The sequence below is a fragment of the Orcinus orca genome, chromosome X (assembly GCF_937001465.1).
Source record: "Orcinus orca chromosome X, mOrcOrc1.1, whole genome shotgun sequence".
NCBI lineage: Eukaryota > Metazoa > Chordata > Mammalia > Artiodactyla > Delphinidae > Orcinus > Orcinus orca.
In genome coordinates this window covers 9,257,119-9,401,297 of record NC_064580.1, presented here as the reverse complement: position 1 = coordinate 9,401,297, position 144,179 = coordinate 9,257,119, and the positions used below count along the sequence as shown (strand labels likewise).

General features: G+C 41.9%; 1 long non-coding RNA gene across 1 annotated transcript; it reads right to left on the bottom strand.

The window, feature by feature from the left end:
- Positions 1–50,055: 50,055 nt before the first annotated feature.
- Positions 50,056–109,247, bottom strand: LOC125963092 (uncharacterized). Its single transcript, XR_007474884.1, has 3 exons — positions 108,981–109,247; positions 75,911–76,040; positions 50,056–50,163 (listed from the first exon to the last, which is right to left on the bottom strand). It is a non-coding gene; the product is annotated as an uncharacterized LOC125963092 (long non-coding RNA).
- Between the last annotated feature and the right edge of the window lie 34,932 nt (positions 109,248–144,179).

The window sequence follows — 144,179 nt, the reverse complement described above, 5'->3', positions numbered from 1 at the left end:
TCTGATTTTGGTGGAGCCCGAAATGTTGCGTTTCTAACAAATTTCAGGGCAATGCTGGTGGTGCTGATGGTCCCCACCTTGAGTCTATTCATTACTCGGCCATCCTCAGCCAGGGAGTCCCACCCCCCTGGCCAGGGCAGCCATCCCCAAGGGAGGGGTTGGTGTCAGGGAAGATGCTGTATGACGTGGGTAGGGTGATGGCTGCAAATACATCCTCAGGGTTAGTTTTTCACCTCCTAGAGTCTCTAGGACAGGAAGAAATGCAAACAACTAGGCCCTTTCAAATACACTTTTTTGAGCTTTGAGTAACTAACAGCTTCAATCTCAAGCACCTCCTGCAATGCGAGGAGAAAGGAGGCATTGGCTGGACAGCTGCCAGTTCCCACTGCCTTTCCAAGATTACAGTTGGGCTCTGGGGAAGGCAGATTAGGTTTTGCTCCCCTGGGACGCAAACTGCAGCATCTGCGATAAATCTGAGGAGTGGGTTACCCTGATAAACACCACTTCCCTTGTACAGCTCCAGCTGCGATTTAATGCTCCCATCCTGATGTACCAAGAAGGGTCGATTTTGTAGCTTCAAGAAATAAAAGCACCAAGCTTAGCCTGACAGGGAAGGAGCCTGCATCCTGTTATTCTCCTAAGGCTCCCCTTAAGGGGATAAGGCTCCCATGGGCCCTGGGTGCACCCAAAACACTGACCAGCGGCTAGACTATTCATGAAAGCAGGGCTGACTCACCCACTTAGGCAAAGGAGGCTTAGTGCCAAGGGCTCGATCTTGTGAACATATTAAGCGCCACTGAATTGGACACTTTAAAAGGGTGAATTTAATGGTATGTGAATTATATCTCAATTTTTTAAAAAACAAAATTGCCTTTAATAGCTACACAACCTGAAAAAAACAAAACCAACCAAGCACATTCTGGGAGTCTAAAAGTTGAATGTGACTTTGTCTCAGCCAGCAGGCAGTTCATAGGAAAGTTGGAGAATCCTCAAATTCTGCCAAGCCACAGCCCACCTGCCAAACTCAGACCTCTGGGTCAGTATGAGTGTGACTGCCCTTTGAAGCAACGGGGCCTCCAGACATTTAGAAACAGCCTAACTGGAAGCTATACCTATGTCTTAAAAGTTAACTTCATATCCCTTCTCCAGTGAGTACCAGATAGAAGCCTCTTAAAAACCCACTTCTCTTAGCAGTTAATCCTGAAGTGGGATAGTGAACAAAACTCACACTAGAAGTACTAGCCAAAAGTGGTGTGACGAAACCAATCAAGCCTACGAAAAGTCTGCTTGATTTTATTACACCTACACACTGAGGATTCATGATTTCAGTGCTGCCAGTCACTGGACACATCACCCACAGAATTAATACAATAAAACAGGCCATATTTTCAGTTGTGTTCTAGACTAGGAATGATTTTCCTATGGGTGAGAAAAAAATGGCAGGACTTGACTTTAGACATTTTGAGTTTAAGCTCAAGTTTTATCATTTAGACTCTGAAAGTCAGTTTCATCAACTATTAAATGGCAATATTAATAATTACCACCAAAGAGACTTATAGTGAAGAAGAGATGTGGAAAATCCTGTCACTGATTCCTTTCTGCATGGAACTGAGAGCTTGTTCTGAGTCCATTTTAAGCCAGTTTGAGGCCAGGTTGCAGTTTTCCACATCTTATGATAGTGTTGCACAGGGTAATCATGGTCCAAGGCCAACCACAGCCCTTGCCGAGTCTATCCTTGACCTCAAGTAAACTGTTTTTTGGTTTTTTTTTTTTGCGGTACGCGGGCCTCTCGCTGCTGTGGCCTCTCCCGTTGCGGAACACAGGCTCCGGACGCGCAGGCTCAGCGGCCATGGCTCACGGGCCCAGCCACTCCGCGGCATGTGGGATCTTCCCGGACCAGGGCACGAACCCGTGTCCCCTGCATCGGCAGGCGGACTCTCAACCACTGCGCCACCAGGGAAGCCCCGTCAGGTAAACTTTTAATAACATTGTTCTCACTTAAGAATCCTGGAAATCAGACAAATTCTGGATACGAGCAAAGAGGAAAAGGAAAAAATTCCATTCTCCCCCAAGCTACCCTTCACCAACATATATGTACACACTTTTACAGGGTTCACTCTAGAAATTTCAAAATAATCTGATTTGTCTTTGGAAACTTGCCATCTCCTGCAAGTCTCTAACTTGGATTAGGTGTTCAAGCAGCCCTCCTAACTCTTCCCCTTCTGAACAAATACTCTGAAAGTTTCAAGTCTCTTTTTTGTTTTCCACACAAGGGCTCCCAGGAACAGGAATCCTTGAAGTACCAACGATGAGGAAGGATGAGAAGTAAAAGCATCTTCTTATGGGACCTCACGGATCAGTCAGTGCATGAGGGGACCACCATCTTGTACACACACACACCTCACAACCCACACAATTCAAAACCCAGACTGAGCTTTTGTTACTCAGTGACATCACATTTACCACATCGATGGGACCTCAAAAATAGAATCCCCCCAATAGCCTTTTCTCGAAGTCTCTAACTATACCTTAAATCGGAACACTAAGAGCCCTTCAGAGTGACTAATTCAGAAGCCAAGGAGGAGATTCTAGGAACTTTAAATAATATTTCATTAAATTCTAGCTTAGCAGAGCTCTCATGCGATTAACCTTACACATTTCCAAGTCTATTATTTAGTTTTTGAGGAGGCAGGGAAAATGTTGTAAGGATTCATATGCTCATGATTGCTAGAGCATTAAATATTTTTTTAAATGTTATGTCAGGGACTTCCCTGGTGGCGCAGTGGTTAAGAATCCGCCTGCCAATGCACGGGACACGGGTTCGATTCCTGCTCCGGGAAGATCCCACATGCCACGGAGCAACGAAGCCCATGCACCACAACTACTGAGCCTGCGTGCCACAACTACTGAAGTCCACGTGCCTAGAGCCTGTGCTCTACAACAAGAGAAGCCACCGCAATGAGGAGCCTGTGCACTGCAACGAAGAGGAGCCCCTGCTTGCAGCAACTAGAGAAAGCCTGCGCGCAGCAATGAAGACCCAATGCAGCCAAGAAAAAAAAAGTTATGTCAAAGTGCTACATTAAAACCTTAATTAGCCAGAATACCAGGACACCATGAATAACTTGTTAATTCATTTATTTTAAAATTAAATTTACCAAAAAGCCTTGGTTTTCAACAATAGCTGCAGAAGGTCTCTCTGAAATACAATTTTCTTTTTTTTTTTTTATTTTATTTTTATTGAAGTATAGTTGATTTACAATGTTGTGTTAGTTTCTGGCGTACGGCAAAGTGATTCAGTTAGACATATATATATATTAAAATATCTTATTCTAATGACTTTCAAGGTTGTTTTCATCTTCATGACCCTTTCCTCAAACAAAGTGCTATGTGGAAGCTAATCCATGATGGCTGCAAAGCAGAGCTGTTGAGGTTAGAGTGGGCACTGATGGTTCAGGCCCTATCCACTCAGCTGCCTCGTCCCCTCTCCAGGGCTCTGAGATTTTCCACCCTAGAGGTACTAAAGAGGTGCTTCAGAATTCATGGAACACAGTAAAGCACAGTTTGAAAACCATAATTGTTAGCCAATTTCCCCCTCTCCGATACAGCTTCAGGAGGATTGCTATCGATTTTTTTTTAATGATTGGATTTATTTATTTATTTATTTATTGCTATACAGTAGGTCCTTGTTGGTTATCTATTTTAAATATAGCAGTGTGTACATGTCAATCCCAAAATCCCAATCTATTTTTAAATTAATATTAATAATAGCTACATTTACTACAGGTTAACTATAAACCAATTCTGTGCTAAGAGCCTTACTTGTTCAAATTACCTCAATTAATCTTGACATCCATCCATGAGCATTTACTCACAGCCACTGTATTAACCTTTCAAACAAGATTCGCTCTGCCTCCAGTTCTCTATTTGAACAAGGCAAAATTGTGAACTAGATGAAACATAACTTTTGCCTTCACCTCTTATATCTTCTTCTCTCGCTCTCTCTCAGAGCCTCAAGCTCCAGGGATTATCTGAATTTGTGCCATCATTTTTGTGTGTGCCTATTTACCAAGTGTTCACTTCATATCAGACATTGAGGCTACCAAGATAAATGAGAAAATCCTTGACTTCCAAGAGCTCAGTCCAGAGGACGTTGCCCAGATGCTAGTTTGCTCGTTTCAGAAAACAGCTGTGCTCAAAGCACTGACACAGTTCAAATTTTCTTGGGGGAAAAACCCAATTTCAAATATTTAAATAAAGATCTACAATATTTTATCTGAATCCTCTGGTGCCAGATCTGTTTCAGAATTTAGAATTTTTCAGAATTTAGAAAGGTAAGGTGGTACTTATACCACTGTATCTGTCAGGATAGACTAGATTATGCTCCAAAGACAAATATCTCCAAAATCTAAGTTGATGGAGGCTCTGCTCTCCATCTCTTCCAGGTCCAGGCTGTCAGAGCAAAGACTGTCAGGGGTATTGCTGGTCAGAGTTCCAGAGGGAAAGAGTGAAAGCCAATTGCAAACTGCCTCCTAAAACTTTGGCTCGGAAGTGACATATATCACATCTGCTCACATTTCATTGGCCAAATCAAGTCACATGGTCAAGCCTAAACTCAGAGGGGAAGGGAAGTGCCAACCTTACAATGTGCCCAGAGAGTGGAGAGCAGGAAATACTTGATACACAGCCCTCTGGATTTCCATACCATGTATTATGTAACAGGGTCTGCCACAGCAAGGAATAGGAAAACCCAATACCTGTGCCACAAAAACTGTGAATATTTACACTGGGGTGGGCGGTTGTAAAAAGAGATTATGTGTGACCTCACATTGGTTCAGTTCTGGTCTTGTACACAAATGAGTTTGGGGGCCAAACTTATAAATCTCTGTTTTTCAAGCTTTGGGCATTTCAGGCTTAAGATAAAGGATGGTAGACATGTGCTGTGGTCAGAGACTTCTATTTTTGCTCAGTTTTATATTTATTTTATTCTATTATAATTTGGTTCTTTTCCATAAAGACATCACCTGCTTGCAAAATTAAATGTAGAGGCAGTGTAGCCATGACCTTGAACCCTGGAGATGGACTTCCAGCCCTGCCACTTATTTCTTGAGTGTAAATAATCTTGGTTGGCACCTGGGCATCAAGATTTTGCAAAGCTCCCTGGGTGATACCAACGTACAGTCCCATTAGAAAGCCACCGCTCCTATGGCATTTCCTGAAACATTCTCTAGTTGGAAAAAACAGTGTATATATTTTTCAGCTCTCTTTCCTCAGCAATAGCACACAAAACTTTTGTGTTTTGCTCTAAGAGAGGAAGGGAGGGAATTCTGGAGCATAATCATGGTTTGGGGACATACATGCTGCTACTCTCAGCTTATTGGGAAGTGTTGGCTCAGAGAGCGGCTTCCTGTCCTATTTGCCACCATGGCTCAAGGTTCAGGGTGCAAGGACTAGCAACTGCTCTTGGTGGCCTACCTCTGGTGGGTGGTCATGGAAGCAGCAGCCTTCAGATTATCTGAGCATATTCTGCTGGTACTGGCCTCTCCTTGGGAGAGCTGTTTTTCTCACCTGCCATTTTCAACTTAGCCTCATACATTGACTGCACTGCCTAAAATCTATGTTCTATTAATTTTACACAAAATTACAAATGCTAAGATCCTACCAACTCCTGGAAATAGAGTTATTGATAAAGTCTGAAATGAGAGTAAAATTTGTATGACAAGAAAGGAAAACAAATGATTATAAGACCCAAATTAGTGGGCCCTGAGAAGGGGTGAAGCAAGTAAAATCATTTAAATGGCCTACAATGTCTGGGTCAAATTACAGAAATAAGTAATGGAAACCCCTCCCACTACCCTTTTTTATTTTTTAAAATTTATTTATTTATTTATTTTATCGGTTGCACCAGGTCTTAGTTGTGGCAGGAGGGCTCCTTAGTTGCAGCTTCAGGGCTCCTTTAGTTGTGGCTCACTGGCTCCTTAGTTGCAGCATGTGGGCTCCTTAGTTGTGGCAGGCTGGCTCCTTAGTTGCAGTTCCTGGGCTCCTTAGTTGTGGCATGCAAACTCTTAGTTGTGGCATGCATGTAGGATGTAGTTCCCTGACCAGGGATCTAACCCAGGCCCCTTACATTGGGAGAGCGGAGTCTTATCCACTACGCCACCAGGGAAATCCCACACCACCCTTTATTAATGCTTAACTGCAGTGTTCAGGTAAAGGTGATGGAAGAAACAAGATATTTATTTACTTTCACTACTGAAACTCCAATAAAACTACTGTAAGAGTATTAAGATCATCTAATCTCAAAATAACAAGAATTGGACAGGGAATAAACAACAGCAACAAAAATTTGGAAGCTGGAAAGCAGATGGGTAAGAAGTTGGAAAGTTAGCAGACCAAAAGAAGCTGCGTCCTAAACTGACAGTGGGAAAAGCCACAATGCAGCTCAATTTATATCACAGACCAGGGGTCAGAAAATAAAGTTTGATTGAAACACAGAAACACCCATTTATTTCAGTATTGTTTATGGCTGCTTTCATGATACAGCAGCAGAGTTGAGCAGTTGTGAGCAGTTGTGATTTTATAGTTCAGCAGTTGTATGGTCCACAAAGTCTAAGATGTTTACTATCTGGCCCTTTAGAGAAGCTTGCAGATCCCCACCACAGATTACTCCAAAGGTGCAGGAACTGGCAGTATCAAGTACCTCAGGGAGTTGGTGAGAAGGTGAAGTTATAAAAAAGATGGTTAGTTAAAAGTATGTATAAGAAGCAATTAAATTTCCAGTTTCTCAGATCTTGTACAAAAGGAACATCCAGAGATTAAATACAAAAGGGGAGAGGGGTTCATAGAAATTAAAAGTAAATAGCTCAATGAATGGGTTAGAACATAAGATTAAATGTTCCAAAACCAGGGGGGAAAATATAAAGAACCAGTCTAATAGTTTAGTATCTGAATATAATAAGATATCTAGAAAGTAAAAAGAAAATGGGAGACAGGAAAGCATTGATGAAATTATTTTTTAAATGTCAGGTACTGAAGAGCATGGATGTTGAGACTGAATCTGCCCAGTGAATGCCCAGCAAAATGGATGACCAGAGACCCAAACGATGGCCTGTCATGATGAAACAGCAGAACGGAGAAGATCCCTCCAGCTTCCAGAGAAAAAAACCAGGTCAAAGCAAGGGATCAAGAATCAGAACAGCTTTGGCCTTCTCAACAGCAGTACAGATTCCTGCAAGATATACGTGGAAGCAATGCCTTCAAAGTTCCGAAGGAAAATGGTGCCACCTGCTTGGCACGGAGAGATATTCAATAAATGTTTACTGAACTGCAACAAATTACCAACCTCATTCCTGATTTGTATTTTCTTCCAAGTCCCCTAGAGGAATATTACATGGACAAAATATCCCAGGAATATAAACACCCATGTTCATTCCATCTTGCCTGGCACAGCTGTAGGATTCCAGAGATGACCACTGTATGAATAGATATACCTCCATCTTGTCCGACCACTACTATCTTTCACCTGGACCTTTTCATTACCCTCCTAACTGGTCTCCCTGACTCTACTCTTGCTCCCTTAATCTTATCTCCTCACAGCAGCAAGTGAAAAAAAGTTGCATCAAGTCAATCTCCTACTTGATATTGTCCAATGACCAACCGTTGCTTTTATAATAAATTCTGTACCATGGGCTATGAAGTCCTGCATGACTGGACCCTTGGCTACTTCTCCAGCCTCATCTCACTCGCTAAGTTTCTGGTCTTTTCTTCGTAGAATGTGCTCTGCTCCTTCTTGGCACGGGGCTACTGCACAGGGCGTTTCTTCTACCTGGAACTCTCGTACATCACTTTCACACAGCTGCCTCCTTTGTATATTTCAGCTCCTGGCTTGAATATGACATCCTCAGAGAGGCCATTCCTGAACACTTGGTCTAAAAGAGCTTCCTACTTCATTTATTCTCACACAGACTATGTTTTCCTCTTCCTTCACAACACACTGCACAGTGTAGCTACTTATTTTATTGCGTGTCTCCACATGAGTGTAGACTCTGTGAGGGCAGAGATAATGCCTGCTTTGTACATCATTGTTTCCATAGTGTTGACCATGCTATGTGCTCAATAACGCTTGTTTAAAAAAGAAGGCTGGAAGGGTAGGAGAGATGGATAAAGTTTAATTCTCAGCTCAGCATGGGTAATTTCATGTACCAGACTTAGGTCATTGTAAAGATTTGAGATTCCAGTATGGAATCCTGCCCAGATTTCTGGTTTTGAGACACAGGAATTCATCTGAAATTCTAGACTATCATCTACAGTAGCTAAGTATTCTAGCATCACTTTCTGCTCAATTATCAAGATTCTCCAGCTTGTCCTTCACTTCTGGCAGAAGGAAAGGTCCCAGATTTCAAAATCCAACCATTTGTTTTTCCCACTTATCAAATGATGATGATTGCTGGCTTAGATTTTCCCCTGTTAAAAAGTTGATCCCATTTATATGAAATATTCAGAATCAGTAAATCCAAAGAGACAGGAAGCATATTTTACTGGTTGCCTAAGTCTCATACTTGGTTGCAGGGGCTGGGAGGAGGGGGAAAGAGGAAGTGACTGTTCAATGGATACGGGGATTCCTTTGGGGAGACGAAAACATTCTGGAACTAGCCTGATCTGATGCTGCACAGCATTATGAATATACTAAGTGCCCCTGAATCGTGCACTTTAAAATGGTTAAATTGGTGAATTTTAAAAAATTCATTATTTATGAATTTTGCCACAATAAAAATACTGATCCCATATGCTTTCCTTTTACTTATTCTAAAAATAAGAGACCAGTATTACTGAAGACAATCTAATCCTTAACACCACTTTGTTAGACACAAAAATATGGTACAAAATGGATAATAAACCTCATGTTTAGGGAAAACTTTCATTTTCTCATTTCCGGTTGATTTCATGAGGTAGGAGGTTACTACTTTTGCCTTAACTCTACTATAGCCAGAATGCTACTTGTGTGTCCTCTGTGCCTTAATTTGTAGTTAATGGTTTTTAAATTAAATACTATTATTTATTTTATTATTTAAGTAAGGATACATTTTAAAATGTATCTTGCAACTACACATCAACATAATCATCCAGAAACTTTCCATAGGGTAAGCGTTTGAAGCAAGGTTACTGTTAAAATGCAAAATCTAGCACAGATTTCCACTACAGTACCACTCTTTCAAAAACAGGTTTACAGGGCTTCCCTGGTGGTGCAGTGGTTGAGAGTCCGCCTGCCGATGCAGGGGACACGGGTTTGTGCCCCGGTCCGGGAAGATCCCACATGCCGCGGAGCGGCTGTGCCCGTGAGCCATGGCCGCTGAGCCCGCGCGTCCGGAGCCTGTGCTCTGCAACGGGAGAGGCCACAGTAGTGAGAGGCCTGCGTACCGCCAAAAAAAAAAAAAAAAAGGTTTACACTGGGAAGAGGCCTTTCCCTTGTTATTATACATGCATTAAAACCAGAAGCCAATTTGCAATAATGTTTAGCCTTTGTGCATCTCCAAAGCTTTAGCATTCATATGCATGTAGGTGGTATGCTTTCCTCACTTCACTGCACATTTCCTCCTGGAAGCCTCTGGTCACAACTGATGACTGGCGATTGATGTTTAACAGGGCTCCTACTGGCCTCACACGCGCACTGCCTTAGGAAGGAGGAAGAAGACCCGATGTTCTCAGCACAGAAGAAAAGCCTTCTCAACTTGCAGAGTGATAAAGATGTCCCTCCATGATAAGTGCTACAAGTAACTGCCATGCCTTCAATCTCCCCTGCCTAAGTCCTCTAAACTAGGGGATAAGTCTAGAAGCTTGCTTGAAGCCGACTGGATTTCTTCGGACTTTGAACACTGGATTTATTCCAACAAAGGTACTGCTCTCTTTAAGCTTTTAAATACTTGAGGCTGAAGTGTTTCTTAAGCAAATGAAACATCATCCATGCTTCTCATTTTGGAACGGGTCTTCATATATGTGAACTGTTTTTCCTTCTCAGGAAGGAGTGATGTGTAAGAATTACCTATGGATATGAAGTGGCATATGGCTAACTGTGGGGGAGGAAGGGCAGAATGCTTCTATATTTCATCACGTGCTGGGGGCCGTGGGGAACGCAGTTATTAGCAAATACCAGAATGGCCTACAGGTAAACATATGGCATTTCTCACAATAATCATCTCCTAAAACCTTCTGAAAGTACTGTAAAAAATTCAGCAATAGTTTATTGTACTGCTATAAATTCAGTGTCACAAAGGGCCAAAGTTTACTGACAAACTAGTATATATGGATGAACTTGACCTTCAGCATTCACAAGAAAAGACCAATTGCATTGCATGTAATTTGTCTTGCCTGTGTTTTGTTGTTCGCATAATATAGAGATTCCTCTTCCTCTACAAACAAATTAAACAATGGCGACAAAAAGTATCTTGGGTAATAAATTGCTACTAACTACAAGGATATCATTCATCCCTTCATCATTTACTCTATAGATATTTATTCACACTCTGCCATATATCAGACTTTGTCCTAGGTTGGGGCTACAGCAGTGGGAGAGACAATCATTGTTCATAACTTCAAAGAGTTTATAATCTTACAGGAACACAGATGTGAATAATTACAAACAAACAATTGTTTTAGAAAAGACGAAGGCTTCCTTCATCAAGTTATTGTCTCAAAATACTAAATACTACCCAATTATGTTTGGCAAGAACACATTACTTCCTCATATAGGAACAGAAAACATTTCCCCAAACGCACTCTTTACATTCATAATGAGGGTCCATCTCCCTCATGAGTTAAGTAAACCACCCTTACCATGAAGACTTTGCTGGGAGAGGCTATAGTTTATAAACCACTGTCCCAAGCAGCCAGAGAGATGCTCTCCATTTCTCAATAACTTTTGTACTGGTGTTGTGCTTGGAGATATTGAGTGTCAAGATGTTCCTTCCAGCCCTAAACTTCCTGTTTCTATTTTAGATCAACTGCCATGCAGGTTGGTAGAACCACGCTTACGTGTGAACTCAAGCACAGTTTCCTATTTTAAAAGTTAGGGAGACTCAAGTAAGGCAAGCAAACAGACAAAATCCCAGCAACTTCAAGTCTTGGTACCCAATGCAGTGTCCCAGTAAGCATGCAGTGGTCCTTTCATCTAGCCAGCAAAGGTAGACTAAATCCACACCTCTTGCTTGAAATTCTTTGAAATTGAGATTATCGGGTAGCAGACTGGTTGCCTGGCATTGTCAAACCATCTTGATAAGCTCATCCCCCTATAAGTATGACTGGCAATGGTCCAGGAGAGCTGGGTACATGCCATGAATAAGCCAGAACTACTTAACTGAAATAAAAATTCCACACCTTAAGCTCTCTTCTGAAGAGTTTAATTTAAAAAGAAAATTAGCACAGAGGCAAACATAAACAAAAGGGCAAGGTTATTGCATGCTTAGCACCAGATTTATCAACTGAATCATAATTAGAAGCCCTGCCACTGAAATAATGCAATTTGATGCATTTATTCTACCATTATATTGATAGTCCCTAAAGAAACAAAGCTAACCTCAATAATGTCAACAAATATTTTGGAAACTCAGTTTCAATCCTACAAATGCATACGATTAGTCTCCCCAGTTGAGAGTGGGTGGGTACAACTGGTTTCTGAAATTGATGGTGGAGGCAATGAGAAACAATGAGGGTTTTGATCCTCTGGAATTTCTTGGCACTGATTTGTTGTGGGAAGAATTGAAAATCATTTTGCAGCAATAAAATATAATGTTTGATTTTCTGCTGACTTTTCCCTGGTTTACTGCAACTCCATGCATCTGGAAAACTTTCAATGATCAAAATGAAAGATATTTCCAACGAATCATTTGAGGTTGCTGAGATAGCTCAGAGCTTAAACAAAATAGAGGAGAGCAGCCAATGGGAACAGAGGGGACTGCCATGAAAGGCAGGAAGCCCATCTTCATGAGGAGCATCGCAAGGGTATGGTTAGTACAAAACAATAAATACTGCTGATGAGCCATCTTCCAAGAGGAAGAAACAATTCTTTTTTATGATCCATGAATAATGAGGCCAATCTGAAACTGGCAGCCTTTTACACAATTGGTGCAGATGTCTCCATGTTAGAATCTAGGGTTGGGACTTATACTGGCAGTGTTTATCTTTCTCTTTTCTGGAAACGTGTACCTGACTTTGGAGCGTCCGAGCCCTCAACTCCTGTGTATTACATCAAGCTGACATTTGGGGATTTGGTCTTATGAATAATACATAGGCATTCACTGAGCAACTGCTATGTGCCAGGCACTATAGGGTGGCAGTGAGAAAGCAATGCCCCTGCTTTCAGTGGAGAGAGACAAATTATAAACAGGAAACCAACCATTCAATGTACACATCAAGAAGAAACTTCGAATAATGGGGATGCCATTTTAGCAAGGGTGACTCTGGGGAGAGAGGCAGAATTTGAGCAGGGCTGTGAATGGAATCAGCGGCAAGTCCTGCCAAAGATGTGAGTTCCAGGCAGAGGAAGATATGGGGAAAGAGTGGGCTGGGCAAAGGTACCTAGGAACATGCTTGTCAAGTTCAAGGCATTTTTAAATGTTTCTTGTTTTATTCTTTGGTCCTCTTGAGACCTCCATTCGTTCAAACAGGAGAACGGTACTTGCTTTGGGTATTTAGTATCTGGAACCTGCTTTGAGACACTCAACTCAAAGTAGTGAATGTTGAAGAATTTCATTGCACATTATACAGCCGGAGATTTCTGCTTTAAAATGACATTTGGACAGTTGACCAACCTCTTAATTTGAATAACATTTTCCCAAAAACTTATCAATACTCCACCAGCATGTAAAAAAAAAAATTATTTATTTATTTGGCTGTGCCGGGTCTTAGTCGTGGCACGTGGGATCTTTTAGTTGTGGGATCTGGTTCCCGGACCAGGGATCGAACCCGGGCCCCCTGCATTGGGAGTGAGGAGTCTTAACCACTGGACCATCAGGGAAGTCCGTCCCCCCGCATCTGATATACTTTTTTAAAAAATATTTTTTCCCTATTAAAAAAATGTATTGAAGTATAGTTGATTTACAATGTTGCTGATAAACTTTTTGTATGCTGCCTGAATCATTACTATAACTGGTAGTATTTAATTTATAATATTAAAGCAATTGTGGTATCTTATATTAGAAAATTTATGACTTTTAGGATTCCTAGCATAGGAAAGAGAGAAAGGCAAAGGTTAGAAAAAGTTAAGCAATGGAAATAATGTGATTTATGAATGTAGAATTATTTAGTAAAGATGAAATGTATATACTGATTTAAAAGCTTTTTAATCTTAAGTTTTTCAGTGAATACCTCATCTTTCTTTTATTTTAAATTTAATTAATTAATTAGGCTGCATTGGGTCTTCGTTGCTGTGCACGGGCTTTCTCTAGTTGCGGCGAGCGGGGGCTACTCTTCGTTGCGGTGCGTGGGCTTCTCATTGCAGTGGCTTCTCTTGTTGCGGAGCACAGGCTCTAGGAGTGCAGGCTTCACTAGTTGCAGCATGTAGGCTCAGTAGTTGTGGCTCGTGGGCTCTAAAGCGCAGGCTCAGTAGTTGCGGCACACAGGCTTAGTTGCCCCACGGCATGTGGGATCTTCTCGGACCAGGGCTCAAACCACTATGAGATCCTTAACCACTGCGGATTCTTAACCACTGCACCATCAGGGAAGTCCCAACCTCATCTTTCTTAATTCATGCCTACAGTAGTTTTATCTGCCAGATTAGAATTCAATTTTAAAAAAAGGAAATAAATGTCATTAATATTTCTTTATAACAAGTCTCCCACCTAAACGGCAAGGGGCAAATACAGTGTCTTCCCTGGGCTCAGGATTATGGTACATATACCCATCCTGCAATTAACAACACGATTTAATTAATAACACTACTCCATGCTGATATGAAACTCTTAACAAGACAAGAAACTTTTCTCTTTTTTCTAATCTAACCCTTAAACAGTATTTCTGCTCAATTTCATTACTATGTCCTTGCTATTATCAAATCTTCTTTTTAAAGTGACTTGGGAATTCTGAAACACAGCTGACTGTGTGCACTCATGCAGTCATAAATCCATTAATCAAACATTCACTGAATACCTACACTGTGCCTCTTCTGCTCCCATTTGTTCTGCTTAAGGAAAATGACAAAAGTGCAAATTTTCAAAAATAGCCTTGAGACAGATTAAAGATGGCTGTCAATTCTTTGTCTTCTCCCATCAAGAAATGGAGGTTATTTCTCCTTCCTTGAATCTGCTTTATTGTAACTGCTTTAACTAAGAGAATGCAGAAGTCAGGCCGTCCTAATTTCAGACCTGCCTTTGAAGAGTACTAACAGTTTCTATTTCCTCCCTCTTGGAACTCTCACATTCAGGACCCCCAAATCACCAGGTAAGAAGTCCCATTCCCCTTCTGGAGAGACCACATGGAGAAGCCATGTGGAGGGGAGAGGTACTGAAGCAACGTGGAGAGGGAGAGAGGCCCAGCCATCCCAGTGTCCCAGGTGAGCCTCCAAATGACTCTAGACCCTGTGTTATCTGACCACAACGGTGAGAAACCCCAAGAAAGGCCAGCAGAAGAGCTGCACAGCCGAGCCCAGTCAACCCATAGAACTATGAGAGAGAATAAAAGGATTGTTATTTTAAGCCCCTATGTTTTGGGATGGTTTGTTATACGGTAACAAATAATGAAATAACCCTCAGTGGAATCTGGGGGCTCACCAATGAGACACTCCCACACATACGCTGCACTCAGAGTATTTCTGAGGTCAGCATAACACAAGAGGCAACGTATGGTTGTGTAACCAGATGGTTACAAAATCTCTGCCTTTTACAGAAGGGACTCACTGAAAAGGATTCATTCCCCTCCCTCTAGTAATGAGCTGGTTATTCTGGGAGCCAGATAAAGGCAGCCCATTAGGCATCCCCTACGAGGGTGCTGGGGTAACTCACTGGTTGGGAAGAGACTATGGGACCTCATGGCCAAGGCACAGCTATGTCTCTAGAGGCATGCTGCAGCTTCAGCTCCACTGTACCCCGGGCTCACCCACAGCTCATCATCATCCCACTCCCCAAGCACAAGCGGACTGACAGTAATTGTCTGATACCCTTCAGAGCCACTAGAGTTGCCTTTCTTTTTTTTAACTGAAGTATAGTTGATTTACAATATTGTGTTAGTAGAGTTGCCTTTCTGATGTACAAAGCAGGCCATATCGGTTCCATCTTAAAGATTATCAGTAATGCCTCCTCTGCCCATCCCCTGCTCCCAGGATGATGTCCAAACTCCTCAGTAAGACAGAGAACAGACTCTTCACATCCTCATGTATTCGTTTCCTGTGGTTGTCATAACAAATTACCTATATATAAACTTCATGGCTCAGAAACAATAGAAATGTATTCTCCCACAGTTTCGGAGGCCAGAAGTCTGAAATCAGGGGTCCGCAGGGCTGTGCTCCCTCCAAAGCCTCTAGGGAAGAATCCTTGCTTCTTCTAGTTTCTGGTGGCTCCAGGCATCCCTTAGCTTGTGGTTGCTTCACTCCAGTCTCTGCTTCTATCCTCACATGGCCTTCTCTGTGTACATGTGTTCTTCTTTGCTTAAGAGGACGCTTGTCACTGGAGTATAGGTGCTCAAGCAGAGGGTGACAAAATGCACACCGATATTTCCTTTTCCTGGGCATTCTGGAAAACTATGGTTCTAAGCCTCCCTTGCATTTAAGTTTGGACCATGAGATTAATTCTCATCAAAGAAATAAAGACAGAATGATATGTTCCATATCTAGGCTTCTCCACTACAAGTTCCCAAGAAATCATTGGCTTTCTCTTATTTCCATCTGTGTGTCTGTAGTCTTGGGCAAATTTCATTAACTCTTTGAGTTTTACTTTGTCTGTTTGTCAAATAACACTGATAACTGTGCCCCAGGGTTGCTGTGAGAAGTAAAGGAGAGAAAATCCTAGCACATAGTAGGTTTTCATTAAATGTTATTTTGCTGTCTTCCTACATTCTTCTTAGAAACTGAAGAAGTTCATCCTGAGGGGAAGTGAAAGCTTAGCATGGATCAGTCCTATCAAAAGAAACATTTTCCTTTGTTGCATAAATCACTATTTCAAATCAAAGCTCATCTTACAGGACTAATTACTGTACACAAGATACTGTGATTGATCGTGTGGGGACTGTAGAGAGTGGAGATGGGGAAGGAAGAATGGAAGCTGCTGGAGCCAACCTGAAGGCAAGAAGAAAGGTTCACTGCATTTAGTTAATAGGGCCACTGTGCAGCCGGCTGGAGTTTCCTTTGTCCTAACAACGCTGGCATTTAAATAAAGATGTTAGTGTTAATCATTAATTTTGATTAAAGCCTGCAGTTACTACAAAAGCTGAAAACATACCTGGCTTTTTTTCCCTCCCTGATTTTCCCCCTGGTCTTAGCAATGCAGAATCTCAATGGTCTGGAAGAAAATTTTTCTATTTTTATTAGAAACAAAATGGGGGGGAGGGTGGAAATTATATCAGGAATGTAGACGGTGGAAGGGGGGAGAGTTTGGTGTGTTTGTGTAACCTTTCATAAAAGGGTACCAGCTGTGTTGTTTTTAACTCAGGAATTATAGGGCTGAAAAGAGATTTACTCACTAGTAAATATCCACTTCCTTATTCTTCATGGCCATAATGTCCTTCAGGGATTCAGTACTCATTGCAGAACTGTTTAATCGTTACCCAGCAGATAACACACAGCGCCGGACTTTAAAGTCCAGACAGTGGAATATAATGAGGCAGCTTCAGTTAATAGTCTTGAAGTGGAAACATAAACTAGTTTTCATGGTGGAACTCTTGACTTGGGCAGCGTTTTCCCCAAACACTCATCCCCAAATTCAACTCCTGAAGTAGGCAAGAACTGTCATTAGACCCCTCCAATGATAACTGCCAAGGATGATTTCCTGGTGCCCGCTGTTGACCCTGAGCCCCTAAGAGTTTTCTGAAACACTCCAGGCAGACCAATCACCCCTCCACAGCACCCGTGATGTCACCTGGCTCCCAGACCCCCTGTGCACTGCCTCCCACGCACATGGGCCCTGTCCTCCCCACCATATAATCCTGTTTGATGGATTCTCATGTATTCACACCAGTGATTCATGACAGACATTTGTGTAGTTCCTATTATTTGCCCTTTAGATTTTGACATAGAACCGTAGCATCCGCCTAGAACAGTGGTTCTCAACTGTGGGACAAGTTTGCCTTTCAGGGGACATGAGTAAGAGAACACCTACCTAAGGAGACGTAAAGAGTCAGGGGAAGTCTGAGGAGAAAGGCAGCCCATGTTTGGTCCAGGGCCTCAACAGTATCAGGATTCAGCGTCAGCTTCTAGGATTTATTCACATTTGCCTCATTGACAATATGGCAGCCACAGCTGTAACTGTTACATTTCCATGGAACAATGTCTCAAAGCAGGAAGGGGAGAGAAGCTTGCCATTTCCATATGCTCCTCTGTCAAGGAAGAAAGTTTCTGCCCAGCCCAGCCCCGGTAATTCCCTGAGTTCACACTGGCCAGGACTGAAGCACACGCCCATCTCTCTGCCATAGCGGCAAGGGAGGCTAGGAAAATAGGTTCTGGCTGTTTAGTGGGAGGGGGTGTCTGCTGGCAAGGAAAAGAATGTGAGAGGCTCCACGAGAAGGCACATAACAGTAGAGACACTGCCTGGCCCTGCCCTCACAGAACTCACAGCCTACGGCAGGGAGAATCAGATTAGCACAAGCCCACTGCTGCCATCTAGAGCTAGAATGTAAAACCCAAAACAGGAGTTGTCAGCACTGTCTGGAGAGGTCAAGGAAGGCTTCGCAGCAGATGCATGCCTGACCTTTCTCCTGAAATCCCTGTTTTAGTAAGAGCATCTCCACCCAAGTCAGAAGCCCAAGGAGTTGTCTTCAAATCTCCTCTTTCCACTTCCCCACATGTGACTCACCCCCAAGATTTGTCAACACTCCTCTCTCCCCCACCTCCATACTTTCTTAGCCTTAATTAAAGAACACAGACTGAGTTCAAGATCTTATCGCCACTTTCCTTCCTGATTGCTGGACCCCTCCACTTTAATCCATCTTCCACACTATCTCCATAGCTATCGTTCCAAACCTTGAATATGGTCATGTCAAAATTCCTTGCTGGCTCCTTACTTTTTATTTCTTTTTAATTAATTTATTTATTTATTTATTTATTTATTTATTTTGGCTGCGCTGGGTCTTCGTTGCTGTGCACGGGCTTTCTCTAGTTGTGGAGAGTGGGGGCTACTCTTTGTTGAGGTGCGCGGGCTTCTCAGTGTGGTGGCTTCTCGTTTTGCTGAGCATGGGCTCTAGGCGCATGGGCTTCAGTAGTTGCAGCAAGCAGGCTCAGTAGTTGTGGCACGCTGACCCTAGAGCGTGTGGACTTCAGTAGTTGCGGCGCATGGGCTCAGTAGTTGTGGCACGCAGGTTCTAGGGCGCACGGGCTTCAGTAGTTGTGGCCCACCGGCTCAGTAGTTGTGGCACATGGGCTTAGTTGCTCTGCAGCATGTGGAATCTTCCCGGACCCGGGATCAAACCCATGTCCCTTACATTGGCAGGAGGATTTTTAACCACTACGCCACCAGGGAAGTCCCAGCTCCTTACTTTTCAAATAAAATGCAATCTGGTCTCCTTAGTGGGCCACGCAAGGCACTGCAGTCTTTCTTCACCTGCCTTCCTAGCTTCGCCTTCTGCCTTTCCCCTTTTCCATAGAAAAACTGGGCAATTTTGCCATTACCCAGATGTGCCACACAATTTCATGCCTCCATGCCTTTGCACATGCGACATGCCCTTCCTCCCCATCCACTTCCCTTATTTGTTAAAATTCATCATCTTAGATCCAACTTAAATGTTACCATTTCCATGAAGCGTCCTCAATCTCTCTGTGACAGAATTAATTTGCTGCCTCTTCTGAGTGTTCAGAATGTTCTGGTGAACCTCTACTGAGGAATTCCCCCACTGTATCTATTATACAGTTCCTATGGGCCAGGTACTTATAAAAGTATTTCATATGAGAAACTCACTTAATCCTCACAACAGCCCTCTTTATAATTATCATCCCCATTTCACAGATGGGGGCAAGCTGAGGCACAGCAATCTCAAGGAACTCTTCTTGGTTTCAAATGTAGTCAGTCTGACTCCAGAGGTGAGTTCACCATTTCTGCACCACCACTGTGCAATGGAACTTTCTATGGTGATGGACATGCTGCATATCTCTGCATATCCAATATGGTAACCACTAACCACACAGGGTTATTGAGCACTTGTTATGTGGCCAGGGTGACTAAGGAACTGGATTTTAATTTAATTAATTTAATTTAAACAGCCACATGTGACCAGTGGCTACCTTATTGGATAACACGGCTCTGTACCATATTCCTCTCCGTATAAGGACAGGGACTACAGCTTGCTCATATGCCCCCAGGACCCAGCTTCAATGTTTGTTAGATTGAAATAGGCGTATTTCCTTTTCTGCCATAAAAATATAGGGCAGCCTTTCTACCCCTACAAATGAGGGACAAGACTGTTTTGCTGAGTTCCATTTTGTAACATATGATAAACAATTCCTAACATTAGAAAATATGGTCAATCACTCTAATTGAAAATGCTTCTCAAAAAGTTGTTTTATTACTTTTTCATACCACAAGCTCACAAAGCAACCTCATGCGGCTTAGAGGAGAATCTGACCTCTGTGTTCAGATATACAATTCCACTTATTGACAATTCTTATTTATATTTACAGGTCAACATCTAATAACGTTTATAAGGTCAGCACACTGCACCAAGGAATAGGAAATAAAAGTCAGCTGCAGTAAAGACAAACACATCCTGAAAGCTATTTGTTTTGCGTTGCTAGAAAGCTATTTTTTTGTGCGTGTGTATATATATCTCCATATCCTATGAAGATTTATGCTTAACTTTGACAGATATCTGTATCAAGAAATTACATTAATTTAAATTTCTGAACACTGTTCATAACTCAATATGAAATTATCTAAGTGACAAGTGCAGCATATGTTTTGTCTTCACCATGTTATTTAATGTATACATGAGAAAAGGTTACTTTTTCTCCCCCATTCAGCACAGTGCACAGAGGATAATAATATCCGAAGAAATAATTTCCCCATATGTTTAGCTACAGTTTAAAGAACACACAGGGCTGTTTGTATGTTTTGAGTTTTGTTTGCTTTCTCAGGGAGAGAAGAGGGCTGGCAAGAAAGCGACTGTTAAAAGTTGTAATGAATTTTCAAATAATTCAAAGGATTATGGCTTTAAAGCTATATAACATAACGCTGCAACAAGATACTAATTGGTTTTGTTGGATTGGGGTTACAAAGTGGTGGCCCTTGGATGTATTTTATTCTGCCCACACTATGTTTTTTTAGAAATGTATATCTGAATGCTTTCAGATAGGACTTGTATGCTCAAATGTTCCATTCCTTTTTGTTTTATATCTGCTCAGTACTCCCATCTAGTTTGCCTGTCTGGCCCCCGGAGGCATTTAAATTTGCAACACCTGATTAGGCGGTAGTCCACTAATTCAGAGCACTTAGACGCTTTCCCCCAAAGTCCTATTCTTACCTAGTTATTATTCAAATGACATCATAATTGAAGGACACTGTGCAATGCACTGTTCAGATGCAATACACCATCAGTTCACCAAGTTAGATTTATTGATCCTTTAAACAAAAAGGACAAATTCACTTCCTGCATTAATGAATCTTCTCTAATTCTGGAGGAATTAATTCATGCAGGAAATATTTACAGAATACAGATTTGTAGACCCATGTTCTTTAAGTCACAGTGTTCTTCAAGTCACAGAATCCTAGCAGAACTAGAATTCTGGGATGTATTGGCAGGTTTTACTGTCTACCATAGTTAAAATGACTATAATTACCAAATCTACAAATACCCCCATTCTCTTTCCTCCATATCTGTTTTCTCCAGTGTTTGCTGGGAGTCCCACTGAAAAAGGAAACTTGACCTGAGGTCTCACCACCCCTTTGCTCACTCACTATCTACCATCTTCAGCCACTGTCCTTCTTCTCCTATTCTATTTCATAACTTTGGGGAAATTCTTCATCTTTATTCTATAGGAGGTGCTGAAACAAAATCAGTTTTGAAACCTGCAAATATTACATTTTTCCTTATTTGCCAAAGGGAAAATCACATTAAAATTTTTAATTCCAGAAAGCAACTATATATCTAGAATGTTTATTGAACCATGAATAATGCATCCAATACCAGCTGTGTAGTTTTCCTCTAAGACTCAGGTATCCCAAAGAGATCTTGAAGGTAAAGTCCAGTATTGGTCACGGTTCTCCAGAGAAACAGAACCAATAAACAGAGATAACATAAGATTTATTATAGGACTAGTCTCACGTGGTTATGGAGGCCAAGAGTTCACCCTTCTTCTGCCTTTTTGTTCTATCGGGCGCTCGATGGATTGGATGATGCCCACCCACACTGATGAGGGCACGCCTTCTTTACCCAGTTTACTGACTCAAATGCTAACCTCTTCCAGAAACACCCCCTCAAACACAATCTGAAATAATGTTCCATCAGCTATATGGGCATCCCTTAGCCTAGTCAAATTGACACACAAAATTCACCATCACAGTCCAATGCCTTATGAAGGAGCAAGGACTGTTAGTGATCATGCAGTTACTCCCTGATGAAACCAAGACCAGAAACAGCTGGACCAGAGATTCACAACCCTCACCGTCCCTCAGAATGATCATGACCCAGAGGGGAAAGGACTTTACTTTTACATGCTGATGCCTGGGCTCCACTCCAGAGAATCTGAGGTGAGGCACCAGGCATTGGAACTTTGTGACCCTAGGTGATTCAATGTGCAGCCAGCATGGAGAACCTCAGGTACTGTCTTCAGACAGTCAGCAGCACAATCATAGGGGATGCCTGGGAAAATGGGAATGTCTGCCTACACTCCCCAAAAAGCAAAAGAATTGGGATCACTGGGGCCAGGGTTCAGGAATCTGCATATTCCTAGCTCTCTCTTAAATATGTAGGCCCAGTAAAGACTGTGAGGCATAGGCTAGACAAAAGTAGAGAACTACAAGGACCACTGGCATTAGAGGCAGATATGGGTATTAATCTCAACTTGGCCATCGAAAAGCTATGGACCCCCTTTAAGGGTGACTTTCTTAACCTCCTTTAGCACTAGTTTCTGTATCTCTAAAATGGGGTAATGGTAATGATCTCAGAATTAAATGAAATAATACAAAGGAATAAAACCACAGCATTGCAGAATTGGTGATCCATAAATTCCCTTCCCCATTCTGCCACTGTCTAGAAGAAGGCTCTTTTTTTGTAATCTCGTTTATTCAGCTATAAATATCAGAAAACAAGCAATTTGTAGCCATGTCCTACAATTGTGACTGAGCAACAGAGTGCTTCCACATAGAAAAATATTGCAAGAATTGACGGAGTACTTTTAAATTGTCTGCTTGACCAGAAGGAAATCTTCAGGCAGAGTCCCAAATCTTGTTTTGTCATCATGTATACATAGGACTTTTTTTTCTCCATAGGTCGAGAGAAGTTCACTAGCTTGTCAGGCCACTGGACTCAACTGTCAGGTGGCGTTTTTGTCCTTGGAGGAATCTGAGCCTTTGTATTTCTTTTATGTGTTATTAACCCAGCAAGTCATTTGCTATCTAACCTACCAGAGCAGCAGTAAACTAAAACTGTCTGTTCATTGTGTCAATCATTTAAACGTAAGACAGGAGGAAAACATCTTTCTGATAAATGATCTCCTTTTTGATCTCAGGAAGAGAATACAATTTGTCCTGTGCTAACCGTGAGTTTCCATTTCCAAGGGTAACATTCTAAGGCTGAGCTACATATAAACATGGAGGCCAATCTGGTTACACTAAAACTTTCAGACTAAGAGGCAAAAAATTAGAAAAGGGGCTGGGAGTAGTTTAGAGGAACTCACTTTCCCCCAACTGCCAGCTTCTACTGAGAAGACCAAGGAGCACAGTTTTCCTTTTCTTTAGTGGCTTCTGAGGAGAAGGAGCCAGCCTCTGCCGCTGACGGAGCCCGGGAAAGCTTCCCCCGCTCTCTGCACTGCTCATCTTCTTCATGCTCAACAGCACTCATTTGTGAAGCAACTGCAGTGAAGCCCCCGAGTCTCTCTCCTGCCATTATCATCACAGTAGCTCTCGGTTCCCACAAAAATGGCTGTGAGCTACAGTCCATCCTGGATGTCGACCCTGTCCTCCTCGCTCTTGCTAACCTGGTCTCCGTCCCCTTGCCCACTGAGTCTCCAGGAGAAGCCTCCCTGCTGCCAGTACCTACCAGGCCCCACCAAAATTGTGCCAAAGAGATTCTCTGTGGCTGCTCTCTAAAGTGCCAGCATGGAGTTGGGGTCCATTCAGAAGGACGGAGAGGCCCTTTGCCCCAAAATGGTGTCACAGTTTGGCTGTCGGCACCACAAAGCTTCTGTAATTGTGGTCAGGGGCTCCTAGAGTACTTGAGTGATCCTGTTAACCTTGGCCTTTATACTGCTTTCACTGTAGGGTGTTCAAAACCAGCTCAAAGTGGAGTATATGGATGATGTGCCTGAAGAATATGACAGAAGCTGAATCAATAAGGAATGTTTCTTGCTGAGGAATAGAATTATTAACCATGTGAAAATAAATATATTTTATTATCTCAATAAAAGAAGGTAGGGCATTCCTAGCTCGTTGCCTTAGATCAACAAAATCACCAAGGTCCCTCAGGATCATTTCTATCTTTCCACTTTGCCACCCTCAGCATTTTGCCTTAGTTTGTAACCTCATGGTTACAAGATGGATGCTACAAATCCAGGCATTACATCTTATAACCACACTCAAGGCAGGAAGAAGGGGGAAAGCGTAGTGTAGAGGAGGTGTCTTTCCAAGCTCCCTATTTTCTCAGGCAGTAAAAATCTCTCCTGGATATCCCTCAGTAGTCTTACCCTTATGTCTCATTGGTCAAAAGTCACATGGCCACCTAGTTTACAAGAGGGGCTTAGAAAGGGAGTATTTGTCCAAAGGAAATGGAATTACCATGCACTTATTTAGACCACCAGTTTAGACGACCTGTTGAGACTCATCTCCTGGTATAGTACACACTGCCACCTAAGTAAAACTGAGCTCTTGGTGGTAAGGGAAAAGGGGGAATAGTATTATGGATACAACTAACTTTGTGCCACAGAAAGGAAGAGAAAAAACACAGTCCTGCTACTTGAGGAGCTACTTCCATTATCACCAAAAATAGATTTACTCTCTACATGTCAATAATACTGTTGTATCTTTAAACGTAATGATAATATAAAAGTTCAGAAGCTGTGGGGACAAGGTCAAGACTTCAGAGTCCTAACATTAAAGTGAGAACATCAAAGAATCAATAACAACTCTGTCCTAGTATGGTCACTGTTGATGTTCCTAAAAGGTGCTGATGAGTATTGACCTCCCATGAGTGCTGGAGGTCAAGGCTGATACACAGTCAATTCCAACTTGCTTCCCGAGAAGGGTGAAAGTAAGGACCGAGACAGGAAACTCAATATTGGATTCAGCTAATTGTGTAAAACCACTTGACTTGATGTTGGTAGGGCAAAATTGAATGCTAAATTTAAAACCCAAATTAAGCTCTTGCCTTCCTCGAAGCCAACATTGTAAGACTGTCTCTTGCCCTTCAACTAAAAAGGTCAAGGATCAACAGGATTTGATGAAAGAGACATACACCCTCCTTAGCCTCGAGCTTAGTGGCAAAGTCTCTCCGTAATGATGTGAGTTTAATGAGTAAGGCGGCACTTTATGAAGTCTTCCTTTCATGATGGAGAGCTCTGTCTGGTTTTCACTGAAATAGATACTGTAAAAAGTAAAAATGACAATGTTTTAAACCAGATGATAACTATTTATACCTACCCACTTGAAAGAGAAAGACAGAGGGGATAAGTGTGACCATTTCAAAATAAATTGACAATGCTTCTTCAGTAGCCTAATGTTCACCTGATGGATGTTCTGGGTCAAGGAATTTAGGCCATATATAAATGTGTTTTTTTGGTTTTTTTTGGTTTTTTTTTTTGCGGTACGCGGGCCTCTCACTGTTGTGGCCTCTCCCGTTGCGGAGCACAGGCTCCGGACGCGCAGGCTCAGCGGCCATGGCTCACGGGCCTAGCCGCTCCGCGGCATGTGGGATCTTCCTGGACGGGGGCACGAACCCGTGTCCCCTGCATCGGCAGGCGGACTCTCAACCACTGCGCCACCAGGGAAGCCCTAAATGTGGTTTTAATTTGCTCTTCAACCAAAGTTTGATTCAATTTTTCTTCAATAAAAGTGTTATATTAGCATAAATATGAAAACTGAAAATATTACAGTTTAGAAAACTAGGGCCATATATTCCATGTTGGGGCTGATGTCTATGCTCAGTACTAACATACAAACACATACCACTTACCTTTGACAGCCTTTTTCATTTACTAGAAAGATTTGGAAGATGTCCAGTGGTACATTAGACTAGTAATCACACTCAAAGACTATAAACAAAATGAAAAATGGCAGCTGTCTCCTGCACAATGCCTCATTCTTCCAAATCCCGCCTTCCTCAGTTTCCTTTCTATCGGCCTCTGAGAATGCCCTGCCTATCAACTACATTCTTCCAGTTATTCAGGCCAGAAACCTCAGAGTTATCCTTGACCCACACATATATATTTATCCCATCAGCAAATCCTGTTAGCCCTGTATTTAAATCATATCCAGAATCTACCCATCTTCTACAAGTTCCACAGCCAGGCCAGTGGTTCCAGCCTCCCTATTCACTCCTCTGGATTCCTGCAATAACCTCCATCCAGTCTCCTGACCCTTACCTTTGCTCTTTTCTCAGGCACTCATTTTCCTTCAGGGAATTCTGCCTCATAGTGGGTGTGAGAGAGAGGTGAGAGGCCATCGCCATTTCCATTTCAATTCCATTTAAAGAGATGATCTCCCATGCCAAGTATGAGTGGCCACAAAGTAGATTCCTACTAATTCCATTTTTCTGGAGTGAGAGTTAAATAACAAATCTCACTGAAAGGTAATTTAATAACCTGTCAAATTATTATATCTTTCATATTGGATTGCTTACGATTGGATGAAAAAACGAAAGAGAAACAGGAACTCAGCTTTTGCCAGACCTTAAAGAAACTAAAGAATATTTGACCAAGGAGCTTCCCTGGTGGCGCAGTAGTTGAGGGTCCGCCTGCCAATGCAGGGGACACAGGTTCGTGCCTCGGTCCGGGAAGATGCCACATGCTGCAGAGCGGCTGGGCCCGTGAGCCATGGCCGCTGAGCCTGCGCGTCCGGAGCCTGTGCTCCGCAACGGGAGAGGCCACAACAGTGAGAGGCCCGCGTACCGCAAAAAAAAAAAAAAAAAGAATATTGACCTGAAGAATATTGTTCAGAGGCTTAGACCCCTGAGTCACTAACAGAGTATTTTTCCAAAGACCAGGCACTTGGATAATTCTTTAATATCCAATACTTTTGTACTATTGTGAGGTTGTAACAGCAGAAAATGATTCAGGGAAGGATGATGCTATACTGAGAGCAAATAACAAATTAATGGAAAGGAAGGAATACCGTCCATTTGGAATTGTGTTCTCTATTGTTGGTGCAAAGTGACTCATAAAAATTCTTTCACATAATAGTCCATTTAAGTGCATGTGTACTCATGTTCAAAATTCCTCCTAAAACAAAAGTATTATTGGGTAACTCAGGGGCTACAGCAAAATAATCATTAACGTATTATCTATCATTTAAGCCTTAAACCATAGCTCTCATGAGAAGAAAGAGAAAGATGTCAATGGGGTGACAATAAAAAGCAAAAACAAAGAAATAAAGGTGAAGGTTGACAGCACAAAGTGTCAGCTGCAAAGCAAGTCAGCATCACTTCTGAGTCACAGCAAGTGAGCACAGGATTAGGATTGATATTAGGTTTTAGTCCACAACAAACTCCTCAGCCATTTTCTCCTGCACTAATAAATTATCCTGCAACATTCCTCTTGCTACAGTCACCAGCCACAGCCTGAAAGGAAACAAATACATTCTCCACGACCCAGGTGCATTTTCAGCATGAACAATTAGGGTGCCATAGAGAGAAATGTACAGCATGATGCCATTAGCTGCTACATCACAGAAGTGTCCTACGAATTTATAGTTCAGACTTCTGTATTCCTCAGTACAATGGAAAAGCCATTTTGTCGTCTGTATGAAGCTGTCGCACAAACATAAGTCTGTCTTTAGGGAAGGTAGATGTTATGTTCACTGCAGAGTGGAGGGTTTGTCAAACAACCTCTAAACCCTTACTCAGACACCCAAAGCAGTCTTCTCATCTCAAAGGCAACTCCGTTTTTCGCTTTACTCAGGCCCCAGCTTGGAGACATGCTCTACTCACTGGTACTCTCATAGCCCACAAACAGTTGGTCAGGAAACCCTGTCGGCTCTACTTTCAAATCATTTCCAGAATCTGACCTCTTCTCCCTGGCTCCAGAGCTGCCACTTTGTCTGACTCTCCCACAGTCTCTCACCCGCGTTAGTGATGGGCCATCTCTGAGGCTCCTCCAGGGTGAGGCTGACACTGCCAGTCCAGGGACCACACTTGGGTGGCAAGGCTCTGGAGTGTTTCAAACGGAAGGATATCTGAGAGAGCGGGAGAGACTGGAAAAGAGGAGGGTATCCTTGGCTGTGAAAAATAGGATATGGAGTGATCTACATGCAGCACATGAGAGAAGGCACTGGGGACAGTCCCAGTGAGTGGAGTCACCTGCCTGATGGCCCCCTTACTTCTGCCCTTGCCTCTTGAGTCTCTTCTCAATACAACAGTCAGGTTGAACCGTCTGCTCTAAACCTGCAGTGGTCTCCATCTCAGAGCAGGTCACTCATTACCATGACTGATCTGGACCATTACTGCCTGAGCTCCTCTCTTACTTCCTCCTCCCCTCTCCCGCACGGACCACGCAGTCACAAGGGCCTCCTCCTTTTGGCTTGAGCCGCAGGCAGCTCCTGCTGAGGCCTTCTCACTAGTTGTTCTTTGCCTAGAATGTTCTGTCCCATTATGTGCATGAGCTAAATCCCTCACTTCCTGCAGGACTTGATGCAAATGTCATCTCAGTTGGCCTGAGCACACAACTCCTCAATGAGCCCCTACCTGTCCCTTGCACCTTTCCCCAACTTCTGACCCCTTTACCCTCTCTTAGTTTTCCCACAGCACTTATGTCTTACATACTATACAATCTATTTCCTTATTACCTTAATCAGTTACTGCCTGTCTTCTGCACCAGAATGTAAGCAGTGTGAACGCAGGGATTTTTCTCAGCATCCTTCATTGATATATGCCCATCACCTAGCACAGTGCAGGGCACAGAGTAGGTACACGTATGGCACGAACATATGTTGAGTGAATGAAAGTAGTCTTTGGTGATAATATCTCCTACATGCAGAAAAAGGCAGTATAAAATCTTAATAAAACCTTTAAGAACTCTGGGGAAAAATATATGCAAAACAAAATGCAAGCTCAAGCACCTGTATAGGAAGGAGTTCCTAACAGCAGTGCCCATCAGAATCAACTTCAAACTTTTAAAAAGTAAATATACTCTCAGCCAGGATTCCTCAAGACTCTCAAGGTCGTAGAAAACAAGGAAACAGAGAAACTGTCACAGACCAGAAAAGACTGGGGAGACATGACAAAGTAAACGCAATGTGGTATGTGGATGAGACCCTTGAACAGAAAAGGGAGTAGTAGAAAAACTGGCGAAATCTAAATCCAGTCTGAAGTTCAGTTAATAGAAATAACGTAGCATGGAGCTCTCAAGATGTTAACATTGGAGGAGTTGGGTGAGGACTATGTGGGAACTGTCTGTGCTATCTTTGCAACATGTTTGTAAATCTGAAATTATTCTCAAATTAAAAGGGTATTTAATAAAATAATAAGCAAACAAACCCAGATGATCCTACAGGGAGTTTGATCAAAATTCTGAGGTCCAGACATGTGTAGAGTGACAAAGCTCTCGTTGATTCTGAAGCAAACCCCAGGACTGAGACCCATCCTAGGCTTCCTTTCTGAAAGAGCATATCCTATTCCCAGTTCTTCTCTTTTTTTATTTTGGCCATGCTGCACAGCATGCAGGATCCTAGTTCCCCAACCAGGGATCGAACCCATGCCCCCTGCACTGGATGTGCAGAGGGGCAACCGCTGGACCACCAGGGAAGTCCCCTATTCCCAGTTCTTGTTATAAAATCATCCCTTCAGGAAAACAGAGGATACCTGAGGGACAAGAGAGCAATGTCTGCCCAGGATCATTGCTGGGCTCTCCAATCTCTGACCAAAAGCAACAGAGCCCTAGGAAATGCGAGGCTCGTCTTGTATTCTTGGCCCTTTCTTTAACTGCAGAAAGTGCCCTCAGTCTCACCACCTCAGAACTTAATTATTGAGCAGAGTAACTCCATTTCCCACACAGCAGATTTTTAGGTACTGATTCTTGAGCCTCTAGTTGTGTCCTCTTGCACACGTGTCTTTTGCTCACCCTGTCTTCCTTCCAACACATGTGGGACTGAAGGAGCAGGTGGTTGTCAGAGCCTCCGGGCCTGCAACAGGCCAAGATCGGGAGGACGTCCACTCCCTCAGATGCTCATTCTCCCAGGGAGGGCTGCAGAAGGACTGTCCTGACGCTTGGTTTGAATAACAACAAAAGCAAGTGCATTGGGCTTCCCTGGTGGCGCAGTGGTTGAGAGTCCGCCTGCCGATGCAGGGGACACGGGTTCGTGCCCCGGTCCGGGAGGATCCCACATGCCGCGGAGCTACTGGGCCCGTGAGCCATGGCCGCTGAGCCTGCGCGTCCGGAGCCTGTGCTCCGCAACGGGAGAGGCCACAGCAGTGAGAGGCCCACGTACCGCAAAAAAAAAAAAAAAAAAAAGCAAGTGCATTGTTGAAAAACCACCTCCAGAGCACAAAGGTGGTACTACTTCACTTGGTAAAGACCTTGGGTCTCCATCTATGTTACTCTTTTCTGTCCTGAGGCAGGATTTTAATGCCAAAGCTAAAATAAGAATAAGAAATAAAGAGAAAAAGAAAGGAAGGGAGGGAGGGAGGAGGAAGCAAGGGAGGGAGGAAGGAGGGAGGGACGAAGGAAGTGAAAGAGAAAGGGAGGAGGGAGGGGGAGGGAAGTTAGTTAGCTTCAGAAAAAAAAAGCAGTATCATTTTTTTAATTTTTGAATTTTATTTTATTTAATTTTTAATACAGTAGGTTCTTATTAGTCATCCATTTTATACACATCAGTGTATACATGTCAATCCCAATCGCCCAATTCATCACACCACCAACCCACCCCCCCCACCCCCGGGGTTTTCCCCCATTAGTGTCCATACGTTTGTTCTCTATATCTGTGTCTCAACTTCTACCCTGCAAACCAGTTCATCTGTACCTTTTTTCTAGGTTCCACATACATGCGTTAATACACGATATTTGTTTTTCTCTTTCTGACTTACTTCACTCTGTATGACAGTCTCTACATCCATCCACATCTCAACAAATGACCCAATTTCCTTCCTTTTTATGACTGAGGAATATTCCATTGTATATATGTACCACATCTTCTTTATCCATTTGTCTGTCGATGGGCATTTATGTTGCTTCCATGACCTGGCTATGCTAAATGGTGCTGCAATGAACATTGGGGTGCATGTGTCTTTTTGAATTATGGTTTTCTCTGGGTATATGCCCAGTAGTAGGATTGCTGGATCATATGGTAATTCTATTTTTAGTTTTTGTGTATTTTTTAACATCTTTATTGGAGTATAATTGCTTTACAATGGTGTCTTACTTTCTGCTTTATAACAAAGTGAATCAGCTATACATATACATATGTTCCCATATCTCTTCCCTCTTGCATCTCCCTCCCTCGCACCCTCCCTATCCCACCCCTCTAGGCGGTCACAAAGCACCGAGCTGATCTCCCTGTGCTATGCGGCTGCTTTCCACTAGCTCTCTATTTTACGTTTGGTAGTGTATATATGTCCATGCCACTCTCTCACTTTGTCACAGCTTACCCTTCTCCCTCCCCATATCCTCAAGTCCATTCTCTAGTAGGTGGGTATCTTTATTCCTGCCTTGCCCCTAGGTTCTTCATGACCTTTTTTTTCCCCCTTAGATTCCATATATATGTGTTAACATACAGTATTTGTTTTTCTCTTTCTGACTTACTTCACTCTGTATGACAGACTCTAGGTCCATACACCTCACTACAAATACTTCAATTTGGTTTCTTTTTATGGCTGAGTAATATTCCATTATATGTATGTGCCACATCTTCTTTTTTTTTTTTTTTTTCCACATCTTCTTTATCCATTAATCTGTTGATGGACACTTAGGTTGGTTCCATGACCTGGCTATTGTAAATAGTACTGCAATGAACATTGGGGTGCATGTGTCTTTTTGAATTATGGTTTTCTCAGGGTATATGCCCAGGAGTGGGACTGCTGGGTCACATGGCAATTCTATTTTTAGTTTTTTTAAGGAACCTCCATACTGTTCTCCATAGTGGCTGTATCAATTTACATTCCCACCAACAGTGCAAGAGGGTTCCCTTTTCTCCACACCCTCTCCAGCATTTGTTGTTTGTAGATTTTCTGATGATGCCCATTCTAACTGGTGTGAGGTGATACCTCATTGTAGTTGTGATTTGCATTTCTCTAATAATTAGTGATGTTGAGTAGATTTTCATGTGCCTCTTGGCCATCTGTATGTCTTCTTTGGAGAAATGTCTATTTAGGTCTTCTGCCCATTTTTGGATTGGGTTGTTTGTTTTTTTAATATTGAGCTGCATGAGCTGTTTATATATTTTGGAGATTAATCCTTTGTCCGTTGATTCGTTTGCAAATATTTTCTCCCATTCTGAGGGTTGCCCTTTCGTCTTGCTTATGGTTTCCTTTGCTGTGCAAAAGCTTTGAAGTTTCATTAGGTCCCATTTGTTTATTTTTGTTTTTATTTCCATTACTCTAGGAGGTGGATCAAGAAAGATCTTGCTGTGATTTATGCCATAGAGTGTTCTTCCTATGTTTTTCTCTAAGAGTTTTATAGTGTCCAGTCTTACATTTAGGTCTCTAATCCATTTTGAGTTTATTTTTGTGTTTGGTGTTAGGGAGTGTTCTAATTTCATTCTTTTACATGTAGCTGTCCAGTTTTCCCAGCACCACTTATTGAAGAGACAGTCTTTTCTCCATTGTATATCCTTGCCTCCTCTGTCATAGATTAGTTGACCATAGGTGCGTGGGTTTATCTCTGGGCTTTCTATCTAGTTCCATTGATCTATGTTTCTGTTTTTGTGCCAGTACCATATTGTCTTGATTACTGTAGCTTTGTACTATAGTCTGAAGTCAGGGAGTCTGATTCCTCCAGCTCCATTTTTTTCCCTCAAGACTGCTTTGGCTATTCGGGGTCTTTTGTGTCTCCATACAAATTTTAAGATTTTTTTGTTCTAGTTCCATAAAAAATGCCATTGGTAATTTGATAGGGATTGCATTGAATCTGTAGATTGCTTTGGGTAGTATAGTCATTTTCACAATATTGATTCTTCCAATCCAAGAACATGGTATATCTCTCCATCTGTTGGTATCATCTTTAATTTCTTTCATCAGTGTCTTAGAGTTTTCTGCATACAGGTCTTTTGTCTCCTTAGGTAGATTTATTCCTAGGTATTTTATTCTTTTTGTTACAATGGTAAATGGGAGTGTTTCCTTAATTTCTCTTTCAGATTTTTCATCATTAGTGTTTAGGAATGCAAGAGATTTCTGTGCATTAATTTTGTATCCTGCAACTTTACAAAATTCATTCATTAGGTCTAGTAGTTTTCTGGTGGCATTTTTAGGATTCTCTATGTATAGTATCATGTCATCTGCAAACAGTGACAGTTTTACTTGTTCTTTTCCAATTTGTATTCCTTTTATTTCTTTTCCTTCTCTGATTGCCATGGCTAGGACTTCCAAAACTATGCTGAATAACAGTGGTGAGAGTGGACATCCTTGTCTTGTTCCTGATCTTAGAGGAAATGCTTTCAGTTTTTCACTGTTGAGAATGATGTTTGCTGTGGGTCTGTCGTATATGGCCTTTATTATGTTGAGGTAGGTTCCCTCTATGCCCACTTTCTGGAGAGTTTTATCATAAATGGGTGTTGAATTTTGTCAAAAGCTTTTTCTGCATCTATTGAGATGATCATATGGTTTTTATTCTTCAATTTGTTATATGGTGTATCACATTGATTGATTTGCGTATATTGAAGAATCCTTGCATCTCTGGGATAAATCCCACTTGATCATGGTGTATGATCCTCTTAATATGTTGTTGGATTCTGTTTGCTAGTATTTTGTTGAGGATTTTTGCATCTATATTCATCAGTGATATTGGTCTGTAATTTTCTTTTTTTGTAGTATCTTTGTCTGGTTTTCGTATCAGGGTGATGGTGGCCTCATAGAATGAGTTTGGGAGTGTTCCTTCCTCTGCAATTTTTTGGAAGAGGTTGAGAAGGATGGGTGTTAGCTCTTCTCTAAATGTTTGATAGAATTCAACTGTGAAGCCATCTGGTACCGGACTTTTGTTTGTTGGAAGATTTTTAATCACAGTTTCAATTTCATTACTTGTGATTGGTGTGTTCATATTTTCTATTTCTTCCTGGTTCAGTCTTGGAAGGTTATACCTTTCTAAGAATTTGTCCATTTCTTCCAGCTTGTCCATTTTATTGGCATAGAGTTGCTTGTAGTAGTCTCTTAGAATGCTTTGTATTTCTGCAGTGTCTGTTGTAACTTCTCCTTTTTCATTTCTAATTTTATAGATTTGAGTCCTCTCCCTCTTTTTCTTGGGGACTCTGGCTAATGGCTTACCAATTTTGTTTATCTTCTCAAAGAACCAGCTTTTAGTTTTATTGATCTTTGCTATTGTTTTCTTTGTTTCTATTTCATTTATTTCTGCTCTGATCTTTATGATTTCTTTCCTTCTGCTAACTTTGGGTTTTGTTTGTTCTTCTTTCTCTAGTTCCTTTAGGTGTAAGTTAGATTGTTTATTTGAGATGCTTCTTGTTTTTTGAGGTAGCTTGTATAGCTATAAACTTCCCTCTTAGAACTGCTTTTGCTGCATCCCATAGGTTTTGGACCATCGTGTTTTCATTGTCATTTTTCTCTAGGTATTTTTTGATTTCCTCTTTGATTTCTTCAGTGATCTCTTGCTTATTTAGTAACGTATTGTTTAGCCCCCATGTGTTTGTGTTTTTTACGTTTTTTTCCCTGTAATTCATTTCTAATCTCATAGCGTTGTGGTCAGAAAAGATGCTTGATATGATTTCAATTTTCTTAAATCTACTGAGGCTTGATTTGTGACCCAAGATGTGATCCATCCTGGAGAATGTTCCGTGCGCACTTGAGAAGAAAGTGTAATCTGCTGTTTTCCGATGGAATGTCCTATAAATATCAATTAAATCTATCTGGCCTATTGTGTCATTTAAAGCTTCTGTTTCCTTACTTATTTTCATTTTGGATGATCTGTCCATTGGTGTAAGTGAGGTGTTAAAGTCCCCCACTATTACTGTGTTACTGTCGATTTCCTCTTTTATAGCTGTTAGCAGTTGCCTTATGTATTGAGGTGCTCCTATGTTGGGAGCATATATATTTATAATTGTTATATCTTCTTCTTGGATTGATCCCTTGATCATTATATAGTGTCCTTCCTTGTCTCTTGTAACATTCTTTATTTTAAAGTCCATTTTATCTGATATGAGTATCGCTACTCCAGGTTTCTTTTGATTTCCATTTGCATGGAGTATCTTTTTCCATTCCCTCACTTTCAGTCTGTATGTGTCCCTAGGTCTGAAGTGGGTCTCTTGTAGACAGCATATATATGGGTCTTGTTTTTGTATCCATTCAGGAAGCCTGTGTCTTTTGGTTGGAGCATTTAATCCATTCACGTTTAAGGTAATTATCGATATGTATGTTCCTATGACCATTTTCTTAATTGTTTTGGGTTTGTTTTTGTAGGTCTTTTCTTCTCTTGTGTTTCCCACTTAGAGAAGCTCCTTTAGCATTTGTTGTAGAGCTGGTTTGGTGGTGCTGAATTCTCTTAGCTTTTGCTTGTCTGTAAAGCTTTTGATTTCTCCATCGAATCTGAATGAGATCCTTGCTGGGTAAAGTAATCTTGGTTGTAGGTTCTTACCTTTCATCATTTTAAGTATATCATGCCACTCCCTTCTGGCTTGTAGAGTTTCTGCTGAGAAATCAGCTGTTAACCTTATGTGAGTTCCCTTGTATGTTATTTATTGTTTTTCCCTTGATGCTTTCAATAACTTCTCTTTGTCTTTAATTTTTGCCAATTTGATTACTATGTGTCTCAGCGTGTTTCTCCTTGAGTTTATCCTGTATGGGACTCGCTGTGCTTCCTGGATTTGGGTGGCTATTTCCTTTCCCATGTTAGGGAAATTTTCGACTATAATCTCTTCAAATATTTTCTCAGGTCCTTCCTCTCTCTCTTCTCCTTCTGGGATCCCTATCATGTGAATATTGTTGCATTTAATGTTTTCCCAGAGGTCTCTTAGGCTGTCTTCATTTCTTTTCATTCTTTTCTCTTTATTCTGTTCCGCAGAAATGAATTCCACCGTTCTGTCTTCCAGGTCACTTATCCGTTCTTCTGCCTCAGTTATTCTGCTATTGATTCCTTCTAGTGTCGTTTTCATTTCAGTTATTGTATTGTTCATCTCTGTTTGTTTGTTCTTTAATTTTTCTAGGTCTTTGTCAAACATTTCTTGCATCGTCTCGATCTTTGCCTCCATTCTTTTTCCAAGGTCCTGGATCATCTTCACTATCATTATTCTGAATTCTTTTTCTGGAAGGTTGCCTATCTCCACTTCATTTAGTTGTTTTTCTGGGGTTTTATCTTGTTCCTTCATCTGGTACATAGCCCTCTGCCTTTTCATCTTGTCTATATTTCTGTGAATGTGGTTTTTGTTCCACAGGCTGCAGGATTGTAGTTCTTCTTGCTTCTGCTGTCTGCCCTCTGGTGGATGAGGCTACCTAAGAGGCTTGTGTAAGTTTCCTGATGGGAGGGACTGGTGGTGGGTAGAGGTGACTGTTGTTCTGGTGGGCAGAGCTCAGTAAAACTTTAATCCACTTGACTGCTGATGGGTGGGGCCGGGTTTCCTCCCTGTTGGCTGTTTGGCCTGAGGCAACCCAACACTGGAGCCTACCTGGGCTCTTTGGTGGGGATAAGGGCAGACTCTGGGAGGGCTGACGCCAAGGAGCACCCCCCAGAACCTCCGCCGCCAGTGTCCTTGTCCCCACAGTGAGTGACAGCCACCCCCCACCTCTGCAGGAGACCCTCCTACACTAGCAGGTAGGTCTGGTTCAGTCTCCCCTGGGGTCACTGCTCCTTCCCCTGGGTCCCGATGCGCACACTACTTTGTGTGTGCCCTCCAAGAGTGGAGTCTCTGTTTCCCCCAGTCCTGTCGAAGTCCTGCAATCAAATCCCACTAGGCTTCAAAGTCTGATCCTCTAGGAATTCCTCCTCCTGTTGCCAGACCCCCAGGTTGGGAAGCCTGACGTGGAGCTCAGAACCTTCACTCCAGTGGGTGGACTTCTGTGGTATAAGTGTTCTCCAGTCTGTGAGTCACCCACCCAGCAGTTATGGGATTTGATTTTACTGTGATTGCACCCCTCCTACCATCTCATTGTGGCTTCTCCTTTGTCTTTGGATGTGGGGTACCTTTTCTGGTGAGCTCCAGTGTCCTCCTGTCGATGATTGTCCAGCAGCTAGTCGTGACTCTGGCATTCTCACAAGAGGGAGTCAGAGCACGTCCTTCTACTCTGCCATCTTGGTTCCTTATGCCAAAAGCAGTATCATTTCTGACCAACTTAGCAGCATCTGAAAAATCTTGGTCTATTCTTATATATATATATACACACACACACACACACACAATCACACATACATACAAACACATGTAAGTGCTCAACCCTCTACCTAAAGCCATTGAGTCCTCTGATCAAGCACAAAAATAACTCTTACAGTATTATAGGATTTGGTCATTAATTCATTCATCAAATAATTCATTTATTTATCAAATAATGAGTACCTACTATGTGCCAGGAACTGTTCTGGGAGCCGGGGATACAACAGCAGAAGAGTCAAAGTTTCTACCCTCACAAAAACTTTAGCATTACTACATAACATTTATCAAAAACATAGTAAATGCCAGTTATTGGCCCATGTAATCCCTTTACACGCATTTTCCCATTTATTCCTCACAGCAACCATATGAGGAGATAAAATTATTACTCCTAGTTTCCAGATGAGAACCCTGAAGCTTATGAAGATGGAGTAAATTACCCAAAGAAAGTGATAGCATGTAAATTTGAATCCAGAGAGGGTAATCATAGCACTGGGGCTAATACTGCACAACCAGTGTTAGATGTCAACTGTTAACCTATCCAGTGGTGGCATAACGTGCTGACAGGACCAAAGCAAACATGAATCTTGCTCTCTTTACTCCAATGTGGAAGGATTCTGGAGCTTTCTTTCTTGGCTCTCTCTTCCCACGGCTTCTGCGTCTAGGAAGAGGAGTGCCCTTGCTTGCACTTGGTCCTCATTCTTCATTCCTTCCTCTCTCGTTCCTGGAAAGGGAACAGCAGGGAGGAAATTGCCTCTCCAGCCCACGTGCAGCTGTTGGAAGGAAGCTCTGGCAGGCACCGAGCTCTTCCAGAAGCGGGATTCCAGGAGGAGCCGTTCCCTGCTCCTCACCTTGGCTCGCCCACTTTTGGATGAGCTTCATCCACATGCCACCTGTTATGTGCAGCTCAAGGTCTGGTACTGGCTCCCTGTCAGAGCCCAAACAGGGCTCTCTGCTCCAAGTGGAGACCCAAGTAGTGGAAGGAAAGCATGTCTAAAAGGGAAAGGGGAGAAAATGCTGGACTGCACCCTCTGAGCAACAGCCCTTGGACACACCTCGAGAGGCAGCTGCCCAACTGGCAAGGCCTGTGTCAGGCAGCTGTGTGCCCAGGAATGGGGAGCAGCACACATATGGCAGAGTGGGGCCGTGCCATCTGTCACACACCCGTGCCAGCCTCTTTGCTTTAGGCAAGGTGGGAGTGGGAGGCGTCAGGAGAAAAGCAACAGCTCACCAAGCCAGCCACACGCCATGGCTCCCCTCTAACAGGCTCTTCTTCTAAACATTTAGACTCCTTCACTGCTGCCATATGGCAGTTGCCAGTGTATATGGTCCCATAATTAAGAGCATGGAGTTTGGAGTCAGAAAACCCTAGGTTTGAATTCTGCTCCACTAGGTACAGGTACAGATCTTTGAGCATCAGTTTCCTCTTTTGTAAAATGCAAATTATAATAATTACCCCTCAGTGTTGTTGAGAAGATTAAATTCAAGAGTAATTGTAAAGATCTAAGGGCAGTGCTTTTAAAAAAAACATAATAGGTACTAAGTGAACAAAGCTTTTTCCATGCTGAGTCAAGTCTCTGACTGTAAAATATTCTTCTTTCGTAGGTGGTAGGTCTTCTGTCTCAGTTTGTGGGTTTTTTTTTTTGCGGTACGTGGGCCTCTCACTGTTGTGGCCTCTCCCGCTGCGGAGCACAGGCTCCGGACGTGCAGGCTCAGCGGCCATGGCTCATGGGCCCAGCCGCTCCGCGGCATGTGGGATCTTCCCAGGCCGGGGCTTGAACCCGTGTCCCCTGCATCGGCAGGCGGACTCCCAACCATTGCGCCACCAGGGAAGCCCCTGTCTCAGTTTTTGGAAGTAAAAAGAGCAATGGTGCCTCTCAGTAAACTTTAATGTGCATTCAGAGCCCCTGGGGATCGTGGGAAAAGACAGATGCTGGTTCAGTAGGTCCGGGGGAGCCTGAGAGTCTGCATTTCTGATGAGCTCCCAGTGATATTGATGCTACTGGTCCAGGGACCACACTTTATGTAGCAAGGGTCTAGGAAACCAGCTGTGGTACCCTGGGTAAGCCATCTCACTCCTCTAGGTTTCAGCTTTCTCATATGTAAAATTTTTAAAGTTTACCTAGATGATTTCACATTCCTTTCATGCTATCATGCTGTGATAGATTATCTGAAAAAACGGCTGCCTACAGTTCCTCCCACACTACCTTCTCTTCTGCAGTGTGACTTTGCTGCTCCCCCTCATTGAGAGGTGGAGCCCCTCCCCTTGAATCTGGCTGGTCCTGGGACTTGTCTGGACTGGGAGAATGTGGCAGAAATAAAGCTGTGTGACTTCCAGGATCTGGCCTGAGGAAGCTTAGCAGCTTTCCTTTTTGCCTTCTTAGGACCCAGCTGCCATGTAAAGAAGCCCAGGCTAGACTGCTGAATGAGAAGAGGGAGAGGGCCACCTGCCCCAGCTCTAAGCACTGCAGCTGAGGGGCCAAACATGTGAGCATAGCTGTCTTGAACATTCCAGCCCCAGTTCCACCTAACTTTATGCAGCTATACAAGTGACTCCAGCTGAGATCTCATGCAGCAGATGAACCACCCCGCTGAGCCCAATCCACAGAATTATGAGAAATAACAAATCTATTTTTAAAGGCATTATGTTTTGGGGGTGGTTTGTTACATAGCTATTCATAGCTGATATACATGTTTTACTCACATAGGAGATAGTACAAACTTCAAAAGCCAGAAGTGTTGGAAGAACTACAAAGAAACATGCCTACCAAATGGAGGGTAGAATATATGCCAAGAGCTGACGTTTACATTTACAGATCTCTCTTCTGTATTCAGTTCAATTTAATAAGTACTTATTCAGGGCTCCTGTGAGAAAAGTTGGAGACATAATTCCAAGAAACTTGCAATATATTTGGGAACGGTAGTATGTTACAAAGAAAACATGCATCAATTAATAAAAGTGCACTAAGCCTGTATTTGAGAATCAAAATATTTTAATATCAACAATAAAGTTCTATGGACACCTAAAAGGAGTTCAGTCAGTGTATTCTGGAGTTATTAGAGAACAATTCACCAGAGGAAGTACAACTTAGACCTGGATAAATGAAGGAGTAAAAAGAAGTATGTAAAGATTGAGTAATGGTGTTCAAATTTGCTGTACAAAAAGGAAAAACTCAGCCCTACTGACAAATACATTCTAGAAAGTTCTCAAAGTCCTTTATACAGAGAATGACAATTTTAAAGAGATCTTTGAAATTACTATTTGCTATGACACACATAATTTCACTAAATTAGTAAATTGTGGAGATTTAAGAATATTATAGAATATATGTGATAGAAATACAAATAGTTGAATTTCAGAGATTTAACACAGGTAAAAATTGTGAAGGAATAGTGTGAAAGCCAAAAGATGACGACATAGAACTTTGAAAGTGAAAAGAGTATACAAAATAGAATTGGGAAATAAATATAAAGGATTCAATGTATGTAGTGATCATCTTTAGCCCTCTCATCCACATCCTGGTTATAATATACCTCATTTTGGAAAGTCTTTTCTATTAGGTGGTTGCTATTGGCAATGTGAAACCTCAGAATTAAAAATTTCCAATAATATTCCAATAAAATGAGTTCAATGTTTAAGAATAAGATGTAAGAAAAATAAAATTATGCTTATTTTTATAATACTCTTTTAAAGCATTTTCTATAAGAAGATTATGCATTTACACATCATGTTTTAACCGTATTGGATAATAAATCAACCAATACTTTTTTTAGAACAAGAAATTAATCTTGTAGGCACCCTCTCAAAACTCCATTTGTCTATGTTATCATTTTGCTACCTCTTTCCCCATGAAAACCCAAGGGGAAAGAACACAATCCTGACATACTGGTAATGTGAGACCTCAGAATAGTACTTGTTTTAGACGAAAGTTCCAACCCAAAATCATAGTCGAGTGTTCAAGTATTCACAAAGACCAAAGACCACCTTAGTAAGGGTATAATGTTACCCTCCCACTAGTGTATAGATCAGTGCCAGGTACATAGTCCGCAATCTACAGTCACTACCTGAACACACGTCAATGCATGCAAGCTTTCTCAAGGACAGCCTTGGAGAGAGGAAGTAAGAAAATATAGGACTTCTTTTTTTTTTTCAATCTCATAGTTAAATCCCTTGAACATTCCTTCACTTATCCATTTAACAATGAAGTTAAAAGGCCAATATTGAAAAAGCTACAGTAATTTAAAACCTAAGTAAAGGGGCTTCCCTGGTGGCACAGTGGTTAAGAATCTGCCTGCCAATGCAGGGGACACGGGTTCGAGCCCTGGTCCGGGAAGATCCACATGTCACGGAGCAACTAAGTCCGTGTGCCAGAACTACTGAGCCTGCGCTCTAGAGCCCGCACACCTAGAGCCCGTGCTCTGCAACAAGAGAAGCCACCACAATGAGAAGCCAGTACACCGCAGCAAAGGGTAGCCCCCGCTGGCCTCAACTAGAGAAAAGCCCGGGTGCAGCAACAAAGACCCAGTGCAGCCAAAAAAAACCTAAGTAAAGGGATATTTATTTGTTGAGTACCTAAACCAGGGTGGGGAAAAACAGACAATAAGCAAACTGATAAATTTATAGAATGCTGGATGATTGCAAGTACTCTGAAGAAAATTCAAGCTGCATCTAGAGGAGGCGAGCACTGAGCATGAACAAGTTTTAGGTAAGGTGTTCAGGAAAATTTTGTGTCTGAGAAGGAGACATGTGAGCAGAGATGTGAGTGGTAAAATATTCCAGAAAAAGGGAGCCATTAGCACAAAAATCCTGAGTCAGAAAGGAGAGTTGCTATTAAGATATGACTAACAGGTTACAAAATTAATACTAAAAAACAGAGAAACAGAATAAGCCAAAAAAATTCAATAACAAAAAATCAAAAATGGCTTTGTGTGTGAGTGTGTATATTCTCTGCTTTGGGGTTTTGAGTTCTGTATTGGGGAGGAGAGATGGCATTCCTCCGGCAAATAAATTAAAGACACAGAACTTCCAACCCATTAGTTTCAGTCCCCTGGGAGGATTCTGTTCAATCCTGTCAGCCATTATCTATAATACAGGATAACCATCTTTACCTGAGAGTGGGCTTTGAAAGGGCAAAGCATAGTCCTTGTCACAGAAGGGTCCTTCAAGTGCATGTTGAATTGCCTGGGGAAGGACCTTGTGACATCTCTGTTTGCTTTTCAAAACACTGAGTTTGTCTGTGCTTTGTAACTGAGGAAAAAAACCAACAACAAACGGTTTGTCTAAATCGATCTCCTCTCTGTAATTCCAACATCTTTCCTAGCTGTTTCCTTCTAGAAATCCACTTTATTGAGACAGTAGGAGACTCCCTAATTGTCATCTTAAAAATCTTCAGAAAACAGGAGTGCATTTTGGAGAAAAGTATGAACAGGGAGTACACATTGGCGAGGTCTGAATTACTGATTACTATCGGATACACATTCTTGATTTGTGTCAGAAGAGCTGAGAAACTAACAAATATGACTCCTCAGGGCAGGTATCTCTTCGCGGAATAAAGCACTCTCTAAGCTGGGCATCTCACAGGGGGACCTTGGTTTCATAATTATTTAGCCATAAATTCATCCCAGCTACTGAAAGCGTAGATGGAATAATCAATCACACAAATGAGCCTTAATAAGATTTTGCTTTATTTGAGTATATATTAAACTCAAAGCTTTCACATAATAGCTTTTGTGCACAGTTAATTTAATAAAGTCTATTGAATAGAGACAATCTGTTGGGCAGCACTTCTAAGCCTTTACTGGCAGGGAGGGAGCCATACGCCTCTCTGAGAAACTGAAGAAAGTGATGGGCCCTTTTCCCCAGAAAAAAATGCTTAAACAAATAAGAACCTGCATTAAGTATGGAGGAGTTCATGGATCCCCTGGCTCTGTTGTTGAAGCCCCCTAACTCGAAGACACTGGAGGACAAAGAACGTGACAACAGTAACACCTCATGGCTGCGTGGCACTAGAGGAGTTTTAATTTTATAGGTGATGTGTATACTCAAGCAGGCCGTGTTGACATACAGTTTTAACATTAAAAAATTTTCCTAATTGTGGTAAAATATACATAACATAAAATTTACTGTCGTAACCATTTTTTACTGTACAGTTCACTAGTGTTAAGTATATTTACATTGTTGTACAACAGATCTCCAGAAGTTTTTCATCTTGCAAAACTGAAACTCCAACAACCCGCCATCCCCCCGCTCCCCCCCGCAACTACCATTCTACTTTCTATGAATTTGACTACTCTAGGGACCTCATACAAGAGTATCTGTCTTTTTGTGTCTGTCATTTCACTTGGCATAATGTCCTAAAGGTTCACCCTTGCTGTAGCATGTGTCAGAATTTCCTTCCTTTTAAAGGCTGAATAACATTCCATTGCATGTATAGACCACACTTTGCTTATTCATTCATCTGTGATGGACACTTGGTTTGCTTCTACCTTTTGGTTGCTGTGAAAACTTTTGCCATAAACGTGAGTGTACAGATATCTCTTCGAGAACCTGCTTTCAATCCTTTTGGATGCACACACAGAAGAATAATAACACAATGAGTCTGATGGAGCCATTTTTATGGGCCCTCTTGATGAAAGGAACACTAGGACTCAGCAATTCTGAGTCAGGTCCCTTGCCAAAAGGGACCCTCCAAAATGTGAGACTGGCATGTCGTTACCAAGTCATGCATAGGACAGACTTCTGTGATCCTTATTCTATACTTAACCCCTCTTCAATTCTACGAATTTCACTTTCTACTTAATTCATTTCAGTTATTTTTCTGAATTTTTATAAGTATCCATTAACTTTATAATAAAAAGGCAATAAAGATCGTTCAAAGTCTGTTAGAACTAAGTATCTAAGGGTATCTCAACTATCTCTTAAAACCATCAATTCAAAGGAAATTTATAATATGAATATTGGTGAATGGATTCTATAGAGAGAGAATATATATTGGGTTGGCCAAAAAGTTCGTTTGGGGAAACGAACTTTATTTCAAGACTTTCTGTGCAGTATGGAGCTGAGAATAGGAACACAACTTCCTCCTCTTTCCCCCTAGTGTCCAACATAACACTGACCAATAAAATTGAGTATGCTCAAGAGGCCTTCAAATATCAGAGGTGTCTATCCTTGAGTTATCAAATGGAAAAGGAAATAAGTTGAATTTTTAGTTAAGTATAATTCTCTGTTGAATGTAAACAAGTAGAGCCATTGTAATTTTATAGGTGAAATTCATTAACACGAGGTATAGACCATTCAAGATGTCTATGTTAGCTCCAAGAATGAGTGGTCACTCAGCTGAGCGTGGCCTTTATGAGCGGAGGACAATGGTTAGCATGTGACTCCTCGTTATGGGGGGTTTGCCCGCCAGAGGGTGCCTGAACCTACTCTTTACCTCCTCACTTCTAACTCCCACCTTCTCCAAAGCCCACCACAGGGGAGATGAGGCCCTAGGATGGAGAAAGGACATCCATTGGTTTATTTCCTGGTTATCAGAGCAGCTGGAATTTTAATGATTTGGTCTTGGGCCATGTCCATGCAGTGGCATCAATAACTACCTGAGTCACAAGAGCTCTAACAACACAGCTGGGTCAAAACCGTTTCATTAAAAAATCTCTTCGGACTTCCCTGGTGGCGCAAGTGGTTAAGAATCTACCTGCCAATGCAGGAGACATGGGTTCGATCCCTAGTCCGGGAAGATCCCACATGCCGCGGAGCAACTAAGCCTGCGAGCCACAACTACTGAGCCCGCACACCGCAAATACTGAAGCCCGCACACCTAGAGCCCGTGCTCCGCAACTAAGAGTAGCCCCCGCTCGCCACAACTAGAGAAAGCCCACGTGCAGCACCAAAGACCCAATGCAGCCAAAAAAAAAATCTCTTCAAAACACCGTGTGTCTATTTACATTATCTAAAGTCAAACCCAAGAACTTGGCTATGGTATTCCAAGCTGTTGTGGATTCAGGTCATCAATAATTGACTTCAGAACATACTGCGTTTGGAAGTGTCCTCGATTACTTTACAATTCTTCCTGTGCATATATACTGCAAGATTCAGTCCCCTTAGCAACCGAGAATTTCTGCTTGTCTGCTTATGGCTGTTTTCAAGTACCACAAATATTTACAAAGGGTCCAGAGGCTCTCTCTCCTTGTAGACTCTGTTTTCCGAACTGATACTAGGTCTACTCCTTTTTTTACCTCCTCTCTACCCTGCCCAGATCTTAGTATAATGCTCTGTACATCCAAGATATTTTTAAATTTTAAGACTTAATTATCTTCTAGAAAGATTAGAGAACCCTTTACCAGGATGTCATAAAAAAGGAATATGGATGGATGAGTACCTTTGGGTTATAGCATCAGCTAGATGCATCTCTCCTTTCTCTCACATAAGGACAGGTCCTGATGGCAAATCACTGAGAATTTTGGTGAAAAAATTAGATTTTTTTTCAGCTTTGTTAAGGTATAAAAATTGATTATTTAATCAATTTCTCAGGCTCTAATTTCTATCTTTGTGCCAGTGAGTCCCAATTTGTATTTTCAGCCCAGACTGCTCTTTACAGCTCCTGCCTACTAGGTATTATTACCTGAGAGGCCCTTTACACTTCAAAATTGTCCAAAGTTGAGCTCATTTAGCCTCTAAAATATCAACTGTATAAAAGCTGGGACTTTGTTTTGTTCACTGTTGGAATCCCAGGACCTAAAATAGTGCCTAGCATGCAGGTGGGTGCTCAATAAAGATTTGTGGAATGAACTGATGATGAATGAATGCATGAAAATGAATGAATGAAAAGATCCTCCCAGAAGGCAGAGTCTTTCAGTAATGCTCCACATGTTACAAGAGGGTTCTCCAACACTTGACAATTAAGATGGAACCCTATACCTCTTCCCATTATCTCATCCCTCCAGCCTCCTTTCTCTTTTATCAAATGGCCCTCTCTGCTGCCTCGTCCCCATCCACCTCTAAATATGCTCAAAATCTACTATCATAAAACAAAATGTTCCTTTATTATACAAGTCTATCTATAAATCTGTTCACTCTGTATTCCTATAATTTTGAATACCCTAGAGTTCCCAACTCACACCCCAGTCTTTCTCTCCTCTGTGCCTTTTTCAGGCAAGGAATGGCTCGCTTGGAATGCCCTCCCACTCCCCTGGAGGAGCTCTCTTTTGCCTAGCTATCTCCCTCTTATCCTTCAATTCCCACTGCAGGTATTATCTCCCCTATGAAGCCTCTTCGGTACCCATCTCCTCCCAAGCAACCAGGCAAAGTGGTCTTCCCCTGTGCCCTCGTAATATCCTAAGCCAGGCCTTCCCAAACTTTTTCACATCTTGGTACACATAGAAAATGGCTGAGGGTAAATGCATAAGGCTGCGCACGGCCTGGGTCTCAGGCCATCACAGTCCTTGTGCAGCACCATCTAGGTACACTTGTGACCCAGTCATGGTATGCCAGTGCGGCACGTCAAGATTGTTGGTAACTGCCCTCAGCAGGTTACAATTACTACATTCACTCCACTGTACTGTAATTATTTGTGTTTGTGTTTGTCCCTCATTGCACCTGTGAACTCCTCAAGGACAAGAACTCTGTTTTCTCATTTTTTATGCTTTAAATTATCACATACTAAAATTGACCTTTTTTGGACATATAGTTCTATAAATGTTATCACATGTATAGATTCCTGCAACCATGACCACAATTAGGATACAGAATAGTTCTGTCACACAAGGCACTATCACACACTCCTTCCACCTCTAACCCCTGGAACCCACTGATCTGTTCTCTGTCACTGTACTTTTGTCTTTTTGAGACTGTCATACAAATAGAACCAGACAGTATGTAACCTTTTGAAACTGGCTTCTTTCACTCAGCGTAACGTGTCTGACATTCATCCAAATTGTTATGCATATCAATAGTTTGCTCCTTTTTATTGCTGAGTAGCATTTCATTGTGAGGATTTAATGCAGCTTGTTTATCCATTCATCCACTGAAGGATATATGGGGTGTTTCCAGTTTGGGGCAATTTCGAATACACCTGCTATAAACATTTGTGAAAGGTTTTTCTGTGAACGTGAGTTTTCATTTCTCTAGGGTAAATACCCAGGAGTGGGATCATATGGGCTTACGGCAACTGTATACTTAGCTTTATGAGAAATCAACAAGTGGTCTCCAAAAGCGATACTGTTTTGCTGCTATATCTTACTGGCAATGTATGAGACTTTCAGTTGTTCCACATCCTTCCTAGCACTTGGCATTGCCAGCATTTTTCATTTTTGCCATTCTGTTAGGTGTGTTGTAGCTTCTCATTATAGCCTTGACTTTTATCTTTGTACTCCAGCAATTAGTACATTGGTAGATCCTCAATAAGTATTTGTTGAACTGAAATAAACTTATCCCATTTTTTCACTCCTGTTTCAAATTCACTAATGTTTTCACTATACTTTCTACCAAGCTTTGTGCTTAAAAACCGAAGAAATTGCATAGAAGTACTAAACTCCCTCCTATCCTCCTGTACTCACTCCTTTTCCCAAGTCCTAAAAGAATCACTCTTCCTATTAAAAGATTGATATAGCAATATAATCTATACCTTTCACTCAGACTTAAAGACCTGCAAGCAAGGTTGCTTTTGAAAGGCTTCACTATCACTGCTACTAGTACTAACAATAAGAATCATCATTGGTAACTAGATAATTGGATGAGCCAGGCACTGTGCTAGGGGCTGTCCCTATAGTAACTCACTTACCCCTCCAACCACACGAGGTAGATATTATCCTCTCTTTACAGATGTGGGGACTGAGGTTTAATGAAACTGACAAACTTGCCCAAAGTCATACAGCCAATAAGAGAAGGCACCAGAGTACACACCCAGGTCAGGCTGGTTCCAGAAACCATAGTCCTAGGCATCCTCTCTGGCTGCTCTCCTGGGCAAAGGAACCAGCTGCTCTCTAATCAACAACAAAAACAATCTCAAATCACGTTAATTTTGAAGGAATATAAAACTTCAGGAAGTGAACCATTCTCCTCCTCACATCAGTCTTATGATAACTCCTTCAGATCAGCAATGAGGCACATGGATGAGGGGTGCAGGGACCACTAGTCTGGGAACACTGCACTGCTTGAATGGAGGACAGACTCAGGATTTTAGATCTTATTCCTGTGAAGCCAGCAGCAGACGTGGGACTCAACTGAGGATCACTTGTTGCTCTATGAAAATTACCCCCATTCACTGAATCTTGAACCACATTTACATACTTCTATACTTCAGAGCATCCTCCACGGGAGACATGAGCTGAAGTTATAATAATGGCTGCTTTTTACGTTGAGTCATAAAAATAAAATAGAATTATATATATATAATAAAATTAATAATGTACTAACCTGAATCATCTAATGACTGAGCACATCCAGGGATAACATAGAACTTCAGTCTTTAGAGACATACCTAGCATTAATTCTAATAAAACAAGACATACTAGACTTTTCAGTGGATGCATGGAGTTAAAACTATGGCCAACAAACCATCAAATTGGAATTCAGTAGTTTGGCTTTAGTATTTTGATTTAAAATATTTCTTCTCTCTTTTATTACCTACTTTCTCCCAAACTCATAAACAATATGCTTGGAAGCTGAATCTATTTCTTTTTATGTTATTGACCAAGCAAGAAAGAGACACAAGTCTCAGGACCCTATGTCTTAAGGAGTCCCTTTCCTTAGCCCAAATAGTCAATCATTTCATCCTTCAAGTATGAAATCAGCAGGAAAATGTGTGCACTAAAAAGGAAAGTTATCCAATGAAATTATGTCACAAGCAAACAGTAGTTTTGAGGGATCATCGTTGCTAGTTCCAAAATGTCGACCGTTGTGTGTGTTTTAGTCCCACATAAGGACAACATCAATTTCTAAATTTTCCTTACAGTGAACTACATAACAGAAAGAGGTTTCACCGGCACTCATGCAAATGAGTTAAACTGTTTTAAAACAAAGAGTGCCACCAAGTGATTACTGTCGTGGAAAATTATGGCGCCTCTAAAAATTATTTGGCTCAAAGTCCCAAGTAGTAAAATTCAAGGGTAATGAATTTTATCCATTTGGAGAGCTTCTTTAACCTGTGGCAGTTCCTTTATACTTGGGCCTCCACACAATGTTCCCACTGCAATGCTTAAACACTCAATAATCATAGAGTCTACTGAAAGAATATCATTTAAACAAATTCGTAAGTGGCTTAAAATACACAGTGCCGGTGATTAATGAGGAAGCATTAAAGAGCAGAATGACTGGAAACCTTCCAATCAGCACTCCGAAATGTACTCATCACTGACAAATTTCTCAGACTTGAAACTTTGACAACCTCGAGAAAGAATTCCATATTTATATAAACCATAAGCCACTCAGCAATGATCTGAACTTGCTGTAAAACGCTGATTTTTCTCAAAAGAGCAAAACTTCTTTATCAAGACCACTGAACACAAAGAAGCGATTAAACACACACCAATTTGCATAGGCAACATAGCATTTTCTGTTTAAAAATCAAAACTTTTCATCCAGACAGATACATTTTTCTCTGAGAAGATACCTTTTTAAAAGAAAATAAACACAGCACAATCCAATTTCCCTTGCAAAAAGTGCAATCAAAAGTTTACAGAATTATACCCTATTATAATACCATATATAAGGACGAGCAGCTGATACCAGTTTCTGTTTTCCCCAAAATGCCTCTGGACACTGAGTCTTAAGGAAATAACCAGAGTAGTGTACAGTTTTGTACTTTTCTTTTACAGGATATTCCCACCTCACCTGCAATATTCTTTTGAAATATTAGAATTACCGGGACAAAAACTCAGAAGCATCTCATCACTTTTGTATCAAAGGCATCATTCTTATATAATTCTGACACATGGCTTTCAACCCTTGTGCAAAAAAATTCACCCTACCGAAAAACATGAGCTAATCTCCAAAAGCAATGATAAGCCCCTTGATATTTGCACTTGAGGACTATTACTCACGGGCATAGGTGTGCTCCTTCATCCTCTACTGCCTTGCCGAAGCCCCAGGGAATGGAGAAGTTCAGCCAAGTTTCTCCTTCAAGATCCTCACCCATGGTAGCAAGCCAAATCAGCTCACCTCTGCCTAAAGATGGAGAGAAAGAACTCGGTTTTTGAGTCCTTTATAAGAAGAATGTTTGTATCACAACAAACAACTGCTAGACAAGAAGAGTGAGGGGGAAGGAGAGGAGGAATCGATGCTGCGAGGCCAATCGTATTTCATCACTCAGCTACTTGGAAACCAGATATGCTGAGACAATCACGTGCTTTGAGAGATTTGAGGATGCAAAAGAGGACGAGCTCTGTCTTTTGTAAATTATTAACAGGGACTTTTTTCCTGACCATGAGCAAAGATTCACAGGTTACTCGTTTCAGAAAAAAAGCAATCAGGTTTGGCACGGAGCACATAAATCGACAAGTCAAGAAACAAGATTGATGATCAGAGCTCTGCCACTGACCCCTATGAATCAGGACAACCCTGTGCAGTTAGAATCGAAGCAATGTTACACTGGGAATAAAGCGGCACCTTCTAAAGAGGCCCATAACTGCAATTTCAGCATTTGCCTCTGATGAAAATGAATATTTGCTCCACCCATCTGAGAACTCACTATGGGCTATTTGGCACTATGAGCTGGAATGAAGCCACACCTGCATGCAATTCTCACAGCTCTCCTAGGTTTCAAAGTGCTGTGAACTTCTCACATGGCTTGCTTGTGTTTCATCCAAATTTGAGATTTAACATGCCTGCCTTAAAGCCATTCGAAGTTGCCAGTGTTAATGCTAGATCCTACCGAGTAATTTAAACTCCGTGGGAAGATGCTGATTCAGAAAGCTTTCAGAAAGCACTGGCTTCCCATGACACAGACGGGGACATTTGGGGCACATTGTGTTGAGTGCTATGGAATGTCTCCTTTTCTCTAGACCAGGATTTCTCAACCTCAGCATTACTGACATTTTCGGCTGGATACTTCTTTGTTGCAGGGCTGCCCTGTACACTGGGGGATGTTTAGCAGAATTTCTGGCCTCTACCCACTAAATGCCAGTAGCACCTCCAGTTGTGACAACTAAAAATGTCTCCAGCCATTGCCAAATATCCACTGGGAGGTAGAATCACCCGGGTTGAAACCACTGCTCTAGACCCAATTCTTTCGTGAAGTTTTTCAAAACAGGAGGAATGTTATTTACATTGGAGATAGGCTCATGCCAAACACAGGTGGTAGGTAAATAGTCAAGGCTGTGGGTGAACCCTAGGACTCATATGCAGGTGGCCAATTCGATTTGCCTTAATGGAGACACATTCAAAGTGGGGAATATAGGTCCACCGGTTAGGACTCAGAGCTTTCACTGCTGGGGTCCGGGTTCAATCCCTGTTGGGGAACTAAGATCCCATAAGCCATGCATGGCCAAAATAAATAAATAAATAAAGTGGGGAATACAAACTCCACATTTACATTTGCAAACCGCTCACTATTTGTGACGGTTAATTGTATGTGTCAACTTGACTGGGCCAAGGGATGCCCAGATATCTGGTTAAACATTATTTTGGGTGTATCTGTGAGGTGCTTCTAGATGAGATGATTAACATCTCAACCCGTAGACTGAATAAAGCAGATCACCTTCCCCAGTGTGGGTGGGCCTCATTCAAGGGAGAATTCACTCTCCACCTGACTGTTTCCGAACTGGGACATGGGCCTTCTCCTGACCTTGGACTGGAACTGCACCACTGGCTCTCCTGGGTCCCCAGTTTGCAGATGGCAGGTCATGGGACTTCTCAGCCTCCATAATCATGGGAGCCGACTCCTTATAATCAATCAATCTGTATGTACACACATACACACAAACACACAGACACACACAGACACACAAACACAGACACACAAACACACACACACAAACACACACACACAAACACACACACACACAGGCAGACCTCGGAGATGTGGGTTTGGTTCCAGACCACGGAAATAAAGCAAATATCACAATAAAGCAAGTCATGAATTTTTTGGTTTCCTAGTACATATAAGAGTGATGCTTACACTATACTGTAGTCTATTAAGTGTGCAATAGCATTATGTCTAAAAAAAACCAATGTGCATGCCTTAATTAAAAACAGTTTATTGCTAAAAAAATGCTAACCATCATCTGACAACACAGGGTTGCTCTAAATCTTCGGTTTGTAAAAAATGCAATACCTGTGAAGTGCAATAAAATAAGGTATGCCTGTAAATACAATAATAGCAATCTATTTAAATTCAACACTGAGAAAATTAGGCACATGGTTTCAAAACAAAAAATACAGATCAGCCAGTTCACAGGTGGTGGTGGACATCTTCTCATTAAGAAGACTGCCAAAAAAAATAAACAAATAAATAAAAAAGAAGACTGGCAAAGGACTTCCCTGGTGGTGCAGTGGTTAAGAATCTGCCTGCCAGTGCAGGGGACGTGGGTTCAAGCCCTGGTCTGTGAAGATCCCACATGCTGCAGAGCAACTAAGCCCATGCGCCACTACTACTGAGCCAGTGGTGTGGAGCCCGCGAGCCACAACTACTGAGCCCTCATGCCACAACTACTGAAGCCCACACGCCTAGAGCCCGTGCTCTGCAATGAGAAGTCACTGCAATGAGAAGCCTGCGCACCGCAACAAAGAGTATCCCCCACTCACCGCAACTAGAGAAAAGCCTGCGCACAGCAACAAAGACCCAACGCAGCCAGAAATAAATAAATGAATAAATAAATTTATTAAAAAAAAGAAGACTGGCATGCCTAGAAGAAACCCTGCAATGGGGAAGTTGTCTTGGGAGAAGGAACAGCCTTCAGAGCCTCAGAATTTCCTTTCTGAGTAGGAGCTGGTGTGATCAAGAGGAAAGTGAGTTCCTCACGTGGTACGGTGTGTCAGTATGGCTGTCTGTCCACTCCAGGGCTTATTGTGGAAGTTACTATGGAGGGGTCAGTCTCTGAAGGGTTGAGGTTTGTGCTTTGAGGTTCCTATGGGAAAGGGTATTGAGTGGGCAGGGAAAGAAGGGTGCTGCATCCCATTTCCTTCAGGATAAGAAGGAGTTTTTAATAAAGCAGAATGGTGTTCTGAGATGTGTAAACCACGTCCCCCTCTATGGACTGGATTGTAGGAGGAGGAAGCTGTGTGCCTTGGGAACTGTCCAGGGTGCTCAACGTGGCCTGGAGAGGGGAAAGACCCTCCACTTGAGCGCTGGGTCCCAGAAGCAGGAGCTTCAGGAAATAAACTCTCTTTATGTCTAGCCTATCTCCCATATTTATTCCCTGGCTGGGTGCTGTGGATTCTTCTTTCCTTTTTTTTCAACTTGGAAACACTCACTGACTTGCTGCACTTTTACATTACAGCTGGATACCAAGGATTTATTAAACGCCTACCGAGTGGCCTGTGCAATGGCAAATATGAAAGACTTAGATCATATGTTGCTACCCTCAAAGACCTTATATTCGAGGATGAGAGAGAAAGATGATAAATATCCAAGAGCAGCGGATTTGAAAGATTACATTTCATATTTTCATTTTATGTTTTTACATAAAATTGGATTATTTTGCTTAGTTTAAAAAACTAAAGGTAGGGCTTCCCTGGTGGCGCAGTGGTTGGGAGTCCGCCTACTGATGCAGCGGACATGGGTTCGTGCCCCGGTCCGAGAGGATCCCACATGCCGCGGAGCGGCTGGGCACATGGGCCATGGCCGTTGAGTCTGCGCGTCCGGAGCCTGTGCTCCGCAACGGGAGAGGCCACAACAGTGAGAGGCCCGCGCACCGCAAAAAAAAAAAAAACCTAAAGGTACACTTTGAGTGACTTTACTTATGAACATAATCATCCTTTTTGACTAGCCAATAGAAAAAGAAGACTACTATTTTTTTTTAATTAATTATTTATTTATTCAATTTATTTATTTTTGGCTGCATTGGGTCCTTGCTGCTGTGCGTGGGTTTTCTCTAGTTGCGGCAAGCGGGGGCTACTCTTCGTTGTGGTGTGTGGGCTTCTCATCGTGGTGGCTTCTCTTGTTGTGGAGCTCGGGCTCTAGGCACACGGGCTTCAGTAGTTGTGGCACGTGGGCTCTAAAGCGCAGGCTCAGTAGTTGTGGCACGTGGGCTTGGTAGCTGTGGCTTGTGGGCTCTAGAGCGCAGGCTCAGTAGTTGTGGCTCATGGGCTTGGTTGCTCCGCGGCATGTGGGATCTTCCTGGACCAGGACTCAAAGCCGTGTCCCCTGCATTGGCAGGTGGATTCTTAACCACTGTGCCACCAGGGAAGCCCAAGAATACTATTTTAAAGCTGAGAAAATAATTTTATACTCATCTAAAGGAAGGTGTTGAGAATTATTTAGAGCTGCTCAGATAAAGTCCTTAATTCTGGGTCTGACATTCAAGGCCTCTGCCATCTCTTTCCAACCTTGCTTTCTGGCCCTTTCTCATACTTTCCATGTCAATTATATTAAAGAATGCAATGAGCTCCCTGTGATTTTCCACCTCCAGACATTTGGTTTTTTTCTGTTCCCTCCCATTAGACCACAAATTCCCTTCTTCCTGACCAAAATCAATCCTTCCCCAAACACCGGATTCATAGCCCATTTCCTATGATGTCTTCCACTTTCTCCAGGAGAATTAATCTCCCCACCTGGGTACTTCTAAAGGACATGGTACCTCTGTAAAAGCAGCTATCGCGCTCTGCCTTCCGTTGCAGGGACTTGTGTTCAACTTGCTAAACTCATTGACCATTCTAGTATGCTTTTTGTAGACACTTTAGGATTTTCTACATAGCTGATCATGTGACCTGCAAATGAAATCAGTTTTACTTCTTCCCTTTCGAATCCTTCTCCCCACACCGCCCACCCCCGCCTTGCTTTAATGTACTGGTTAGAACCTCCAGTATAATGTTGAATAGAAGTGGTGAGAGTGGAAATCCTTTCCTGTTCCTGACCTTACGGGAAAAGCATTCTTAAGTAGTATTATACAAAGAATTGATAAACCGAACTTTATCAAAATTTTTAAAATGCGTTCTTCAACAGTGTACGGTGTAGAGAAAATATTTTTGTGTTCCTGAATAAATTTTGCTGAAAACTTGCGATGCTGAGCTAAGAGCAACCCTTGGGAAGGTAATTAAGAACTAGGTACACACTGAGAGAACTCCAGACAGATGGACTTAACTTTGGGGGTATGTGTTTACATTTCAAGGGAAAATGAGGCTCAGGGCCTTGGAGAGCCAGAGACATTCAGGCTTATGCGGTCCCTGAAAACATTTCACTACATTCCAGAAGGTTAGGGTAAGAACCTAGGATCCTTTCATCCTGTCTCCAAGGAGCCAAAGTTTTATTCCCTCTTTTTGAGAGAAGAAGGGGAGGCAGCGGCCTCTTTCTCTTGTTTACAAGCAAAGAAAACCCATTTTTCTTCATTCCTCACCTGTGGATTATCTGGTCCCTCATATAGGAGACTTTTCCATCTGGCTTTCATGTGATGCCCCAGGGGTAAGGTCTGGGGCAAGGGGACCAATGCAGTGATTATTAGGTAAATAACACTAATGACAGTCTGTCTCTAATTCAGAAAGCGTCATGAACACATTCAGGATAAAATGAATGAAGATGGATATTAAAAACTCAACAAAAAGACACTGGGCTTTGATTTCTGTCTCTCTTGCGGTTGGAGGCTGTAAAGAAAAGGTCCTAATTTTCTGAGAAATGGCACATGCCCTCCGGTCAAAAGCAGTTTCTGTGCTCATTTACCTGCCAGTTTTCTCATTTTTTCCTTCATTTTTTTTCTTTTATTGTGGTAAAATATACATAACATAAAACTTACCATTTAAACCATTTTTCAGTTTACAATTCAGTGACATTAGTACATTCACAATGTGCAACAAGCACTACTATCCATTTCTAGAACTTTTTCATCATCCCCCAAAGAAATTCTGTACCCATTCAACAATAACTCTCCATCACCCCCTCCCCAGCCCCTAGTAACCACCATTCTACTTTCTGTCTCTATGAATTTGCCTATTCTAAAGTACCTCATATAAGTGAAACCATAGAGTATTTGTTCTTTTGTCTTTGGCTTATTTCACTTAACATAATGTTTTCAAACTTCATCCATGTTGTAACATGTATGAGAATTTCATTCCTTTTTATGGATGAATATATCCCACTGTATGCACAGACCACATTTTGTTTATCATTCATCTGCTGATGGACTCCTGGGTTGTTTCCATCTTTTGGATATTGTGACTAATGCTGTTATGAACACTGGTGAGTAAGAATCTGTTTGAGTCTCTGCTTTCAATGCTTTTGAATATATACCTAGGAATAGAATTGCTGGATCACAGGGTATTTCTATGTTTAACTTTTTGAGGAACTAGCAAACTATCTCATACAGCAGCTGCACCACTTTTCTTTCCCCCCAGCAGTGCACAAGGGTTCCAATTCCGCACATCCTCACCAACACTTATTTTATCTCTTCCTTCACTTTTGTACTTTTGTCAGCTCATCAGTAATTTTAAGCTTTTAAAAAAGTATTTTATCTAGAGAATTGGTCTGAATAACCCTGCTACTCTTAGAAACAGGAGACCTCCTTTTACTTTTTTTTTTAAACAAATTTTCATGACAATATCACACAGAGTTGGTACAATAAATCTCAAAGTAATATCATTGGCTCTACAGCACCTGGGGAAACTTTTATTTTTGATAGAATGCTAAGAACAAGTACATCTTTAAATTTACATTAAAATATATATTATTTTGAATTCCTAGGTTCATTTTTAGTACTCCTCTTTATACAAATTTCTACCCTTCTCATGTGGCTGACATGGTGTTAACATGAAATGAACATGTTAACACTAAAAATACATCATGGGGCTTCCCTGGTGGCACAGTGGTTAAGAATCCGCCTGCCAGTACAGGGGACACGGGTTCGAGCCCTGGTCCAGGAAGATCCCACATGTCACGGAGCAACTAAGCATGTGCGCCACAACTACTGAAGCCTGAGCCTCTAGAGCCCGTGCTCCGCAACAAGAGAAGCCACCGCAATGAGAAGCCCATGCACTGCAACGAAGAGCAGCCCCCGCTCACCACAACTAGAGAAAGCCCGTGCGCAGCAATGAAGACCCAGCGCAGAAAGAAAGAGAGAGAGAGAGAGAGAGAGAGAGAGAGAGAGAGAGAGAAAGGAAGGAAGGAAGGAAGGAAGGAAGGAAGGAAGGAAGGAAGGAGGGAAGAAAGGAAGGAAGAAAGAAAAGAAAAGGAAACAAAGGCGGATCTATTTTAAAAAAAATAAAATAAAATAAAAATACATCATCGGGCTTCCCTGGTGGCGCAGTGGTTGAGAGTCCACCTGCCGATGCAGGGGACACGGGTTCGTGCCCCGGTCTGGGAGGATCCCACATGCCGCGGAGCGGCTGGGCCAGTGAGCCATGGCCGCTGAGCCTGCGCATCCGGAGCCTGTGCTCCGCAACGGGAGACGCCACAACAGTGAGAGGCCCACGTACCGCAAAAAAAAAATAAAAATAAAAAATAATAAAAAATAAAAATACATCATCCACAGAATAAGTTATTTTAAGTTAAAGTCACCCTTTGGAGAGCAGCCTAGTTGGTGTTTTATAAACATGTTTTTCTCTAGTAACAATAAAAGCTGACTTCAATGAAAATTGAGGAAATGTCGGCACTACTTTTCTGTTATCTACACACTGTCATTTATTTTTCTATTTTCCTTTGTTTTCTCTGTAAAAGAATAAGGAAAATATCACACAGCTTGCTGAGAATAAGACCAGTCTTTTTCAACCTTGAACTTATAGTTAGAAATAACTGACACAGAATGAGATTTTATCCTTCCTGCAGAAAGTAAAGGAAATGTCATTAAAAACATAAATTGATTACAGCCTTTTGAAATTGAAGGGGAAATTTTCCTCCCAAACTCTTTCTCTCAATCTAAATGCTCCGAGTAATATTGTTCAAGGTTCAGATAAGTCGGCTATTAAGTAAATTAGCCTTGAATCTACAACTGGCATTCAAAAACCTGTCTAGCCATGAAAGATTTAAGCTGAATTGTACCTGCAATGAAAAATGAGGAAAGGATTACAAAAGCTCATTACTTAGAATTCACATAGCAATTCATGTTTTCTATGCATCTATAATCAGATGCAAGTCATTGCTCTAAAAGGTTCTGTGCATTTTTCAGTGGGCACCATTCTCCATAAAACTCACAATGGCAGAATTTGCTATTTCCATCCATCTTCCTTCCCTATCATTCATTCAATGTCTACTGAGTACCGAGAGTGACCCAGGCATTGTGTTAGGCAGTAGGGCTAGAGAAATGAATACTGTCTGGGCAAGTGCAGTGACTTCAGCATCCCCTCCCCACAGTGTTTGAGACTGCAGGCTGCAGTTTTGTCTCCCTGCCTGAGCCCTTCGAATCGATAATCCCTTATCCACCGCCCCACATCCATCTGCTATTTGGTTCCTGACCTGGCTTTATCCCTGGGCACTGCTATGTAGGTCTGCCTCACTCCTTCCACATTTTGCATCTTGCAAGCCAGTCTCAGTCACCCTCCACCTTCTCCTCAGCTCTGGAATTCTGCCTAGCTGTAATGCCCAATTCTCCCAATGAAAGTTGGGATTAAGGATGACAGATAAAATAGAGGACTCCCATTATATTTGAATTTCCAATAAACAATGAATTTTTTAGTATAAATATATCCCAGGTAATATTTGGGATGGGACATACTCAGACTAAACAATTATTTGATATTATCTGAAATTCAGATGTAACTGGAGTCCTGTATTTTTATTTGCTTGATCTGGCAACCCTAGGCATGGCAAATAAAATACATTCCTCAAGAAACTGACACTGTGAATTAACATGATGAATCACAGTAGAACTTGTCTGGGACTGGTACTAGGTTGGGTTCCCCTGGAAGCATACCTTAAGATAAGAATCTGAGTGCAAGCGGTTTATTTGGGAGGTGACATAAAAGAGGGAAGGGAAGGAATCTAAAACAGTGTGCATTAACCGACAAGTTACTGCTGTGGATAACTGAGAACCCTCTTCAGAGATGTCTCCCCCAAGAGACAACAGTGCTGCAATATCTTTCCTCAGCTCACATTTGGCATTAGTCGAGGATCGCTCCTGGGGAGTTTAACTCCCCTGCATTTCCAGCCAAGTGTGTCTCGGCAGCCAGATGAAAGCCTCTGGCAGAGAGTGACAGGTGCTTGCAGCAAAGCCAGCAGAGACAGTGAGTGCCAAGGAGATAGGAATAGGCACTGCTGTGACAGCACCTGCTACAGTGATATCTCTATATTGTGAGCCCTGTATAAACTGAGTTAATTTGGGAATCAAACCTAAGTCCAAAAATTGTGGCAAGTAAGAATTGGGAAACACCTCAAAGATAATCTAGTCCAACTCCCTATTTCACAGATCAGGACGTTAGAGAGAGAATTTCTTATCCAAAGCAAAGAGTTACCTTTTGGCAGGTCCAAGATGCTATTTCTATTACTGTCAGGTCACCATCAAACAGTGAAGGATGATTTGCAAAGTACTTTCATATTTCATAGACCCCAATCCTACCACTTCACACCCAAAGGAGAAGAAGCTCTTTGAGTTTGGTCAGGAGTGGGGTGTTAGGCAAGGACCAAAGTGATCTGGGTATTATGTAGACTCAGAGGGCCCCTCTCACTGTGAGCTGAGAACCCAGCCTCCTGCTTGGATCTGGGAAACAGAGGAGGGTGTGAATTAGGAATCAGTCCTCTTTTATGCAGAGGGCACCCTGCCCCAGAGAAAGGTCGCTACCCTTTGTCTATTCCCCATCCTCAGGTCAACTAGGTGCTTGGCCTTCCTCAGATCACACTGAGATCCCATATAAAGAAAGTTGCCTGAGGGAAGATGGAACTTCTCCAGGAGTACCAGGTTAGGCTGACCTCTTTACTCCATCATTCCGGTATTCCTTCAGAGCGGTCCCACAGAAACCTTAGCAGTGGACAGAATTCTTTTTCTGATTCCCTCCCAAATTTGGGGTGAAAATCAAGTGGGATCATGGTGTGAAATCTCTAAATAGCTATAGATTTGTAACCTATGAAAGATAACATAAAATAGAGATTCCAGCTCCTGGCACAGAACTGCCACATAACAGACACTCAATAAATGTTTAATGAATGAGGGACAGAGTCCCTGAATTGCAACTTATTGCTTACCCTCACTTAAAAATCAATGTATTCTACTTTTTGCTCAGTTTGTTAGGAACCCTTGACTACATGATTTGACACCGATGTTCATACTCTGTGCCCTGGGATATAGGGTGCAGCCATTAGTATTAGGAGTAGCTAAGGAAAAGGAAGGCAAGTATGGAAAAAAAATACCCAATGCAAACTTTATGACCTGAACAAAATTTTGACAGAACTAATAGTCTTTGAAAGGTATCCATGAGGCTTTTATTTATTTAAGCATTTATAATTTAAACCAAAACAAGAAAACCAATCAAGATAATGTAACTGATTCTAACTTAGAATTTTTCTCCAGCCATATGTAGCAACTAATAATTTCCTTATCTGGCCCATAAATGACCTCACAGTAAGTCAAGGAAATTCAACTGGGATCTTAAATGTCATATTTAACATTATTTTTCACCTCTTTTTTTTTTTGCGGTATGCGGGCCTCTCACTGCTGTGGCCTCTCCCGTTGCGGAGCACAGGCTCCGGACGCGCAGGCTCAGCGGCCATGGCTCACGGGCCCAGCTGCTCCACGGCATGTGGAATCTTCCGGGACCAGGGCACGAATCCATGTCCCCTGCATCAGCAGGTGGACTCTCAACCACTGCGCCACCAGGGAAGCCCCTAGTTTTCACCTCTTAACTCAATATGCCAGACCTACACTTAGAGCATTACAGATCGTAAGCAAACCCACTTATCAGCGTCACTTTACAAAGTAAAGTGACACTTTACTTTAGTAAAGCTGTTGGGGAAAGCAGTGAGATGGTAGTAAGCAGCATAGTAAGTCTCTTCTCCAAGCACTAAACACCAAACCGTAGAAATGAACTCAACCTGCAATGCTCTGCATGTCTTCAAGATGTGTGTGGTAAAATCTTTATGTCTATTTAATGAGAACTTTACTTCTTGAAATCACATGTTTTCTAAGAAGACAATGAGTGTAACCTTAAGTCTGTATCACTCTGAGCTTTCTTTATGGACACAGTGTCTTAAATTCCAAGGAATTCAGACACGAGTTCTTAAAAGGCTCTTGGACACCACTGAGTCCATTCGACTCATTTTACAAATGACACGATCAATGCCCAGAGAAGTTAAGTGAGATTCTCTAGCCCAGGGCTCAGCAAACTTTTCCTGTAAAGGGCCAGATAGTAAATAGTTTAGGCTTTGTGGGCCCTATGGTCTCTGCCACACCTTCTCAGCTCTGTCACTGTAGTGTGAGAGGCAATACAGTTGGCCGTCGATATCTGTGGTTTTTACATTCACAGATTCAACCAATCACAGATCTAAAATATCCACACACAAAAAAAATTCCAGAAAGTTCCAAAAAGCAAAACTTGAATTTGCTGCACACCGGCTACTATTTACATAGCCTTTACACTGCATTTACAACTATTTACATAGCATTTACATTGTGTCAGGTATTATATCTAGAGATGATTTAAAGTATATGGGAGGATGTGTGTATGTCATATGCAAGTACAATGCAATTTTATATAAGGGACTTGAGCATCCTCAGATCTTGGTATCCACGGGGGTCTTGGACCTAATCCCCTAAGGATACCGAGGGATGACTGTACTTTGACAAATGAGCATGGCTGTGTTCCAATAAAGCTTTATTTACAAAAACTAGTGGTGGCTTGGGCTTGGCCTCTGGGCTGTAGTTTGCCAAACCCTGATCTAGATTGCACAGCTGAATAATGTCATAGCCAGGCCAGACCCAGCTTCTATTGAGTGGCTATGTTTATTTATTCATCTAACTAATACCTACTAAGAGTATACTGAGTGCCAGACATGAGGTGGGATGGTAAGACATTCTGGTACAGTTGAATAACCCCACGTCAAGACTGTAATACTTTGTCTATAGGGATAAAATTTAGCAGTCTCTACTAATTGTGTCTCAAGAAAACATCTTCAATTGGAGATCAAATTTCTGATCATGGAAACTGTCTATGAGACACGAAAATTTGATCATCTCTAGAACTAACAGCATAATACATCTGCAGTTGTAGGTCTCTGTTCTCAATGCATAGGTGGCCCTGATCGTTCTGTTCCCAGACATGAGCCATTAGGATTTCCAGGATCAGCACCCCTACCCAACCCCGCTGGATCATGGACATTCCTTCCAGGGAGTTCTCACAGAATTTGGCTCACCCTACAACCAACGCCTCCTTCGTAATACAGTGTCTCTGCCAAAGGGTATCATAGAGAGGACCCGTTTTCATAGACAAATGAGAAGATCCAAAGGGACTGGCTCAAGTGAAGCAGGGGGACAGGAGAAATGTTGACCCAGTTGTTGACACTTTCCACAAATATTTAAAGCCCCAGCAACATTCTGGGCAGGCTGGGCTGAACTGCAGACAAAGTCCCTTTCTAGAGGGGCTTAAAGGAGAACTGGGAGGGCATTAAACTGATAGTGATAAGTTCTGTGAAAACAAATAAAGAAATGAGAGAGTAACTGAATAAAGAGTGGATGGGGGCTGTGGAGAGAAAGAAGGGGGCTATGTAAACTACAGTGATCAGGGAAGGCCTTTTAAAGAGGGTGTAATTTGGGATAAGTCCTACATGATGACAAGGAGACAGCCTCATAAGGATCACGGTAATAAGAACCATGATTCTTAATGCCCTGAGTTCAAATGTCTTGAGGCAGAAACTTGTTTGGTGTGTTCAGTGTGGTTAGACTAGAGAAGGTAGGTAAGCACAAGAATGCTGTGAGATGAGGTCAAAACGGAAGGAAGGGGGTGCAACCCCTGGCCACCATGCCTATGAGTCAGTGTCTACAAAGTAGGGGACATGCTCCACGGGGCATGACCCTAGACGATCCACTGGGGTGAGTGAGAAAAACATCAGCACTTTTATTTACGTATATTTTTGTCTAGGGACTTCCCTGGTGGTCCTGTGGCTAAGACTCCACGCTGCCAATGCAGGGGGCCCGGGTTCAATCCCTGGTCAGGGAACTAGATCCCACATGCTGCAACGAAGATCCTGCGTGCCGCAACTAAGACCCGGCCCAGCCAAATAAATAAATAGATATTTTAAATATATATATATATATATATATATATATATATATATATATATATATATATATGTATTTGTCTAAAATAACAGGAAAGAAATTCAGCTTTGCTAATAGGTCATATAAAGATTGTCATTAGTGCTTTCTCTTAGGATGCCTGAAGGTCATGAACCAGGTATGCTACTGAAAACTTCCCGAGGGAAAAGAGTGTGCAAACAGTCTGTAGGGCACCTGCAATATTTTTGTTCTGTTGCAGTTGATATGTGCCTTAAGTGAATTTACAGATTATATTCTCTAGTTGTTACTAAATGAACTCTCATAGAACACACGAATGGCTTAAAAAGCTCTGTGCAGTGGAATCAAGGATTGAAAATAATGCAAAGCAATACAAGCACAAGAGAAAGGCAAGAAAATGGTAGAGTTTACGCTTCTCCTTCCCCTAGTATAACCTCTTTAATGGCGACAACTCCTGGGTAAAAACAATAATGATCTAATTCAATATTTTCAAAAGTGTTTGTATGTCACATTTTACATCATGGTTCAGTATTTAGATACGTATATAGAGTCATGTAAATATACACATATATATGGATATAGGTATATAACTGAAATAATAGTTTTTCAAAACAATACTTATTAGTAATATACTCTGATATTTTCTCTTATATTTTATTTAAAATAATATTCGTTATTACTAATATTATAATCCAATAGGTTACAATATGCAGTTTGAAAAATACTGATACAATCAGACCAGAGGAGAAATCAGCCACATAAAGTCAAATTAAGACTACCTAAATATGGATTAACACCCATTACGGTTAACCATCAGTCTTACCACAAAACTATATTTTGCCCCTTAGAAGTTGGCTAATGGTAGCATGAAGCCATCAGAATTTGCAAAATACTTAAAAAACTAAATACCCAGACCACAAAAACAAACCACTACTATATTTTTCAGTAACATTAAAACCATGAGACAACACTCATCCATTACTTCACAAAATTTTACTAAACTTAAGTCTCTTTAAAGATCTCTTAGTATATGTACATCATCTGTAAACATGTATAGACATACAAAGACACAGGCATATATGGATAGTCTTACCATTTTTTTGCTGAGGTGCTATGTAAACAAATAAGTTTGGAGACCACTATTATATTATAGCTCACAGAATTTGTCTGCCCTGGACCTCCGTTATCCACCTGAGGATTTCCAGGACCCTAGAACTGAGAACCGTACTTTTTCACCTTGTTTCTCCTGTTATTGTCTAAACTCAATGTTTGCAGTCCTTTATTACCGGAACTACTAGCCTGGAAAATACACCACTTTTTGAAGTCCTTTTCCCCACAGCAAGTAATTGATGGACACAAGACATCATAAGACCAGGCCACATAGTAGTTATTCCCATGCCAAAGCCTTGTATGACTTGGCTCATTTTGATTCAACTTACTCTACCATCTGGATATCCTTTTAGAAAAATTAAATGTGTGAAAGGATCTGGTATATCCCAATCACCACTCAGTTTATCAGTTATATAATCTGCTCTAGTTAAGAGAACTATATTTGGAGAGAGAGAAACAAACCTAGACTAGTCATATTAGATATACAAACCTCAGCCAACGTCTTAGCCTTTCTAGGCCTCAGTTTCCACATTTCCAGCATTTCCATGGTGAAAATACATACCTCTAATTAATCCTATTACAGGGGTCCCCTGCTTTTCGAAAGTTTGCTTTATGCCACTTTACTCTAAAAAAAAAAACCTACAATAGTACCCGTTTTCACTAACATAAGGAAATATGAAGAGGATGTTTGCTTTTATGAAAAAAAAGCGAAAATGTGAAAATAGCATTTAGCATTTGTTTTGCAGCAAGCCTTTATAGAGGGAGCATGCACCCCGAGCAATGAGATTGGTACCACCAAGCTCCTTCCTCAGGAACTACACACAGCACCTCAGCAGCAAGCCACCACAGCCCTGAACTACGTCTGTGAGCATCTGTGCTTTATCTCAATTTATTTTTGCAGGCATTAGCAAGATGTGTCTTGAGGTAACTGCTTATTCACTTTACATCATTTCAGCTTACAAAAAGTTTCATAGGAACACTTGACTTTTGGATAGCAGAGGAAACCTGTATAAGGATTAATTAGAAAATCTATAGAATGTACTTTAGCACATTGCTCAGCATAGAATGAGTACTCTGTAAACTGTGGCTATCACTTTCGTGTGGAGATTCAGTTCTGTGCAACACATCTTCATACAGTTTATACAACTCACATAGATGTGCTTTTAAAAAAATCATACTCAACAGTGAAAACCTGAAAGCTTTTCCTCTAAGATCATGAACAAAGCAAGGATGCTCACTCTTGCCACTTTTATTCAACATAGTATGGGAAGTCCTAGCCTGAGCAAATAGGCAAGAAAAAGAAATAAAGGGCACCCAAACTGGAAAGGAAGAAGTAAAATTATCACTATTTGTAGATGACATGATATTATACATAGAAAACCTAAAGACTCCATCAAAAAAACTGTTAGAACTAATAAATGAATTCAGTAAAGTTTCAGGATACAAAATCAATACACAAAAAATCTGTAGTGTTTCTATACACTAATAACAAAATATCAGAGAAATTAAGAAAACAATCCCATTTACAATTGCATCAAAAAGAATAAAATACCTTGAAATAAATTTAACCAAGGAGGTAAAAATCCTGTATATTGAAAACTATAAAACATTAATGAAAGCAATTGAGGAAGACACAAATAAGTAGAAAGATATTCCGTGCTCATAGATTAGAAGAATTAATACTGTTAAAATGTCTATACTACCCAAAGCAATAGGCAGATTCAATGCAATCCCTATCAAAAGTCCAATGGCATTTTTCACAGAAATAAACAATCCTTAAATTTGTATGGAAGCACAAAAGACCCTAAATATCCAAAGCAATCCTGAGAAAGAAAAACAAAGCTGGAGGTATCATACTCTCTGATTTCAAACTATATTACAAAATTATACTAATCAAAAAAGTATGGTATTAGCATAAAAACAGACACATAGATAAATGGAACAGAATAGAGACCTCAGAAATAAATCCACACATATATGGTCAATTAATTTATGACAAAGGAGCCAAGAATATACAATGGGGAGAGGAAAGTCTCTTCAATAAATGGTATTGGGAAAACTGGACAGCCACAGGCAAAAGAATGAAACTTGACCACTATCTTACACCGTAAACAAAAATTAACTCAAAATGAATTAAGACTTGAACATAAGACTTGAAATCATAAAACTCCTAGAAGAAAACAAAGGCAGTAAGCTCCCTAACAGAGGTCTTGGAGATGATTTTTTGACACAAGAAAGCAAAAGTGACAAAAGCAAAAATAAGTAATGGGACTACCTCAAACAAAAAAGCTCTGCACAGCAAAGGAAACCATCAACAAAATGAAAAGGCAACCTACCGAATGGAAAATAATATATGCAAGTCACATATCTGATAAGGCGCTAATATCCACAATACATAAAGAAGTCATACAACTCAATAGCAAAACAAAACAAAAAACAAAACAAAACAAAAAACAAGCAATCCAATTTAAAAATGGGCAGAAGATCTGAATAGACATTTTTCCAAAGAAGACATACACATGGCCAACAGCTACATGAAAAGATGCTCAGCATCATTTATCATCAGAGAAATGCAAACCTAAACCACAATGAGGTACCACCTCACAGCTGTTAGAATGGCTATTATCAAAAAGACAAGAAACAACAAGTGTTGGTGAAGATGTGGAGAAAAGGGAACCCTTGTATACTGTTGGTGGTAATGTAAACTGTTGGTGGTGCAGCCACTATGGCAAACAGTAAGAGGGTTTCCTAAAAAATTAAGAATAGAACTATCTTATGATCCAGCAATTCCATTTTTGGTATTTAACCAAAGAAAACGAAAACACTAACTCAAAAAGATATCTGCACTCCCATGTTTACTCCAGCATTATTTACAATAGCCAAGGTACGGAAACAACATAAGCGTCCATTGATGAGTGAATGGATAAAGAAGTTGGAGAGGGGCTTCCGGGAAGATGGTGGAAGAGTAAGACGTGGAGATCACCTTCCTCCCCACAGATACACCAGAAATACATCTACACGTGGAACAACTCCTACAGAACACCAACTGGCAGAAGACCTCAGACCTCCCAAAAGGCAAGAAACTCCCCACGTACCTGGGTAGGGCAAAAGAAAAAAGAATAAACAGAGACAAAAGGATAGGGACGGGACCTGCACCAGTGGGAGGGAGCTGTGAAGGAGGAAAGGTTTCCATACACTAGGAAGCCCCTTCGCGGGTGGAGATTGCGGGTGGCAGAGGAGGAAAGCTTCGGAGCCGCGGAGGAGAGCACAGCAACAGGGGTGCGGAGGGAAAAGCGGAGAGATTCCCGCACAGAGGATCAGGGCCGACCGGCACTCACCAGGTCAAGAGGCTTGTCTGCTCACCCGCCGGGGTGGGCGGGGCCTGGAGTTGAGCCTCCGGCTTCGGTCGGAGCGCAGGGAGAGGACTGGGGTTGGCGGCGTGAACACAGCCTGAAGGGGCTAGTGCACCACGGCTAGCCGGGAGGGAGTCCGGGAAAGAGTCTGGACCTGCCTAAGAGGCAAGAGACTTTTTCTTCCCTCTTTGTTTCCTGGTGCCCGAGGAGAGGGGATTAAGAGCGCTGCTTAAAGGAGCTCCAGAGAAGGGCACGAGCCACGGCTAAAAGCGCGGACTCCAGAGACGGGCATGAGACGCTAAGGCCGCTGCTGCCGCCACCAAGAAGCCTGTGTGCGAGCACAGGTCACTATCCACACCCCCCTTCCGGGGAGCCTGTGCAGCCCGCCACTGCCCGGGTCCCGGGACCCAGGGACAACTCGCCCGGAAGAACGCATGGCGTGCCTCTGGCTGGTTCAACGTCACGCCGGCCTCTGCCGCTGCAGGCCCGCCCCGCACTCCGTGCCCCTCCCTCCCCCCCCCTGGCCTGAGTGAGCCAGTGCCCCCGAATGAGCGGCTCCTTTAACCCCGTCCTGTCTGAGCGAAGAACAGACGCCCTCCGGCGACCTACACGCAGAGGCAGGGCCAAATCCAAAGCTGAGCCCCTGGGAGCTGTGAGAACAAAGAAGAGAAAGGGAAATCTCTCCCAGCAGCCTCAGGAGCAGGGGATTAAAGCTCCACAATCAACTTGATGCACCTGCATCTGTGGAATACATGAATAGACAACGAATCATCCCAAATTGAGGAGGTGGGCTTCGAGGGCAAGATCTATGATTTTTTCCCCTTTTCCTCTTTTTGTGAGTGTGTATGTGTATGCTTCTGTGTGAGATTTTGTCTGTATAGCTTTGCTTCCACCATTTGTCCTAGGGTTCTATCTGTCCATTTTTTGTTTTTCTTTTTAATTTTTTCCTTAATAATTATTTTTTATTTTAATAACTTTATTTTATCTTTTTTCTTTCTCTCTTTCTTTCCCTCCCTCCCACCTTTAGACAAGGAATCATCCAAAACTGAGGAGGTGGACTTTGAGAGCAACATTTATGATTTTTTCCCCTTTTCCTCTTTTTGTGAGTGTGTATGCTTCTGTGTGAGATTTTGTCTGTATAGCTTTGCTTCCACCATTGGTTCTAGGGTTCTATCCATCGGTTGTTTTTTTTTTTAATTTTTTTCTTTTTTTCTCTTAAAAATTTTCTTATTTTAATAACTTTATTATATTTTATCTTATTTTATTTTACTTTATCTTCCTTCTTTCTTTTTTCCTTCCTTCCCTCCTTCCCTCCTTCCTTCCTCCCTCCCTCCCTCCTTTCTTTCTACTTCTATTAATTCTTTCTTTCTACTTTTTCTCCCTTTTATTCTGAGCCGTGTGGATGAAGGCTCTTGGTGCTGCAGCCAGCAGTCAGTGCTGTGCCTCTGAGGTGGGAGAGCCAACTTCAGGATACTGGTCCACAAGAGACCTCCCAGCTCCACATAATATCAAATGGCGAAAATCTCCCAGAGATCTCCATCTCAACACCAGCACCCAGCTTCACTCAACGACCAGCAAGCTACAGTGCTGGACATCCTATGCCAAACAACTAGCAAAACAGGAACACAACCCCACCCATTAGCAGAGAGGCTGCCTAAAATCATAATAAGTCCACAGACACACCAAAACACACCACCAGAGGTGGACCTGCCCACCAGAAAGACAAGATCCAGCCTCATCCACCAGAACACAGCCACTGGTCCCCTCCACCAGGAAGCCTACACAGCCCACTGTACCAACCTTAGCCACTGGGGCAGACACCAAAAACAATGGGAACTACGAACATGCAGCCTGCAAAAAGGAGACCCCAAACACAGTAAGATAAGCAAAATGAGAAGACAGAAAAACGCACAGCAGATGAAGGAGCAAGATAAAAACCCACCAGACCTAACAAATGAAGAGGAAATAGGCAGTCTACCTGAAAAAGAATTCAGAATAATGATAGTAAAGATGATCCAAAATCTTGGAAATACAATGGACAAAATGCAAGAAAAATCTAACAAGGACCTAGAAGAACTAAAGATGAAACAAGCAACAATGAACAACACAATAAATGAAATTAAAAACACTCTAGATGGGATCAATAGCAGAATAACTGAGGCAGAAGAACGGATAAGTGACCTGGAAGATAAAATAGTGGAAATAACTACTGCAGAGCAGAATAAAGAAAAAAGAATGAAAAGAACTGAGGACAGTCTCAGAGACCTCTGGGACAACATTAAACGCAACAACATTCGCATTACAGGGGTTCCAGAAGAAGAAGAGAAAAAGAAAGGGACTGAGAAAATATTTGAAGAGATTATAGTTGAAAAATTCCCTAATATGGGAAAGGAAATAGTTAATCAAGTCCAGGAAGCACAGAGAGTCCCATACAGGATAAATCCAAGGAGAAACACGCCAAGACACATATTAATCAAACTGTCAAAAATTAAATACAAAGAAAACATATTAAAAGCAGCAAGGGAAAAACAACAAATAACACACAAGGGAATCCCCATAAGGTTAACAGCTGATCTTTCAGCAGAAACTCTGCAAGCCAGAAGGGACTGGCAGGACATATTTAAAGTGATGAAGGAGAAAAACCTGCAACCAAGATTACTCTACCCAGCAAGGATCTCATTCAGATTTGATGGAGAAATTAAAACCTTTACAGTCAAGCAAAAGCTGAGAGAGTTCAGCACCACCAAACCAGCTTTACAACAAATGCTAAAGAAACTTCTCTAGGCAAGAAACACAAGAGAAGGAAAAGACCTACAATAACAAACCCAAAACAATTAAGAAAATGGGAATAGGAACATACATATCGATAATTACCTTAAATGTAAATGGACTAAATGCTCCCACCAAAAGACACAGATTGGCTGAATGGATACAAAAACAAGACCCATATATTTGCTGTCTACAAGAGACCCACTTCAGACCTAGAGACACATACAGACTGAAAGTAAGGGGATGGAAAAAGATATTCCATGCAAATGGAAACCAAAAGAAAGCTGGAGTAGCAATTCTCATATCAGACAAAATAGACTTTAAAATAAGGACTATTAGAAGAGACAAAGAAGGACACTACATAATGATCAAGGGATCAATCCAAGAAGAAGATATAACAATTTTAAATATTTATGCACCCAACATAGGAGCACCTCAATACATAAGGCAAATACTAACAGCCATAAAAGGGGAAATCGACAGTAACACATTCATAGTAGGGGACTTTAACACCCCACTTTCACCAATAGACAGATCATCCAAATGAAAATAAATAAGGAAACACAAGCTTTAAATGATACATTAAACAAGATGGACTTAATTGATATTTATAGGACATTCCATCCAAAAACAACAGAATACACATTTTTCTCAAGTGCTCATGGAACATTCTCCAGGATAGATCATATCTTGGGTCACAAATAAAGCCTTGGTAAACTTAATAAAATTGAAATTGTATCAAGTATCTTTTCCGACCACAACGCCATGAGACTAGATATCAATTACAGGAAAAGATCTGTAAAAAATACAAACACATGGAGGCTAAACAATACACTACTTAATAACGAAGTGATCACTGAAGAAATCAAAGAGGAAATAAAAAACTACCTAGAAACAAATGACAATGGAGACAGGACGACCCAAAATCTATGGGATGCGGCCAAAGCAGTTCTAAGAGGGAAGTTTATAGCAATACAATCCTACCTTAAGAAACTGGAAACATCTCGAACAAACAACCTAACCTTGCACCTAAAGCAATTAGAGAAAGAAGAACAAAAATACCCCAAAATTAGCAGAAGGAAAGAAAGCATAAAAATCAGATCAGAAATAAATGAAAAAGAAATGAAGGAAACAATAGCAAAGATCAATAAAACTAAAAGCTGGTTCTTTCAGAAGATAAACAAAATTGATAAACCATTAGCCAGACTCATCAAGAAAAAAAGGGAGAAGACTCAAATCAATAGAATTAGAAATGAAAAAGGAGAAGTAACAACTGACACTGCAGAAATACAAAAGATCATGAGAGATTACTACAAGCAACTCTATGCCAATAAAATGGACAATCTGGAAGAAATGGACAAATTCTTAGAAAAGCACAACCTACCAAGACTGAATCAGGAAGAAATACAAAATATGAACAGACCAATCACAAGCAATGAAATTGAAACGGTGATTAAAAATCTTCCAAAAAACAAAAGCCCAGGACCAGATGGCTTCACAGGCGAATTCTATCAAACATTTAGACAAGAGCTAACACCTATCCTTCTCAAACTCTTCCAAAATATAGCAGAGGGAGGAACACTCCCAAACTCTTCTTCGAGGCCACCATCACCCTGATACCAAAACCAGACAAGGATGTCACAAAGAAAGAAAACTATAGGCCAATATCACTGATGAACATAGATGCCAAAATCCTCAACAAAATACTAGCAAACAGAATCCAACAACATATTAAGAGGATCATACACCATGATCAAGTGGGATTTATCCCAGAGATGCAAGGATTCTTCAATATACGCGAATCAATCAACGTGATACACCATATTAAAAAACTGAAGGAGAAAAGCCATATGATCATCTCAATGGATGCAGAGAAAGCGTTTGACAAAATTCAACACCCATTTATGATAAAAACCTTGCAGAAAGTAGGCATAGAGGGAACTTTCCTCAACATGATAAAGGCCATATATGACAAACCCACAGCTAACATTGTCCTCAATGGTGAAAAACTGAAAGCCTTTCCACTAAGACCAGGAACAAGACAAGGTTGCCCACTCTCACCACTCTTATTCAACATAGTTTTGGAAGTTTTAGCCACAGCAATCAGAGAAGAAAAGGAAATAAAAGGAAGCCAAATCGGAAAAGAAGAAGTAAAGCTGTCACTGTTTGCGGATGACATGATACTATACATAGAGAATCCTAAAGATGCTACCAGAAAACTACTAGAGCTAATCAATGAATTTGGTAAAGTAGCAGGATACAAAATTAATGCACAGAAATCTCTGGCATTCCTATACACTAATGATGAAAAGTCTGAAAGTGAAATCAAGAAAACACTCCCATTTACCATTGCAACAAAAAGAATAAAATATCTAGGAATAAACCTACCTAAGGAGACAAAAGACCTGTATGCAGAAAATTATAAGACACTGATGAAAGAAATTAAAGATGATACAAACAGATGGAGAGATATACCATGTTCTTGGATTGGAAGAATCAACACTGTGAAAATGACTCTACTACCCAAAGGAATCTACAGATTCAATGCAATCCCTATCAAACTACCACTGGCATTTTTTACAGAACTAGAACAAAAAATTTCGCAATTTGTATGGAAACACAAAAGACCCCGAATAGCCAAAGCAATCTTGAGAACGAAAAAAGGAGCTGGAGGAATCAGGCTCCCTGACTTCAGACTATACTACAAAGCTACAGTAATCAAGACAGTATGGTACTGGCACAAAAACAGAAAGATAGATCAATGGAACAGGATAGAAAGCCCAGAGATAAACCCACGCACATATGGTCACCTTATCTTTGATAAAGGAGGCAGGAATGTACAGTGGAGAAAGGACAGCCTCTTCAATAAGTGGTGCTGGGAAAACTGGACAGATACCTGTAAAAGTATGAGATTAGATCACTCCCTAACACCATACACAAAAATAAGCTCAAAATGGATTAAAGACCTAAATGTAAGGCCAGAAACTATCAAACTCTTAGAGGAAAACATAGGCAGAACACTCTATGACATAAATCACAGCAAGGTCCTTTCTGACCCACCTCCTAGAGTAATGGAAATAAAAACAAAAATAAACAAATGGGACCTAATGAAACTTCAAAGCTTCTGCACAGCAAAGGAAACCATAAACAAGACCAAAAGACAACCCTCAGAATGGGAGAAAATATTTGCAAATGAAGCAACTGACAAAGGATTAATCTCCAAAATTTATAAGCAGCTCATGCAGCTCAATAACAAAAAAACAAACAACCCAATCCAAAAATGGGCAGAAGCCCTAAATAGACATTTCTGCAAAGAAGATATACAGACTGCCAACAAACACATGAAAGAATGCTCAACATCATTAATCATTAGAGAAATGCAAATCAAAACTACAATGAGATATCATCTCACACCAGTCAGAATGGCCATCATCAAAAAATCTAGAAACAATAAATGCTGGAGAGGGTGTGGAGAAAAGGGAACCCTCTTGCACTGTTGGTGGGAATGTAAATTGATACAGCCACTGTGGAGAACAGTATGGAGGTTCCTTAAAAAACTACAAATAGAACTACCATATGACCCAGCAATCCCACTACTGGGCATATTCCCTGAGAAAACCATAATTCAAAAAGAGTCATGTACCAAAATGTTCTTTGCAGCTCTATTTACAATAGCCTGGAGATGGAAACAACCTAAGTGTCCATCATCGGATGAATGGATAAAGACGATGTGGCACATATGTACAATGGAATATTACTCAGCCATAAAAAGAAACGAAATTGAGCTATTTGTAATGAGGTGGATAGACCTAGAGTCTGTCATACAGAGTGAAGTAAGTCAGAAAGAGAAAGACAAATACCATATGCTAACACATATATATGGAATTTAAGAAAAAAAAAATGTCATGAAGAACCTAGGTGTAAGACAGGAATAAAGACACAGACCTACTATGAGGATATGGGTTGGGGGAAGGGTAAGCTGTGACAAAGCGAGAGAGAGTCATGGACATATACACACTAACAAACGTAAGGCAGATAGCTAGTGGGAAGCAGCCACATAGCACAGGGAGATCAGCTCGGTGCTTTGTGACCACCTGGAGGGGTGGGATAGGGAGGGTGGGAGGGAGGGAGACGCAAGAGGGCAGAGATATGGGAACATATGTATATGTATAACTGAGTCACTTTGTTATAAAGCAGAAACTAACACACCATTGTAAAGCAATTATACTCCAATAAAGATGTTAAAAAAATTTTAAAAATTAAAAATAAAAAGAAATTGGAGTATATATACAATATGGAGTACTATTCAGCTATAAAAAAGAATGAAATCTTGCCATTTGTAACACAGATGGACCTTGAGGGCAATAAGTTGGCAAAAAAAAAAGGAAGAAAAAAATAATATGTGTATCTATGTGTACATACATGCATGAATTTAAATAAATACATATGTATATGTATATATGTTTATACATATATGGCTTTGAATACTATATGAGTATATTATATAATACATACAATATAGCGCACACACACACACACACACACACACACACACAGAATTCTAAAGTCTTGACTCTTGGTAGTTAGTGTGATCCCCAGCCACCTGGCAGAGTTCAGCCTCTGGCACTCTGATAGAGGGAAAGGCAGAGGCAGAGAAGGAGCAGGAAGCACACGGCTGGGGTAGGAGGAAGACCAGATGAGTGTGGCATCCTGGAAGCCCAGAGGAAGCAGGGAAGATGTGGCAGATGAGAGGAGACCATTGCTGGTACACATGGCTCCCCTCTGCACTTTACCAGAGGCTCAAAGAGTGGTCAGCCCAGGAGACCTGGGCGGAGAGAGCCAGATGGGCTTACTAGTCACCTGTGATTGGGGGTGTAGCCCTATATCTCCCCAGCACATGGATTTGTACACTCTCAGTGTTCCATCCTGCAGAATAATGCAGCCAACAGTTCTTCCCAACGCCACTTACCACGGGAGTGGGAGTGTCATACCTTGCCAAGCTGGTTTAACACAGTGTTCAGGCCAGGTGGCCTTCACATGGCCAGACATTCACTGTGGGTGGCTGGGAAGAGGCAAGGACTGGAAAGAAACTCCCAGAAGAGTTCAAATACAGGAAGCATTTGTCATTTATTGCTGGCAAAAACCGGACTAGCTAGCCAGCCCAGCCCACCTCCCCACACCCTCGCCATTCTTCTTTGTTGTCGAGAGAAAAAAAGAATCAAGTCACATTTTCAGCTCATGAATAAGAAAACAATATCACCCTAATGATGTTTGCAAGAAGAAGAAAAGAATCTTGCGTCAGATCAGCACTGCTGTCTTGGCCACTTTCTGTTTCCATAGCCACTAGGTCAACTTTGAAAATGATTAATAAACACTCACCTGTATTTTTCAAAGATGAAGATGAAATGGAAGGGCAGGGTTTGAAATCTTGCATTTTATGTTCCACTCTCTGGGTAAAGTTAAGTTACTAAGTCACTTATTTTTTTCTCTTGGTCTCGTTTCCATCCACCTATGAGACAAATGATATCTCGTTTAGACTATCTTCCTTGCACAAAACGCGCTATGCATTTTTAAAGAACAGTGTGATTCACTGAGTTTTACTCATTGGCAAGAATACTTCTTCTGGGAACACCACGGATGTTCTTTAGACTTTTCTACCTCGACCACCCTCAATTTAAATAATGACTAACTTTATGAAACTACTGAGAACAATGAATTATAAGGTTTCTTTCACATTTTTCTGCACAAGAACAAACATTTACTAGAGAAAAACCCATTTTACTATAAGCAGAAGTCAATATTGCCAACAAAATCCAAGAGCAGTAAGGTCGATGGAAAGTATCCATTAAACCCCTTCCAATTTTGGAATGCATCTTTGTGCTCAGGGGCTTAGCAGATGAATGGAAGTCTTCATGGATAAATGAGGCACCAATTTTCTAGAATATTCCCAGAGCAATAAAACAATGACAGGACAGTTTTACATGTAAAGACAAGAGGCCTGAATGGTTTTGCATTTGCTAAATAACCCCTCAGTCACTCAGAAGGAAGCGCGTGCTTTCCACAAAGGATACTAAACGCTCCTATTCTCCCAATGTGCAGGCGAATCAAAACCACTGGCCATTTCCTCCTTCCCTTCTACTCACTGGGTTCAAAGTCTTGGCTTACTCTCACGAGCATAGATCCTCTAGGTGGCTTCCTCTGTCCTTGCCCCCCAGTGTGCCTGGTCGCCCCTTTAGTGCTGCCGATGCAATGCCCTTCAAGTGCCCTCAGTCAGCACCCAGCCTCCTGTTGCTGCCTCATCCCTTCACTCTTGTTAACTTTCTGAGCAGTCTTACTTTATTTGTTGCATGTAGTCCCGGTATAAGTTATTTTCACAGATGCATATAACGTGTGCGAGTGGCCAAGGCCGCAGCATGTGTGGGAATCCAGTTTTCCCTCCTCTGCTTCTGCCCGGCAGACTATTGTCTCCTCCCGTTAATAGCACCTGCAGCAAAGTCACAGCCTAAAGTTGTGACAGTACCGTGATATCCAAGGCAACCAACGGCAAGTTCCTAAACACAGAATTATTTCAATGCAAGACAAAGCATAACACAAAGCTGAGGAACAGGTGCATGCTTTAACATATGTCTTTATTAATATTGATATTATTAATATTAAACTGAGTTAAAGTAATTTCTGGGTATCATAAGAGTTCTTTCACAAATTATACAAAGAAGGAGCAGTATAAATTACGAAATTGTATGGCCATGTCGTAATTCCTGATAAAATGTATTAAAAGGATACTGAGGGAAAAAAATTAGTGGAGAAAAGAATTTTTAAGCTGTCTTTGTCAGAGACTTAAGACACCAGTTCTGAATCAGAAGCACAGAACTAGAGGCCCAAATTATTATTATTCATTATTTTGAGTTTACATTGAATTAACTAGAGTTCAAATAATGTTTTCTTTAGTCATATATAATATATACAATTTTAGCCATAGTATATGACTGAAATACGAAATAATCTGTATCACCATTCTTGTAACAAGTCAAAAACTTTGTGACTCCCCACCACCAACACGCAGGGTAGCCTAGGGGGTGCTATAGACCTCCATAATCTTCACCAGTCCCACCGAAGTCTCCTCAGATACCCATGAAATCGAAACAAAAGCAACGTGCTCGCCATACAAACACCTCTTCAAGACAATCTCCCAAGCCACACACCTCCAACCAGGTTGCCACCCTTAAACACTTTGAGTTAGTCCTGGTCCTAAGTCAAGATGAGATTAAATGTATAAAGATTTTATTAGTGAAAATGCTTGTGCAAAGAGAAATACGGATGGAGCCAGGCAAGGCTAAGAGAGCTGACACACCCATCTTCTCATGGGTGGAAACATCCCAGACTCCCTTAATGTCTAAGGAAGGTTCAGTAAAGCTGTCTGGGAGTTCTTGAGCCAAGGTCAACTGACAAAGGAGTTTGTGTCTCCTGGAACAGCATGCCTTAGTATCCCCAGCCTGCTCAGTCATTGTTGGGGAGCGGCCCCTGAGAAGCAAGATCCACAGTGGATTCCGCACTGTAGGGCTGGGGCCCTGGGACAGCTGTTGCACAGTGTAGGAAGGTCTATGAGGCACATTCTGAGGGCTAATGCACCACTCCTACACAGAAATTAAAAAGTTTGTACTTATACAATAAATCTTGAGCCTCACATCCAACTTTTCCCTGCTCTCTACCTAACCCATGTGCAAACAATTTCTAGCACTTCATTTCTGACACCTTTACAGTAATCTAAGTACCACCTTCATCTGCATATGAGCCCCACAGCTGACCAAAATGCTTTCCCTCATGCTTTTTCCTCCTTCTAATACTTTCTCCATCTCAAACCCTCTTTCCAAGACCCTACCCACTCTATTAGGTTCATATGAAAGGCCAATCAAGTGCTAAGACTATCCTCGACATTCTTTTGCTCCCACCTCACCTGCTCAAGCCAACCCCAGTAGACAGGTTCTCTCTCCCATCTAGGAACCTTCATGGGACTTCCCCTACTTAGACATCAGCATTTAGGGTATTAAGCACTACCAATGGCTTTAGTTGTTAGAAGTTTTATCGCCATAGCAAACCGCTGGAAGGACTGCACATATTTCAAATTTGTATTCCTGTAATATTATGCAACTAGTAAACTGAATGAATGAATGAAACACCAATTCCGGCCTGGTGCATATCTATCAACCCAGGCCTAAAAGTAAAGCTAAAAGACCTTCTTTATTCCTTGCCTTCTTATTTTCACGTTTGTGCTGATTTTTAAAAAATTTTATAAGATAGAAACTATTAAACCTAAAGTAATATTGATTCTAACAGTTGAGGCAAACAACCCCAAAGACCTGGAAGAGGATAGCTACAGTTATAGAGAAATCCACTCAGTAAAATTAGCTGACAGAGGAAGTTGACCCGGTAAATGACTATTTTGTGAGAGGTTTAAATATAGGATCCTGTTAAATTAATTAAACAAGGCCATTAGACGGAGGTGGCCATAATGCCGTAGAAGCCCACGTAAGCAAACTGAAATCTAAGCTTGTAAATGCGTCAAGGTTATGAAATCAAAATGCTAAGAATGACCAATCACAAACAGCCAACTAGGCTTGACGCCACAGCCAATTAATAATTTACTGACTTTGCTTTTGGATGGTCTCTATATGTCTTTCCCCCGGCTCCTGTCAGAGAAGCACCCCTAACCACTTCTGATGTGGCCCTGCCCGATTCAAACTGATTTTTGCTCAGAAGAACTCTAAGAATTTTTAATATGCCTCAGTTTATCTTTTAATAGTTCTGATGTCAGAACAGGGAACCAAAGGAGCCCCCAGGAGCACTGAGCAAACAAGCAGAGGTACCTGTGAAGCCCCTTGACCGGCTGCCTGCTCGCTGCCTCTGGAGGTGGGCGAGTCCGTCTCGGACGGAGGCTGGATCCCAGCTCCGGCGTTTACGTTATGAGCTTTCGGACTTCGAGGGTTTCTTTTTCCAGACTAGGTCCAGAAACTGGCCAGAATTGGACTTTTTCCGACTTAGAAACCGAACCGGTTCCGGGGACGAACTGTGTCCAACTTACAAACGGGACGAGGACCAGGACGACTTAGAAAACGGACCAGGTCCGATGACAAACTCAGTCCGTCCGACTTTGAAACTGGACCCGGTGCAGAACAAAGTGGTTCCGCCTTAGAAACCGAAATGGGTCTGGGGACGGACTGGGTCCACCTTAGAAACCGGACCTAGTCCAGGACACACTGGGTTTGACCTAGAAACCAGACTGGGTCCAGTATGAGGCCTCAGGTGAATAAAATTTTGTTTTAAGGTTAACCTTACCAAAGATAATCCTGAATTACAGTGGCCACAGTGGAGAACTTTTAACCACCTGAGATAACCTTATCCCCTTACGAGGTGCCCTAGAGGAAAGGGGTCTCAGCCAGGCACTCACTCTGAAGGGTAGAGGGAAAGTTATTCTTCCTCCTCTACAGTTTCTAGTGACCAGGATGAGACCTACTGGGACACCCCACTCACTCCGAATCCTGCAGACGGCATCCTGGGAAAACTGGCAGAAGCCTGGCAAAAGGGTAAGAATTCTTACCAAGGTCAGCTCTCCAAAATCTGTGGAGCCTGGTCGAGAGAGGAAGGGAAAATTTCACGTTGTCCCTTCCTTTCCAGTGTTTCTACATTGGCAGGAAAACACATTGGTTATCAATCCTTTCCCTCCCAGGAACAGCTACTGCCTTCTTGTTTGTCTCATTTTGTGCCCTGAGAACTTGCCTGGGCAACTGTCAGGTTGGGGACCTCAAACATATAACCAGACAGAAATACCGACTGTTGCCAGCTGTCAGAGGAAGTAAGTCTCTCTTTCCTTTGGTTATTTTTGGGAGTGGCTCTCCATCTCGAGAGGGTAGTATTTTTTGCACCCTCTCTGAGAACCCCTCTTGTAGCCATGGGATAGTTCAATATGCTGGGAATATTTACTGTTTGACCAGCTGAAACCGGACAAGATACTCAAAAAGGTTTGTTTTTTTTTTTTCTAAAGTAGCCCTATGGTCAGAAGTTGGCCAAATTGGAAGCTAATATTCAGAGCCTGATAGGAACGATTTTAAGGCCTTCTACCCAAGCAGTATGCACCTAAAGGGAAAGAAAAACATTCTGAAGCCACGGTGGAAGCGTTTACTAAAACATCCCAAAGACACAAAGCTAGAAATCTACAATGTAAAAATCTTTTGATTCCCATCTTAGTCGAAGATCTTCTCCCTGATGTAAAGAAGCAAATTGAGGCTAGTGTAGTTGTATGGCTGGGTCAAAGTCTAGATGTCATTCAGATTGCAACCCAATTCTTTGAGGAATTGAAACCAACTGTACTTGTCTTACAAACTGTGACTTTACAATAACAGAAATGCGGCTCTAGGAACAATTCAAAGCCCAACCATCCTTTTTACCAATCCCCAAACCTCCCCTATTCATACCAAAAGGCTTGCAGATACTCTAAAAAATCTGATTTAAATAGTAAAAGCCCTTCTTGGAGAAACTTACATCCTTTCTATGTGCCTTTGAGATATAAATATTCTACCTGGTCTTCTCTAGGAACCCAGAGCCATCTCATAAAATGCAAACTTCAGGGAGATAATTCTTATCAGAAAGAAGCAGCAGCAGCAGCAGCAGCTATGTGGAACTTAGGTGAATGACAAATCTTACAAGTTTTTTCCACAAATATTAATAAAAGCTTTAGCCATCTGAGCAGGTAACCTTAACTAACTCTATCTGCCAGAAAAAATTTTGATCCAGTCATTCTTTCATAAACTATTAAGTTTTGCGTTGTTGTATCTATCTCATGGCTAAATTTTTTAAACAAAAGCTATGAGAGCTCTGGGTCTGTCTGTATGTTTATGTATATATGTGATAGATGTGTGATATTCTTCTACCTTCAGATGGTATAGCCAAAATCAATTTTTAAAGAGCTATATTTAATAGGCTTAAAAACAAACTTTTATATAAATCAAGTATATGCTCACAAATATAGAAACCAACTCAAATGTTTTTCAATTGCACATGACCTAGGATAATCTTTGGTAAATGAAAGCTAGTTTAAGTTTGCTGGTTAAATTAAAACAGGCATGTCTTTAGATTTGTTAGCAGTAAGTAGAATACTTTTACCCTATCTAGGTTAACCAAAGTCAAATAAGCTCGTGTAATCTCTGTTACATAATTTGTCAGCAAGAAGGGTAACTTAAGATGATGGCTGGCTGTTCAATGTCTCATGAAATTTTCACGAGTAATCTAAACATAAATTGTTAAGAACAATCAACTTAAAGAGATGTAAGTAACATAAAAGTTTATAAATGCACTTTTCAACAATAATCACGCTTTATGGTATGTCTACTTAAAAATAGTTTCCACAGCAACTAAGGAGAACAGTATGGAGGTTCTGTGAAAAACTAAAAATAGAGTTACCATATGATCCAGCAATCCCACTCCTGGGCATATATCTAAAGAAAACTCTACCTTGAAAAGATACATGGACCCCAATGTTCATAACAGCACTATTTACAGGAGCCAAGACATGGAAACAACCTAAGTGCCCACTGACAGATGAATGGATAAAGAAGATGTGGTACATCTTCTTTACAATGTAATACTACTCAGCCATAAAAAGGAATGAAATAATGCCATTTGCAGCAACATGGATGGACCTAGAGATCATCATACTAAGTGAAGTAACTCAGAAAGAGAAGGACAAATATCATATGATATTGCTTATATGTGCAATCTAAAATATGATGCAAATGAAATTATTTACAAAACAGAAACAGACTCACAGAGATAGAAAACAAACTTATGGTTACCAAAGGGGAAAGGGAGGGGAGGGATAAATTAGGAGTCTGGGATTAACAGATACACACTACTAAATATAAAATAGATAAACAACAAGGTCCTACTGTATAGCACAGGGAATAATGGAAAAGAATCTGAAAAAGTATTTATATATATATATATATCAATACAGATATATAGATAGATAGATAGATATGAATCACTTTGCTAAACACTAGAAACTAACACAACATTGTAAACCAACTATACATCAATAAAATAGTTTCCAAAATATTTTTGGTAACTTAAAACCTTAAAGTTGGATGAGGTAAGTTAAATGATGGCTATTCATTGAACATCTAGATCATTTCCAAGTAAGATAAAATACTGCAACATTAATTACTGAACATAGGTTTATCTACTTTTGGTTTTCTTTTGCAGAGGAACTGAAGATATTTGGTTCTATCAGTAAACATGTTTTGTGCCACACTGAAAAACTACTAAGAGGATGAATATACTTCTAGAAACTGTGAAAGGTGTTTCTAAATTTGCCAATCCACAGAATGCTAGTGTAACAGACAGTCCACACTGATTACTTCTTTGTTTTCCCTAGGAATAAAGGATTCTGAGGGTTAAGAATTCTAATAAATATATGTAATTAAAACTACTTAGAAATAATAAAGGTGAGCAGAAAGAACTGTGTGTCTGTAAACTGAATTGGATACTGAGTTCTTCTAGTTTCCTCAGATGTCTGGCTGCAACTCTCCAAACTAATGTTTCCAATTTTCTCCCACTCTTCTGATTTCGAATCACTAAGAATGTGACTGCCCTTGAACCTCCTTGGAAGGGACGATACCAGGTCCTTCTCACTACCCAGATCACAGACAAATTTCAGGGAATTGAACCTGGGTACACATCCCCCAATTAAAAAGGGCTTCTCCAGAATCTTGGAACTGCACGCCAGCTGGAGATGTAAAATTAAAATTGACTAGAGAGGTTCCTCCCCAGAGGCAGATGGTATCTTGAGGTGGACAGCTCTCCCAAGATCACAGATCAAGATCTTTATCCCCAATATGAAATCTTTATTCCTTTTGCCTTCTTGCCTACTTCTGTTTTCTCTCTGTTAACGCATGGAAAGACAATGCTCCTTAACTCCGACCACTATCGCTGCATCTGCTGCTAAGGCCATAACTATACAACACAAGTCCTGAGACTTTCTTGCTAAGGTGGTTTAGATAAAAGAAGTGCTTCAGATTACTTGTTGGCTGATCAAGGAGGAGTCTGTACCACAGCAAATACTTCTGCTGTATCCGGTTCAACACCTCTGGTATTGTAGCAAATACAGGAAGTTAACAAGCCACTTGGCTAAAACGGGTTGATGCCCCTTCATGTGCATTCTTTGATTGATTTGATACCAATTGGTTTGATCCATGGGGCCCTGGTTAAGGAGGATACTTCAGTCTCTCTGTATTATCTTCCTAATAGTCCTCACTGTAGAGCCCCTGGTGTTCTATTTTCCCTCAGTGGTCTTAAATGCGTGTGCACAGCCATTAGCAGTACATCAGATGGTCTCACTGAAAATGGTCTCATGAAAAATGAGATTAACATCAAAAATAATTTTTCCACGGTTCAGACATCATAACCTATGAGTTTCACAATGAGACAAGAACATCTTAAGTCTGTTGGTGACTGAGAGTGGTGCTAATACCAAATTGTTGGTCAATATCTCCCGCATGAGAGGATGACCAAAACGGGGGAATAGTTTAATTAATTAAACAAAGAGGCCATTAGACTGAGGTGGCTCTAATGCCTTGGCAGCCTAGGTAAGCAAAGCAAAATCTAAGCCTGTAAGTTCCTCAAGGTTATGAAATCAAAATGCTAAGGACAACCAATCACAAACAGCCAACTGGGCTTTAAGCAGTAGCCAATCAATACTTTCTTTACTTTGCTTTCCCCATTTTCTCTATAAAAGTCTCTTCCCAAGCTCCTGTTGGTGGAGTATACTTCCAGTTTGGTACTGTCCCATTCCAATTGATTTTTGCTCAAATAAACTCTTAAAAAATTTAATATGCCTCAGATTATCTTTTAACAATCCTAATAATACCTCTTCATCTATCTATCTCCTTTTTCTCAGGTATCACTTATCTCAGATATCAGTGTCAACCTTCTATTGGAACTTATGGCTCTTGTTTGCCTTTGTACCAAATACAGCTAACCCTTGAACAATGAGGGGGTTGGGGTGCTGCACAGTCAAAAATCCATGTATAACTTTACAGTCGGCCCTCTGGTTCCACGGTTCCTTATCTGCAGAATCAACCAATTGCAGATCGTGTAGCACTGTAGTACGTATTTATCGAAAAAAAAATCCGGTAGAAGTGGACACACGCAGTTCAAACTCATGTTGTTCAACGGTCAACTGTATATCCACAATTAATACAAAGAAATAAAATCATTAAATGTCTTTAAGTTGCTTAAGAGTCCCATAGCAGAGATTTAATTGTGAATAGAGAACGTTGTAAATTTTTCAATAAAAAAACAACCAGCAGTAAAAGATTAATCAATCTTCATATTCAAGTATAACCAGGAATTTGAGCTCTACAGAAGCCCTTAAAACTCATCCCACCTCACCTGCAGCAATGAAGGAATCATCTATTCCTAACGTGGTGTAGGAAAAATCCAAGTGACTTATAAAACTTTCATCTCTTTCATGAGTTCATTTATAATTAGGTTTCAAGAACCTCATAAGATGCTTCCAAGGCAGAAACATTTCTCCAAGACAATTCGTCTCTTTCAAATATCATTAAAGTGTGATTGGCACAGAGCCCTTAGAGAGCTGACATCCAGAGGGAGAAGAACATATTACTAATAGCTAGTCAGGTGCCAGCTGGCTCTAAGTGGCCAACTCTCTTTCCTGGGAAAACCAAGTATATCTAAGCAAAAGGAACTTTGATGATAATCAAGAGACATTCTCTGGCGTCAATAAGCTACTTGGCAAGAGATGAATCAGGATTGCAAATGCCACCTGAGTCATGGTATGGTTTCAACCACACAGTCCAGATATGTCCTGGAAGAAGCTGAACTTTAGGCCAAGATACCATAGACAATTCTCGAGCAAGAAGTTCTCCTTAGACCCAGTCTCCAAAACATGATTAACCCAAGAGATAGTAACCATGTGTAATAAGTTTGCTTAGACTTGACAATCAAGAACCATAGCAATCCTTCTTCAAAAGAAACAATAAACTGAGAAACTATTCTTTCCAAAATATATGCCTCTTGTTGTAGATTGCAAGTGTTCTGGCAGACGTGTTCTTAATTTTATATTGTCCCGCGAAGTGTCCCTGTTGTATTTAATTGTTAATTTGACTCATATAAGTCGACAATAATAATTGGTAGTTTGCAAGGTAAAAGTTAACCGAAGTTAATAGAAGTGACAGTTCAAATTCTCAAGCATAAAGACCGGAACAAGCAGCCAACAATAGGATATTATATCCCCAAAGTAGGAGAAGGACACAGGCAGAGTAACATCAGGAGTCAGAAATGAGCATTTCATTTGAAGTGGCAGCAGCAAGTAGCCTAAACCATTGGAAACCACTTAATGGAACAAGGAACAGAGGCAGGGTGGTAGGAAAGATAACCCCAAAAGCAGAACTCTTAAAATATGTGGAAAAAACAATTTCAGTAATTCCTCCCTGACCGTGAACCTCAACATTATTTCTAAAATAGTCATCAACTGAATAACAAAGCAATCTTCACTGTTTAGCCTCTAAAACATGAAAAAGCAGAAACTCACAGGCTTGGAAAGAAGCCTTTGTTACTTTATGCAAAATGGAGGAATTCTATTGTTCTAACATGGTTTTTATTTTTAAAAAAATTATCTTAGGGACTTCCCTAGTGGTGCAGTGGTTAAGAATCCGCCTGTCAATGCTGGGGACACGGGTTCGAGCCCTGTTCCGGGAATATCCCACATGCTGTGGAGCAACTAAGCCCGTGCGCCTCAACTACTGAGCCTGTGCACTAGAGCCCACGAGACACAACTACTGAGCCCACGCACCACAACTATTGAAGCCCACGCACCTGCTCCGCAACAAGAGAAGCCACCGTAATGAGAAGCCCGCTCACCGCAGTGAAGAGTGGCCCCCGCGAGGGGGAAGGGTAAACTGGGACGAAGTGAGAGAGTGGCATGGACATATATACACTACCAAATGTAAAACAGATAGCTAGTGGGAAGCAGCCGCATAGCACAGGGAGATCAGCTCCGTGCATTGTGACCACCTAGAGGGGTGGGATAGGGAGGGTGGGAGGGAGACACAAGAGGGAGGGGATTTGGGGATATATGTATACGTATAGCTGATTCACTTTGTTATAAAGCAGAAACTAACACACCATTGTAAAGCAATTATACTCCAATAAAGATGTTAAAAAAATTTTTAAAAAAAGGTGGCCACTGCTCGACGCAACTAGAGAAAACCCACGAGCAGCAACGAAGACCCAATGCAGACGAACGTAAATACATAAAATAAATAAATTCATTAAAAAAATTATCCTAGAAAATGTTCACCTCATCTCAAAATTCTGCCTCAGATGATCATTCCAAGTTCAAAGGAGCGGAAGTAAATATATTTTGCAAAACTTGATCATGTGAAAACCTGAAATTGCTTTTTAAAACTGCATGACAAACCTCAAAACACTGCATAATGCTGTACTTTGCCGCTTTGTGCTTCCTGCTTTTTAGCTATTATCAACTTCATATTGCAGAGAATAAAAATTGATGTCCTGGATAATTGTGTATTTCTTCGCATGTGCAGTAAATGAATGATTTTTTTAATTAAATAAATGTCAAATAGTTCAGTTCAAGCATAGGAATGGCCTTAATAAGCCTCTATTATGTACACAAATGTTGAAGAACATGATGAGGAAACAAATAATATGTTCACACCTTCAACTGTTTATTAGAACCAGGGATAGGAAAAAATATTGTGACAGCTACATTTTAAGGATTTCTGCAAGTATATTTGCTTTCTTAATAATCTGCATTATAAATATGCCTCGTCCTGTTAAATGTACCTTAGGAAGAAGCCTCATTTACACAAGAGTATTATAAACTGATTCAGAATACATTTCGCAGAATATTTATTTTCAGAATCAACTTCTTTAATTCTATAAGAGTTTTCATAGTAAGTATTCTTTTAAAGTACACATGGAATATTCTATAGGATAGACTATAGACTGGGCCAAAATACAAGTCTCCCCAGATTTGAAAAGGCTGAAATCATACAAAATGTGTACTTGCCATAGTACTTTACTGATAAAGCCTGGTGCCTCCTCCTACTGCTACATAAGTACTTCCCAAATAGAAGATGTGATCGTGTGGCCCAGATGGCACGAAATGGCTAAATGGGAATATCCCAAGCCCCAACTCACCCATCATCCATTTTTCAGCCCAGTGGGCTGGACTCTTATTTTCAGCTAATATCCAATGAAGAAACAAGTTTTGCCACCAAAACAAGGACTTTCTCCTTAGTCATACCAGATGAAGGGATTTCATTAACTTCCTTGTGATAAAGAATTAGAAGTTGGTAACAGAATCTCATTGTATATCTGTTAGAGGGGGTTTCTGGTATATATTTACACCTAAGTTACTGTAGATAAACTGCATATAATTCTCATTCCAAGTTGTCAGTTTAGCCATTCTCAAAAATTTCTATTGTTATCATACCAAACTAAAGTCAAGTATTTCCCCAAATCCTTTGTTAGCAAAATTCATAAGAAGAGTTCAAAAATTAACAATTCATTTCTTAGTTCTTTGCAACCAGAATACATAAAGAACTCTTGTAACTCAATAATAAAAAGACAAGCCATTTTTTAATGAGTAAAAGACTTAAATAGACATTTCAGAAAAATATTATACAAATAAATAATAAGCATATAAAAGGATGGACATCATTAGTCATTTGGAGAAAGGAGACCCCTTAAATACTGCTGGTGGGGATGTAAAATGGTATAGCCACTTTGGAAAATAGTTTGGCAATTTCTTTAAAAATTCAACTTACCATATAAACCAGCACTTCTACTTCCAGGAGTCTACCCAAAAGAAATGAAAACATATGTCTACACAAAGCCTTGCATGTGAATGTTCATAACAGCGTTATTCACAATAGTCAAAAAGTGAAAATAACCTAAATGTCCATCAGCTGGTGACTCCATAAACACAACGTGCTCTATCCATACAATAGAATGTTGCTCAGCAATAAAAAGAAACAAACTACTGATACATGCTACAACATGAATGAACCTCAAAAAAAAATGTGCTAAATAAAAGAAGCCAGACATGAGACTTCCCTGGTGGCACAGTGGTTAAGAATCCGCCTGCCAATGCAGGGGACACAGGTTCAAGCCCTGGTCCGGGAAGATCCCACATGCCGCGGAGCAACTAAGCATGTGCGCCACAACTACTGAGCCTGCGCTCTAGAGCCCGTGTGCCACAACTACTGAAGCCCGTGCGCCTACCGCCCGTGCTCCACAACAAGAGAAGCCACCGCAATGAGAAGCCCGCGCACCGCAAGGAAGAGTAGACCCCGCTCACCGCAACTAGAGAAAGCCCACGTGCAGCAACAAGCACCCAACTCATCCAAGAATAAATAAATAAATTTATATTAAAAAAAAAAAGCCAGACATGGAAGACTGCATATCGTATGATTCCATGCATAAGAGATCTCAGAAAGGCAAATCTATAGCTATGGAAAGCAGATCAGTGTTTGCCTGGGCCTGGTGGAGGTGGGGGTGAGTGTGGGGGGGTGGGCAAAGGGCTGGGAACTGACTAGAAATGGGCTTAAGGAAAACTCTGAGGGTAATGGGAAAATTCTAAAACAAGTCACGATGATGGTTACACAGTTCTATGAATTTACTAAAAATTTAAAAAGAAAACCATTGGGTCAATCTAGTCCAAAATCTTTACTTTACAAATGAGCAAGCTGCCTTCTTCAGCCCATAAAAAGGTATGAATACCTTCTAGCACCTTTTGTCTGTGTCTCATATTTGAACTCTGATATTGCTTTCTAACTTCTCAGGTTGAGGATCCTATTTCCCATGGGATGAAGAATATGCCTTAGAATATAGGGCAAGAATTTGTGCTAGATTCTTGATGAGTTACTTTGAACTGAACTGACTTGATTTAAATTCATCAGAATAAGCGTGGTGAGACTGAGCCATTCTCCTGAATCAGATCTAACATAGTGGCTTTTCTACTCATTAATTATTCAGCTTCTACTACTGCAAATTCCCCAAACATACACAAGAATACTCATATCCAGGGGCAAACCAAAAAAAGCCTCTAGGTTGAAAACAAAAAACAAACCACAAATTCCTCTCACTGTGAATTAATATTCATTTCTAGTTTTCATCATTAGCGGTATGGAGAGTCCTATATATAAAATGAAGAGACATGCTGGCTGAGCACTAAGATTCCCTCCAGTTCTAACATAAATCACAACCCCCTGTTACTCCTGACTGTTATTTATCATTTGTATTCACTATCACCTACTTCTTTAGTAGTTGAGCATGAGTCTTTTTTTCGTCACACTCTTCTTCTAACACATCCTTAGGAAAGTAAGATTTTTTTCAGATCCAGGATAGAAGAAACAAAATCTCAGCTTAAAAAAAAAACTGAATCCAGGAACATTCCAAAATAATTTCCTAAAAATCCAACATCAACATAAATATTTGAGATTACTAACTTCAAGAATTGACCAGTAGGATTGTTTTTAACAAAAAAGAAATGTGTTGAAATACAACTCTTTTTTTCAGTTTAAAAATGAAGTGAAATATAAATTAAAATATAATTCACAGCCAGTAACATAATTTATATTCAGAAATATAATTCATAGTCAGAAACACAAGTTCAGTCCAACATGGCAATGGGCAGTCAGGATGCTTAAACTCTATCCAGAAAAGCTGTGAAGAAAGTGATTTATTATTTTAAGGATTAAATTTAGGTATTATTGGGCTCATATCTTTTTATTTGATATTTCCCAGTATTAGGGAATGAGTAGGACAATGGGAAAATGGAAAAGTGATTCTCTCCGGGGAATACTATGGGAAAGTTGTTGAAAAATGGATGTGGATTTTAACTTTTCACTTTACTTTTTTGAACTGTCAGATTTTTTTCATGAAAATATACTTCTTTTACATTTCAAAACCTAATAAAATTATCCAAGAACAAAATAGGGCTTTTTCATTTTCCTCATATGTATTTCCCTTGAAAGAAAGGGAGGGGGGTTATATCAATAATGAATTTTAAAAAGAAACAGCCCAAATTTTGCCATTGAAAATATTTAGATTCAAATTTCATATCACCCCAGTCATATATTTGTCTTAAGCTTTCACCAGAGCATAACAATTAGGTTTATCTGTCTGTTTCCTCCTTAAATAGTGAGCAACTCTATAGTTGGGTCTTGGCATCCTTTATCATTTTCTCTCTTGTGCCTAGCACACTGCTTGATATATATTAGTTGCTCAATAAATGTTCATTAGGCTGAACTAAACCACTAATGTCCTGCCTCCTCCAACTCCCATCTTTGTAATCTTCACTGAGTCAGCTTCCTACATCCAAAGTAGGAGTGATAATAACAACCTCACTGAGTTGTTGATTCAATGGCACAATGTATATAAGGCACTTAGCACAGTGCCCGGTGTGTAACAGTCTCCATTCACCCTCACCTCTACTTTTAAAATAAGTCTCTTCACAATGGAAATAGTAATAATTTTCACAAGGTAAAAAAATCAGCAATCTTTATCTGACATTTGAATGCCACTTTGAAGGAGGCAAAGATGGGCCAGGAAAAACATTAGCCTTGGTATGTGTTTCAGGGGTCCCAAGACCACGCATACATTCTGTGACTTGTTAGAAGTGCTAACAGGATTAAGAAGCAGTTGGACTCATGGTTATAGTGTATTACAGTAATCACTAAGGGGAAAAGACCCAGCAGGAGGAGTCTGAAGGAATCCATGTCCAGATTTCCTCCATTCTCTCGCTGGCACCAGAAAGGAATGTGTTTCTTTCTCTAGCAATGAGATGCAGCAGCAGATATGCAGCGTTCTGCCCAGTGAGGCCTGCTTGAGACTCAGAGTCCAGAGTTTATATTCGGGGTTTGTCACTTAGGCATACTGACCTTCTACAACTGCCGAACTTCCAGATTCCCAGAAGGAAGCAGGTGTTTAGTGGCCCAGATCGGCAAAACAACCTATTGCTTAGAGACTGTTTCAAAGGCAAAGTTCCCAGGTACCAGCCGAGGGCCAACCTTGTAAAGAAGGCCATTTAAAGATAGCAGCCTCAGGCCTGCTATGTTAACTCTTCCCTGCACACATGGCAAGTGATAAACTGGGAAAATAGGGCAGAAGTTACAGGAAAGGAGAGTAATCAGAATTGGCGAAAGCAGAGAAAGGAGAAAGTGGTTGAAAGGAAGAGAGAAACTGCGATAAAGGGAGGGCAAGGAAAGAAGACAGGAAAAGGAAGAAGGAAGGCAGACAGAAGAGAAAGACATCACCTAGCTGACCCAAGCTGACCTTTCCTCTGGCCACCTGACCCTCTAGTACCCTTGCTCAGTGCCACTCCTCCCAACGCCCCACCTCACACTCCACTTCCTGTGATGCCACGTCGGACACGCCTGGTTTTCATCCGCTCTGTTTATATACATATCTGTTCCCCTGGTCATGCTGCCTTGGAGTAATCTGGCTGTTTTGATAAGGAGAGAGGAGAAGGGATGGGGAGGGAAAGCCCAACAGTGATGAAATACTTCTGAGTGTATTTTAAATTACAGTGGCCTCCTTGACTTTTGAGAAGTCCTTGGTTACCTCTCTCATTTAAACATCCAGAGCAAGTTTTTTTTTTTTTTAAGTTGAAAGATTCTAGGGTTTTATTCTTCCAACCTTCCCTTTTTTGACTTTCTTTTTTTTTAAAAAAATATTTATTTATTTATTTGGTTGTGCCGGGTCTTAGTTGTGGCATGCGCTCTTTGTTGCCGTGTGCGGGATCTTTAGCTGTGGCATGCGAACTCTTAGTTGCGGCATGTGGGATCTAGTTCTCTGACCAGGTATCAAATCCAGACCCCCCTGCATTGGGAGCGTGGAGTCTTAGCCACTGGACCACCAGGGAAGTATCCCTTTTTTGACTTTCTGAGTTCATGAAAAGGAAAAGAAGATAAAGGAACTATTCTTGCTTTAGTGCTTTTGTAATTGAAAAATATGCCAGATCCTTTTCTCCTTTTCTCACATTCCGTAGTTTAAAAATTGCTGTCAGACTAAGGCTTTGCCAAGTTCCAACCCCAAGTGAAATCTTACCAAGAAAACTGAAAGATGTATAAAAAGCAGATGGGTTATAGGTATAATCATACAGCCTACGCATGTGTTATGGTTTTTTAAACAAGCTCATCTCTCTTGTGTTAAACATATAATATTAGTTATAATTATGTTTATGTACTGAAATATATATCCTTTTATTGTTCCATTTTCTTATAATCAGGAAGGTTTCACTTTTGTAAAAAGACGTATATATTCACCTGGATAAAATCAGACACCCTAGATAAGAGAAGAAATTAGGAGGAACATGACAGCTTCCCATCTTCAGTTGCCTAGAAGTCTATCACATAGAAGGGGAAGATATTTTCACAACTGCAGATAATGGCAGCTGAACAAATACAAGATAATTTGCATCAGGCATAGTAACCTCACTTAAGGAAAACCTTGATATCACTTAGAGCCTTCTAAAAATAGAATGGGCTGCCTCATTCAGTAATTGTCAAGTGAGGGGCATTGCCACTGAAGGAGCTCATGACTGGAGCCCTCGTGCTGGTGAGACTCTGAGAAATCAGTGGAGAGCCCATGGAAGGACTGGATGGAAGAGTGAATGTTCCCACAAAGTCCAAAGACATAGATTGAAGTGGGAGCCTGGGCAACTTTATTGACATGGTGTAGATTCCAAAAGCCTTGTTGAGGATGGGCCAGGGGCCAAATAAAACTGAAGAGGTCTGAAGCTAAAGTTTAGCACAGACGCAGAAGGGAATTCTAACTGGATGGAGAGAACTTAAAGGTGAGCCAAGAGAGGTGCACTAGTTAGGTTAGGCTAGACTATGTGGAGGTAACAAATTAACCTGGAATCTCACTGGCTTAACACAACAAAGTTTATCTCTTGCTCAAACTATATGTCCCAATGCAGGCGGGTAGGGAGTTCTGTTCCACACATTCATTCTGGGGTCCAAGCTCACAGAAATCTGGTGCCTTGTAGCTGCTTCATCTGGACCATAGAGGCTCCAAGTTTTCTGAACATAAGGAACAGAAGAAGGCCGCGGCACACAGACTCTTAAATGACTCAAACCTATAGTGAGGCTTCACCTCTTCTCTTATTCCCATTGGCCAGGGCTCAGTCACAGGCCCCAGCTTAACTACGAGAGAGGCTAGGAAATACAGGCGAGGAAATGGATAGTCAGTGTTGTAGGAGGGTGCACCGCTCAAAGCCGAGAGAGAACTCCGTGTCCAGGCAGAGGTGCCACAGACATCTTTTATTCCAGCTTACTACCCTCTAAGGCCTTCCTTGTCCAGCTATTAAATATGTTCTGAACTTCTGACATGGTGAATTACCATTGTTTGAGCATTCAAACAGAAGCCAGGGCATGGTCAAAATCCAAAGCACTAACAACAGCACGTGTGAGCGAGGATGCGGAACGACGAGAACTCTCATCCATTGCTGATGGGAACGCAAAATGGTACAGGCACTTTGGAAGATATCTTGGCAGGTTCTTACTAAACCAAACATGCTCTCACTACGTGATCCAGCAATTGCACTCCTTGCTATTTACCCAAATACCAAACTTATGTCAACACAAAAACCTACGCAGAGATGTTTATAGCAATTTTATTCATAATTGCCAAAACTTGGAATCCACCAAGATGTCCTCCAGTAGGTGAATGGATAAATAAACTGTGGTACATCCAGACAATGAATTATTATTTAGCACTAAACATAAACGAGCTTTCAAGCCATGAAAAGACATGGAGCAAACTCAAATTTGTATTACTAAGTGAAAAAAAGCCAATCAGAAAAGGCTACATACTGTATGATTCCAACTAGATGACACTCTGGAAAAGGCAAAACTATAGAGAAAGTAAAACGATCAGTGGTTGTCAAGGGTTATGGCGAGAAAGAGATAAACAGGCAGAGCACAGAGGATTTTTAGGACAGTGAAACTTGTATATGATACTACAATAGCGGGGATGCACGTCATATATTTGCCAAAACCCATGGAGTGTGCAACACCAAGAATGAACCCTGATGTAAACTATGGACTTTGGGTGATAACGAGGCATCAATGTAGATTCATCAGCTGCAACAAATGTACCACTGTAGTGCAGGATGTTGATAATGGCGGAGGCTGTTCAAATGGCAGGGGGCCTATGGGAATTCTCTGCACTTTCTGCTCAATTTCGCTGTGAATCTACAACGGCTCGAAAAAATAAAGTTTATTAATTAAAAAAAAAAAGGTAGGGACGCTCCACTTCAATACGGCAGTAGAAGGATGCATTTATTTGGTAGGAAGTGAATCAGATGACCTATTAAAGTCCCTTCTAACCCTGAGGTTCCCTAATTTCTATGCTGGGATGTTGGGAGACCACTGACTCTTAGGACAGAAAAGGATTTTAAGTCATCAGACGGATGAATTCTTTTCTCTTCAGCATGACTGCTGAAAGGTCATCTAGTCTAGGTTGGAAGATCTTCAGAGAATGGAAATTGGGTGCCTCTTTGATTAACTCTTTCAATACTTCTTTGAATCACTTTGTCTGAGAGTCATCCTTGCATTGAGATGGTCTGTCTCTCCATAGTTCCCACCCTTTAGAAATAAGCAGGGAAATCAGAAAGGCAGCGGTGGGTGTCTGGAGGTACCAGTAAATGCGAAGCCCTTGCCATAGAGGTGGGCACTGGGAGAGAATGAGGCAGGGATCAGGGACAAGCAGACAGAACCAAAATGGACAGCAAGCCAGGCTCACAGTAAGGAGGGCAAAGGCAGGGGCTCAGCTTAGGTGCTCATGAGGTTATCACTGTGCAGAGCCAGAGGCAAACTTGGGCAAAGAGCCCATTCATTTGTTTTTGCCAGAGTTATCATCCTCTTGGTAAATATTGAGTTTATTTCAACTAAACATTCCTAAATCATACCTTCCCCAAAACGTTCTCCTAAACTGTTTGCAGATAGAAAGATCTATCTTCTAAAGAGTTCACAGCCTTCTTTAGGAAATACAAAAGAATTTTGCTAAATTAAGTGGATACTTCTCATTCCTTATTTTGCTTCATATTCCTTAGCAATCTAATACTACTAAATACTCTTTCCTTGACACTTGCCCCTTCCTTGTCTTGACCTTCTTTACCTCTAGCCCATTTTCTCTCAGCCTCCTCCATTGGATTCTCTCCCTTCCGTTCCAATAGTGATGGTTTTCCCAAAGCCCAGCCCCAGCCTTGTTATATTACATAAAACACATTTACTGGGCAATCTATCTACTCCCACATAGACTATATCTACACTCTTATGTTGATAAATTCCAAATGTATATCTCTCCCAGAGCCTCTCTCCTATGCTCTCACCTCTACCTGAACAGGCCGCAGATATATAAGAGTATGTGCGCTCCCAATGGATTCCACTGTCGTTCACTCCCCTCTTCATGCATTGCCAACTTAGTGTCCAAAGTTGGGAAACTAGAGGTCACCCTGTACTCTTCCCTCTCCCTCTCATAATCTAGGCATGAAATCCCATCAAGTTTACCCCCGGGCAGCTCTAAAATCTGCCTCTTCCTTTACCAGTGACACGGTTCAGCATCTCTCCTTTGGACTACTGTAAGATTCTGCTTTGACTTTTACATTTTTTCATTATAATATATTATTGTTTCGGTACTTTTACAGTGAATGACACATTTCTTGGCTCAGTCTTACCCTGTCCCAGCCTAGCTCCCCACAAGCTACTAACTCAAACTATTACAGGTATTTGACCATCTAGTAGTCGCCTCAATATCTCCAGATAGTACGCTTTATGTCACAATTTCTTGGTTTATCAAAATCAAATTTCTATTAATTTTCTGCTACTGTAGATGAAGATTTAACCTACTTCCCTCACCCAAATTTCCAGTAGCCCTGCTTCCCCAAATTCTGCACATACTCACATATAAGGCAAGATTTTTCCTCAAAATAATCCCATCAAAAATGAAGTCCTTATTAAGCCTTTCATATGACAGGCAGTCTCTCAATTACTTAATTCTGAACAACAAAGTACTAGGTGGGGAAGACACATTAACCTGAAATGACCTCAGTCAAACTCAGTTTGAATGCTGACAGAGGTCACTTGACATGATGGGGGAAGGCAAATCGATTGAACACAGACTGAGTCATCATTTCTGGAGAAACGACTTCAAACTGCAGCTCTGGGTGCCACCGCATACAAGCCTTTTTTAAAAAGCAGCTTATTACAATAGATTAAATGCTTATGTCGTGGAGCTTACTACACATTAATGGGTACCCGTGAATTATGATAAAGTATCTATTGGCAGCATCAAGCTCAGATTCAAAAAGCGCTGCAAACAATAGGAGGCAAGCGGGGCGCTGTTTTCAAGCAGCTCCAGCTAAAGGAGAAGTGAAGGTCCGTGTGCATTAGTGGGAGTTTGAACAAAAAATGGATCATGAAATGTGAGCATGAAAAAGAGTCATTTGGGGGCAATTCCCTAGCGGTCCAGTGGTTAAGACTTGGCGCTTTCACTGCCAGGGCCCAGGTTCGATCCCTGGTCGGAGAACTAAGATCCCACAAGCTGTGCTGTGTGGCCAAAAAAAAAAAGAAAGAAAAAGAGCCATTTTGTAAAACGATATATTTGATATAACATGAGGTTTAAAATATGTATTTAAAATATGTATTTATATAATTAAAGTTTAACTGAAATATGATAGGTAGACATTTGGCCATTTTGACTCTTTCCCTAAATATCATATCTTCAAGTTGAAAAAACAGAAGTTGTTTTCAACTTTCTCACTTAGGAAAATGATCGTTTCACTTATATTCAGGGTCCACTTAGAGTTGGGGATATATTCTCCTATATTATATTCTGCTGTATCATAATTACACCGTCAGACTGAGATCTCCATTGATATGTGTGTGTAGTTCATATTCCCTCCCCCAAAGGCAATGTCTCCTGGCTCTTCACTCTGTCAGGGGAAGCAGTAATGTTCTCTCTTTTCCTTCCACTACTCCTTTCCCGTCCCCACCAACCTGATTCCATAACAAAACTCGTCTGTGATTTGTCCAGCCAGTCACAAACTGTTGGCCCCGGAGTGAAAAATGACATAGCTGTGTTTTGTTTGATTCAAATAGCAATTTATCAATTAAACTCAGGTCCCTGTATTTTAAACTGAGAGATTTCCCCTATAATGGAAGTACTGTTTTCTTAATATTGCTTTGGGGCTTTACTCTTATGCCTTCTCAGTTACATGACCTTCACCCTAGAATGCTCAGTCATCCAGCTGCCTGGAGAGAAACCAGAATCCATTTCAAAGGAAATTCGAGGAGAAAATCCAAGGGAATATTCATCTTCTGATCTTCAAGAATAGGCTTAAGAAGGAGGACAGTAATCCTTTAAAACTAGCTCTCTTCTTAAGAGAGGATTTTCTAGATTACTTAAGTCCCTCTTAAGTTTGCCAAGGGACAAGCTTCGAGGACCCAGCCTCATAGATTTCTACAATAGCCTGACAAGAGGTGGTCCTCCCATCTCTGCCAGGTGGGCACAAACTATGATAGCCTGTTACATACCATACAGCCTAGTTTGACTTGGACAGTCCCAGTTGACACTTGTCCAAGCATCCCATCCAGCTAGTGCCTCCTTTCATTCTCAAATGTGTCCCAGGTCAAATGATACATTTTATGGTCATCCTAATTATATTGGAAGTTAAGGGAAAGTCCTCTGTGATGGTTAATTTTATGTGTCAACTTGACTGGGCCATGGGGTGCCCAGGTATTTGATCAAACGTTATTCTCAGTGTTTCTGTGGGAGTGTTTTTACATGAGACTAACATTGAAACTGGTAGTAAAGCAGATTGTCCTCCCTAATGAGGTTGGGCCTCATCCAATCAGTTGGAGGCCTGCATAGAACAAAAAGGCTGACTCTCCCCCGAGTAGGAGAGAAATCTTTTCCCCTGAAGCCTTTCAAACTAGGACACTGGCTTTTTCCTGCCTTTGGATTCAAACTGAAACATCAGCTCTTCCTGGGTCTTGAGCCTCCTGGCCTTCAGACTGGCACCCCCCATTGGCTCTCAGGCCTTCAGACTCAGACAGGAACTACATCACTGGTTGTCCTGGTTGAGCCCTGCCAACTCACACTACAGATCTTGGGGCTGGCCAGCCTGCATAATTGGGTGAGCCATTCTTCCTTATAGTAACTATCTTGGTACACACACACACACACACACACACACACACACACACACACACACCCCCTATGGGGGTTCTGTTTCTCTGGAGAACCCTAACCAGTATGCCCTCCTCTCTTCTGATCTGAGGAACTGTGAGAAGGAGAGAGAAGAAAAAGCAGGGGAGCGAAGTGGGCAGTTGGCTGTCCTGATTTCTTCTCTTTAGCCTATGCCTGGCAAAGGAGAGACATGATGGACAAATTGCAGGGAACAAAGAGGATCTGGGACTCTGAGATGAAGCTTCCTTATACTACTCTGCAGTGCAATCATATCACGTGGACTGACAACCAAGTCGTGCAAAAGGAGACCCTAAAAGCTAGCTTGCTCAAGTTACCCTGGGTTCCACTATGGAAAGTAATTGAGTTTCTAGACGTAGAGTTTGTAACGGTCATAGTAGGGGTAAGGTGGCATCCACTGAAGATTCTATAGCAGACCACTTGACTCAGGGTTGCTATGGTCTGAATGTTTGTGTTCCCCTAAAATTCATATGCTGAAATCCTAACCCCCCAACATAGATGATGGTATTTGTAGGTAGGGCCTTTGGGAGATGATTAGATCAGAAGAGTGGAGCCCTCATGAATGGGATTAGTGTTCTTACAAAAGAGACCCCACAGGTCTCCCTAGCCCCTTCCATCAGGTGAGGACACAAGAATTATGTGACCCAGAAGAGGGGACTCATCTGACCACGCGGGCACCCTGATCTTGGACTTCCAGCCTCTAGAACTGTGAGAAATAAACTTTTGTTGTTATAAGCTACCAAGTCTGTAGTACAGTCATCCCTTGGTATCCACAGGTTCTGCATCTGGAACCCATGGACACAGAGGGCCAACTGCATTTTGTTATAGCAGCCCAAATGGAGTAAGACAGGCTCAAGTGGAAGTCAGGGTCAGGTCCCAGAGGAGTCTAAAGTGACAAGAGAGGTAGGGCTGAGGTCAAAGCAACCAGAGCAACACAGGACCCTCACAAAGCCAAGAGTGGCCCGATCACAAGTTTGTCCATTAAAGACGTGAGTCAGAAATGCCAGCCAAGCTAGCAGCACCCAAGTGGACAAATGACATTGCTTTAGGACCTCAGAAGAAGATCCAAAGAGCCCAACTCTTCCCGTCTACAAGGAGGTCACAAAAGCAACACCCTACCCCACATACCTCAATGCTCTTCTAGGGAGAAAAACAAAAGACTGAGTATTTTGGTATTAGTTTGAACCATATTATTTGGCAATTTTCAACCATTTGTAACCTGCAAAATATGAAAATAGCATATATTTCAAACTGTATAAAAAGCATACAACTCAATAATAAAAAGACAGATAATCCTATTTTTTAAATAGGTAAAGGATTTAAATAGACATTTCTCCAAAGTAGATATACAAATGGCCAATAAGCACACAAAAAGAAGTTCAACACTATTAGTCATTAAGGAAATAAAAATCAAAACCACCATAAGATACCACTTCACACCCACTAGGATGGCTAGAATCAAAAAGGCAGACAATAACAAGAGTTGGCAAGAAGGTGGAGAAACTGTAACCCTCATATACTGCTGATGAGAATGTAAATTGGTGCAGCCACTTTGGAGAACAGTTTGGCAGTTGCTCCAAAAGTTAAAGACAAAGTTCCCATACGACCCACCAATTTTACTCCTAGGTAAGTACCTAAGAGAAGTGAAAACATATGTTCACATATAGACTTGTACACAGATGTTCATAGCAGCATTATCCATAATAGCCCCAAAGTGGAAACAACCCAAATGACCATCAACTGGTGGATAAACAAAATGTGGTCTATCTATACAATGGAATATTATGCAGACATAAAAAGGGATGAAGTATTAATACATGTAACACGTGGATAAACCCTAGAAACATTATACCAAGTGAAAGAAGCCAGTCACAAAGAGCCACATATTGTATGATTCCATTGAAATGTCTGGAGTAGGCAAATCCACAGGGACCAAAAGTAGATTAGTGGTTGCCAGAGGCTGGGGGGAGGGGAGTGACCCCTAATGGATATGAATTTTGTTTTTCAGGTGATAAATTGTTCTGGAGCTAGATAGTGGCAATTGTTGTACAACTTTGTGAATATACTAAAAACTACTGAATTGTAAACTTTCAAAGGGTGAATATTATGGTATTTGAATTATACCTTAATGATTTAAAAAAGAAGAAAGCAACATTTTCCAAATTTTCAGAGTGAACTAACACTTATACAAGATTGACTTTTAGATGTTGGTGGTGTTTTCTTGTGTTTTTCCTCTAACCACCAGAAGGGAGATTGGGAGAGGCCGTAATTACAGACTGAATTAAGAAATGAGATTCTTTGCTTCCTATCTATATTGTGGTATGAAAAAATTTTTCTGACCCCACGATATGCATAAAGATCTAGCTTTCTGATTCTCTTGAAATTTTTTTTTTAATCTAGTAACAGTGGGCTGGCAATCCTGTATGAAAACAGGCCTCTCAGTTCAATAGCAGTAGGAGTGGCCCACTTTACTATTTTATTTTATTTTTTTCATTGAAGTATACTTGATTTACAATGTTGTGTTAATTTCTGCTGTACAGCAGTGACTCAGTTTTATACATATATACATTCCTTTTTTCATATTCTTTTCCATTATGGTTTATCCCAAGAGATTGGATATAGTTCCCTGTGCTACACAGTAGGACCTTATTGTTTATCCATTCTAAATGTAATAGTTTGCATCTACCAACCCCCAATTCCCAGTCCATCCCTCTCCCTCTTCCCCTCCCCTGTGGCAACCTCAAGTGTGATCTCTATGTCTGTGAGTCTGTTTCTATTTTGTAGATAGGTTCATTTGTGCCATATTTTAGATTCCACATACAAGTGATATGGTATTTGTCTTTCTCTTTCTGACTTCCCTAACTTAGTATGATAATCTCTAGTTGCATCCATGTTGCTACAACTGGCGTTATTTTTTCTTTTAATGGCTGAGTAGTATTCCCTTGTATATATACACCACATCTACTTTTTTTTTTTTAAAACATCGTTATTGGAGTATAATTGCTTTACAATGGTGTGTTAGTTTCTGCTTTATAACAAAGTGAGTCAGTTATACATATACATATGTTCCCATATCTCTTCCCTCTTGCATCTCCCTCCCTCCCACCCTCCCTATCCCACCCCTCTAGGTGGTCACAAAGCACTGAGCTGATCTCCCTGTGCTATGTGGCTGCTTCCCACTAGCTATCTATTTTACGTTTGGTAGTGTATATATGTCCATGCCACTCTCTCGCTTTGTCACAGCTTACCCTTCCCCACATCCTCAAGTCCATTCTCTAGCAGGTCTGTGTCTTTATTCCCGTCTTACCCCTAGGTTCTTCATGACCTTTTTCTTCCCCCTTAGATTCCATATATATGTGTTAGCATACGGTATTTGTTTTTCTTTCTGACTTACTTCACTCTGTATGACAGACTCTAGGTCCATCCACCGCACTACAAATAACTCAATTTCATTTCTTTTTATGGCTGAGTAATATGCCATTGTATATATGTACCCCATCTTCTTATATCTGTTCATCTGTCAATGGACATTTAGGGTGTTTCCATGTCTTGGCTATTGTGAATAGTGCTGCTATGAACATAGGGGCGCATGTATATTTTTGAAGTATAGTTTTCTCCGGATATATGCCCAGGAGTGGGATTGCTGGATCATATGGTAGCTCTATTGTTAGTTTTCTGAGGAACCTCCATACTGTTCTCCATAGTAGCAATGGCCCACTTTAGATGGAGCACTCACTCTCCAGTTTGCCATGCCCCCTCCCCAACTGCTATCACTCACTCACATCACCTATCTAGTTCTGAATATATTTGAATTTGTGATTCCTGGTCAATGAGTCCATTCTAAAAGTTAAGCATCAAGAAGCAGTGTTTATATTTGCTTCAGTTAGGAATGTGTATAGCTGCAAATAACAAACACCTAAATAACAGTACCTTTAACAATTAGGGGTTTCTTTCTCTTATATTTCAAGACGACTGGAAGTGGGTAGTTGCTGAAGTTGGATCCAGAGCTCAGTGATAATAAGATCTCAATGTTGTAGACGCTACTAGCTGTCTCCCAAATATCTATTTTATCTTTTCTGAGTTACATGAACCTTGAGATTATTTGAAAGGACAATGTAACAAGCTAAAAATGAAATTTTCTGTCTCCTTTACAACTAGGAGTATTTGAGAAAGGTCCTGGTCAGTGAGATGTAAGTAAAAGTTACTGAGGGGAACTTCCAGGAAGGCAATTTTAAGGGGTTAACACAGTTGGCATATGCCTTCATTTCTCTTTGCTGTTTCCCTTCTTTATGCCCAAAGTGAAACTATGATGGCTGGAGCACTGACAGCCATTTTGAGAACAGGAAGATCAGGATAACAAAGCACAAAGTCAAAAGAGCATGGGTCCCTGGTTAAATCATATAACCACCCGACAGACTTGCATTACCTACTCTAGACTTAATAAAACCATAATTTAAGCCATCCTTCTATGGGTTTTTATTACTAGCAGCTGAACGCAATTTCTGATTGATACACTGCCAGTGCATCTATAGCTCGTTTGGCCTTTTCATTAAAGTATTTAAATTGCTGCTGCCTTGCTCATGACAAGAATATGGAGAAGGGGGAAAGGGTCTGTCACAGGCACAGCTTTTGTGTTCACTGAAAGGCAGGGTAAGCACTGGGGCATTATTCAGACACCAAATGGGTATCTTATCCAGCTGTGGTTGAAATTACGAGCACACAAATTTTTCACTGAATATGTACTACTACACTTCCTATTAGGGAAGTTTTGCTAGTTAGGACAAAGATGGCATCTATGCAAAACATCCATTGGAACTCAGAGTATACCACTAATGCTCTAGTCCAGGTTCTTTGAATTCCACGTTCCCAACTACTCTGTGCTCTGGAATGACTCAATTTTCTCATCTATTTCCAAACTAAAGCAAAACATTCATTGCAACAGTACATAGATGCAAATGCACTAAAACCATGTGGCCATGAGTATTCAGTAAGATACAGACTCAACCAATTCACAATAACTAACATGTGGAAACAACCTAAATGTCCATAGACAATGGATAAAGAAAATGCGGCATATATATACAATGGAGTATTAGCCATATAAAAATAAGGAAATCCTGTAACATGGGACCACAAGAATGAACGTGGAGGACATTATGCTAAGGGAAATAAGCCAGTCACAAAAGGACAAATATTATATGATTCCACTTACATGAAGAACTGAGAGTAGTCTAACTCATAGAAGCAGAGAGGAGAATGGTGATTGCCAGGGGCTGCCAGGAGGGGGAAACAAGGAGACGCTACTCAACGGATATAAAGTTTCAAATACTCAAGACGAATAAGTTCTAGAGCTCTGCTGTACAACACTGGCCCAGAGTTAACAATACTGTATTGTGCACTTAAAAACTTGTTAAGAAGGTAGATCTCATGTTAAATGTTCTTACTATAATAAAAAAAAGTTTTTACGTTAGATTCATCCAGATAACTGGAAAAATATGTACGTGTGTATATATCAACATATAATTTCCATCTAAATGAAGACACAAAGTTTTAAATTCTTGTAGTAAACTCAACACACCCCAAGAACACATCTTTTTCCAGGTCCAGTTTAAGCCACACTGTCCTGAATTGTTAATGACCTCTCCCTTATATCTTTCTATGAACCTTGTATGTGCCTCTCTGGCTGTGCTTGTCATTTTGTAATATACTTCTTTGTTTTCTCATCTTTTCCTACTTGTCTGGGAGCCTTTCGAGGTCAGCAACTGCTCTTCTCTATTTCCTTACAGATAAATCTAATTACTTAACACTGGATAAATCTTCTAAAAATACTAGTTGCTTTGAATGAAGCTCTAGATAAACTCATCAGACTTTGAAGGAGGCCCATCTGTAAGACAAATCTGAAATTATCTGTACTTGCAATTTGTACAATACACAAAAAAGGAAAACCCATTAAAAAGTACTCAGATCTTAAGAACTTGACTTTGATGACCTGCAGAGAAGACCAAATAGAGCATCTTTTTCTCCTTGACAGGTATTTGTTATTTATCCTTCCTATCAGAACTCATAGATTTTGTTCATCCTTCCTGTTCAATCAGCAACAAGAGGCATAATGATTGTGAAAGGTCCCTAATGTCTTTGGCGCCCCCCTCCCAGCCTCCTATTTTAGGGCAGAGTCGATGAGCTCATTGACAGAGAGGTTTGCCAGGCTCCGCATATGGTTTGTAATATAAATAGATCACATCTTATGCATATCAGCAAGACAGAGGAGGCTTGCCCTCCGCAAAGTCTGCTGAAGTAGAAATTCTCACCAGAAAAGTAGGCAAGCCGTCTCTACTTTATACTTCTCAGGGAATTTAAGGGTGTGTTGTGTGAAGACTTCAATCTTTGGCAAATTTAGATGAATTCTGGACTATCCAGAGATAAAATATGCCAAAACTAAAGATAAATAGTAACCCTGTTTCATTTCAGACTTTTCCCTATCATTGGGCGTTGTGACTGCATAGTTAAGATCCATTTATGTTCATGGCCTGGATTATAACCTATTGCATTAGCCTCAACATATATTGATTAGATTCTGTTTTGTCATTTATAAGTAAGACCCGATAATTGGGCTTACTCACGAGACAAGTCTCCGTTAAAATAAAAATAAATCTACAAGATAAAAGTGACCAAAAACCCCAATGATTCTGAGCAACGCAACAGTCGTAAACAGGGCATGTTTTCAATCTATTTCAACATCTAATTATTTATTTTTAATACTTTTTATTTGAAATAGCTTAAGACTCATAAGAAGCTACAAAAATAATATAGAGGTCTGTGTACCCTGCACCCAGCTTCTCCGAGTGAGAACATCTTACATACCTTACATACATACCTTACATCCACAGCCAAGACCAGGTGATTGACACTGATACAATACATTGACATTAACTCAGCTAATAATCTTATTTGGATTTCACTATGCACAAGGCACTGTTAGGCACTTTTATATAATAACTTCATGAGGTAAATTTATTATCTCCATTTTGGAGAAAGAAGACTTAAATAAAAAGGGAAAAGCAGACATTTCCCCTTCTTTTGGTCTTTAGTATCAGGCATGTGGCTGAGGCACTCCTGTCTAATGACATTCATTTCAATATGAGGGATTTATTTTTTTAACCTTTATATTGGGTCTTTATTAAGTCAGAGCTCTTCGATTCTCAAATGTATAAAGTTCACACGATCTAGATAACTAATGAGAACCTGCTGTACAGCACAGGGAACTCTGCTTCCCTTTGCTGTACAGTAGAAACTAACACAACATTGTAAAACAACTCTATCCCAATTTAAAAAAAAAGTTCACGCGATCTATTCACTTTTTTTTTTTTATATTACCGTTAGGCATGAAGTGAGTGAAGAGATCACAAAGCAAAGAGGGTCCATCCTACAGCTCAGGATGGCAAAAGTCCGAGGTCTTAAGTCACTTTTGCTTTTCCTCAAAACCATAGCAACTCTATTTCTGTTCTTATTTTTCTCCTGCACCCAGACAATACTGTTTTTATCCTCTGAGGATTATTCTAAAAATAAAATGAGAAAGAAAAAGAAACACGTAAAGGTCTCTATCTTTGGTTTCTAAATGTTACTTTTAACCTCTTCTTTATTTTAACCACCATTCCCTACCAGAAAACGCTCTGTCCGCTGCACTGTCTTCAGGCTCCACGCAGTTAGAAAATGCATGGCCTTAATGCTTCCTGTGCCCCTGGTCCTTCTACCACCACTGGGGGGGGGGGGGGCGGCAGGCATAAAGGAAATATGGTGGAGCTTGCTGGGGCTCCGTGCTGAGCTATGGGCCATTACTTCTTGTCTGATTTCCACCTCTGCCTTTCTGCAACCATTAGGCCAAGTCCAGCCTAAACAGTTGGGACCTCACATAGGAGTTTTTCTCCTACTTCCCTGGCCACTCCTTCTCGGTCTCTTTTCCCATTTCCTTCTCCACTTTCTGACCTCCAAAGCCAGAGTCCTTAGGGACCATCCTCAGCCTTTTCCCTAAAACACTGATTCTCTACCAAGGGTGATTTTCAGTCCAGGGGCCATTTGGCATTGTGTGCAGACAATTTTGGTTGCCACACCTGGGGGTGGGGTGGGAGATGTGCTAATGGTATCTAGTGGGTAGAGGCCAGGGATGCTGCTAAACATCCTACAGTGTATATTATAGGACAGGACAGCCTCTGCAACAAAGAATTATCCCACCCCAAGTGTCAATAGTGCCCAGGTTATAAAGTCTTGCCCTAAAGATCTTACTCAACGCCACGCTATACCCAGATTCAGCCTATGTGCCGATGACTCCCAAATTTCAATCTCCAGTCCTGCCTTCTCCCCCACCTCCAGGTTCTTCTATGCAACTGCCTCCACTTATGTCTATTAGATACCTCAAACTTAACTTGTTCACAACCGAACTTGCTGGCATCCACAAACCTACTTCTCCCCTAGTCCACCCCGTACTGATGAAGGGACCATGCAAGTAGTCATCTTAGATCCAAATTCTGACTCTGCAGACACACTCTGATTAGAATCAAAGAACAGTGGAGCTCTGAGGGATCTCATTCGGGAGATGAGGAGCGCAAGACCCAGAATTTTTGAGATGTCTCTAAATCTACACATTTAACTTGATGGTAGAGCCAGAATGAGAACGACCGTTTCCTACAGCTTTGGGTCCAACTAACTTCCCCGGAGCTGACTTGGCTCCCTCGGGTAAAATACATAGCTCGGTTACGTTCTCTTCAATAGTCTCATAAGTCAACGTTAGTAAGCTTTATTTAGTGCAGGGTTCAGCAAACCACAGCCCATGGGCCGAACGTGGGCTGCCACCTGTTTTCGTATGGCCCATGAACAGAATGATTTTACCATTTTTAAATACTTGGGGGAAGAAATCCAAATAATAATAATGTATGACATATGAAAATGATATTAAAAACAAATTTTAGTGTCTGTGAATCAAGTGTGATTGAGACACAGACACGCCCATTCATTAATGTATTATCTATGGCTGCCTTAGTGCTATGAGAGCTGAATGGAGAAGTTGCAATACTCACTGTATGATGAGCAAAGCTGAAAATGCCCCGCCCGTTACAGAACAAGTTTAGTGACCCCAGTACATTGACAAGAGCCCAAATTTGAGACTTAAAAAACAAACAAACAGGGCTTCCCTGGTGGCGCAGTGGTTGAGAGTCCGCCTGCCGATGCAGGGGACACGGGTTCGTGCCCGGGTCCGGGAAGATCCCACATGCCGCGGAGCGGCTGGGCCCGTGAGCCATGGCTGCTGGGCCTGCGCGTCCGGGGCCTGTGCTCCACAACGGAAGAGGCCACAGCAGTGAGAGGCCCGCGTACCGCAAAAAAAACTCAAAAAAAAACCAAAACAAACAAACAAACAAACAAACACGGATTTCAGTTTGGTCTCAGCTGGCAGTGTGATCTTTGAGTGTGATCCAATGTCCGTGAGCCTCATATTGAACAGGGATAGTAATACTTTCCTTGAAGGACTGTTTAGGAGTATTAGAAGTAATATGCCTGTAATAGTCTGGAGTATAGTAGGAGGAACTCAACAAATATTAGCAAAAATAATAATACTTATTCATATTATTATTATCACAAACTTTACCCTTCAAATTGTCCCCTTTGGTATGCTTTGAGAGATTTTGTGTCACATGCCTTTCTCTGAAATCCAGGCAAATGCACATTCCCATCACATTATGTTTTTTGACAGCAAACTGGAGGGAGGTTAATATCTTTATAATTCATATGTCATTGCTCCCAATCATGAATTCCCTGAGTAGTTAGTTTCCTGGAAAAATTGTCTCCTGAGTGATAAAGGTGACACTATCTGAAATAGGAAATCATCGTGACCTGCCCAATCCTCTTTCCAATTTTCTTATTCCAAGACTGTCAGAAAATAAGTTTAGTTAACAGAAAATGGGGAAACCAGCATTAAGTTAGTGAAGAACATGTAGAAACAGTCCCCAAACTCCTAGGACCCCACTCTTTCAGACTTCCTGGAGGGCACGGAGTGTGGCCACAGAGGCAGAGATGGGCTGTGGTTTTTGACTGGCATCCCCACAGGCTTTCAGAGACAAGAGACAGGAGCATGCCTGACACTCACCTTGCCTGCGGCCGCCATCAGGACCACAACCTCAGCCCCGGCCACCTCCAGTCCTGCAGGAGATTCTGTCGTCCCTGGGGGCTTCTCGGCCTCAGGCTTGCCTCCTGGCTTACATCTCATTCCTGGAGTGGAAAAGAGGTCAAGTCTAGCTCTTTTTCTTTGTGTGACCCCATCCTTTCCCCCTCTTGCATCCTGCCATTTTCTCCTGCTCTCCAGGTACTTTGGGCTGAGCAAAGAGTCACTTCCAGCCTCCTTAGACTTCCTCTTCCTGCCGAGCTGCCCTTTCTATGGTACTTTCTGGGATGATCCAAATTGCTCATGAGTGACAAGACGTCATCTTGCTAATTAACATACGGCCTAATTATGGCAGTGTTACACTTTAGGAGACAGAATTAAAGTCTGAAGTGACCTAAGTAATTAAGAGAGGCAGACAGAGACAAATGAAAGCAGCAGCAATAACATGGGGGTCAGCCATGACTTGGCCACGTCCTGTGAGGCTGAGAACCACTGGCCAAGACTCAGGTGCACGGACACCTCGGGATCGGCTCCAAGCAGGTTGCTGTTGTAAAAAGAGAGCATCCCTATGTAGGGCAAGATGGGATTTTCTTTCCTCCTCCCCCTCTTTATCCTTTCCTCCACCATCCCTGGCACCGAGGTGCCGCCTGATAAGACAGAGTAAATGAATCAGAAAAATGCACGCCCACAAAGCTGAATTTTCACACGCTGGTGTAGAAGAGACGGGACTGATAGCTTAACTGCTGTGCTGAGGCTGACGCTGCTAGTAAGTGCTCCCTACTCTGCTAGGAAATCTGGCCGAGAATTAGGACAAATGAGGACATGATGTGGGCATTCTGGCTTCCCCCAGAAGTTGACCTGCGGTCAAGAATGTAAGTACAAGTTGTTTATTTGGGAGGAGCTCTAGCAAGCACTGGCAGGGAGTAAGAAAATGAGACAGGGGAGGGAAAGAAGGCAATAAAAGGGGTGTTAACAAGCAAATCAGCCCTGCAGCTCAATCCAGCTGGGCAACTCGGGGGAGACAGAGTAGAACAGAGGTCAGCCAACCTTTCCTGTAAAGGGCAGAGAGTAAATATTTTAGGCTGTGAGAGCCATGGAGCGTCTGTCACAATGACTAAATTCTGCCATTGTAGAAAAAATGCAGCCAGAGACAATACGTAAACAAGTGGGTATGGCTGTGCTCCAGTACAACATTATTTACAAAACCGGGCAGCCAACCCTACAGGCAGCTGTAGTTTGTCAACCCCTTGCTATACCATAGTGTTTCTCAAACTCCTGTGGTAAAGGACGAATTTTTTTAAAATGTCCAATCCATTGCAAAACAAGACTTTTGTAAATGCAACAAATGAATCACTGAATAAATGAAACTTAAAAAACAGGCATACCAAGTACAGTCTTTTTTAATTATGAGAATCAAAAGACACAGAATACCTTGGTCCAGTTGTTTTAAACGTTTCTAAATGCTCACTCTGATGTTCTGCACCTAACTTATCACAGACAGGTCAGGCCCTTGATCTCAGCCAAGGCCATCACCACAGTTCACAGCACCGCTTGTGTCTTACCAGGTAAGGAGGCTGGGACTGTTATCCACTGACACTGCCCATCATTATCAAGGGCTGATCTCCGACACACTGACTCCTGGTCCTGCTAGCCTGTCTGGCAAAGGAACCAAGCACACTTCTGCAGTCTAAGAGGTCATGGGCAGAGCGTCGCTTCAGTGTGATAGAATAGAAAGATCATGGGCTTGGAAGGCAAAGGAATTGAGATAAAAGTCCTGATTCTGCCACTTAACTTCTCTGTTTCTACATTTCCTTGTCTGAAAAATGAGTATAAAATGGTGAGGGTTGGGTTGAGCTTTGGGTTTTTTTTTAAAGACTTTATTTTTTTACAGTAGTTTCAGGTTCCCAGCAAAACTGAGAGTAAAGTACAAAGAATTCCCATATACTTCCTACCCCACACATGCATAGCCTTCCCGGTTATCAACATCCCCATAAGAGTGATACATTTGTTGCAGTGGATGAACTGACATGGACACATAATTACCCAGAGTCCATAGGGTTCACTCTTAGTGTTGTACATTCTGTGGGTTTTGACAAATGTATAATAATATGTATCTATCACTGTAGTACCATACAAAGTAATTTCACTGCCCTAAAAATCCTCTGCGCTCTGCCTGTTCATCCCTCCCGCCCCTCAACCCCTGGCAACCACTGCTTTTTTCACTGTCTCCATAGTTTTGCCTTTTCCAGAAGGTCGTATAGTTGGAATCATACATTATATAGTCTTTTCAGATTGGTTACTCTCACTTAGTAATATGCATTTAAGGTGTCTCCATGGCTTGGTAGCTCAGTTTTTATTAGCACTGAATATTCTACCATCTGGATGCACCACTGTTTATTTACCCATTCACCTTCTGAAGGACATCTTGGTTGCTTCCAAGTTTTGGCAATTATGAATTAAGCTGCTATAAACATCTGTGTGCAGGTTTTGGTGTAGACTTAAGTTTTCAACTTCTTTGTATAAATACCAAGGAACGCAATTACTGAACCGTATGGTAAGAGTGCATTTAGTTTTGTAAGAAACCACCAAACCGTCTTCCAAAGTGGCTGCACCGTTACATTCCCACCAACAGTGAATGAGAGTTCCTGTTGCTCCACATCCTTGTCAGCACTTGGTATTTTGGCCATTCTAACACGTATGCAGTGACATCTCATTTTTGTTTTAGTTTGTATGTCCCTGATGATATATGATGCGGAGCGCCTTTTCATATGCTTACTTGCCATCTGTACGTGTTCTTTGGTGAAGTGGCCGTTAAAGTCTTTGGCCCATTTTTTATTTAATTAATTAATTTTATTTATTTTTGGCTGCGTTGGGTCTTCGTTGCTGCACGCGGGCTTTCTCTGGTTGCGGCGCACGGGCTTCTCATTGCGGTGGCTTCTCTCTTTGCAGAGCACGGGCTCTAGGGTGCGAGGGCTTCAGTAGTTGTGGCACACGGGCTCAGTAGCTGTGGCTCGCAGGCTCTAGAGCTCAGGCTTAGTAGTTATGGTGCACGGGCTTAGTCGCTCCACGGCATGTGGGATCTTCCTGGACCAGGGCTCGAATCCGTGTCTCCTGCATTGGCAGGTGGATTCTTAACCACTGTGCCACCAGGGAAGCCGTGGCCCCTTTTTTAAAGGGTTGTTTATTTTCTGATTACTGAGTTTTAAGAGTTCTTTGTATATTTTAGACAGCAGTCCTTTATCAGATGTGTCTTTTGCAAATATTTTCTCATTTTGAGTTGAGTTTTAAATGGCCTGATAAGAAGCCCTAGTATATACATTTGGGGCACATTAACAAAAACTCAGTAATAACGCCCTCCCCATAAAATCTCAAAATTATATAAAAAGTTAGAGCTAGAAGAAATCTGACAGACTGTCTCCCATGAACCCTTATTTTTCTCCCTTGTCCTCCATTCTACATCATTCCCTTGCACTCACCCACCTAGTTTAGGTGTAGTGAAGGTGGTGAAGATGAGTCAGAAAGGAGATGGGGCTGCAGCAGGAGCCTTGGAGAATGAAAGGGATTTTAATAAGACAGGGAGAGGGAGGAGGAAATTGAAATAGTAAATGTTTATTAAGCACCTATTATATTCTAGGTTCCATGGGGTATACATGTACGAATAGTAAACTGCCCTTATTCTTAAAGAATTTATGGTTTAATGAGGGTGGATAATAAAATCATGAGATGACTGTGATATTCATTGATTGCCTTCTATGCGCCAGGGATCTCGCTAGATTCTTTGTATACATTAGCTATAATCCAATTAACAACCCGGCAAAGAAGATGCTGTTAACCTCATTTTAAAGAGGAAACTGACGCACAAGGAGGTTGTGTGACTTATTCCAAGCCACACAGCTAGTAAGTAACAGAGCTGAGATTCAAGCCCAGGGCTGTCTGATTCCAACGGTCACACTCTTCATACATCAAGCTGTTGAGAAGAGCTCCTAAGACAAATCACAGATAATTTCACTGTGAGAAGTGCAACCTGGACTGAGAAAAGAATACACAAAGACTCATAAAATGGAAAACGATCCATACGGAAGATACAAAAGAAATGGCTTCACTATATGAAGTTTGTGAAAAATGGAAATAGGAAAAGTAGGGTCACATGATTGAGGGCTTTGACTGTAAGTCTAAGTAAGCGTTTTGAAGGTGTTTGCCAAGGCAGTGGACACCACATACTCAATGAGATTTTTCTAGGAGCTGGAAACAATAAATTAAGTTCATCTAGGGGGCTTCCCTGGTGGCGCAGTGGTTGGGAGTCCGCCTGCTGATGCGGGGGACACGGGTTCGTGCCCCGGTCCGGGAAGATCCCACATGCCGTGGAGTGGCTGGGCCCGTGAGCCATGGCCGCTGAGCCTGCGCGTCCGGAACCTGTGCTCCACAACGGGAGAGGCCACAACAGTGAGAGGCCCGCGTACTGCAAAAAAAAAAAAAAAAAAAAATTAAACAAAAGTGCAATAAGGCCTGACACTAATATAATGTTATATGTCAATTATACCTCAATAAACAATTAAAATTTAAAAATAATTTTTAAAAGTGTGTACTCTTTAAAAGAAGTGCAATAAGGGAGAAGAGTAGTCCTCACAGAAACTTATATGTATTAAAAAGCAACAAGAATTCAAACAGTGAAACTGCCTCAAGAACAGACAAAAATCAATCAGTAGAAGACAATCAGTAGCCCAGAAAATGAATTTTTTAAGATAAAATTGAATATTTAACAAAGAAAGCATTATAAAACAACAGAAAAGAAAAAATCATTTAGCATTTGCTGTTGAAAAAACAAATTAGGAAAAAAAGGCACTCTTACCTTATGCCATATTTCAAGTTAAATTTCAAGTAGATTTAAGAGTTTTTTAAAAAGTTAAATATAGAAAAGGTTTAATTTCTGGTAGAATATGCTCCAAAAATAATAAAACTTAAAAAAGGAAAATGCAGAAAGCTCTTCTCACATCTAAAGTTCAAAAGAGGGTATGGTGAAGGAATGACAGTACTTCAGTTCCATGGAATGACAGATGGCCATTCAAATAATTATAAAACTAAGGCAACACTAAAAAAATATTTAGGCCTGATGTAACTGTGAAGAATATGGTGCATTACTTTTATATTTTTGCTGTAACAAATCACCACAAATTTAGCTGGTTAAAATAACACATATTCATTACCTTACAATTTGGGAGGTTAGAAGTTTGACATAGGTCTTACTGAGCTAAAATCCAGGAGTCTTCAAGGCGGCATTCTTTTCTACAAACCGTGTTGGAGAATCCATTTCCTTGTCTTTTGCAACCTCTAGAGGGCACCCACATTCCTTGGGCGGTGGCCCTTTCCTCCATCTTCAAAGTCAGCAAAGGCCAATTGAGTCCTCACATCACCACACTCTGACTTCCTTCCAGAGTCACATTTCCCTCTGAGTCGTCTTCTGCCTCTCTCGCACTTTTAAGGACGCTTGTGATTATCTGGGCCCACCCAGATAACCCAGGATATTCTCCCTATTTAAGATCAGCAGTAAGCAACATTTGCTCCACCTGCAATGTTAATTTCCAAGTTTTCATGTAACCTAACAAAGTACCAGGTTCAGGGATTTAGGACATGGACATCTTTGAGGGGCCATTATTCTGTCTATCACATATGGTTTTCAACAGATGGAGAAAATATATAAAAATATAACTATGTATTAGGCCATCGGGATAGTAAGCGAATATTTTCTATGCTATTTTCCAAATGTTTTGCATTGTTATATTCCTTCTACAATCTTTTGCAGACAAAACCCTACACAGCACATGCACATCACCACCATCATTTCTCTGGGTATTAAAATACAATGCTGGAGCCTTCCTGCAACAGTGCCACGCAGAGTGGTCAGACTAGCCCAGGAAGGGAGTTGAGGGGAGTCAGTGGGTCACCACCGCCTTGAGAGAAGTGGGAAAGTGGGCAGATATTTAAGCATTCACCCTCTTTACATTTTTGAAAACTAATATAGGTATAGAGGGGAGTATTCAAAGGAAGACAGCTCATATTGAGGCCCGGGAGTGCAGGTCGGGGATGACAGGCATGATGCTGAATCAACCAAACAGTCAAAGGGGGCAGAGACAGATCTAAAGGCTGCCGTCACCTCCAACAAGTCTGGAACAGGAAAAACAACTTCTCGTGGCCATCGGACCCTTGCTACTCAGAGTTCATGGTCTGCAGACCCACTGTGCACTTATCACCCGGCATCATATTAAAATGCAGACTCTGAGATAGGAGGTCTGCAATGGGCCTGAGAATCTACAAGAGTCTGCATTTTTAGCAAACTCCCAGGCGATGCTGATACTGCTGGCCCGTAGAGTCATCCGGGAACTTGCAAGGAATGCAAATATTCATGTCCCATCTCCGACCTACAGAATCAGGAACTCTGGGGGGGAGACCACCAATCTGCTCTTTTACAAGCCCTCTAGATGAGTCAAGTTGGAGAATCACTGGTACCCAGGACCTCAAGGCTTCTCTAAAAATCCCACCCCAACCCCCATTCCCACAGCACCTAGAAAGGGATCCTAGGACAGACCACTGGGTCACACGACCAAAGTGCGAGCACAGACCAAGAGGGGACAAATGGACCTCTTCCTCTCCTCCTGAGAGGCACTCGCGGGTCGGAGCAGCAGTTCAGGCAGCAGCTGCCCCCTAAAGCACGCACTCACACTGCTGTGTCACTGCAGTGTCGGTTACAGCAGTTGCAAGAGAGCTCAAGTGGGAGAGGGTTGTGCCGTTGCCCACGCACTTCTGCAGAGCATGGGGCGTGTTCATGACGCTGTGTCACTTGCGTGAAGCAATCCATCTTGGGTGTTTTAGCTGAGAAGGGCTTGGAGCCATTGATTGATAAGCAGTGGTCCTCCGGCAGGGCCTAATGCCCCAGGGCAGCTGCTCACACTTCAATGTGCATGAATCCTGGGGGACCTTGGCGAAGTGTAGATTCCGCTTCAGCGGGTCTGGAGTGGCGCCTGAGAGTCTGTGTTGCAAATATGCTCCCAGGGGATACTGATCCTGCTGGTCCCTGGATCAAATGTGAGTAGCAAGGCACTACGAAACCTCCAATTTCCAGTCTACCTGGCATCCAGAAAGATACCTTGGTACAAGGTGACCAACAGTTCTGTTTTGCTTGGGATTGAGGGAGTTGCCAGGACGCAGGACTTTCAGGGCTAAAACCAGGAAAGCGCTACACAAACCAGAATGAACTGGTCATCCTATTTAGAAGCCTATGTCAGGACTGACATTTATTAGAAAAAAACAATGGAGGGACTCCCCTGGCGGTCCAGTGGTTAAGACTCCGCGCTTCCACTGCAGGGGGCAGGGATTTGATCCCTGGTCAGGGAACTAAGATGCCCGCAGGCCGCACGGTGTGGCCAAAAAGAAAAAAAAAGAAAAAAGAAAAAACAATGGAAATCCTTGTCTACTCTACTCCCAGCTAATCTCTAATTGATCACAATTTTTCTAACTGAGCCTAAACTTGGCCCCAGGATTCTTCTTTACACTGAATTCCAGCAATCACTACCAATCCATTGGCACTAGCAAAGGAAATGAAACCTATTTCCAACTGAACTTGGAACTAAGAGTCAAAAAAAAACCCCAAAAACATGCTGCATTGCTTCTTGCTCTCTCCACGGAAATGACAGACACGATGATGAGAATGATTACAACTCAGCAAAAATTGGTGTGTGTGTGTTAGGGAGGTCATTTTTCATATTTGTGTAGCTGTAATTATAAGTGAGAATAACCCATTCAGATCCCAATGATTAATTATAAACACATCTTGGTGTAATGGAAAAAACCGTACCTAGGAAAGTTTAGGTTGGGGTCCAAATGAACGACATAGCTGCCATGAGCCTCTGTCGCCCTGGGTGAAATGGGAGAACCACACTGACCTTACACTTATGACTAATGTTTGGGTCAAGTGCTGAGCACATGCTTACATTCAGCAAGCCTGTATTCCATTTCCTTCTTTCCCTTCTTCCTTTACCAGCAGATTCATTCCCCTAGTTACAGACTTATCAAAATGAGCATTCGTGCCAGGAGGCATGAAGCCTGACTGCTGGATGACAAACACTGCAGACACCCTATGGAAGATCAGAGCACAGACATCCTTGAAGTCAGCCTCTGTAGAGCTGAATCCTGCTTGAACTCAGCTGTTACCATTGCCTTCACTGAGCTCCAAGTCTCAAAAAAGAGCATGGCCTGAAACTTTCTCCAGCCATGTTCACCATCAGCACTGTATTAGTTATCTATTGCTCTCTAACAAATTACCCTAAAACTTAGCGTCTTGAAACACCACACATTCATTATCCCATGGTTTCTGTTGGTGAGGGATCTGGGCACAGCTTAACTGAGTCCTCTGCTTCAGGGTCTCTCACAGGGCTGCGATCAAGGTGTTAAGTCTCGTCTGAAGGACTGATGAGGAAGAATCCACTTCCAAACTCACTCAGGTGGTTGTTGGCAAGATTCACCTCCTCAAGCGTTGTTAGACTAAGAGCCTCAGGTCCTCACGGGCAGTTGAGTAGAGGCTATCCTCAGTTCCTTACCATGCTGGCCTCTCCAGTTTGCTTCATCAAAGCCAGCCGATGAGTATGGGGAAAAGGGAACCCTCTTACACTGTTGGGAATGTAAATTGGTGCAGCTACTATGGAAAACAGTACGGAGTTTCCTTAAAAAATTAAAAATAGAACTACCATATGATCCAGCAATCCCACTCCTGGGCATATATCCAGACAAAACTATAATTCAAAAAAATACCTGCAACCCTATGTTCATAGCAGCACTATTCACAATAGCCAAGACATGGAAACAACCTAAATGTCCATCGACAGATGAATGAATAAAGAAGATGTGGTACATATATACAATGGAATACCACTCAGCCATAAAAAAAGAATGAAATAATGCCATTTGCAGCAACACGGATGGACCTAGAGATGATCATACTAAGTGAAGTAAGCCAGACAGAGAAAGACAAATACCATATGATATCACTTATATGTGGAATCTAAAATATGACACAAATGAACCTATCTATGAAACGGACTCACAGACATAGAGAACAGACTTGTATTTGCCAAGGGGGAGGGGGATGGGAGAGGGATGGATTGGGAGTTTGGGGTTAGCAGATGCAAACTATTATATATAGGATGGATAAACAACAACGTCCTACTGTAGAGCACAGGGAACTATATTCAATATCCTGTGATAAACCATAATGGAAAAGAATATGAAAAAGAATGTATATACATATGTATAACTGAATCACTTTGTTGTACAGCAGAAGTTAACAAAACATTGTAAATCAACTATACTTCAATACAGTAAAATTGTTAAAAAGCCAGCCCATGAGATGAGTCAGAGAGAGTGTGTGAATATTTTGTCTTTTAAAACCAGAAGAGACATCCAATTACTTTTGCTGTATCCTATTGATTAGAAGCATATGACTAGGTCCAGCCTGCACTCAAGATGAGATTCCACAAGGGCATGAATATTGGAATCATTGGGGCTATCTTAGAGATCACTTCCCACAAGCAGCCCTTACTGAAACCACTGATTTCAAACCAGCACGAGGAATTCTGTGAAGCAACCACAGAATTGTTTCCATTCCTGCTTCTAGAAATGAAAGCACAACATTTCCTCCATCGCATTATTTAAGGAATAAAAATAAAAGATGATGTGAACTTTATTTGTTGCCATGGTGCAGTATCAAGACAATAAGGTTGTTAGGGGGACAAGCATAAAAAAGTCACAGTCAGTGTCTAGTTTTGGAAAAATTGAGTAAGTTGGCGTTTCGTTCACAGACCACCCATGAAAATTGGTGTCAGAAGAGCTACTCCTCTTAGTTGTTCCGTAGTCCTCCCTGACTTCCCAAACTTTACTAAGAACTCAACTCCTCTGAAAGTGTTCAAAGGTTAACCCTTTCCAGTTCCAAACCTTTTATTTATTGAATAACTTCAAATAACTCATGAATAACGCACCATATCTGTCAAGAGTCAGCTATGAAGCTTGAGAATTCCTTGGTTTTCTCACGTCAACCCAAATCACAGGCACTGAAAATAAAAATAGAGCTGGAAAGGATCTTAGCAGTAATCCGTTTACTAGTTCTCAATCTTGACTGCATATTTGGAATCACCATGGTGGGGACTTCTTAAACTCCTTACGCCCAGAGCACACCCCAAAACAGTTGTACGAGAATCTCTGGGGGTGAGACTCAGGAACCAGGAAGCTCCCCAGCACCAGAGCCAAGGGTTAGAACCACTGCTCTATCCTACAATGGAAAATGGATGTCCAGAGAGGTAAAGTGACTTTCCTAAGATTACATGGCTAAATAGTAGCCGAACCACAAGCAGTGTGTTTTCTTTAGAGCTGGCAATGATAGACTGAATTCTATGCTGGCTATAACCCGAAGGAGTGGTCCCCAAACTTGGTTGCCTAATAGAGACATTGAAGTCTTTTGAAATATATAGACTCCTGTCCTCACCCCAACAGAGATACTGATTTAAATCTTTATGAAGTGCTCCAGGTGATTCTACCACGTAGTCAAGGTTGAGCACTACTGATCTAAAATTTGAGCATACAGCATAAACATACCTACTCAACTTTCTTAACCACAGACCACAAAGTAGGAGGATGAGACCCCTGCACGTCTAAGGGGCTTTATCAGAATGAAGTCATGACTATAAGGTCTTAATGCCTAGAAGGAGAATGTAGAATAGGCATAATATATTTAAACTATCCAAAAATTACAGGAATTTTTCTGTGAAGAATGATAAAGATTTCCGACAACATGCTTCATTGTTTAAAGCTTCAATACCTGAAGAAAATATAACATTGATCATATAAAATTCAATCCAAGGCATGACATAAGGGAGTTTGTGATACAAATATTACTTTAAATATGAGGTATTCAAAGGTGCTGGAAAAAACCAGATATGTTCTTAGGAGCCTTGAGTGAGTCAGTGTGAGCAGGAGTTATTTAGGAGTAAGTGAAGATGTGAAGATGCCCAGATAGGGGTTCAACCAAGGAAAATGTATTAGGTATCTACTGCTACATAACAAATTACCCTAAAAATTAGCAGTTTAAGACAACAAACATTTATTACCTTGCAGTTTCTGTGGGTAAAAACCTTGGGAGCAACTTAGGGGATTGGTTCTGGTTCAGAGTCTCTAATGAGACTGCAGTCATGGTATTGGCTGGGCTACAATCATCTGAAAGCTTGACTGGGGCTGAAGGATCTGCTTCCAAAATGGCTCATATGGTGGACAGGTTGATGCTGGCTATTGGCAGGAGGCCTCAGTTCCTTGCTACGTGGACCTGTTCATAGGTTGCTTGGATGCCCTTATGACACGACAGTCAGCTTTCTCCACAGTGAGTGATCCAAGTGTGAGCAAGGGGAAAGCCACAGTGCCTTTTACGATGTAGTCTCAGAAGTCATGTATTATCACTTCCACCTTACATGATTTATTAGAAGCAAGACATTTAGTCAATGCCACACTTGAGGGGAGAGGAATTAGGCTCTACTTTCTTTAGAATGAGTCAAAGAATTTGTGGACATATTTTAAAACATCACATAAGGCAAGAGAGAATAGACAAAGACCAGAGCAGGCTTGCTGGTAGACCTAAGACACACTTCATTTTCTGTATAAAGCTGATGACAAGCAATACAAACTATTCCCTTTCTGACAACTGCCAAGAGGTCCAGCTATAACCCTTTAGAACGGGCTAGAGCAGCCTCTGGCAGGAAACGAGGGATTATCCGAGATTTTTAGGAACACTTTTACTCTACAAATATCTATCCACCTGTTTCCTGAAGGCTGGAATTGTTTTAATATTGAGGTAAAAGCCACATTTGGAGAGAAGAGACAACAAAGAAAATGACAATTGAAATAAACACCAATACAGCTGAAGATGGAAATCTTTACTAACCAATTGGTGGGGAGTCTCAGATCACAGACTTAACCTTGCCATATAGGGGGAGGATGACAGATTCCAAGAGAATTAGGAGAAAGGACTGTAAAACGTGAAATAAAATGGAGTCACCTATGTCAAGGGGTTTTAAAATGGAGCTGGGAGGCCATTAAGGAGGTGACCCTTATGCACATCCTCACCAGCAGGAACCATGAACTTCTGAACTGGGCCAAACCACAAATACTCCAAGGACTCTGCAAGAACACCTGCAACTTGTCACATTAACAAACTTTTACCTCCCTCTAGTAACAGCCTTAGTATTCAACCATGTTTAGCCAAGACTAGCTTCTGCCTCCAACTTGAAAATTACAAAATTCTTTGTAATGCAAACCTCTCTTCTTTGCCTTTAAAAGCCCCTGACTTTTACTCCCTAGCAGGACACTGTTTGGGAAGCTACCCAAATCTGTGTGCCCCAAATCGCATACTTTGATCCAAATAAACTTTTTTTGCTTGATTATTGCCTCTTAAGTTTATTTAGGTTGACAGGACACAAAAAGGTTAGGATGAGAGCAAGGAGGAATGGACTTCAATGACCCCACAACTTTGCCCAGGTAGTGCTTCCAGTTGTTCAGTAATTGATCAGCTACTTCTGTAATTTTGCTTCACACTCTATACAACGAGAAGTCTTAAGGCAGACAGTTAAGATCTCATTCTCTGGAGCTCTGAGAGTGAATCTCAGTTCCATTCTTTGCTTGCTGTGTTGTTCAGCAAATCACGTAAACATCCTGCACCTCTCCTTCCTCATTTGAACAATGAGGAGAATAACAGTGCCTACTTTGAAGGTTAGTGGGTGAGTTAAACAAGTTATTATTTTCTCAGTTAGAAAAAACATTTCTTCATAGTATGGCAAGACACCCCAAGACTCAATCTCAGTATTTCTGAACATTTGCTGATTAGAAGCAGTAACCAAACTTCTAGAAATCTGCATCCTCAATTGCTACAGTTATTTGTCCTTCCAACCAACCCTGCTGTGTGAGGGACCATTTAAGTGAACCTTCTTGTTCACATACATATGTTAAGAGCCGACCCACAATCCTTGGGTAACTCCTGACTACTTAACAGTACTAAGGTTAATTATTAAATGTCAATAAATAGGCTTCCCTGGTGGCACAGCGGTTGAGAGTTCGCCTGCCGATGCAGGGGACATGGGTTCGTGCCCCGATCCGGGATGATTCCACATGCCGCGGAGCGGCTGGGCCCGTGAGCCATGGCCACTGAGCCTGCGCGTCCGGAGCCTGTGCTCCGCAATGGGAGAGGCCACAACAGTGAGAGGCCCGCGTAACGCAAAAAAAAAAAAAAAAAAACCAGTTCCTCTTAGCTTTTACATTCAATTTACTAATCATATTATTGTATTTATAAATCTACCAAGTTTTAATAATCACACTTGGGGGATCATTAATGCATGCTCCCATCGCCAATGCAGTTGATTACACTCTCTTTAGTATGTTAAACAGCATTTAAATTTTTTTTTAACATCTTTTTTGGAGTATAAATGCTTTACAATGGTGTGTTAGTTTCTGCTATATAACAAAGTGAATCAGCTATATGTATACATATATCCTCATATCCCCTCCCTCTTGTGTCTCCCTCCCACCCTCCCTATCCCACCCCTCTAGGTCATCACACAGCACCGAGCTGATCTCCCTGTGCTATGCAGCTGCTTCCCACTTGCTATCTATTTCACATTTGGTAGTGTATTTATGTCCATGCTACTCTCTCACTTCGTCCCACTTTCCCCTTCCCCTTCCCCGTGTCCTCAAGTCCATTCTCTACGTCTGTGTCTTTATTCCTGTCCTGCCCCTAGGTTCATCAGAACTGTGCTTTTTTTTTTTTTAGATTCCATATATATGTGTTAGCATACGGTATTTGTTTTTCTCTTTCTGACTTACTTCACTCTGTATGACAGACTCTAAGTCCATCCACCTCACTACATATAACTCAGTTTCGTTTCTTTTTATGGTTGAGTAATATTCCTTGTATATACGTGCCACATCTTCTTTATCCATTCATCTATTGATGGACACTTAGGTTGCTTCCATGTCCTGGCTATTGTAAATAGTGCTGCAATGAACACTGGGGTGCATGTGTCTTTTTGAATTATGTTTTCTCAGGGTATATGCCCAGTAGTGGGATTGCTGTATCATATGGTAATTCTATTTTTAGTTTCTTAAGGCACCTCCATACTGTTCTCCATAGTGGCTGTATCAATTTACATTCCCACCAACAGTGCAAGAGGGTTCCCTTTTCTCCACACCCTCTCCAGCATTTATTGTTTGTAGAATTTTTGATGATGGCCATTCCGACTGGTGTGAGGTGCTACCTCATTGCAGTTTTGATTTGCATTTCTCTAATGATTAGTGATGTTGAGCATCCTTTCATGTGTTTGTTGGCAATCTGTATAACTTCTTTGGAGAAATGTCTATTTAGGTCTTCTGCCCGTTTTTGGATTGGGTTGTTTGTTTCTTTGATATTGAGCTACATGAGCTGCTTGTATATTCTGGAGATTAATCCTTTGTCAGTTGCTTCCTTTGCAAGTATTTTCTCCCCTTCTGAGCATTGTCTTTTCGTCTTGTTTATGGTTTGCTTTGCTGTGCAAAAGCTTTTAAGTTTCATTAGGTCCCATTTGTTTATTTTTGTTTTTATTTCCATTTCTCTAGGAGGTGGGTCAAAAAGGATCTTGCTGTGATTTATGTCATAGAGCGTTCTGCCTATGTTTTCCTCTAAGAGTTTTATAGTGTCTGGCCTTACATTTAGGTCTTTAACCCATTTTGAATTTATTTTTGTCGATGGTGTTAGGAAGTGTTCTAATTTCTTTCTTTTACATGTAGCTGTCCAGTTTTCCCAGCACCACTTATTGAAGAGGCTGTCTTTTCTCCATTGTATATTCTTGCCTCCTTTATCAAAGATAAGGTGACCATATGTGTGTGGGTTTATCTCTGGGCTTCCTATCCTGTTCCATTGATCTGTATTTCTTTTTCTGTGCCAGCATTTAAAGTTTTAATATATTCTATTTCTTTTTTACATGCTTCAATTGTGTGAGTAACAAACCTTCACAAGTACTTAAGTAATGTTTATAAATCTAATGAATTAAATTTGTAAATATGTTAATAAACCTAAGTTTTGAAGCTACCCTTGCCCACCTGTGTGAGTTCCCACAGAAGAACTGAAAGATATAGTTATGTAATATTCGTTGACGAGGACCAAGGACTCTGCCCCAAGGCTGCACTATTCTTTCTTTCTTTCTTTCTTCCCTCCTTCCTCCTTTCTTTCTTTCTTTCTTCCTTCCTTCCTTCCCCCTTTCCTTCTTTCTTTCTTTCCCTTCCTTCCTTTCTTCCTTCCTTCCTTCCTTCCTTCCTTTCTCTCCCTCTCTCTCCCTCTCTCTCTCTCTCTCTCTCTCTCTCTCTCTCTCTCTCCCTCCCTCCCTCCCTCCCTCCCTCCCTCCCATTTATTAACTCACAGTTCTGTAGGTCACAGTCTGGGTAAACTTGATTGGGTTCTCTGCTCAGGTTCTCACAAGGCCAGAATCCACTTGTTGACTAGGCTGGGTTCTTTTCAGGAGGCTCTGGGGAAAAATATATGCTTTCAAGCTCATTCTTATTGTTAGCAGAATTCAGTTCTCTGTGGTTGTAGGACTGAGGCCCTGTTTCTTTGCTGGCTATTGGAAGGGGATTGATCTCATCTCCTAGAGGCTGCTCTTAGGTCCTTTCCATGTGGCTCCCTCCTTCAAGCCAGCAATGGAGAACTTCTCATGTACTGAGTCCCCCTTATACTTCTACTCTCTGACTTCCTCTTCTGCTGCTCTACTGTTTCTTGACTGTTCCTCCTTTGTTTCTTCATTCCCTCCCTTCCCTGATTAGCAACTGTTCCAATCTGCCCTTTGGAACTCAGGGAAGGTCAAGGAGGCTGAAGCCTCTTTCCTGCAAATAAGAAATGGAGCTGGGGAGGAGGACACGGAAAGAATCTGTACCAGGGAGGGCCCCACAGGGTCCTGCTCCACTTCAATATTGCTTATAAACTTCATAAGATTTCAAGCTAAAATCACAAGTTTAAATCAGTAATTCAAATACATATTTTGAATTGGTATCACAAAGCTGATTGGTTATTTTAATAGGATAAATTCTCTCAAATGTTAGAAACACCTTAAATAGCAAATAGGTATAGGTTATTCTTAACCACAAAAATATTAATGCTATAGTTTTGATTCTCTTAAAAATTTTTTCTGAATTCTAACTTTTCCTTGGATTAAAGGATGTCTATCCACTAAGGAAACATAACTGTTTCCTTAAGCATTAAGCATCTTAATGTTTTCATTCAAGCAATTATGGCATCCTCCAAGAATGTTGGGTTACCTCTCTGGGTGATGTTTAGGCTTGTCTTCTAGTTCCCTGAAAAGAGGCCCATGCCTCAGACCCTATGAATAGATGCTCATACACAACGCTCAAGGGACACACTGAAGGCTCTTTATAGCTGACACATTAATGCTTTCCACATGGGGTGGTCTCACAGCTCAATTCCATGTAATCTGAATCTTCAGTTCACCAATGAAAGCCTGGAACCTCTCCTCCAAATCTAAATGATGAGGTTTTGAATATATTTGCCTGATGAAGATACTGAATACTTTCTCCTCCAGCTCCAGAGGCCTGAGTGAACCCTACAGTCTTTTTATATCCTGACTATCTAGTAAAGTCATAGTACTATAGTTATTAAAATAACTTGTAAATGGAAAATGGATTGTGAGGGCAAATAGAGAAGCAGGAGGAAGGGTTAGGAAAGTATCTCAGTGGTCCACAGGAGACATGATAGTGGCCAGGACCAGAGTGATGTAACCAAGCAGGAGGCTATGGGGTCTTCCCAGGACAGACCCTCCCCACACGTCCTCTGCCTGCCTGTTCTCTGTTGAAAAGCTGTAGTCTCCCAGTCCTCCCCTGACTCATAAAAGTCTGGCTCAAAAATTAATGATTGTATTGCTTTTGGAAAATTGGGCTTTATTATAAAATATTTTTGTTCCAAATGACTTACTAGTCAAGAATCTGCTAAATATTATCGTGATGGTTAAATATGATGTGTCAACTTATCTAGGCTATGGTTGGTTGGTTGATCAAATACTAGTCTAGTTAAGGTATTTTGTAGATGTGATTAACATCTATGATCAGTTGTCTTTAAGTAAAGGGAATTACTCTCCATAATGTGGGTGGGCCTTATCCAATCAGTTGAAGGCCTTAAAAGCAATAACTGAGGTTTCCCCAAGAAGGAGCAATTCTGCCTTAAGACTGTTACAGAGAAGTTTTGCCCGAGTTTCTAGCTTGCTGGCCTACCCTACACACCCAACTACTGTCTGAGTTGCCAGCCTGCCAGCCTGCCCCTACAGATTTCAGAGCTGGCAGCCCCACAATCACATGGGCCAATTCCTTAAAATAAATCTCTTCAATGTATGTTATATAGGTATATATGTTATATAGGTATGTATGTATAATGTACATACACACACATACATATACATACACATATATCCTATTGGTTCTGTTTCTCTAGCGTTAGAGAGACTGATACAGTTAATTATTCACATATTTCATGTAGATAAAAATTAATAAGAAAACTACATTTAATGATCAAGAAATGATCCTTGGGGCTCCTCTAATTATGTATACTACCTCAGGTAAATCAGAAGTGTTTCAAACTTTTTTTTTTTTTTTTTTTTTTTGCGGTACGCGGGCCTCTCACTGTTGTGGCCTCTCCCGTTAAGGAGCACAGGCTCCGGATGCGCAGGCTCAGCGGCCATGGCTCACGGGACCAGCCGCTCTGCAGCATGTGGGATCTTCGCGGACCGGGACACGAACCCGTGTCCCCTGCATCGGCAGGTGGACTCTCAACTGCTGCGCCACCAGGGAAGCCCTGTTTCAAACTTTTGATGAATGGAAGAAGGAGGAAGGGAGGGAGGAATTTCCATTTGCAAACTGAACTGTTCTGGAGTTTCTGCTTGGAAATAGAGATGAAGGTTGTACCAGCTGGCCTTGCTGCTGATAAAGACCATCCTCAGTACCTCTTGGAGGCCTCACCATGTGCCACTCATAAAAGAAAGGGGATGATGAGTTGTTCTGCATAGAAGCTGAGGAAAGAGATTTCTAGAGACAATATGGCATTGATAAGAAATTATTTCAAATTGCGAAATGCATCTGTGTAAAAGAAAAGTACGGAAAAACCTGCACATTCTTTTGTTAGCAAAACTGAATTCAGCTAGATAATCTTTCCCATATTATTACAAAGCGAGTTGTACATTAATTAGCAAGCTCTCCCAATAGAATGAAAGGCAGCTGATTTTCTAAATCACTTGCTTACTAATACATGATTGCAATTTAATAGGCCGCTATGAATAACTTATTTTTAGGACATATGTTTTGCATGCCATTATTTTCACAAAGAGATGTTTTGTCATATAAGTTGTTTTTCATATCCCTGACAGATGTGTATATAAGTAGAAAATGATATAAATACCTTCATAGGATCATAGGCCTAAATGTAAACGCAAAAACCATAATATTTCTTGAGGGAATCACTGGAAAATATCTTCTTGACCTTGAAGTAAGCAAAGATGTCTTTAAACAGGACCCAAAAGGCACTAACCATAAAATAAAAAGTCATAAACCACACTTCATCAAAATTAAAAGTTTCTGCTCACCAAAACACAACATCAAGAAAACCCACAGACTATGATCAGATTTGCAATAATCCATGACAAAGTACACAAATCCAGATGCTAAAAGGAACTGCGACAAATCAATAATAAAAAGACAACTAAAATTTTTAAACGGGACTTGAAAATACACTTTGCAAAAGAAAATTATAGATGACCAATAAGCACCTGAAAAGATACTCAGCAACACCAGTCATCAGGAAACGCAAAGTAAAACCACAATGAGATACCACGATACATACTGTAAACCTAGTAAGATAGTTTAAATGAAAAGATGAGCATGAACAAGTGGTAGCTAGGGTATGGAGCAACAAGAATTTTCAGACATTGTTGGCGGGGGTATAAAATGGTAGGATATAGCTTGAAAAGAGTTTGACACTTTCTTATATAGTTTCCATATTCTTAATCCTGGTATTAGACTCCTAGGTAGTTACCCAGGGGAAATGAAAATATATGTCTACAGAAAGACTTGTATGTAAATGTTCATAGGAACTTGATTCATAGCAGACAAGAACTGGAAACATGCAAATTTCCATCAACAAGTGAGTGGATAATCAAATTGTGATGTTATATTACTCAGCAATAAAAAGGAAGTACTGATACATGCAACAACATGAATGACTCTCAAAATCAGTATGTTGAGTGAATGAAGTCAGATGGAGAGAGTACATATGGCATGGTTCTATTTATATCCATTTCTAGAACAATCAAAACATCTATAGTGAAAAATTCAAATAGTAGTGGCTTGGGGTTGGGAGTGGATGAGGTAGAGGGAGTTTTGACTGGAAAGGGACAGGAGGGAACTTTCTGGGGAGATAGAAATGTTCCATATCTTGACTGAGGCGATGGGTACATGGACGTATTCCTCTGTTAAAACTCCCTGAACTGCGCACTTAAGATCTTTGCATTTTACTGCCTATACGTCATGCCTCAACAGAATTTCCTTCTTCATGGGTAATATACATTGCTGTTTCCCTGCTTTCCCCATTCATAAGAGATTTTCCAGATCTCTACAGGACAGTCAAGATTTTAGAAAGTAAGTTAGATTGTTTTCAGAAGCTCCAAATAGAGCAATAGCCTAAGAAATTACAGCAACTATTCTAACACGGTTTTTACTAATGTTTAGCTCCTATAAAAGAGGCAGAATGAAATGATAATAACTGAATCCTTTGCTCTATGCTTCTGTGGGCCATAACATCATGGACAGTACGCAGGCATGAGGTCACATAAGGAAGAGCAAATAGCATCCCTCCTTTGCAGCTCACCTGTCCTCATCAATGTGCCACTGGCTCCATACGTCATGGCATCTTATGTCTGTGTTCTGTTGTGACAGCTGTGTGGCTCTCAGGAGTCTGTGGTGGGGCTCTGTGTCCAGGCGGCCGTGGTCCCCTCTGAAAACGTTATTGGCTCGGTGGCCACCTAGGCCTCCTCAGTGACCCCCTCAGGCAATCCGAGCAAGCCTTCTAGTCTTCCAGCAGCACATGGGTGCCCCCATCACTTAAAAAAGACTCATATTTTCAGTCCCCTCTCCTTGCAACTAGGGCGTATGTCTATGAAATGGGACTGGAGGAAGGTTCGAGAGCATGCAAGGGGCTATTTTCACAATGGCTCCTCCATTCTGCCTTGCCCCAAACCTCTGATTTTATCCCGACTGGGCTCTGAACGGTGAAGTCTTGACCTCTACCTAGTTCACCTCTAAGCCTTTGGCCCTGCTGTTTGAGGGGAACTTCAAGGAGTCGGACTCTCAGCTGCCTCCCTATTGGCTTGGGCCTTAATAGACCACCTGGCTCTCAGCAACCCATGTTCCTGCAGATTCCAAATCCTGGTCCAGGTCCAGGGCCAACCACAGATCCAGGTACGGGGCCATCACTTCACTATCATTGGTCACTCTGAACGGAGGTTGAGAAATGGTTGCAAGTGGTAATCTGTTGATGAGGAAGCTTCTATGTGAGAACAGTTTAAAGAACTCAAAGATTAGCAGGTTTACATTATCCCAAATTTACCAATCAGTTTTCCCTATTTTGTAAATGTAGTTGAAAAAATTCCTACCTTATGTAAAACTTTGGGCAAGCAGTTCAAATTGGAATTTTGATATATTGAAATCTTTTTCTCAGTTTAGTGTTTTGAGGTGTACATCTGAATGGGAATTTTCTTTAAAATGCTGTAATGATGCATACACATTTCCAAATTTATGGGATACTAATACATTTTCATACATAAAGGATTGGATTGAGAAAATGACGAGTTTTTCTGTTATCTGAGAAAAGTATTTTCTTTCAGATCCATGTATTGACCCTGAGCGAACTTACTGTCTAAAAGAGGCTTTGTTTTGGTCTTCCTCCCAGCTATCTGAGTGTAGGAACTAACTTTAGTGTATAGCAAAACCCAAGTAGCACAGCTTTATAGACTGAAATGAAGAGTTTCTGCAAAATTAAGTATGCATCACACTTGAAAACACTGAGGTCAAAGAGAAACTTAGACCCTCTAAGGAAACTCTTTTGTCCTAGGCTGAAATGCAACAGACTGAAGTTCAATTTAGAAGGCTGGAACTATCATCTATTATTTTTTACCCTGGCCACCGCACTGTCAAAATGGAAGATGCGGCTAATCAATTACAGCAGCTGAGCTGGAATATTGTATAGCTTGTAATCTTTGAAGCTTAAAAGAAAATCCGTTTACAAAAATTTGGAGATACATCAAAATGACAAGGGGACTAAAAGTGCCATCACTTTTAGTTAACACCAGCCAGAGTTTTAGAAAGCTATAACATCCTCATTCCCCTTTTTCTTTACCTCTTCTAACATCTTCCAATTTGATCATCACCATGTCGTGGAAACAGAATTGATGGGATGCTTACAAAACAGATGTTTTCAAGGAATGCTAATAATATATTTAAACTGAGGATCTACCTTTCCAAGACGACATAAATTACAAGTGACAGAATACAAGGTACACAAGGATGCATTAAAATGTATACCACAGAGCAGACAAAATCACAGCAGATATTGTCCAGTCGGTATTTATTGACCACTCACTATATGATAGAAAGTCCCCAAATTTCTCCTGAAGAATTAATAATCTTTCACTCTGTCAAAGTATGGACTATCTGTTTAGAACATGACTCAAAAAGAAAAGTATTAACAATTCACCGTACTCAGAACCAACAGGGGAAGAAGCAATAATATTCAGGATACTATCGTCTTATGACTAAATGAAGAAAGAATCATACATGTGAGTGTGTATATATGTATATATATACTCATACACAAACATCATAATGATGAAGTGCTTTTCCTTAACTTCATTACAACTGAAATATGCTTGTGCCTTCTGATGGCGAGTGTTTTCCAAAGGGAACTCTATTAGTGGTACGGAGGTCCGATTGTTGTTGATACTTTGTTCTTCCTGTCTCTTTCTTTCTTTGCTTCTCTGCCTGAACGTAACTTTCTCATACCAAATACAGATTTTTTTAGCTCTAACTTCACCCAGCACATAGCAGTGAGACTATTCTGGTAGTGCATCCTCAGTTTCTCTATCACCACTCTCTAAGTCAGTGGTTCTCCACCAGGGGTGACTCTGCACCCCTAGGGTCTTGGGCAATGTCTGGACATATTTTGGATTGACACAAGTAGGGAAGGGATGCTACTGGCAACCAGTTGTTGGAGGCCAGGAATGCTGCTAAATGTTCTACAATGCATAAGCCAGCACCCCCATGACAAAGAATGATCCAATCCCAAATGTCACTCATGCTGGGACTGAGAAATCCTGGTCCAGAGTTAGGTATAACCAGGCCTACTATGTGACTGGCTCACTGCTAAGCAATTGTATTTTAGGGTTTCCGATGCAGAAGGTTAAATTAATCAAACTCCCTGGTTTGTGGCACATTTTCATCATTGGACTCTACAAGGCCTGATTTTCTTTCTTTCTTTCTTTCTTTTTTTTTGTGGTACGCGGGCTTCTCACCGTTGTGGCCTCTCCCGTTGCGGAGCACAGGCTCCGGACGCGCAGGCTCAGCGGCCACGGCTCACGGGCCCAGCCGCTCCGCGGCATGTGGGATCTTCCCGGACCGGGGCACGAACCCGTGTCCCCTGCATCGGCAGGTGAACTCTCAACCACTGCGCCACCAGGGATGCCCTCTGATTTTCTTTTATTTATTCTCTACCCCCATTCCCCCACTCTACCACTCTAGTGTATTTGATGTGTATCTTTTATTTGTATATGACCTTGTATAGCATTTAGGGGTGTGTTTGTGTACATGTATTTGATGTTACATGCATGGCATTGGGCTCTAAACCCACAGCATTCTCTTCCTGACTTTTTTTCACACAGCACTGTTTTCACGATCTACCCACGTTGCTGTGTGCAAATCCAGTGTGTTCCTTCTCATTGCTAAGAGATATTCCAGAGTATGCTTTCACCACAGTTGACTAATAACCTCCCACACTCCCACCACTATAAATGTCATGATGAACACCTTCATAAATGTTCCTTCTGTATCTGTGTGAGAATTTCCCTGAGATATACATCCAGGAGAGAGGCTACTCAGTGCTATTTCAGATATTATCATAAACGGTCTTCAAAGCAATGCTGTGAGATAACAGGCATCATTGTTTTCTACTGTAGAGAAGGAACAACAGAAATGTCCAGGGATTACATAAATTGCCCAAGGTTACTCAGCAGAGCTACGATTTGAACCTCTATTTTCTGAAGCTCACACCTTACTTTCTCCTTAGAAACCTCCAGATGTAGAAGAGAATGAAGTCCAGAGCAGAAGCAGCACTGACAGAAGGGTGACATGGAAGGACAAGCATGAGTCTGTACTCACAAAATACTCTAGAATTGTCTACCCTTCCCCAGATGAGGTATCTTCCTCTCCAGCCTCTTATTCCCAGGATAAGAGGAGCAAACCTCACAGGGACAACTGAGCCTCTGAGTTTGCTCCTGACCCTCTGAGTTTCCTGAGCTTCTGAGTTTGCTCCTGACCCTCTGAGTTTCCTTAGAGGGTCAGGAGCAAACCTCACAGGGACAACTGAGCCCATCACAGCCTGAGTTTCAAGCCAAAGGACACCTCGCAAAAAAAACCCCCAAATCTCTCCTGGTGTTGCAATGTCCTCCCCATTCATTCTTTCATTCACTTTCAATATTAATCAACCATCATTTCCACTTATCTTCCAGTTGAATCATGTTTTGAGAAGTCAAAACTGGATTTGGCTGTGACTCTTTGGACCAGGTACGCATAATGAAAGGACGAGGAGGCTAGTGAAACAGGCCAGGCTCGGGATCCAGATTCCCAGGCCTGGGTCCAAGTGTTATTGAACCACTGAGCAATTGTGAGCAGCTCAGCTTCTCTGAGTCTCACTGAACTGCCCTGGGAAAGAGGTGAGGTTTAAGATTTTGTTCCAATGCACCTTCAGGGTCAGTGAGGGTCCCTCAAGAGCCCTTCAGAATGGCAGAGTGTTTGGGAATGAGAGCCCCAGAACTCGCCCACTTCGACCAATTTTATATACAGTCGTCCCTCGGTATCCACAGGGGATTGTTTCCAAGACCCTCCTTGGATACCAAAATCCAAGGATGCTCAAGTCCCTGATATAAAATGGTATGGTATCTGCCTATAACCTCCACACATACTCCTGTATACCTACTTAAAATCAGCTCTAGATTACTTATAATACCTAACGCAATGTAAATGCTATGTAAATAGGTATAAATACAATGTAATGTAAATAGCTGTCAGTGCATGGCAAATTCAAGTTTTCCTTTTGGGAACTTTTTGGACATTATTTTTCCAAATATTTTCAACCCATGGTTGGTTGAATTCGCTGACGCAGAACGAAGGATGTGGAGGGCCAGCTGTACTGACGTTGCATATAATAACGCATCTTTTTACCACAAAGGGTTCCAGCACTAACAAAAGATTTTGAAAAACGACTGATCACAGTGACTTTCAAACTCTGCTCAGTGCCAGATACTCTCTGCTTCTATAACAAATCCCCCTTCTCTTGTCCCCAAAGCTCTGGCTTGCCTTAACTTCCCCTTCTCCTGGAAAACAAAGAAATTGAAGGAAGAATCGTGTTAGAGGGGCCAGGCAACATTCTCCATTAGACACAATCAGGCTGGGATCCAGGGCCCACAGTATGTCTAGAGGCCCACACAAATTATTTGCATTTTCATTTCTTTTAAAATCACAAGAGGGGACTTCCCTGTTGGCACAGTGGATAAGACTCTGCACTCCCAATGCAGGGGGCCCAGATTCGATCCCCGGTCAGGGAACTAGATTCTACATGCCTGCTGCAACTAAGAGTTCACATGCCACAACTAAGGAGCCTGTGTGCCGCAACTAAGAAGCCCGCATGTCACAACTAAGGAGTCCCCATGCTGCAACTAAGGAGCCAGTGAGCCACAACTAAGGAGCCCTTGAGCTGCAACTAAGACCCAGTGCAACCGAATAAATAAATAAATAAATGATTTTTTTAAAAATCAGAAGAAAAAAGAGGATAATAATAACGTATATATAAAAATGACTCCAGCCTGGATTAGATTTGTCTTCACGCCAAAACAGTAGTAAATAGTAGTAGTAATAAATAGTATTAAAAGATAATTTTTAATACTTTTTGGTGGAAGATGGGGCCCACGAAGGTATCATGGGCCCTAGCAGTGGGAGATACATGACCTCTGGGAGGCAGATCTGGGTTCAGATCCCTGCCTTTCCCTTCTTGGCTGCCTGTTATTTACCTGTGTGTCTCAGGCTTTTGTCAGCTCAACGGGGACCCAGATCCCCCTGAGTTGTTGTTGGGAGGCATAAGTGAGCACGTGCGGGAAGCTCTGGCCCACAGGAGCTACACCCGCGCCTTAAGTGAGGACGTGGGCAGGAGTTACATCCGCGCCCGGCCTCCTCCTGACGCATGCTCTTGGCACAAGCCTCCAGCCAGATCACACAGGTACACGTTTCAGGAAGCACTTAGCCAAGCTTCGCTCCTTGACCTCGCCTCTAAATTTCTAAAATCTCCTGCCAGATAATTCAGCCCTGCTTTGTTCTCTCTGTGAGGAATTAAACAGAAATCATAGAATACCCCCTGCTTCTCTGTGGAAAAAAATCCCAGTTTTGACAGAAATAAGCTGATGTAAACGCAGGAGCCACAGCCTGGACCTCACCCTTTCTCATTTTTCCATCCTTTTTTTTTTTTTTCGGTACGCGGGCTTCTCACTGTTGTGGCCTCTCCCATTGCGGAGCACAGGCTCCGGACGCGCAGGCTCAGCGGCCATGGCTCACGGGCCCAGCTGCTCCGCGGCATGTGGGATCTTCCCGGACCGGGGCACGAACCAGGACCGGGGCAGGCGGACTCTCAACCACTGCCCCCCCAGGGAAGCCCCCCTTTCTCATTTTTATCCCCCAGAGCTGAGAAATAGCCAGACCTGACAATAGAAATAGAAATGAACAGAATGTATGGCTTCATTGACATGAAAGATCTGTCCCTGGAAAGGTGCGCCTTTCAGAAACACACAAAAACTTTTAAACTTCGAGGTGAGTATTTGCTGTTTTAATTTTAAAATAAGAATATAAGGGCTTCCCTGGTAGCGCAGTGGTTGAGTCCGCCTGCCGATGCAGGGGACACGGGTTCGTGCCCCGGTCCGGGAGGATCCCACATGCCGCGGAGCGTCTGGGCCCGTGGGCCATGGCCGCTGAGCCTGAGTGTCCGGAGCCTGTGCTCCTTAACGGGAGAGGCCACAACAGTGAGAGGCCCGCGTACCACAAAAAAAAAAAAAAATATATATATATATATATATATATATATATATAGCATTAGCAAAACCACTCCAAGTTAAGAGCACACTAAAAATCAAGTGGAACTTGTAAGGCCAACTGGCCCGAGGCAGGGTAACGCAATCAGACTCACAGGTTGTATCAGACTGAAACTTTCCGGACCACCCAGTTCCAGAAACTGACCTGGAGACTTTCCGGACCACTCAGTTCCAGGAACTGACCTGGGGACTTTCCACCCGGCCCAGCCTTCCCGCCTTTCGAGGGGCGGGACTAACGGTCCCTCACGATACCCGAAAAGACCACCAAATAAGGAATACCCTGCGCCCCGCCCCCGGATTCACCACACCCCTTTCCCGTCTTCCCCTATAAATTCTGCCCAAACCCCCGCCCGGGCGCGACTTCTCTGGCCCCTTTCTCTCGGGCCAGTGAGCCCTGTCCAGGAGCGTTCCCAAATTAAGCTTGTTTAAGCTCTGCTACGTCTTTGGTGCCGTTCCTTACATTTAGTGCCGAAACCCGGGAGGGGTACCAAGCCCCGGGGTTACCGCGCGGCCTGCTCCTCCCCTCCCCCAGAAGACAACCAGGGAACCTCTACTCATCCACCCGATCCGGCAGAAAACGGGGTAAGTCCTCCTCCCTTGTTCCCTCCGACCCTCAGAGTCCCTGCCCACCGTACTCCCTGTCCTTAATCGCGGCCACGTCAGGGACTCCTCCGTCCTCTCTCTGGGCCTCGGGCAACTGTGGAGACGTCCCAATCGCCTGACCGCTCTCCGACCCGCCGGGCCTCGGGTGATTGTGGAGACGTCCCAATCGCCTGACCGCCCTCCGACCTGCCGTGAATTGGAGACGGAGACCAGGGGTGCCTCTCTCCCTCTCCATTCACTCAGGGACAGACTAGGGGTCATGGGAACCTCACAATCGAAACCAGATCCTAAGACGCCCCTGGGGTGTCTCCTAGCCAATTTTACAGCCCTCGGCTTCTCCCAAATCTCCGTCGCCGACGGCTTATTTTCTATTCCACTGTGGCCTGGCCACAATATCCTCTAGACAATCAATCCAAATGGCCTCCTGAAGGGACTTTCGATTTTAACATCCTCCGTGATCTAGATAATTACTGCCGCAGAACGGGCAAATGGTCCGAGGTCCCCTAGGTCCAGGCCTTCTGGTATTTACGCTCCCGCCCTTCCCTCTGCGTCGATTGTTCCACTTCCCAGATCCTTCTTGTCAAACAGACATCTCCTACATCCAAGCCCCTAACTTCCTTTGACGATGACCCCCCTCCACTAGCCGACCCACCCGAATCTCTCGCCTCTCCCCCCTCCAGAGCCCCTCTCCAACCTCCACCCTACCCTGAAGCGCTCCCTCCTCCTCCCGAACCCGCTCCGGCCCCTCCAACCGCTCCCCCGCCTCCCTCAACGGTTTCTCCTCCCACGCCCCTTGCTTCGCCAATTAGTGCACATACATGCTCTCACGACTCCCAAGATCCAAATCTCCTCTGCCCTCCGAGGGAGGTAGCAGGAGCGGAAGGATTAGTTAGAGTTCATGTTCCCTTTTCCCTCCAAGATCTCTCTCAAATAGAAAAGCAATTAGGCTCCTTTTCTGCCGACTCTTCCCGCTACATCAAAGAATTTCGCTCTCTCTCTCAAGCTTACGATCTAACCTGGCACGATATCTTTGTGATCCTATCTTCTACTCTGACCCCTGACGAGAGGGAAAGAATTCAAACTGCTGCCCAAAACCATGCAGATCAGGTTCACCTTACCGACAACTCCATGCCTGTCGGAGCGACTGCCATACCTGGCACCGATCCAGGCTGGACATATCAGGATGGCCAAGATGGCCGCCGTAAACGCGACCTCATGATCCAATGCCTCCTGGCTGGCATGCAGGCTACCGCTCATAAGGTGGTCAATTTTGAAAAACTAAAAGAGATAACCCAAGAACCTAACGAAAATCCAGCTATCTTTCTCAGTCGCCTTACAGAGGCCTTAACTCTCTACACCCGGCTGGATCCCGACACGCCGGCAGGGGCAGCGGTCCTAGCCACCCATTTTATCATCCAATCAGCCCCGGACATCCGAAAGAAATTAAAACGGGCAGCAGATGGCCCTCAGACCCCTATTCGAGATCTGGTAAAGATGGCCTTTAAAGTCTATAATGGCCGTGAGGATTTGGCAGAATCCAGCCGACAGGCTCGGATGCACCAGAAGGTGGCCCTCCAAACCCAAGCCCTTGTAGCCGCCCTAAGGCCGGCCATCTCCCATGGATCACAGCATCCACGGGGTCCGCAAAAGGCAACCCCGCCAGGTGTCTGCTTCCAATGCGGAAAAGAAGGCCACTGGGCTCGCCAATGTCCCAATCCCCGACCTCCTTCTAAGCCCTGTCCCAGCTGCGGGCTAACGGGCCACTGGAAGAGTGACTGCCCTACGACTGGCCCTCCCTCAGCGTCTCCACGCGGGGGGCAGGCCGACCCAACGGCATTACCACTCGAACTGCTGGGATTGGCTGACGACTGACGGCGCCCGGACTCGAAGACCCCCATCACCCTCGCCGAGCCCAGGGTAAAGCTACAGGTAGCAGGTAAGTCCATCTCATTTCTGGTAGAAACGGGGGCTACCTATTCGGTCCTGCCTACCTATTCCGGGCCAGTTTCTCCTTCCCAGATCTCGGTCATGGGTATTGATGGCAAACCATCCTTCCCACTCCAGACCGGTCCACTCCCATGTCATATCGAAGGACTCCCTTTTACTCATTCCTTCTTAGTCATACCATCCTGCCCAGTTCCCTTGCTAGGCCGAGATGTCCTTTTCCACTTAGGGACCTCCCTCCAGCTGGTTAGACTTGACCCTAAGGTCCCCTCTTCCCAACTCCTGCTTCCTCTTCTCGGTCTGTCTCTAGAACCCTCCCCCTCCTATTCCCCTCTTCCAATCACACCGAACCCAATCAATCCCCAAGTCTGGGATACTTCTAAGCCCATAATAGACTCCTTATCCCCACTGACTCTCCCTGCAACACCCCCATCCTGCCTGTCCGCAAGGCCTCTGGGGATTATCGCCTGGTCCAGGACCTCCGACTAATCAATGAGGCCATAATTCCTCTCTACCCAGTAGTACCAAACCCATACACCTTGCTCTCCCATATCCCCCCATCCACAGCCCACTTTACGGTTCTGGATCTCAAAGATGCCTTTTTCACTATCCCCCTACATCCCGACTCCTATTTCCTCTTCGCCTTTACCTGGACGGAGCCGGATACCCATACTTCCAGTCAGCTCACCTGGACAGTTCTTCCCCAGGGCTTCCGCGACAGTCCTTACCTCTTCGGTCAGGCACTCGCACGGGACCTCACTTCCTGCTCCCTTACCCCCAGCACACTCCTTCAGTATGTAGATGACCTCGTCCTTTGTAGCCAGTCTCTCAGCCTCTGAAGACAACACACTGCAGCTCTCCTCAATTACCTTGGCTCTCGTGGTTATCGGGTCTCCCCAGCCAAGGCTCAGTTATCTGTATCTTCTGTAATCTACCTGGGGCTCCACCTTACCCCTACCACAAACGGTCTAATAGCCGACCGCACCTGGATTATCCGTGAACTCCAGCCTCCGGAAACAGCGGAACAAATTCTCTCCTTTTTGGGCCTTATAGGATTTTTCCGGCACTGGATCCCTAACTTTGCTCTTCTCGCTAAACCCGTATATCTAGCCGCTAAAGAAACCCCTCAAGGACCCCTCACCTCTCCTTCCGCCGTTCGACAGGCCTTTCTCACCCTCCGTAACGCTCTGATATCTTCTCCTCCCATTTCTCTGCCCAACCCAAACCGACCTTTTCACCTTTTTGTAGATGAACGGGCCGGAATAGCTACTGGACTCCTTGCCCAGCCTGTAGGGCCTTCCTACCGCCCTGTGGCTTACCTCTCCAAACAGCTAGACCCAACCATTCGGGGATGGCAACCATGCCTTCGGGCCCTAGCAGCGGCCGAACTGACCAAACAAACACTCAAACTGACTCTGGCCCACCCACTAAGCGTGCTTTCCTCCCACCGGCTGGTCGACCTCCTAGGCCACAAGTCTCTCTCCCTCCTGGGCCCCTCCCGCATCCAGGAGGTCTACCTGCTGTTCATTGAAAACCCTGCTATCTCCCTCGACCTCTTCCCCCGCCTAAACCCGGCCTCCCTCTTGCCTATCTCCAATACCGGGACCTCCCCTTCCCACTCCTGCCCGCAAGTCGTAGAGGCCCTCAGCCCGCCGAGAGAGGGACTCTTTTTTTGTGTGTGTGTGGTACGCGGGCCTCTCTCTCACTGCTGTGGCCTCTCCCGTTGCGGAGCACAGGCTCCGGACGCGCAGGCCCAGCGGCCATGGCTCACGGGCCCAGCCGCTCCGCGGCATGTGGGATCTTCCCAGACCGGGGCACGAACTCGTGTCCCCTGCATCGGCAGGCGGACTCTCAACCACTGCGCCACCAGGGAAGCCCGAGAGGGACTCTTTGACACCCCTCTTTCAAACCCGGACCGCACCCTCTTCGTAGCATGCTTGCTCCCTGTTTTCTTAGGTTCCTTCGCAGGCACATGGAGGAAGTCTCTCGGGTGGCCACAAACCAAATGCTCCCCGGCCCTTACACCTTGCTTCCTACAGAACCCCCCACTGGTCTCCCTTAAGCCTCGGACCTCTGGTCGCCCGACTCCCCTTTTGACGCCCCCATTCAGCAAGAAGTAGCCAGAGATCAGAACGCCGCCCCATTACACCAAAGATGTCGGGATGTAAGGCCAACTGGCCCGCCAACTGGCCCGAGGCGGGGGAACGCAATCCGACTCACAGGTTGCATCAGACTGAAACTTTCCAGACCACCCAGTTCCAGAAACTGACCTGGAGACTTTCCGTACCACTCAGTTCCAGGAACTGACCTGGGGACTTTCCACCCGGCCCAGCCTTCCCGCCTTTTGAGGGGCGGGACTAACGGTCCCTCACGATACCCGAAAAGACCACCAAATAAGGAATACCCTGCGCCCCGCCCCCGGATTCACCACACCCCTTTCCCTTCTTCCCCTATAAATTCTGCCCAAACCCTCGCCCGGGCGCGACTTCTCTGGCCTCTTTCTCTCGGACCAGTGAACCTCGCCCGGGAGCGTTCCCAAATAAAGCTTGTTTAAGCTCTCCTCCGTCTTTGGTGCCATTCCTTACAGAACTGATGGGATGCGTTAAAGCCATGGAGGTAGAATGAAGAACTCTGTGCCTGAAAGTGAACTAGAATCCATTTTGGGAACTGTGCACAATATGTATGTGTGTGTGTGTGTGTATATGTGTGTGTGTGTAGAGAGAGATAATAGTCATGCACACACACACACAACTAGTTAAAAGGAAATTAGGGTACAAGAGTGACCCAGGAGCCCACCTCCAAACCCCAGCTGGATCACCTGGACTGAAACCGGGCTGGGGTCACGCGTCATGTGAGAAAGATGCTTCCACCCCTTCCCCAGTGAAAGGGGCCTCACCTGAACACACCTTGCCCTACGCCCATTGGCTCCCTTCCTGAGACAGAAGGGGCCGTAAGTTCCCATGGACTCCAAAGGCCTTGGGTCTTGGGTAGCTGGCATTTATGGACAAGTCTTGCAAACAACTGGCATCCAAATCTAGACCTGTGAGTGCCAACCTTTGGATTATTCCACCTCTGACATGGTTGCTCTCATGCTCTCTTATGAGAGTGAAAACTCACAAGGGGCAAGGTGATTTTACTAGGACACAGACCTTTGATGCATATACAGCAAAAAGCCTGACTCTGTTGGGAGGATGGGGTGCCGGTGCCTCTTGTCTCTTGCCAACACTGGCTTGATAAATCTGCCCTTTCCCTATAGGACGTACTCCATATTCCATACTACGTGACATCCAGTTAATCCCAAATCCTGATGAATGACCCGTTGGCAGCCAAAGGAACCACCCACATGCCAGATGTAGGCTGAAATATTGGTGCTGATCTTGTCTGAATGGTGGGGCCATAGGCAATGGATATTTTCTTCTTTCTACTTTTCTGACTTTGTCAATTTTCTACCTTACCCTTAGAATGGAGGAGGGGATAGCTACTATCTAAAATGAACATGAAATCAGGCACATGGCAGTCCCTCAAAAGAAACAAAGTTACTTGGTGATGTGGTCTGGAATTAACCACTGGTTCCTTTAATGATGTAATCTATCAGATACTGATTTTCAAGGAAATCTAACCTTTGCTCTCATTTTCTCACCCTAAATGTTGCTGAAAGAGAAACTAGTCTGTGTCTCTTTAGCTTAGAGGATAACAGTCTCTGTTACAAAAGATTCTTTCTTAGAAAATGTCTTGTTGCATCTTTACAAGGTTGCTTTCCCTCCAGGACACTCAGGAAAAGCTATTCTTGCCAGAAATAATAATCAAGCTAAATAAAATATGGCCTAAAAAAGGATTTACACTTCCATTCATGAGAATGGAACATGGCAGGAGATGAATCAGGCACCTCATTTAATTCATTGTCCTAACAAGGGTGGTTATCTGGTTTCACAGCCTACAGGAAAGAAAAGAAGCGAAATAGGAAAGGGATGGAGAGAGAAGGGTCAGAGATGTAGTTGGTAAGGTTGACGGGGGTGAGCAGACACAAACGCCTGCCTAACTCAGAGGGTAAAGAAGAAGAGGTGTCAAAAGATATTTTCAAAGCAGATATAAAAAATTTCATACAAAATTCGTGAGGTGCTATTGAACCAAAATTAAGAAATTGAGTCTTTTTAATTTTATGAACAGTGCCTGGCACGTGGCAGGCATTCGTTTTATGGATACTGAATGGATAAATAACACAGATCCCTGAGCGGAATGCAGTGAAATGGCCACACAGATTCTGCTGGTGCCAGTAGAAATTCTATTTTCTTTTTGGCGAGTCATTTAGAAAGATGTACCAGGTCTTAAAAATGCTATAACTTGGGATTCGGCAATTATATTTTTAGGAATCTGACCTAACAAAATAATCTTAAAGTCGTAAAGAGCCTTATGCAAGAGTATTTCTAATTGATAGGCTACTGGCAGTAACACCGGAAACAAGTCAAATTTCCAACAACGTGGAATGGCTAAATAAACTCAGTGGAATATTACAGAACCAGTATCACAAGATGTTCAGGACAACCTGTAAAAATATTAAAAAATGCTCTAAATTCTTTAAATTTATCTATCAATCAATCAATTTATCTATCTACGAATATATGTATACATATGTGTGCCTTTATATATGTGTGTGTGTACAAAGTCATATATATGGTATGATTATACTTCTGAATTAAAAGAATAACTATTATTTCCTATACCAACAGTATCACAGAGTAATCAAATAGTTGTTGAAGGAAAGTTTCACTTTATGGAAGTATTCCAGCTAATAAATGAAGACTGAAGGAAAGGATGAGAATAACACTGAATTAGTTACCTTTGCTGAGTAACGAATTACCCCAGGACATAGAGGCCGACAACAACACAGTTTCTACGGGTCAAGAATTCAGGCTGAGCTAGGGGTTCTGGCTCAGGATCTTTCAGGAGCCACCATCAAGATGCCATCTGAAGACTTGCCTTCCGAGCTCACTCACGGGGCTATTGTCAGGAGGCATCAATTCATTTCCACATGGTCCTCCTGACATGACTGCTGGCTTTGCTCAGAGCAAGTGGCCCTGAGAAAGAGGGGCAGAAGCTACACTGCCTTTTATGACCTCAACTTGCAAGTAACATACCATCACTTCTCTCATATTCTATGGGTCATGTCCACCAACTGTGATACAGTCCAGAAGAACATCACACAAGGGCGTGCATACAAGGAGGCAGGGCGCACTGGGGGCTGTCTTAGAGGCTGCCTACCATGAACACCATTTTTCAACCCCAATGAATTAATGGATCTATGCTATAATCATCAGTGGCTGCTGACATCACAAGAGAGACAAGACCAGATATGAAAGACTACTTAAGTAACAACAGCAGCGATGAAGTAGTCTTGTCAAAAAACTTGAACTTGAATCTGATTAAGCCTCTGGTCCCATCCACTAATGTACAGAAACTAGAGGGGCCAAAGGAACATGTTAAACAATACCATGTAAATGCAATTAGCAAAATCCAGACTGTGAGAAATTTTACAAGACAAAGAACTAATATCTTCAAAAAATAAATGTTTTGAGGATTAAAAAAAAAGGGAGGAAGGGAGAAAACCTACAGAAAGAGACTTAAGGACATATCAACAATTACAATGTTTGAACATTATCTCAATCCTGATCTGAACAAATTATGAAAAAGAAGACTTAGCATATAAATATTAAGTAAAGGAGAAACTTTAGACAAATACAAAATACAACATCCTGAAATTATTCATTTTAAAGGGAAAGATAATTCTACACACCCAATATGTGTTTTCTTAAAAAAAAAACCATTATAAACTTACGGTTACCAAAGGGGAAAGATGGGGGGAGGGATAAATTAGGAGTTTGGGATTAACATATACACACTACTGTATATAAAATAGATAATCAACAAGGACCTACTGTATAGCACAGGGAACTCTACTCAATATTCTGTAATAACTTATATGGGAAAAGAATCTGAAAAAGAATGAATATATGTATACGTATAATGGAACCACTTTGCTGTACACCTGAAACTAACTCAACATTGTAAATCAACTATACCCCAATATAAAATAAAAAATTAAAAAAAGAAAACATTATAGTAAGAACATTTA